The sequence below is a fragment of the Mobula birostris genome, chromosome 6 (genome assembly GCF_030028105.1).
Source record: "Mobula birostris isolate sMobBir1 chromosome 6, sMobBir1.hap1, whole genome shotgun sequence".
NCBI classification, from domain to species: Eukaryota; Metazoa; Chordata; class Chondrichthyes; order Myliobatiformes; family Myliobatidae; genus Mobula; species Mobula birostris.
Window position 1 is genome coordinate 91,021,916 of NC_092375.1, and position 144,179 is coordinate 91,166,094.

General features: G+C 41.8%; 1 protein-coding gene across 7 annotated transcripts; it reads right to left on the minus strand.

The window, feature by feature from the left end:
• Nucleotides 1-9,915: 9,915 nt before the first annotated feature.
• Nucleotides 9,916-113,589, minus strand: akap11 (A kinase (PRKA) anchor protein 11). 7 transcript variants are annotated; one of them, XM_072260826.1, is made up of 13 exons: nucleotides 113,532-113,549; nucleotides 104,591-104,629; nucleotides 96,613-96,733; nucleotides 85,562-85,672; nucleotides 76,429-76,485; nucleotides 75,500-75,634; nucleotides 66,336-66,579; nucleotides 59,508-64,338; nucleotides 29,955-30,110; nucleotides 23,771-23,854; nucleotides 18,487-18,533; nucleotides 16,708-16,868; nucleotides 9,916-13,479 (listed from the first exon to the last, which is right to left on the minus strand). In XM_072260826.1, the coding sequence occupies exons 3-13, from the start codon at nucleotides 96,703-96,705 to the stop codon at nucleotides 13,324-13,326; spliced, it is 6,075 nt and encodes a 2,024-aa protein (XP_072116927.1). In that variant the 5' UTR covers nucleotides 96,706-96,733; nucleotides 104,591-104,629; nucleotides 113,532-113,549; the 3' UTR covers nucleotides 9,916-13,323. The 7 variants fall into 7 exon arrangements, with proteins under 7 accessions (XP_072116927.1, XP_072116926.1, XP_072116928.1 ...); XM_072260825.1 differs by lacking the exon at nucleotides 104,591-104,629 and having other exon boundaries at nucleotides 113,532-113,589; XM_072260827.1 differs by lacking the exon at nucleotides 104,591-104,629 and having other exon boundaries at nucleotides 96,613-96,730; nucleotides 113,532-113,580.
• Nucleotides 113,590-144,179: the final 30,590 nt, after the last annotated feature.

Sequence of the window (144,179 nt, forward strand, 5' to 3'; positions counted from 1 at the left end):
CGAAAGTGCTGTACAAACAAATATGCAGAATTGAGTCATACTATTGGAAGCAGTGACCACTTGGCATGGAGCAATTCCAACCATGTGCTAATCCGCAGGTCACTATTTTTGTGCAAACTCTTCAGGTCCTCCTGAAGAGCGTCAGAGGATGACTTCTGCATTATTAGAGTGTAGATGGATGGTCTCAACTCCATGAGGAAAGTGTTTCTGTAGATTACCACGGTACAGTTGGACAGGCAGCAGAAAACAGACTAGGTGGCTGTATCACTTTAGCTAGTTAAAATGTAAACACTTAGATCTAACATTCTGCAAACTCTTTGCCGTAGGCCACATCTGCGGAAGAGGGCCCAATACCAAAAGGAAGGGTTCATATTTAATGTGCATATATGATAAGTAATTAACTGATAATATTTGGAATTTAAATACAAGGGAAATAGAAATTGCTGGTAATACTCATCATCAGACAACATCTGTGGAGAGAGTAAAGTCGTAAAAATTTCCAAGTAGTGACCTTTCATCAGAGTTGGTCAAGGTTTTTCAAGGGAAAACCAATCAGGACAATGGGATTCTCCTCTTGCGGGATGTGGGAAGACAGGGAGACCTCCAGTGTCCTTGACAACTACAACTGCAGTAATTGCATCTAGCTGCAGCACCATACACAGCGTGTTAGGGGAATGGAGCTGGAGCTGGATGAACTATGGATCATTCGGGAGGCTGAGGGGTTGACTGACAAGAAATACAGAGAGGTAGTTATACCTAAGTGCAGGACACAGGTAACTGGGTGACTGTTAGGTGAGAGAAAGGGCATAAGCACCACTTCAGGATTTCCCTGTGGCATTCCCCTCAGTAGCAAGTACAGTATATCGCTTTGGATATTATTGTGGAGGATGAGCAATGCAGCAATCAGGTCTCAGCCACTGAGTCTGGCTCTGTGGTTCAGAGAGGAAGGGGGGCAAAGAGGAGAGTGGTGCTTGAAGGAATTCAATAATTAGGAAAACAGAGATATTGTGGACATGACATATACTCCTTGATGGTATGTTGCTTCCCAAATGCCAGGGTCGGGGATGTCTCAGCTCAGGTCCACAGCATTCTTGAAGGGGAGGATGAGCAGCCACAAGTCGTGCTACATACAGGTACCAGTGACTTAGCTCGGAAAGGGGATTAACTCCTGAAGAGAGAATATAGGGAGCTAGGTAGGAAGCTGAAAAGCAGGACCGTAAGGATGGTAATCTCTGAATTGCTGCCTGCGCCACGCTCCAGTGAGGGTAAGAAGAGGATGATTAAGTAGATGAATGTGTGGCTGAAGAATTGGAATAGGGGACTGACGTTTGGATTTCTGGTTCATTTGGATCTCCTCTGGGGAATGTACGACTTGTACCAGGACGGGTTACACTTGAAAACCAATATCCTTTGGGCAGGTTTGCTGGAGCTGTTGGGGAGAGCTTAAACTAATTTGGCACAGTGATAATGCTGAGGATGGTGCACTTGTTATACAAGTAGATGTAGTGTACAGTGGGACTGTGAGGATGGACAGGCAGATGACAGGGCAAAATTGCAGTCAGTGGAATGAGTTAAAGTGTAACATGGGAGTATCATCAAAACATGGTGATGAATACAGGACTCAAGGTGTTATGTTTGAATGCATACAGTATACAGAATAAGGTGGACGATCTTGTAGTGAATTAGACATTGTCAGGTATAGTGTTGTGGGCATCACTGAGTCATGGCTGAAAGATAATAGTTGGGAGTTTAACGTCTAAGAGATACATATCATATCAAAAGGATAGGCAGGTAGGCAAAGGGGATGGAATGGCTCTGTTGTGAAAAAATCAAATCCTTAAAAACAGGTGACATAGGATTGGAAGATGTACAGTAGAACCCTTGTGGGTAGAGTTAATAAACTGCAAGGATAAACAGAGCCTGATGTGAGTTATATACAGGCCTCTGAACATTAGCCAGGGTGTGGAGTAGAAATCACAAAGGGAGATGGAAAATGCATGTCAAAAGAGCAACGTTACAATAATCATCGGGGATTTTAAAATGCAGGTAGATTGGGAAAATCAGGTTGATGCTGGATCCCATAGGAAGGAATTTGTAGAATGCCTATGAAATGCCTTTTTAGAGCAGCTTGTAGTTGAGCCCACTAGGGAAAAGGCAATTCTGGATTGGGTGTCGTGTATGAATCAGATTTTATTAGGGAGCTTAAGTTACCTTAGCAGGCAGTGATTACGATATGATAGAATTCACCCTGCAGTTTGATGTGAGTAACTGAAATCAGATGTATCAGTATTACAGTGGAGTAAAGGGAATTACAGAGACATGAGAGAGGAGCTGACGAAGTTGGTCGGAAGGGGACACAACAGAGGTGATGGCAGAACAACAATGGCTGAAGTTTCTTGGTGCAGGATAGATACATCCTTAAGAACATGTATTCTAAAGGCAGGATCATGCAACTGTGGTAGACAAGGGAAGTCAAAGACAAAATAAAGAGAAGGGATGTTCAGAAGGCCCTTGAAAAGGTGCTATATGCATGGCTGCTAAGGCAAGATAAGAGCCCACGGTATTACAGGAAAGATATTAGCATGGATAGAAGATTACTTGATTGGCAGGAGGCAAAGAGTGGGAATGAAGGGGGCCATTTCTGGTTGGCAACCAGTGACTAGCGGTGTTCAGTATTAGTACAGCAGCATAAAAGCCAGAACTAACAGGCTCCAGGACAGCTTCTTCCACCAGGCCATCAGACTGATTAACTCATGCTGATTTGAGTGATGTTACATTGCCTGTTCTATTTATTATAAATTACTATGATTGCACATTGCACATTTAGACAGAGACGTAATGTAAAGATTTTTACTCCTCATGTATGTGAAGGATGTAAGAAATAAAGTCAATTCAATTCAATTCTTTTCACGTTCTATGTCAATGATTTGGACGATGCAATTAAAAGAATAAATCAAGGAAGGTAGTGCACCCGTGGCTGACAAGGGAAATTAGGGATAGTATCAATTCCAAAGAAGAAGCATACAAATTAGCCAGAGAAAGTGGCTCACCTGAGGACTGGGAGAAATTCAGAGTTCAGCAGAGGAGGACAAAGGGCTTAATTAGGAAGGGGAAAAAAGATTATGAGAGAAAACTGGCAGGGAACATAAAAACTGACTGTAAAAGCTTTTATAGATATGTGAAAAGAAAAAGATTGGTTAAGACAAATGTAGGTCCCCTACAGACAGAAACAGGTGAATTGATTATGGGGAGCAAGGACATGGCAGACCATTTGAATAATTACTTTGGTTCTTTCTTCACTAAGGAGGACATAAATAATCTTCCGGAAATAGTAGGGGACAGAGGGTCCAGTGAGATGGAGGAACTGAGCGAAATACATGTTAGTAGGGAAGTGGTGTCAGGTAAATTGAAGAGATTAAAGGCAGATAAATCCCCAGGGCCAGATGGTCTGCATCCCAGAGTGCTTAAGGAAGTAGCCCAAGAAATAGTGGATGCATTAGTGATAATTTTTCAAAACTCTTTAGATTCTGGACTAGTTCCTGAGGATTGGAGGGTGGCTAATGTAACCCCACTTTTTAAAAAGGAGGGAGAGAGAAACCAGGGAATTATAGACCGGTTAGCCTAACATCGGTGGTGGGGAAACTGCTAGAGTCAGTTATCAAAGATGTGATAACAGCACATTTGGAAAGCGGTGAAATCATCGGACAAAGTCAGCATGGATTTGTGAAAGGAAAATCATGTCTGACGAATCTCATAGAATTTTTTGAGGATGTAACTAATAGAGTGGATCAGGGAGAATCAGTGGATGTGGTATATTTGGATTTTCAAAAGGCTTTTGACAAGGTCCCACACAGGAGATTAGTGTGCAAACTTAAAGCACACGGTATTGGGGGTAAGGTATTGATGTGGATACAGAATTGGTTGGCAGACAGGAAGCAAAGAGTGGGAATAAACAGGACTTTTTCAGAATGGCAGGCAGTGACTAGTGGGGTACCGCAAGGCTCAGTGCTGGGACCCCAGATGTTTACAATATATATTAATGACTTGGATGAGGGAATTAAATGCAGCATCTCCAAGTTTGCGGATGACACGAAGCTGGGTGGCAGTGTTAGCTGTGAGGAGGATGCTAAGAGGATGCAGGGTGACTTGGATAGGTTGGGTGAGTGGGCAAATTCATGGCAGATGCAATTTAATGTGGATAAATGAGAAGTTATCCACTTTGGTGGCAAAAACAGGAAAACAGATTATTATCTGAATGGTGGCCGATTAGGAAAAGGGGAGGTGCAACGAGACCTAGGTGTCATTATGCACCAGTCATTGAAAGTGGGCATGCAGGTACAGCAGGCAGTGAAAAAGGTGAATGGTATGCTGGCACTTATAGCGAGAGGATTCGAGTACAGGAGCAGGGAGGTACTACCGCAGTTGTACAAGGCCTTGGTGAGACCACACCTGGAGTATTGTGTGCAGTTTTGGTCCCCTAATCTGAGGAAAGACATCCTTGCCATAGAGGGAGTACAAAGAAGGTTCACCAGATTGATTCCTGGGATGGCAGGACATGCATATGATGAAAGACTGGATGAACTAAGCTTATACTCGTTGGAATTTAGAAGATTGAGGGGGGATCTGATTGAAACGTATAAAATCCTAAAGGGATTGGACAGGCTAGATGCAGGAAGATTGTTCCCGATGTTGGGGAAGTCCAGAACGAGGGGTCACAGTTTGAGGATAAAGGGGAAGCCTTTTAGGACCGAGATTAGGAAAAACTTCTTCACACAGAGAGTGGTGAATCTGTGGAATTCTCTGCCACAGGAAACAGTTGAGGCCAGTTCATTGGCTATATTTAAGAGGGAGTTAGATATGGCCCTTGTGGCTAAAGGGATCAAGGGGTATGGGGGGAAGGCTGGTACAGAGTTCTGAGTTGGATGATCAGCCATGATCATACTGAATGGCGGTGCAGGCTCGAAGGGCCGAATGGCCTACTCCTGCACCTATTTTCTATGTTTCTATGTAGCCAAGTTTGTGGAGGGGCAGGTAGTGTTGAGGAAGCAGGGAGTCTGCAGGACTTAGACAGATTAGGAGAATGGGCAAAGAGGTGGCAGATTCAATATAGTGTCTGGAAATGTACACTCATGCACTTTGGTAGTAGGAACATTTTGCTAAAATGGGAGAAAATCCAGAAATCAAAGGTGCAGAGGGATTTGGGAGTCTTTGTTCAGGATTCCCTTAAGGTTAACTTGCAGGTTGAATCAGTCATTCCATCGTGGCTGATTTACTATCCCTCTCGACCCTATTCTCCTGCCTTCTCCCTATAACCTTTGCTATCTTTACTAATCAAGAAACTATCAACCTCCACTTTAAATATACCAATGACTTGGCTTCCACAGATTAACCACCCTCTAGCAGGAGATATTCCTCTTCATCTCTGTTCTAAAGACACATCCTACTATTCGGAGGCTGTGCCCTCTAGTCACTGTGTCTTTCCCCTAGTAGGCTGGCCCTCCCAACAGAATCCAAATTAATTAAGCAGAACAGTCTCTGAAGTACTCGGCACTGGCTGCATATTCCCTCTCTCTTGACAGTTACCTAGCTATCTGCCTCCTGGAACTTAGGGGTGACAACCTCCCTGTAGCTCCCATCACTTCCTCATTTTCCCTTATGAGCTGAAGGTCATCCAGCTGCAGCTCTAGCTCCCTGACATGGTTCGTAAGGAACTGCAGCTGGAAGTCCTGATTGAGAACTTCGCTTCAGTATTCACTAGTGAGAGGGACCTTGACAATTATGAGGACAACACTGAACAGATTAATATACTGGAAAACGTCAAGGTTAAGAAAGAGTATGTGTTGTAACATTTGAAAAATATTAGGATAGATAGGACTCTGGGGCTGGATGGGATATACCCAGATTACTACATAAAATGAGAAAAGAGATTGCTGTACCTTTGGCAATGATCTTTGCATCCTCACTGACCACAGGAGTGGTATCAAAGGATTGGAGGGTGGCAAACGCTATTCCTTTGTTGAAGAAATAGGGATAACCCTGGGAATTATAGACCAGGGAGTCTTACGCCAGTTATTCAGTATTTACCAGCATTTGAAGAAGCATATTCTTGATTTGGGATAGTCAACGTGGCTTTGTGAGGGATAGGTCATGCCTAATGAGCCTGATTGAATTATTTGAGAAAGTGACGATACATATCAATGAAGGTGGAGCAGTGGATGTTGTGTATACAGATTTTAGTAAGGTATTTGGCAAGGTTCCTCATTGTCGGCTCATTCAAAAAGTCAGGAGGCATGAGATGCAGTGAAATTTGTCTGCATGGATTCAGAATTGGCTTACCCACAGAAGGCTAAGAGGGTGATAGTAGATGGTGCATATTCTGCCTGGAGGCTGGTGACCAGTGGTATTCAGCAGAGATCAATTCTGGGACCCATGCTTTTGTGATTTTCATAAATGAGTGTGATGAAGAAGCAGAAGGGTGGGTTAGTAGTTTACAGATGTGATGAAGGTTGAGAAGATTCTCCTACTTTAGGTTTCACTTTGGAAGGCTGAACTCGAAGGCAGAATATAGGGTTCTAGATGGCATTTGGTTCCTTATGGCAGGATTCTTAACAGTGTGGAGCAACAGAGGGATCTTGGGTTCCACATCCATAGACCTCTTAAAGATGGGATTGTATTACAGATCCACCCTCCAATAGCCACCAGGACGTTGAAAAACGGATATGTAATCAGATTGAGGAAATGTGTGAAAATAATAGGATTGTTGTCATGGGGGATTTCAATTTCCCTAATACAAACTGGGACCTTCCTAGTGCAAGGGGCTTCAATGGGCATGAATTTAATTGTATCCAGGAAGGTTTCTTAAATCAATGTGTGGACAGTCTGAGAGGAGGGGCCGTATTGGATCTGGTGTTGGGTAATGAGCCTGGCCAGGTTGACTCATCTTTCAGTGGGTGAGCAGTCTGGGAACAGAGACCACAATTCCTTAACTTTCAGGACAGCTATAGATATGGACCTTGCAGGAGAGTTCTAAATAAGAGTAGGGCAAATTTCAAGGGCATTAGGCAGGATTTAAGAAGAATTGATTGGGAACACCTTTTCTCTGGCAAATCCAGATATGTGGAGAGTTTTAAAGATCACCTGCACAGTGTACAGGAAAGATATCTTCATGTTAGAAGGAACAGCCGGGATGGAAAGATAAGAGAACCTTGGATGTCCAGAGAGGTGATGAACTTAGTCGAGAAGAAAAAGGAAAAGTATTTAAAACTTCAGAAGTTAGGATCAAATGAAACACATGAGTAGAAAGAAGCCAGAAAAGAACCAAAGAAGGAATTAGTAAAGCCAGGAGGGTCCATGAAAATTCTTTGGCAAGAAGGATTAAGGTGAATCCCAAGGCATTCTATACATACATCAAGAGCAAGACAACTAGGGAGAAGGTGGGACCACTCAAGGATAAAGAGGGGAATATCTGCTTGGAGGTAGAGATTGTGAATGAGGTTCTTAATGAGTACTTTGCTTCAGTACTTACCAAGGAAAGGATACGAAGAACTTGGAGATCAGTGCTGAGCGTATAAATCCATTAGAGCATATAGAGATCAAGGAGAAAGTGCTGGCCCACCTAATGGGTATTAAAGTGGATAAGTCCCCAAAGTCAGATGGGAATTACCCCAGGTTATTGAAAGAGGCAAGAGACGAGATTACTGGACCCTTGACCAGTACCTTCATATCCTCTCTCCACTGGCAAGTGGCTCATGTTGTACCTCTATTTAAGAAGGGAACAAGGGAGAATCCTGGGAACTATAGATCTGTGAGTCTGACATTAGTTGTAGGGAAATTGATGAGGAAAATTCTTTGGGATGGGATATACCAGCATTTGGAAACCCATGGCCTATTTAGGGAAAGCCAGCATGGCTTTGTGCATGGCAGGTCGTGCCTTACCAACTTGACTTAAGTTTTTTGAAAAGGCAACGAGAGAGATTGATAAGGGCAGGGCAGTGGATGTTGTCTGCATGGATTTTAGTAAAGCACTTAAAAATGTCCCTCGTGGGAAGCTAACCCAGAAGATTAAGTTGCATGGGATCCATGGCGTATTGAAGGAACTTGTTTGGGTTGCAAGTCTGTAATTAGTGGAGTACTGCAGGGATCTGTGCTGGGACCTCTGCTGTCTGTCATGTCTATAAATAACCTGGATGAAAATGTAGGTGGGTGGGTTAATAAATTTGCAGGAGATACCAAGATTGGTGGAGTTGTGGATAGTGTAGAAGACTAGCCAAGAATACAGTGCAACATAGATCAGTTGCAGGTATGGGCAGAGAAACAGCAGACAGAATTTAACCCAGATAAATATGAGATGTTTGACCTAGGTAGGCAAATGCAAGGAGACAGTCACTGTTAAGGGCAAGATCTCAACAGTGTTTCTGAGCAGAGATCTTGGAATCCAAATTCATAGCTCCTTGAAAGTGGCTACATGGATCGATAGGGTGGTTCAGAAGGCTTAGCTTTTATTGTAGAGGCATTGAGTTCAAAAGTCAAGAGGTTATGTTGCAACTTTATCATACTTTGGTTAGGCCACATCTGGAGTATCTAGAGCATTGCATACAGTTCTGGTCGCCACACTTAGAAAGGATGTTGAGGCTTTGCAGTGAGTGCAGAAGTTAACCAGGATTCTGCTTGGTTTAGAGGACATGTGCTATCATGAGAAGCTGGATAAACTTGGGCCGTTTTCTCTGGCGAATGGGAGATTGAGGGGAAATCTGATAGAGTTTTACAAGTTTATGAGAGGCATAGATAGTGTGGAGAGAGTACATTTCCCAGGGTAGAAATGTATAATACCAGAGGTTATCCATTGAAGGTGAGAAGGGGTAGGTTTAAACAGGATGTGAGGGATAAGTTTTTACTCAGAGTGGTGGATCCCTGGAATGCACTGCCTGGTATGGGTGATAAAGGCAAATATATTGGAGGTGTTTAAGAGATGTTTGGACAGGCACATAGATATAGGAAAATGCAGGGATATGGACATGGTATAGGTTGGAGGGATTAGCGTTTGGGTGTTTTTTACTTGCTTTTTAGCTGGTTCGGCACAACATTGTGGGCCAAATGGCCTGCTCTGTTCTAACAGCCATGGAAGGTAATAGGGTGGTTAATTCAGAAGGTGTGTGGTGTATTCTTTATTAGTTGTGATTTGAGTTCAAGAGCCATGAGGTAATGCTGCAGCTCTGTAAACCTCTGAAAGGATGTGGAAGCTTTAGAGAGAGTGCTTAGATTTACCAGGATGCTACTTGGATTAGAAAGCATGTCTTATGAGGAAAATTTGAGCGAACTAAGGCTTTTCTCTGTGGTGAGGAGGATGAGAGGTGACTTTATAAAGGTATAGAAGATGATTAACAGCCATAGATCGAGTGGACGGTCAGAAACTTTTTAATAAGGCAGAAATGTCGAAGGCACAGGATTTTTACACTAAGTGGTAAGTGCATGGAACGCACTGCCATGAGCAGTGGTAGGGACATGAAAGAGGTTCTTGGATTAGTACATGGATAAACTAAAACTGAAGGACTATTTGGGAGGGAAGGGTTAGATTGATCTTGGAATAGGATAAAAAGGCAACACAACATCATAGGCCAAAGAGCTTGTGTTTCATGTTCCAAGTGTTAAAGGGAAAAATGAGTCAAAATAAGACAGCACGTGTCCATAGGAGGTGCGATGGGAATAGTAAAATCCTTTTGTGAAACTAGAACTTGATGTTGAGTCTGTTTCATGCATGTAAAGATGAAGTGTTCTTGAAACTTATTCAACTTTACTGGAACTGCAGAAGGCAGAGTACAGGATGAGGAGTTTGGACAATCTTCAGCATGGAAATCCCCAAAAGCCTTGAGCAAATAAAAACATGGACACACAGTAGATGATCTACCGTTTATTTTTTTTAGCCAATGCTTAAGAAATAAACAGACATCAATAATAGTGCAAGTTGCAGCTTATAATCTGATAACAAATTTTACACTTGAAAGAACAGCGGACACCAAATTGTTGTAAATTAATGAACTTCAATGCTCTATTTTTTGGCAAAATTCATATAAAGGATTAGAGATTACAAATATCAGACATCACACACTTAATATTTACCTTAGCATGTGAATTATGATGGAATTAACACTGCACAGTAATAAAATAAGTACTAATAAAGTTAAATTTTAATATTTTCATTCGGTCATCAAAATGGCAACACCAATTACCACTGGGATAAAAACAGAGTCTGGGGATGGAGGAACATACACACACGCATGCACACACATAAAGTGACTGTGTAACCAAGAGCAAACCTTTCATTCAATTAGTCATTTGAATATACTAAAAGCATTGTGTTAAAGGATCTGGTGTTAAATAAAGTAGCGGGGTGGGGGTACCTATTGGCTGTGTTAGTTTCAGAACTGCATATTCGGCTACTCCATCAGCCTCCCTATCCATGGCTTGTTGAACAGCAGAGGGAAAAGCTGGAATACCCCAGCAAATAACAGGTCACATTAGTGGGAAATCTTGGGCAGTGCCTTGTGAATTGTATACAAGTATTTAAATCTACAATGACTATTCCTACTGCAGGTTATTAATGCAATATGCTGGGAATGCTACCAGCTTACAAAGCTGCATGCATACAACTGATGGTGTACTCTGGGAGGATAAAAAGCTGGAAAAAATGACAGTGACATTGAAATGCACTGGTGTAAGGTGAAATCAAAGCAGATGTGACAAATACTGGCAATACCATGTAAGGAGCAGATAAAATTGGAAAATAAATCCAAAAATATGAAAATCCAAAAGTTGGAATGATTATTAATCCTACAGGGAGCAAAGTACTGCTGGGTAGTCTTCAGGAGTTTTGCCAGAAAAATACAGATTACTATCACAGTATGATTAAGGTGATTATGTGCATTATGTTAATAATTCTTCCAAAAGCCGTATTTCTGCAACTAAAGGCAGAAATTGGGTCAAGTTTCAAGATGTGTCTCACCGTGCAGCTGGTAAATAATCCTGCAACCCTCGCACTGAGTCCTGTTCCTGTATAATAGTCAGGTCCTTCCCATCCTAATCAGAAGCAACCTTGGATTTTCAATTCACAGCCCAATATTCAGGCCAACATGATTTCCCTGCTGTCTTGTACAGTTCCCTGCAGAAGATCAGCCTGTGAGAATTTAGTTCTTATAAGCTTATATCATATAAAACGGCAATATCCAGTGGCAAATTTTGTTTCTCTCACAGACTAATTTGATTTACTTGCAGGATGTTAGTTAAAATGGATGTGTGGGTCCATGTTAAATGGAGTTTGCTGCTTCTGAACAAGTCTTAATGCATTGTCACATCTGTTCATCACCAACAGTGGAACTGTATGGGTATTCCTTGTGAAACTGGAGTATTGTGACTGTAGAGGGTGTGATTTCTGGAAAGAACTTGCTCGACTTTCCAATATCATAGTGCCCAGGTCATCCTGTGCTGAGCTCAGAGAGTAGTCTTAAAATTTTTAATTGCAATAAAGTACAACTTCTGCAGTATCTGAATGTGTTGTAGTGAAGTTTTTAACTGGGGAGGATTATGGAGTTATCAATGAGACTCTATATCAGCAAACAGACAAAAAAATCTGTTCTGTGTTCTAATAGATGCAATGATCGAAAAACCGAGAGCTATGTAGGTGGGAAGGGTTAGATTGATCTTAGAGTAGGTTAGAATGTTGGCACAACATCATGGGACAAAGAGCCTGTATTGTGCTTAATGCTCTGTGTTCTATATTTTATGTTCAAACAAACTGAGAGAAATCAAAGGGACAATCTTTGCAAGATTCCACATTGTAAACAGGGAGTACTGTGAACTGGACTTCCAGTCCTGGGATCTTTCAAAACTGGTGTGCAGAGGGCAATCCTGAAACCTTGGTTCTAGAAAGGTTGCCCATGATTCATCAGATTAGTCAGTGAACTTATATTAGCAGCTGGAACACTACATCAATAAATAGGCCGGAATCGTCACACTTGGATAGATATTGGCAATGTTTACCTTGTTAGTGCAAATTACACTGCACAATGTTAACAAAACTAGCTCCCTCATGAGCACAAACTTCATGTTTGTAATTGACTTTTGCCTTCACCGTTAAAGCACTAGGTAAGTGAAGGCCAGGGACAAATTTCAAGATGAATCTTTCCTCACCACACAATCTTTTGGAAATACGTTCTCCTTCAATTCTTCAACTGCCAGCTTATTCTGTGGCTAGGTCCTGACAACTCTTAAAACATGTCATCAAGCCATCAGTCTTTAAGAGTGTTGCAAGTGATACAACCTGGTGGGAGTTTTAAGGTCATTCTAAACAAAGAGCTTAATTTAAGACATTTTGAAGCATAATTTCTAAAGCTTCTTTGACACTACAGATCTTCACATCATCTTGCAGTAAGCTAGTCAAAATCCAAAACCAACCAGAGAAGTGCTAGCATTTGTAATTTAAATTTTGACTGCAACCTCAGCCAATGTTATCATTTCAATGTCCAGAACTAAGACTGCAAGTGTAAAAATCCTGCAAGATTGGTCTTTAGAAAGAACAACTTAAAAAATAAGATTTAGTTGGAAGAACTCAATACTTTTGGGGAAATTACATTATTCATCCTTTAACTATTACTGTTCACACAGTAGAGCCAGGAATTTGTTTATTTAGAGATACAATGCAGGACAGGCCTTCCAGCCCACTGAGCCACACCATCCAGCAACCCACCGATTTAACCCTAGCCTAATTACAGGATAATTTACCATGACCAATTAACCTATCAACTGGTACGTATTTAGACTGTGGGAGGAAACCCACGCTCACATGGAAGAACGTACAAACTTTCTTACAGAAGACACTGAATTGAACTCTGAACTCCAATGCCCCAAGCTATAGTAGCATCGCGCTAACCACTGCACTACCATGGCACTCTATCCTTTGTAATTGCTCTGATCCTGCTGCTGTGAGGTTGCAGAATTCCTGCTTCAATTTGCCTTGACAGAGTAGGTGCAGCTTTGAGGAAAGCCAACACATTTTGCTTATAATTATGTTTAATTTGGTGATATATAGATATTATATCTATATATTATATACAATTTTTATATATATATAGTTTTGCCCTCATGTCAAAATTCTTTCTGTGTTTACAAGAAACTTTACTACCTGCCAAGCCAATCACCATAAAGAACATCATCCACGTCCACCCGGTTATCTCTGTTAAGCAACCTGTACAGTTGGTGATACTTGGCTGGTGCAAAGCTGACAACCCTTCACACACTGACATTCATTGCTCTTTGCATGTGGACAAGGTTTTATGTACTTTCCAGCAGCCAGTCAAAGAGAGGCTTGTGGTTGCAGTGAGCTCCAGCTGGGTCTTGCTCTCTCATGCTACAATATTTCAGCACGGCCTGAAGTAGGTCACAGATCTTCCAGTCCCTCATTTCCACTCTTTTCACCACTGCAAGAAACTAGAAAAACAGCCACACACCATGCAGATGAGTAAAGGGGTACAGTCAAAGCAACGCAAAAATGCAGAAAGCTATTAGGGTATGGGCTCCCTAGGTACTCCACCACGACTTTCAGATCCTTGCCCAAGATGCACAACATCTTGACGTAGAAATATATTGCAGCTGATTCACTATCACTTTTAAATCCTGGAACCAACAGCCCAAGTTTGCTGTGGATGCACTGAAGTGGTTCAGGGTGGCAGCTTGCCAGCAACTTCCGAAGGACAATTAGACTGTAAATACTGGCACTGCCAGCAAATCTTGTACCCCGATAAATTAATATTAATAAAACATGCTGCTTAACCAGTTTTGTAATGTAACGTTTGAATTAATTTGACAAGAGGTTAGACACCTGGATATAGTAGGAGAGAGGAAAGACAAGATACATAATAAACCAGGAGAAAGGACAACCATCAAGTTGAATCAACTTGTACAATCCTAATCCTACCTCAGTAATGGAACATCATTGATCCCCTCTTGCATTAGCATGGACTTGTCACTGCTTCTTTTTTCTTTAATGTCTTGGGTTTTGCAGTTTTCTTTTATTCATTGTCTGGTATAATTTTTGTAAATGTTTTGTGTATTATCTAAACCCATATGCTTGTGATGCTGCTGCAAGTTAACTTTTCTTCATAACTGCACCTCACTGTGGTTCTACATTTAACAATAAACTTGACTTGGGTAGCATCGTAAGGAATTGTACAGAAAAACAGTAATGATCAGAAGGAACCAGTATGCATGGTGTGGTAGTGCAAGTTTGAGAAGTTACAGTCACCACACGGGTTGAATATGGTGGCATTATAATGGAGACCTTGTTTAAACATGGGCTAAAGATTCTGCATTCAGGAGTGATATGGAACAAAAGAGCAATGGTTCTCAAGGAGATCACAGCTCCACAAAGGAACAAATCAGTACAGTTAAGCTTTGCAATTTTTTTTTGATGTTTACTGTAAATTGTTAAATAGCAAAAAAAAACAGAGCACCTAATCTGTGGTAAACATAATAAAAAATGCATAGTGATTAAGGAAGAATTCAATTACCCAATATAGATATGTTAATAATATTATGATTACATTTAAGTAACTATTTAAACAGGAAGGAGGATGAAGAAGAATAATTATGTCCCTCTAATCTGGTTGCCACATCAGAGAAAATAATCTTGTGTTTACTTTAATAAATTCCTTAATCATTTTAACTACTTCAATTTGATTACCTGAACACCTCAAATAAAAGAAAATACAAATCTGTTTCATGTGATCCTTCCTGCTTAATCTACTGTTAAACTCTGGTGATCTCTACCTATTTAAGGTCAACCTATCCTTAAGGTACAACATTCACAAAATTACAATGGTGCAGAAAGGGTCAGCCCAAGATTTTAAGACATTAGCTCCTCACTTTGGATTTCCATTGGGATAAGGCACGATTCATTTACTTTCTGATTACTTCTCTAACTGCGCACTGGCTTTGTACGATTTCTGCAGTGGATGCCCTTTGCATGATATTTGTACTAGTCCTAATAGTGATGCCCTCATTCAGCAGCTGAAAAGAAACTCTTTACTCACCCAGTCACTCAATAAAAAAAAACGTATGGCTAATCTCACAATGTTTAGAATATTTATCAATGAATAGAGATCAGTAATTCCAAGTCTGCTGTGACATTAGCCATACTTTGTTTTTTAACTAAGTGACTGATAGAGTAAAGAGTTTCTTTTGAGTCACTTGTACGGATCCGTGGAAGAAATCACTTGTCTCCTTCTTCTGATTAATAAAGGAATCCTCATCTCTGCTCTCAGTTTCTTACCACCTAGCTATTAGCTAATTCACAGTACAATGTTGCCCCAATTCCATTTCTCATATCTTGCTAACCTAATGACCCTGATAAGTGTCCTCTGGAATTTTTTCGTTGTAACTTCCATAAACACTTCCTTTTGCTATGATGGTGGTTTTCTCAGAACATTCAAGTACACTGGGATGATACAACCTACTTTTCACAACATTACGTTGACGTTCTTTCATTAACTAATACTAGTCCAGTGCCTCTCATAACAGATTCAAATAACATTCCAATAACAGGCAATATACTAAGTTGACAGTAATCTGGTTTCTCCCTCCTTCTATGATTAAATAATGGTTTATTGTACATGCCAATTAGATTTTTGTGCCCTATAACTACACCTACTGTAATTCACTTAAGCTGTTAACACAATACTGATTTTTGATTTTAAGTGCTGATTTTCAACTTTTTCCACAACAAATTTCATGACATATACAAGTAATAATAAACCTGATTCTGATTATTTCACAGATTTCTCCATTTATTTTGCTTTCATTTTACTGATGATATTTGACCTTCTTCCTTCAGTGTGAAAACGGATAAGCATACTCATCTATTTTCTTTTTATCTATCTTGCTTTTGCCCACATCCATTTTTAAATAGTACCATATTCTGCTTTAAGACTACCTATTAACATACATAGAACAATACAGCATATGAACAGGCCCTTCAGACTACGTTTGTATCAACTAGGGTTCCAATCCAAAGTGATCCCATTTGCCTGTACATTATCCACATTTCCCAACTCTCTGTACGCTCATGTGTCTGTCCAAACATTGCTATTGTGCTTTCATAACTCTCGGGCAGCATGCTCCAGACAACTACCACTCTCCATCTTGCCTTGTAACCATCGCTGTCCTCACATTATGACCTCTAATATTTAATATTTCTACCATGAGGAAAAAGACTATTGACACCCCTCAATTTTATATACTTCCATCAGGTTGGCCCCCAGTCTCCAACACTCCAAAAAGAACAATCCAAGTCTTTCCCTAAAGTCAATGCATTCTAATCCCCTGGTGAAGCTTTTCCGCACTCCCTCCAAAGCTTCCACATCTTTCGTGTGATCCAGTGACTAGAAATGCACACAGTAATCCAAACGTGGCCTAAACTGCAAAATGTTACCTTCTATTTTAAAGAACACATGTTATGACAGAGATGTAACGGCTATTAATTCTGGAATAACTGGATAGGAACTGATGACTTTAGACAGAGCAGGATGAATGGCTATTAGATGCTTTGCTGGTGTCAAATTGAGTGGAGATCTGTTTCACTAACAACAAAAAATTAAAATTAAAAAATAACAGTGCAGAGCAACTAAATGCCTTCTCAGTAATTTTTCTGCACATACTTACATTTAATAGTTCATCTTCAAAAGATTCTTTGAAATAAACCAAATGTATTTGAAACTGTGAAGCCGCTATCCACTGCAACAACATTCGCAGCTGAGGATCAAGGTTACTGGGTTCCAGGTCCACGTTCAGAATCAGTAACGCTTCCTTTGCCAATATCAGACCTTCCAATGGGAAAAGAGTGCTTATAGTGCAGATTTGTGTTATACATTTGAGAGACTAACATTGTTACTATATAGAGAAACTGTTCTTTCAAGATCGAAAAAAAAATGAAAATACTACAAAACCCAAAAGAGAGGATAGGGTAGGATCAGTTCAGTAGGCTCAATAGAACTGCTGTATATTTCCAACTGTTTCAGATTATACTTTAGATTTCTGATTTTCAAAGGCATTTTTATTTTCTATTATAATGTTGAGCAGTGACAAGGCAGCTAACAACCTAGTAATTATCTCACTCGAAATCAAATGTCTACACTGGAAAAATTCAGGCAAAATGCCTTCTAGAGTGTTGTGGATCTACAGAAGAGAAACATGTTGACATTTAAGTGCCAGGATGTGACAGCTAGTAACCTGCAGTGTTGACCCTGATGGATTTTGCAGAGCCTATCAATACCCCCTCCCAAATTCTATCACTCATGGACACATGGATCAAGTTACAGTCACAAATTAACATACCAACCCGAGTGTCTTTGGACATGGGAGGGAATGGGAACCCAGTCACAGGGAGAAGGTACAAACTCCACACAGACAGGATTGGGGGAAGGGTGTGAGGCAGCAGGTCTATTAGATGCACAACTGTTCCAAACCCCCTGCCCCACCCTCCAGTTTTGGCACAGTATATGTTTCTTTGCACCTTTAAAGACTGCAGTATTTCCTTCCTTAATGTTGGAGCAGAATGATCCCTCTATTTCGCCGGTGGCAGCACAGCTGCAACTCCAATGAAAGAACTCAAGCCACCATCCCTTGACACTCAACGGCATTACGTTTCCAAGTTCTCCAACATCATGAGGAGGGAGAGTTTACATGTAACCAGAAACTGAACTGAGTATTCACATAAAATTCCTAAGATTACCTTACAGTCCTATCTCTCTGGAAATACTACAGGAATTGCAGACAAGTTTGACTTTTATTGATGCCATGCTTCACAGAGTGGCAGGAAAAATAATTCTTGTAGGTACTGGTGGACCATATGTTCCAGCAGCAATTCTGATCTAAATCTTTGCTGGAACAAGGTGGGTGTCTTAATATCTGATGCTGAACAGTATATGAACACTCAAGGATGCATTGGCAAAACAAAGGTGGCATACAGGGCAACCATACACTGAAGGCTACAACTAGAGGGTCTCATACAAAACAAATACAATGATCCACAGATAGTAACAAACCCTCTGCAGAAAGTGAACTAGTACATAGCTAAGTGGCAATCAAAAGATAAAAAAGTTAACTGAGTATATGGACAAAGGGTCACCACAAAGGATAAATGCCAAGAGTGACTGGTGCTGTATTAGCTGCACTAAAAATGATTTATGAATATTTAGATTTGGCTAGTGCTATGTGCTTTATTTACGTGAAATAAAATAATTGGCTATTTCCAAAAGCTCAGGTGGAATTAACAACCTTGGAATTAGTAATTTACATGGAAGATCAGCCTATACTCATTATTTAAATCTGGGCTTCAGAACTTGAAGAGGGCCTGTCAGATCTGCAGCTTATTGTTACCATCATCCCCAATACTCAGTGGGTATTAATGTTTAATGATTTAAGTGTAAATTCATACTCTACCTTCAGAAACTTCTTGCACCTCCTCCTCTTTATCTTCACTATTATCACTACAGTCATCAAAAAGAAATCATCTATTAGGGCTTACTTTAAAACTGATTTAACACAAACTAATTATTGCTCAAACTTAAAACACAAAACATAAAATAAAACTAATTACAAAGTTAAGTGTAAAGATGTATGCACTACAATTAAATTCTGAATACTTCTCATGCCATTTCACTGTTACCTGTTTTCTATCATCTTCAGAATGATAACCTTAAGACCATAAGATATAGAAACAGAAGTAGGCCATTTGGCCCATCGAGTCTGCTCCACCATTCAATCATGGGCTGATCCAATTTTTCCAGTCATCCCCGCTACCCTGCCTTCTCCCCATACTCTTTGATGCCCTGCTAATGAAGAACCTATCTACCTCTGCCTTAAATACACCAACTGACTTGGCCTCCACAGCCGCTCGTAGCAATAAATTCCACAGATATACCCACCCTCTGACTGAAGTAATTTCTCCGCACCTCTGTTCTAAATGGACATCTTTCAATCCTGAAGTTGTGCCCTACTGTCCTAGACTCCCCTACCATGGGAAATAACTTTGCCACATCTCATCTGTTCAGGCCTTTTAACATTCAGAATGTTTCTATGAGATTCCCCCCTCATTATCCTGAACTCCAGGGAATACAGCCCAAGAGCTGCCAGACATTCCTCATATGGTAACCCTTTCATTCCTGGCATCATTCTCGTGAATCTTCTCTGAACCCTCTCCAACGTCAGTATATCCTTTCTAAAATAAGGAGCCCAAAACTGCACACAATACTCCAAGTGTCGTCTCACGAGTGTCTTATAGAGCCTCAACATCACATCCCTGCTCTTATATTCTATATTTCTACAAATGAATGCCAACATTGTATTCGCCTTCTTCACCATCGACCCAACCTGGAGGTTAACCTTTAGGGTATCCTTGCACAAGGACTCCCAAGTCCCTTTGCATCTCTGCATTTTGAGTTCTCACTCCATCTAAATAATAGTCTGCCCATTTATTTCTTCCACCAAAGTGCATGACCATACACTTTCCACCATTGTATTTCATTTGCCACTTCTTTGCCCATTCCCCTAAACTATCTAAGGCTCTCTGTTCCCTCAACATTACCCGCTGCTCCACCTATCTTTGTATCATCAGCAAATTTAGTCACAAATCCATTAATCCCATAGTCCAAATCATTGACATACATCATAAAAAGCAGTGGTCCCAACACAGACCCCTGTGGAACTCCACTGGTAACAGGCAGCCAGCCAAAATAGGATCCCTTTATTCCCACTCTCTGTTTTCGGCCCATCAGCCAATGCTCCACCCATGCTAGTAACTTCCCTGTAATTCCATGGGCTCTTATCTTGCTAAACAGCCTCATGTGGCACCTTGTCAAAGGCCTTCTGAAAATCCAAGTACACCACATCTACTGCATCTCCTTTGCCTACCCTGCTTGTAATTTCCTCAAAAAATTGCAGTAGGTTAGGCCTCTCAGGAAACTATGCTGGCTTTGGCCTACCTTGTCATGTGCCTCCAGGTACTCCGTAATCTCATCCCCAACAACTTCCCAACCACTGATGTCAGGTTAACAGGTCTATAGTTTCCTTTCTGCTGCCTCCCACCCTTCTTAAATAGTGGAGTAACATTTGCAATTTTCCAGTCATCCGGTACAATGCCAGGATCTACCAATTCTTGAAAAATCATTGTTAATGTCTCTGCAGTCTCTCCAGCTACTTCCTTCAGAACCCGAAGGTGCATTCTATCAGGTCCAGGAGATTTATCCACCCTCAGACCATTAAGCTTCCTAAGCATCTTCTCAGTCGTAATTTTCGCTGCACATACTTCATTTCCCTGACACTGTTGAATGTCTGGTATACTGCAGATGTCTTCCACTGTGAAGACCAATGCAAAATATGCATTCAGTTCCTCTGCCGTCTCTGTGTCTCTCATTACAATATCTCTAGCGCCATTTTCTATTGGTCCTATATCTACCCTCAACTCTCTTTTACCCTTTATATTCTTAAAACAACTTTTAGTATCTTCTTTGATATTAGTCACCAGCTTCATTTCATAATTCATCTTTTCCTTCCTAGTTTCCTTCTGCAAGCTTTTAAAGGCTTCCCAATTCTCTACCTTCCCACTAGCTTTGCCTTCCTTGTATGCCCTCTCTTTTGCTTTTACTTTGGCTCTGACTTCACTTATCAGCCACAACAGTGTCCTCCTTCCATTCAAAAATTTCTTCCTATTTGGAATATGTCTGTCTTGCACTTCCCTCATCTTTCGCAGAAACTCCAGCCATTGCTGCTCTACTGTCCTTCCTGCTAGTGTCCCTTTCCAGTCAAGCTTGGCCAGTTCTCCTCTCATGCCATTGTAATTTCCTTTATTACACTGAAATACCAACAGATTGGAATTTAGTTTCTCCTTCTCAAATTTCGAAGTTAATTCGATCACTGTTCCCTAAGGGTTCCTTAACCTTAAGCTCTTTTATCAACTCTGGATTATTGCACAACACACAACTCAGCACAGCCGATCCTCTATTAGGCTCAACAACAAGCTGTTCTAAAAAGCCACCCCTTAGACATTCTACAAACTGTCTCTCTTGAGGTCCTGTACTGGCCTGGTTTTCCCAATCCACTTTCATGTTAAAATCCCGAACGATTATCATGACCTTGCCCTTCTGACACACTTTTTCTATCTCCTGTTGTAATTTGTAATCTACATCCTGACTGCTGTTTGGAGACCTGTATACAACTGCCATTAGGGTCCTTTTACCCTTGCCATTTCCTACCTCAACCCATAGAGACTCTACACCTTCCAATCCTATGTCATCCCTTTCAAATAATTTAATATTATTTCTTATACACAGGGCCAAACCACCCCCTCTGCCTACTAACCTAACTTTCCGATAAACCATATATCCTTGGACGTTCAGCTCCCAATGGCAGCCATCCTTTAGCCAAGTTTCAGAGATGGCCACAACGTCATACTTGCCGATCTGTAGCTGAATTTCAAGATCATTCATTTTATTTCTTATGCTGCATGGATTCAAATACAGGTCAATCTTCACTAATCCCGCACCACCTGGACCTGAGGAGTGCCAGATTAGTGAAAATGCTGAATTACAGAAGGATCACATTAAGCATTATCAGTGCAGGATTATCGAAGAATCCGGATTACAGGTAGTCGGAATAGTGAAGGTCGACTGTACAACACCTTCAGTCCAGTATTTGTTGCTTTTTGTTTTAACTGCACCACACCTCTATTGTCCTGTAACTCATCCCACTGGCTGTGATTATGCCTCATCTCCGGCCTGTCCTTTCTATCATCTCTGTTGCACGCTATCTCTGATTTATTTCTGTTTTCTCCTTTCTCAGCCCTATCACTCTGGTTCCCATCCCCCTGCCAAATCAGTTTAAACCCTCTCTAACAGCTCTACTAAACCTGCCTGCTAGGATATTGGACCGCTTTGGGTTCAGGTGTAACCTGTCCTTTTTGTACAGGTCGTACCTCCCCCAGAAGATGCCCCAATGATCTAGGAACCCAAAGCCCTGCCCTCTACACCAGTCTCTCAGCTACGCAATAATATGCCTGATCATGCTACTCTTACGTCCGTTAGCACGTGGCACAGGCAGCAATCCTGAGATTACTATCCTGGAGGTCCTGATTTTCAGCTTCCTACCCAACTCCCTGAATTCTCTCTTCAGGACCTCCTCCCTTTTTCTACCTATGTCATTGGTACCAACACGTACCAAGACTTCTGGCTTTTCACCCTCTCCCTTCAGAATACTCTGCACCCGATCCAAAGCATCCCATACCCTGTAACCTTCTACACCACAACACTACCATTCACCAATTTCCCTTGCCAGGGATATAGTCTCATAAAGACCATAAAGTAGCACAGCCTAATTCATTTAAGAGAAAGTTATTTGATTCTATAACCCAGGTGTATTTGCTTTATTTCTCCTCTAGCTGCCACAAGATCATTTGTCAAGACTCATTAAAGCTCCTGTACATCTCTAAATAGATAAACATTTTGTAAAAACATTAAAATGATCACCACTTTACACAACTTATTTGACTTATGCTTGGCAAGGCAACATCTTGGAGATTTTTCTATTTTGCTGTCCCTATCAATGCAGGCACAGACTACCACAGATCACATTGCCAAATATTCTCTCCAAAGAAGTATCCAATAAATGTACTCATCCATTTTCGGCAGGCTAAGCCCCAAAAGGTGAGTGACATTGGGCCAAATTTCATAATAACACTAGAGAGGTCTTTAGCATTGACTGCAATTATGAAGTAAATCAGATAACAAATGATGTCACCCTCACAAAAGCAGAAGAGCTGAGGTTTCCTGTTCCTCCACAGAGTGCAGCTGTATTCCCCTGGAATCACTTCAATACCGAAACAACAAATGGATGAGGTCAGGCAGACAGTTGGTTGGGATGGACAAGTTGGGGCAAAGGGCCTACTTCCGTGCTGAGCAACTCTATAAATAACTGCAATGTCATAAATTTGTTGTAAACGTTTACTGGAAAATTCACAGTGAGGACTGGAACCAATGGAAAACAAGTAAGGTTTAATGCACTGATTAAACTAAAAGCGACAGTGATAATCCAAGGCAGTATTACAACTCAGGAACCTTTAAGAGAATTGAAACATCAGCGATGGCACCTGAGGGAGGGAATACATTCTCCAGTAAGCCACATAGGGTACCCATTATATACAACTGCTATTTTGTGTTCAAATTCATCTGGCCTGGATTGCCTATGGTGTTGGAATAGGATTACGAACATGGTTCAATTCTCTCACTTGATTCCCCTTGGATACACAATCTAGCTGTAAAAACCCCAACTTAGTATAATAATTAAAACGATATTCCTATTTCGCTCTCTCACATTTCACATCATGCTAATTAAACCCTGAGCCAGAAGATATGAAATACCATGAGAAGTAAACTACAGGAGGAATCAAATGGAGTACACAGTACGTCTCTTTAAACAATCAAGCAGAAATGCATTGAGAAATAAAGCAACCAGCTTAAGACGATTTCTTTCGAGGAGATTAAGATCAAAAAATAATCTTTAGAAGTTGTACCACATTTTGAATTTACATGCATTTAAGTCAAAGACATATCTGCAGATCTTTCATTGTTTGCACATGCAATAAAAGTGTGTTACTTCCAAAGCCATGCTCACATGCAGCCAATGAAGCTTCCTAACTCAAACTAGGTTTCTTGATTTTAAGGTCGTGACCAACCTTTCGGATGGTGGAAAGGATATATTCTCCTCATATATATCTCCTTCTAACCCCAGACTGCTCCAGCTACTGCTGTTGCCATTACTGCCGGAAAGGAAAAGAAAGGCTGTGTATATTAAGTGACTTAATATAGATTCACATTCGCACCCTTATCATCATCATATAGTCAAAATGTATATTATCTAGAACACAAAGAGATGATGCAATTTCCATAGTTTTGTACCCATATTCAATACAGCAGGTTTCAAATGCTTCAAGAATTTAAGTTGCAAGTTCCTACAGCATCTTCATTTTTACAGAAAGCAGCTTTGGCTATCTTTGACACAAAGGGGCAAACTCAAGAGGCCTAGCTGCCGGCATGAACTTTCATTTGTAGGGAGAGTGGAGTGGTCCGAAATCATACTGGCTCATCTGCCCCTTTCACTTGGTCCCCTCTCCACCTCCCTGATTTGGTTCTATGCATCTCTCTCTCTCCTATCAGATACCATCATCTGCAGCCCTTTGTCATCTCCAGCTGCCACGTCCCAGCCTCTATCAACATATTCCCCCGCCCATGTGTTGATCACCTCTCCTCCACCTATTAGCTACTAGCTCTTGCTCTACACCTTCCTTCCACCTCTTATACTGACCATCTCCCTTCTATCTTTCACTCTATATGAAGCTCTCAACTTGAAACACCAACTGTCATTTTCCTCCGTAGATGCAGCCTGACCTACTGAGTTCTTCCAGCTTTTATTGTGTGGTTCACTTGCTCCTGAATCTTGATGTTCCAATTTCTGGCCAGTAAAGTTAGTACATTTGGTATCATTGTCCAGGCTTTCTTTCACAGAGAATGGTCAACCTTTGATTAACTTTGTGCACCAGTCCTGGAATTCCAAAAGCATGTGTGTCAATAGGCAAGACTACAAATAATAGATGCTTATGGAGTTACAGCATTCAAAAGAAAAGCTGGGTAGTTTTAACTCTCTATAAGTATTAAAGATCTAGACTAAATGTGCTAACCTTTAAATTCTAATTATTAACTTCATAGTTCCTAGAGAGAGGATAAAAGAGAATAAACAACTTTTGCTTACATTATCTAATAAAAGGCAATGTTGCAGATGATGGAAATGAGAAATGAAAACAGAAAATGCTGGAATTACACAACAGATTTGGCAGCATCTGTGGAGTAAAGAAACTGTGCTGGTTGTGCTGAAATCTCAAACTTGTAAGTGTCTTTCACAATCCCTACGTACAATGGTGCTAGAAAGTTTGTGAACCCTTTAGAATTTTCTTTATTTCTGCATAAATATGACCTAAAACATGATCAGATCCTCATGCAAGTCCTAAAACTAGATAAAGAAAACCCAACCAAAAAAAAAACAAAAACAATTACACTTATTCATTTACTTATTGAGAAAATGATCCATTATTACACGTATGTGAAAAAGTATGTGAACCTCTAGGATTATCAGTTCATTTAAAAGGGAAATTACAGTCATGTGTTCAATCAATCAATGGGATGACATTCAAGTGTGAGTGTGGGAGGCCCTGCCCTGTTTAAAAAACATAAACCTGGCTCTTCACCATACAGGTTTTTGGAAGAGTGCCATGCCTCGATCAAAGGAGATTTCTAAAGAGCTCAGGATAAAAAAAGTTATTGATGCTCACCAGGCTAGAAAAGAAAACAAAACCATTTCTAAAGAGTTTGGGCTCCACCAATCCACTGTCAGGCAGATGGTGTACAAATGGAGAAAATTCAACGTCATTGTTACTCTCCTCAGGAGTGGTCGGCCAACAAAAAATCACTCCAAGAATAAGGCGTTTAATATTCCAGGTCACAATGAACCCCAGGGTAACATCTAAGGAGCTACAGGCCTCTGTTGCATCAGCTAACATCAGTGAACAACAATGGTGTACATGGCAAGATTGCAAGAAGAAAGACACTACTCTCCAAGAAGAACATTGCTGCCTGTCTAATACTTGCTAAAGACTACATGGATAAGCTAGAAGGCTATTGGAAGAATGTTCTGTGGACAGGCGAGTCCAAAGTAGGGCTTTTTAAGCTTAAATTAGAAATATTGTTTGGCAAAAAGCAAACTCTGCATTCCAGCATAAGAACCTCATCCCTTCTGTGAAACATGGTGGTGGCAGTATCATAGTTTGGGCCTGCTTTGCTGCCTTGACAAGGACAACTCGCCATCTTTGATAGGACTATGAATTCTGAATTATACCAGCAAATTCTACAGGAAAATGTCAGGCTATCTAGCTGTGAACTGAAGCTCAAGAGAAATTGGGTCATGCAGCAAGCCAATGACCCTAAACACATAAGTCAGTCTACCAAAGAATGGTTAAAGCAGAAGAAATTTCATGTTTAGGAATGGTCGAGTCAAAGTCCTCACCTTAAACCTATAGAAATGTTGTTGTATACCCTAAAGCAAGCAGTTCATGCTTGAAAGCCCACCAACATCCCAGAGTTAAAGCAGTTTTATAAGGAGGAATGGCCTAAAGTTCCTCCAAGCCAACATGTAGGACTGACCAGAAATGCTTGGTCGAAGTTATTGTTGTAAAAGGGCGTCACACTAGTTACAGAAAGCAAAGGTTCACACACTTTTCCAACAAATACATGTAATATTGGATCATTTTTATAAATAAATAAATGTAAAAGTACAACTTTTTGTGTTATTTGTTTAATTGGGTTCTCTTTATCTAGTTTTAGGAATTACGTGAAGATCTGATCACATTTAGGTCATAGTTATGTAGAAATAGAGAAAAGTCTAAAGGTTCACAAACTTTCTAGCACTATTGTATCTGCATCTATCTGAACTAGATGCAGAGCACTTAACTCCACCGACCCTATGTACCCTGAGATCCACTGGCATAGTCTGGACAGTGTCTGGTCCACTGAGGAGAGTTGTATTATGGAAGGCCTACCAAGAAATGCTCCCAACACCTTTGACAGCCGGAAGAACTGGGGTCTTCTTTCATTGGTGTTAATGGGTTATATATGTCTCTGAAGTTTGGTGGTATTTCAAAACTACTAAAAGTTTAGTAAATAATTTTTAGAAAAATTAAACTCACTAATAAATACAAAACATAAATTATAAAATACAAAACCACTTAGAAATAGCCAATAGAAAACAAAATACATAGCTTAAGTTACTTGCCTCTTACAATTCTCACAGAAAACTATGCGGTTTTGATCATGGCCTGGGATCTAGGTGGCCATTTCTCTGTTTGATGCAGGGGAATTCCAGCTGGAATGGACGGGACTCCATACAGTGTCCAGGAGCAGAGACACCTGACACATCAGGACATTGAATCTGTTAATATTTCCTGGAATCTTGTTTTTCCAGGACTTAGAATGCAAAAATTAGTGGCATCTATCCTCTGATATCCTGAACTAGTAACAATTTTATTTTTTACCCCAAAGTTATAAGACTATTGAATGTACCTCTTGTATGGTAAGATGGATTTTGACCTCACAAAACATGACCTTACACCTTAATGACTGCCTGCATTGCACTTCCTCTGAAATGATAACATTATATTGTACATTCCATTATTGTTTTCTCTTCTACTAACTTGTTGTACTGATGTGGTGAAATCCTCTGTATGGATGGCATGCAAAACAATGTTTTCATTGTATCGCAGAACATGTTACCTTTCACTTTTTAAGTCCCCAGTAAACAAGGTTCCACTCAAACACTGCCCTGCATTATTAAACACACTAAAAGAAAGGTGACTGATTAGATTGTTCACGTATATAATGGCAGGGATGGAACTGATCTTTTGCTTTTATGGACAAATTGACCATCTTACTGCTCAGAACCAAATCAAAAATATGTTATGTCTGTGTTCTGAGGCTAAACAGTTACCTGTACTTCAGTGAATTTGGGCCAGTGACAAACAGTAGTTTGTACATAAGTACCAGTACAGACTTTGATAGGACTTGCATATACTAAAGGGCTTGAAAAGATGACACATTCACTTTCAATGGTTGAAAGCCAGTCGCTCTCTGGACACAGCCAGCAAGATTTGGCCCATTGTTTCTGTTTCTCTTCCATAAATGCTTGGTGGCTGCTAGGTATTTCCAGTATTTTATACTTATAATCACAAATAATTTTTGTTTTATTCCTTCTGGAAGGCAAGCTTTATAACTCTAACCTTCCTAAATTCTACCATACCACAAAATTAGACTGGATAGTTAACAATTAGTTACCTTGCGCAGAAGGCTACTGCTATGTTAATTGGGTATAGATTTCTACATGATTGGTGATGCAGATTTTTCTCTGTACTACAGCTAGTCTTGCTAACAAAAGTCAGCATTTACTATCTACTTGGCAAACAAAAACCCACAGTGTGAACTGGACCTAAATCAACTGCTCTCTGGTTAGTGCAGGATCCAAAACGTTGGAATACAGCTAGAAATCACTATTACTAACAGGCATACAAAACCTCTCTTTTGTTTTATGTAACATCCAATTCACATTTCAAAATTTCTGAAATAACTATGAGTGAGTCTTAAGGAATAACAAACAGGATGATTGGGGTATGTAACAAGATGGATTTAAAGAAACTACCTTCCCTGCAGGGGAGTCCAAACTTGGGAGGGTGCCCATAAAATTAGACTGAATCTGTTTTGTGAGTGCTATCAGGAAAAGTGCTTGGAAATCTGGCACTGCCACTTCCAAAAAGCTGTTAGCGAATTGAAAATGTAAAGATCAAGGCTGCTAGAGTTCCAGAAGATAAGGGTGTTTGATGTTAGACACCAATCATGGTAGTTGGAGTTCAGATACAGATCAGTTGTAATTTAACTAAATAGTTACCTGCTGTTCCTATGTTGCCCTAGAAGACTAAAAATACAATGGCATGTAACCTCAGATGGTACAGTGGTGTAGAAGGATCAATCCAGTCCTTGGTAGCTCCTTGCATGCAATTTGTAACCTTGTAATCTAAATTTTCTGTTTCCCTTCACATCCCAATGATATGTTGGCAGATTAACTGGTAACTTCAAATCGCCCCTAATATTGATGGACATCAAGAGAAGTGGGTTGCAGTTGATGAGTATAACAAAGAGAACAGATTACCAAGATATAAGTGGGGAGATGTGTTTGCTTCAGTTTGGTGGGTCAAGTAGTCTGATCCATGTCTCAAGAAAATATGGGAATAAATAACTCATTACTTGCTCTCCGTCCCTCCCAGAAAGCACCCAAATTCCAAAATAATAAAACGGAAGTGAACAGCCTGTCAAGACAGATTTGTTATTTTTTTTAATACAATGCCATCTTTTCAAAGGTACTGTATATTAATTACAGAAAGCAGTGACAAGAGTCCTCAGGGTGCTTCTAAAGCAGCTCAGAAGTACAGTTAAAAATGATTTCATCTACCCATGTTTATGACAGGAACAAGCTCTAGCATGTCTAAGAATGTGAACCAAGTGGCTTCTATCTAATTTTCTATCTCCATTCATTGCAAATGGAACAAAACAAAAGATGTTGACCGTATGCATGGTAGAAACCAAAATGCGCTTGAAAGTAAAAGGGAAGTCCATTAATATCACAAAGTGCTAAGTATTTCATTTTCATTGCTCAGCTCCTTTCAACTCCTCATTGAGTAAGTCTGTATTCTGACACTGAACAGTATCAGTTAACATGCTAAAGGAGACAGATTAGATTGTTCATTTATATGCAACAGTGGGGCAAGAACAGACAGCAATTTAAGGGTGCACCAACCTTGCAGAGAGACAAATGCAAATAAACAAACGAAAAATGCAGGTGCTGGAAATCTGAAATAAAAACAGAAAATGCTGGAAACACTCAACAAGTCAGGCAGCATCTGTGGAAAGAGAATCAAAGCTAATGTCTCAGGTTCAAGAAGCTTCATAACTCAATGGGCTACATACAATTGTGTGTTGTTTCTGTGTGCATTCAGTCACTTATGACATTTGTTTCTGGCAAATTGAGCTAATGGAAAATAATACCAGCTTGAATAGTACTTCAATCAAACGGTCTTTATCAATCAATTCTACTTGAAAAGCCAGCACATACTATATAGTAATTCGTTAAATTCATGTTTTCTGTTCTTTAGAACAACTTGTTAATTACAGTGAAAGCAAAGGATCCTATTTCAAAATGATATAATGACAGTTAAACCATGAGCTCCTACGTGCATAACTGGTATTTATTCATGTGGTATTAGTTACCTGTCACTGAGATGCAGAAAGCTACTTGTTTCATCTAGGTGCTCATCTTCAAAGCTCAGATTTGACCAGCTGCCAGTACTATCATCACCAGCACTGACGCTAAGTTGCTGGCTGGTTGCAGAATCAGTTGACCTCAATCCATCCTTGAGACTGCCGCTGCACACAAAAATTACGAAGTCCTTATTATCTTGTTTGCACAAAAACAATTTCATTCACTTTTAAAGTAATCAACAAATCAAATATTGTGTCTTTCAGCAAATGCTGCACTCGATAATATAGAGTGCAAATGCATACACTGAAAGCAAATGTATACACCATTTTCTGTGCATGCACAATTTGTTATATTTTTAATCAAAGGACTGTCAGAGGACAATTCCATTAAGATGGTACAGACACCAAGTTTTAATGTATCAGAGACAATCAAGATTTTAACAGGTAGATGTTAAAAATTCAGTGGATATAATTTCAAATTGGATTTACTGACATAAAAATTCACCTGCCCTATCATTTGGACATTATAGCATCCTTGTATGGCTCCCAATATTGTAAAAATATTGAAAAGATCATGAAAATTATCAGCACTAGTTAACAAATAACATCATAGGCTTCCCCACATACCACCACTTTTTTGGCATTGTCTCACTGACCTCATCAGGCAGCCCTTAAATGCACAAGCAAACAAAAATTATAACTGAAGACTACTGTTAAAGTTCAGGTTGCCCTGGTTATTCTGAAAGCAGGTAACATGCTCCTAGGTTTCTTGGTGGGGTCTTCAAGAAACTGGTAGGTTTCCTCTCTTCAAGAGCACCATTATGTTCCCAATATGTTATCAAAGTCAGGATATTGAGTTAGCAGTGGGAGAAAGCTGCTACCAATTGAAAATATTGTGTCTCTTATAATACAGGCCTGTTATCTATCCTGTAAGAAGTGGTTCTGGCGGGTTTGCAAGAGAGGTCTTCACAAGGACATGAGTGTGTTCAAGAGTTCAGGACTTACACATCCCTGTTAAGGTGAAGGGCAAGGCTGGCAGATTTTTGTAACCCTGCTTTGACAGAGATATCTTGTTTGAGAAAAAAGAGGGAGGCCTACTCTGAACATAAGCAATTGGGAACTAGTGAATCTCTTGATAAGTACAAGGAGAGAAAAAGGGTGGCTAGGGAGCGATTAGGTCTCTTAAAGATAAGCAAGGCCATTTGAGTGATGAACCAAATAAAATGGGTGAGATTTTTAATGAATTTTTCTCTTCAGTTTTTATTGTGGAGACAACAGCAGACACGGAGGAAACCGGAGAAATGAGCTGTGGCCCTTGCAGAGATCTGGCCATAGATGAGGTTCTGGAGAGTGGCTAATGTGGTATCATTCTTTAAAAAGAACAACCTAGGAAACTACAGACCAGTGAGTCTGACAGTGGTGGTGAGTAAACTGCTGGAGGATATACTGAGAGACTGTATTTACCAACATTTGGAAAGACGGTGTCTGATTCAGGACAACTGACACAGCTCTATGCATGGGAAGTAGTGTTTGACAAATTTTTGGAGTTGAATTACAAAGTATAGCTAGTAAGTTTGAGGATACTAAAATAAGCATTGTACAGATACTGCAGAAATAATTAAAAATTACAAGGGGACCTCGATCAGCTACATATATGGTCTGAAAGTTAGTAAGCAGTGTTCAATCCAGAATAATGTGAGGTACTACATTTTGGGAGTTCAAACCAGCGTAGGAGTTATACAGTGAACGGTAGGGTTCTGGGGAGTGTTATGGAACAAAGGGATTTGGGATGCAAATACATAGCTCACTGAAAGTGGTGTCACAGGCAGATAAGGTGGTGAAGGTGTTTGGCATGTTGGATTTCATCAGTTAGGACATTTGACTACAGGAGTTGGAAAGTTAGGTTGCAGTTACTTGAGATGTTAATGAGGCCCCACTAAGAGTATTGTGTACAGTTTTGGCTGCTCTTTCGTAGGAAATATGTTATTAAACTAGAAGGAGTATAGAAAAAAACTTACCAGGATGTTCCCTGGTCTTGGAGGCCTAAGTCATAAGTGCAATTAAGATAGTACTGGTGAAGCACACCGATGACTTGCTGGCAGCAAACTCAACTATTAACTACTTTATACTATTGGGTTTCTTTGCTTTGAGGCTGCCTGTAAGTAGACGAAGCTCAAGGTTGTATATAATGTACATACTTTGATAAAAAATGCATTTTGAACTTTTGAGATTTCATAGATTGACTTTACTCTCTGGAATGTAAGAAATTGGCAGTGACCTGAGAGATAAACAAGATTGTGAGGAGCATTGAGAAGGTGAAAACCCATAGCCTTTTTTCCCAGGTAGGGGTTTAAAAAGAGGGCATAGGTTTAAGATTAAAGACATGAGATGTAATAGGAACTTTAGGGGCAGCTTCTTTACGCACAGGATGGTGTGCATTTGGAATGAGCAGTCAGAAATAATGGCAGGCACATTAGCAACAATTGAAGATAACCCACTGTATATGCCATAATAATGCCATATTTAAGTTTGCTGATGACACTACTGTTATTGGCCAAATCAAAGGTGGTGATGAATTGGCATACAGAAGGGAGACTGAAAATCTGGTTGAGTGGTGCCACAACAACAACCTCTCACTCAACATCAGCAAAACCAAGGAGCTGATTACTGACTACAAGAGGAAGAAACCATGAGTACATGATCAGAGGTGGAGAGGGTCAGTAACTTTAAATTCCTTGGGGCATTATTATACCAGAGGATCTGTCCTGAGACCACCATGTAAGTGCCATTTCAAAGAAAGCATGGCAGCTCGTCTACTTTCTTAGGAGTTTGTACAGATTCGGCATGCCATCTAAAATTTTCAAAGTTCAAGGTAAGTTTACTATCAATGTACATATATGTCACCATATATAACTGTGAGATTTATTATCTTGTGGGCATACTCAAGAACCATAACAGGATCAATAAAAGAACACACCCAACAGGGCAAACAAACAACCAAGGTGCAAAATACAAACCGTGCAAATACAAAAGCAAAAAGAAATAATAAATAAATCAATCAATAAATAAATAAGTAATCAAGCAATAAATATCAAGAACTATGAGATGAAGAGTCCTTGAAAGTGAGTCCATAGGTTGTGGCAACAGTTCAGTGATGGGGCAAGTGAAGTTGAGTGAAGTTATCCCCACTGGTTCAACAGCCTGATGGTTGAGGGGTAATAACTGTTCCTGAAACTGGTGGTGTGGGTCCTGAGGCTCCTGTACCTTCTTCCCATTGGCAGCAGTGAGTAGAGAGCATGGCCTGGATGGTGGGGGCCCTTGATGATGAATGCTTTCCTGCAACAGCGCTCCATGTAGATGTGCTCAATGGTGGGGAGGGCTTCACCCATGATGGACTGGTCGTATCCACTATTTTTTGTAGGATTTTCCATTTAAGGGCATTGGTGTTTCCATACCAGGCTATGATGCAACCAATAAATATACTCTCAACCACACATCTATATAAGTTTATCAAAATTTTAGATGTCACACCAAATCTCTGCAAATCCTAAGGAAGTAAGGCGCTACCATGCGTTCTTCATAATTGCATTAACGTGCTGGGCTCAGAGCAGGTTCTTTGAAACGATAACACCAGGAATTTAAAGTTGCTGACCCCCTTCACCTCTGATCTCCTGATGAGGACTGGCTCTTTGTCCTCTGGTTTCCTCTTCCTGAAGTCAATAATCAGATCCTTGGTCTTGCTGACATTGAGCGAAAGGTAGTTGTTGTGACACCACTCAACCAGATTTTCAATTTCCCTCCTATATGCTGATTCTTTAATCTCGCACCTTTAATTTGGCCAAAAACGGTGGTGTCATCAGCAAACTTAAAATGGTATTGGAGCTGTCCTTAGCCACACAGTCATAAGTGTAAAGTGAGCAGAACAGGGACTAAGCACAAGGTCTTGTGGTAGACCTATGCTGATGGAAACTGTGGAGATGGTGTTGCCAATCCGAACTGACTGGAGTCTGTAAGTGAGGAAATCAAGGATCCAATTGTACAAGGAGTTGAAGCTTATTGATTTTGACAAACCTCTATACATGCACAGTGGGGAATATCCTGACTGGTTGCACCATGGCCCAGTATCGAAACAGCAATGCCCAAGAACGGAAAGGCCTACAAAAAGTGGTGCATAGAGCCCAGCCCATTGCAGGCAAAGCCTCCACCATCCAGACCATGCTCTCTTCTTGCTGCTACCATTGAGAAAGTGGTACAGAGACTAACAGCATCAGGTTCAGGAAAAGTTATTACCCTTCAACCATCAGGCTCCTGAACCACCCTGGATAACTTTATTCACTTCAACACTGAACTGATTCCACAATCTACGGACTTACTTTCAAAGACTCCACAACTCATGTCCTCAATATTATTAATTTCTTCTTGTATTTGCACAGTTTGTATTATTTTTGACATTGGTTGTTTATCAGTCATTATTTCTATGTAGTTTTTCACTCATTTTTTTGTACAGTTGCAAGAAAAAGTTAGTGAATCCTTTGCAATTAGCTGGTTTTTTGAATTAATTACAAATAAGATGTGATATGTTCTTCGACCAAGTCACAGTAATAGACAAACACCATCTGCCTAACCTAATAACACACAATTGTACTTTTCATGGCTTTATTGAACACATTGTTTCATCCTTCACAGTGCAGGCTGGAAAAAGTACGTGAACTTTTGTATTTAATAACTGGTAGAACCTCCTTTAGCAACAATAACCTCCACCAAACATTTCCTGTAGCTGCTGATCAGACTTGCACAATGGTGAGTAGGGATTTTAGACCATTCCTCCACATAAAGCAATTTCAGTTCATCAATATTTCTGGGATACCTGGCATGAACAGCCCTCTTCAGTTCATGCCACAAAATCTCAATTGGGTTAAGTTCTGCACTCTGACTTGGCCATTCCAAAACACACATTTTCTTCTTTTTGAATCATTCTGTTGTTGATCTACTCTTGTGTTTCGGATCATTGTATAGTTGCATCATCCAACTTCTGCTAAGCTTCGGGTGACGGACCACTACCCTGATATTCCCCTATAAGATGTCTTGATCAATTTTTAATTCATTGTTCCCTCAACAATTACAAACTGTCCAGGCCCTGAGGCAGAAAAGCAGCCCTGTGATGCTGCTTCCAACATGCTTCATAGTAGAGATGAGGTTTCAGTGTTGGTGTGCAGCGCTCTTTTTCCTACAAAAATAGCCAAAAAGTTCAACTTTTGTCTCATCTGTTCACAGAACGTTGTCCCAGGAGCATTGTGGAACATCCAGGTGGTCTTTTGTAAACTTGAGACAAGTAGCGATTTTTTTTGGGAGAACAGTGGTTTCCTCTGTGGTGTCCTTTCATGAATCCAATCTTGTTCAGTGTTTTTCTTATAGTGGACACACAAACAGAGACTTTGGCAAGTTCTAGAGATTTCTGCAGGTCTTTTGATGTTACCCTTGGGTTCTTTTTCACCTTCAACACTGCATGTTTTGCTCTTGGTGTGATCTTTGCAGCATGCCAACTCCTAGGAAGAGTAGCAATGGTACTGAATTTACTTCATTTGTGGACAATTTCTCTTACAGTGGACTGATAGAAGTGTTGGCACATGGCCAAGTGGTTAAGGCATTGGTCTAGTGCTCTGAAGGTCGCTAGTTTAAACCTCAGCTGAGGCAGCATGTTGTGTCCTTGAACAAGGCACTTAACCACACATTGCTCTGCGACAACACCGGTGCCAAGCTGTATTGGCCCTAGTGTCCTTCCCTTGGACAACATTGGTGGCGTGGAGGAGGGAGACTTGCAGCATGGGCAACTGCCAGTCTTCCATACCACCTTGCCTAGGCCTGCGCCCTGGAAACCTTCCAAGGCGTAAATCCATGGTCTCACGAGACTAATGGATGCCTATGTATAATAAGGGACTGATAAACACTCAGGTCTTTAGAAATGCTTTTGAGGCCTTTTCTAGCTTCATGCCTCTCTACAATTCTTCTTGTAATGTCCTCTGAAAGTTGTTTTGATCAAGGTATGGTGCACATAAACCAATCTCTCTTGCGAAAAGCAGACTCTGTCAGTAACCTGATATTGTGTGAGTTTTTATAGTTCAGGGCACCTCTACAACCCACACCTCCAATCTCATCTCATTAATTGGAACATCTGACTCCAAACAGCTTTTGTAGAAGGCATTACCCCAGAGGTTCACATACTTGTTTGAACCTAGACCTGTAATTGTTTAAACGGTGTACTCAGTATTGACGAGAAGTAGTACAATTGTTTATGTGGTATTAGCTTAGGCAGATTGCACTTGTTTACGATTGTGACTTAGATGAAAATCAGACCACATTTTAATGCAGAAAACCAGGCAATCACAAAGAGTTCACAAACTTTTTCTTGCATCTTTAAGTTTGCTCTACTGTGAATGCTTGCAACAAATTAATCTCAGGGTAGTATATGGTAACATATATGTATTTTGAAAATAAATTTACAAGTTCATAGTTAGGTGAGGTTTAGAGGGTCGTGGGCCAAACACAAGTAGATCGGGCATTCTGCAATGTAGGTAATGCACATTCCTTGCCCACCTGCTTCTCTGCGTTCATGGAGACGTGCAATAACCACCGTGTAATGTAAACAATGATCAGTAGAACATCACAGAGAACAAGGTGGATGATCTTAAAGGGAGACTCATCTACTGCAGGGAGATGCAGAACTGCTGTGTATTCTGACCTGGCTCTCCCCTGCCACCCCTGACTGCGCCATCCCACCGGAGGGATTTTCGATCCATCGGATAGACCGCACAGCGTCTTCGAGCAAGACGAGGGGAGGTGGTGTCTGCCTACTGATCAACACTAGGTGGTGCTCGGGCACAGTGGCACTAACAAACTCCTGCAGCCCGGACCTGGAACACCTGTTGGTGAAGTATCATCCCTACTATCTGCCACGGGAATTCAGCTCGGTCATACTGACAGCAGTCCACATTCCCCCCCAGGCGGACGTGGAGTGTGCTCTGAACATACTGTATGCCAATATCAGTGAACTTGAGACCAGGTATCCGGAGGCTTTGCTCATTACAGCCGGGGACTTTAACCAGGCCAACCTCAGAAAGGCACTGCCAAAGTTATACCAACATGTCTCCTGCCCCACTAGAGGCCCGAATATACTTGACCGCTGCTACACAGCAGTCAAGGATGCCTACCGTTCCGTCCCACGACCTCACTTCGGAAAATCGGACCATCAGGCCGTACTCCTCCTCCTGGCTTACAAACAGAAACTGAAGCGGGAGGTCACGGTGTCAAAAGTAGTGTCGCATTGGACGGAGGAAACGGATGAGGTCCTCTGTGACTGCTTTGAATCGGTGGACTGGTTAGTGTTCAAGGACTTGGCAGCCAACCTTGATGAGTATGCCTCAGCTGTCACTGACTTTATTTGGAAATGCACGGAGAACTGTGTGTCTCCCAAGACGATCCGGGTATTCCCTAACCGGAAACCTTGGATGAATTATGAGGTCAAGTCCCTTTTAAAGGCTAGAGCTGTGGCTTTTAGGTCCGGGGATACCAGTCGCTACACGGAATCCAGGCGTGAACTCCAGAAAGCCATTAAGGGCGCCAAGAGGCAATATTGAGCCAAGTTGGAAGCCCAGGCTAACCAAAGGGATGCCAGTAGACTAAGGTAGGGTCTAAATGAGATCACTGGGCGCTTCTATTCCTGACAAACTTTAACGTATTCTACGCAAGATTCGAACAGAAGAGGAGCATCCCGCTCCCTCTGGATGAACCGGACCTGGTGGCATCGAGATTCATCGTCACGGAGGAGGACGCTAGAAGGGCCTTCCTGAAGATAAATCCAAAGAAGGTGACGGGCCCAGATGGCGTCCCGGGATGGGTTCTCTGGGCCTGTGCAAGCGAGTTAGCTGGAGTGTTTGCTGACATCTTCAACTGCTCCTTGCTTCAGTCTAAGATCCCCTCGTGTTTTAAGAAGGCAATGATTATCCCAGTGCCAAAGAAGAGCGAGGTGGCATGCCTGAATGACTATTGACCTGTGGCTCTGACATCAATTGCTATGAAGTGCTTCGAGAGATTGGTTATAGCACACATCAACTACAGCCTACCGGTCAACCTCGACACTTTGCAATTCGCCTACTGGAGCAACAAGTCAACGGCAGATACCATCTCTCTGGCCCTACATTCCTCCTTAGAACACCTGGAGAATAAAGACGCATACGTAAGGCTCCTTTTCATTGACTACAGCTCTGCCTTTAATACCATCATTCCAAATAAACTGATTCCTAAGCTCCGGAACTTGGGCCTTAGCACTCAGATCTGCAGCTGGATCTTCAACTTCCTCACAGACAGGACCCAGGCTGTAAAAATCCAGGCGTGAACTCCAGAAAGTCATTAAGGGCGCCAAGAGGCAATATCGAGCCAAGTTGGAAGCCCAGGCTAATCAAGGGGATGCTAGTAGACTACGGTAGGGTCTCTCTACGATAGAGCTCTCCTCCACAATCACTCTGAGCACCGATGCCCCACAAGGCTGTGTACTCAGCCCCCTGCTGTACTCACTGTACACCCATGATTGTGTAGCCAAGTTTCCATCAAACTCAATATATAAGTTTGTTGATGACACAACAATTGTAGGTCGTATCTCGGGTAACGATGAGTTTGAGTACAGAGAGGAAATTAAGAACCTGGTGGCATGGTGCGAAGACAATAACCTATCCCTCAACGTCAGCAAGACGGAGGAATTGGTTGTTGACTCTAGAAGGAGTAGCGGACCGCACGACCCAATTTACATCGGTGGTGCGCAAGTGGAACAGGTCAAAAGCTTTAAGTTCCTCGGTGTCAATATCACAAATGACCTGACTTGGTCCAACCAAGCAGAGTTCACTGCCAAGAAGGCCCATCAGCGCCTTTACTTCCTGAGGAAATTAAAGAAATTTGGCCTGTCCCCTAAAACCCTCACTAATTTTTATAGATGCACCGTAGAAAGCATTCTTCTAGGGTGCATCACAACCTGGTATGGAAGTTGTCCGGTCCCAGACCGAAAGAAGCTGCAGAAGATCGTGAGCACGGCGCAGCACATCACACAAACCAATCTTCCGTCCATGGACTCACTTTACACCGCACGCTGTCGAAGCAGTGCTGCCAGGATAATCAAGGACACAACCCACCCAGCCAATACACTTTTCGTCCCTCTTCCCTCCGGAAGAAGGTTCAGGAGCTTGAAGACTCGTACGGCCAGATTTGGGAACAGTTTCTTTCCAACTGTGATAAGACTGCTGAACAGACCCTGACCCGGATCTGGGCCGTACCCTCCAAACATCCGGACCTGCCTCTCGGTTTTTTTGCACTACCTTACTTCACATTTTTCAATTTTCTATTTATGACTTATAATTTAAACTATTTTTAATATTTAGAATATTTAATATTTGTAATTCAGGGAGTGTGAAGCGCAGAATCAAATATCGTTGTGATGATTGTATGTTCTAGTACCAATTGTTTGGCGACTATAAAGTATAAAGTAAACAGTGATGCATGACATGCTCCAGATGTGTGGCAGTATGTGTGCATAGTGATACATGACTATCTGATCATGAACATTTGAAGTGACCAGCCCTTTAATCAATATTTACTGCGTTATTATTCAAAGCTAGCTCTTCTAGGTGTTATTATTAAGACCAATGATGCGGAAAATCTTTCATGTGGCTAATTTTGAGAGTCTGCTCATCCAAATATAACTCCAAATGATGAATGTCAATGGATGAATTTGAAGTTTGAAGAAGAGATAGAAATTAGTAAATTTCCCACGGAAATTAACACATACTATCAATGAGTGGCATGAAGGCGCTCAGAAATTGTTTTATTGTGTCGATAATTTAAAGTTCAATTTGAAACACTGTTGTACAGTGTCTTCATGTCCCACCCCAGCCTAATCAAAATGCATTACAAGAGCAATAAATATTACTGCTAAACATTACTCAGAACCTGACTAGTCTTCAACTGCAAAATGCTTCTGCTCAAATCTAAATGAGAATTTTGAGAACCCCAAAATGATCTGTATCTCTGTGTTAAAGTATACAGAAACTACCAACATAACAATATTGATAATTTCCAGTATCCAGTTAAGAACAATAAATCAAGGTAACAAGGAGACACAATAGACTGTAGACGCTGGAAGCTGGAGAACAAATTTAAACTACTGGAAGTACACAGTGAGCCATGCAGCACTTGTGGAGGCATCCGAACAAAGTAGGGGCCTGATATGCAACCACCCCTTTGCCTTCACAGATGTTACTTGGCCTTTTTTCCAGCAGTTTATCGTAAATTTCAATTATCAGGAATAAGCTTAAAATAATTTTTATTGGTAAGTTCATAGAGAAGATCCTGAGAGGCAGGATTTATGAACATTTGGAGAGGCATAATATGATTAGGAACAGTCAGCACAGTTTTGTGAAAGGCAGGTCGTGCCTTACGAGCCTGATTGAATTTTTTGAGGATGTGACTAAACACGTTGATAAAGGTAGAGCAGTAGATGTAGTGTATATGGATTTCAGCAAAGCATTTGACAAGGTTCCCCATGCAAAGCTTATTGAGAAAGTAAGGAGGCTTGGGATCCAAGGGGACACTGCTTTGTGGATCCAGAACTGGCTTGCCCACACAAGGCAAAAAGTGGTTATAGACAGGTCATATTCTGCATGGAGGTTGGTGACCAGTGGTATGCCTCAGGGATCTGTTCTGGGACCCCTACTCTTCGTGATTTTTATAAATGACCTGAATGAAGAAGTGGAGGGATGGGTTAGTAAATTTGCTGAGACACAAAGGCTGGGTGTGTTGTGGATACTGTGGACGGCTGTCAGAGGTTACAGAAGGATATTGATAGGATGCAAAACTGGGTTGAGAAGCGGCAGATGGAGTTCAACCCACATAATCGTGAGGTGGTTCATTTTGGAAGGTCAAATATGATGGCAGAATATAGTATTAATGGTTTGACTCTTGGCAGTGTGGAGGATCAGAAGGATCTTGGGGTCTGAGTCCACAGGACACTCAAAGCTGCTATGCAGGTTGACTCTGTGGTTAAGAAGGTACACGGTTCATTGGCCTTCATCAATAATGGGATTGAGTTTAAGAGCCGAGACGTAATGTTGCAGCTATACTGGACCCTGGTCAGACCCCACTTGGAGTACTGTGCTCAGTTCTAGTCGCCCCACTACAGGAAGGGCGTGGAAACCATAGAAAGGATGCAGAGGAGTTTTACAAGGATGTTGCCTGGATTAGGGAGCATGCCTTATGAGAATAGGTTGAGTGAACTTGGCTTTTTTCCTTGGAGCGATGGAGGATGAGAGGTGACCTGATAGAGGTGTTAAAGATGATGAGACGCATTGATCGTGTGGATAGTCAGAGGTTTTTTCCCAGGGCTGAAATGGCTAGCACGAGATGGCACAGTTTTAAGGTGCTTGGAAGTACGCACAGAGGAGATGTCAGGGTAAGTTTTTTTACGCAGAGAGTGGTGTGTGCGTGGAATGGGCTTGCGGTGACGGTGGTGGAGGCAGATACGATAGGGTCTTTTAAGAGACTCCTGGATAGGTACATGGAGCTCAGAAAAATAGAGGGCTATGGGTAATGCTAGGTAATTTCTAAGGTAAGGACATGTTTGGCACAGCTTTGTGGGCCGAAGGTTCTGTTTCTAAATATATCATAACCATAAAAACAAAACATAAAAACAGAAACCTTTCAGTGACCCGGAGCAGCAGAATGGCCATCAAGACCCAGGGCCAGTGGAAGTGGGTAAAGATCAAATACAATGGTACACATACCCCTGTAAATGGTGCTAAGGTGGAGAAGATGGAGAACTTCAAGTCCCGAACCAGGGTCAAAGTCAGATTCTATCTTGCTGTTATAAGACCCTTGAACAGACCTCTTGTAGGTTAAAGATGAATTCTTGCCCTCACTATCTACCTCATCATGACCCTTGCATCATATTGTCTACCCGCACTGCACTATCTCTGTAACTATTAATCTGTATTCTGCCTTCTGTTACTATTTTTCCTTTGTACTATCTCAATATACTTACAATGTGAAATTAATTGTGAGAATGACATCCAAAGTCTTTCACTGTACCTTGGCACATGTGACAATAATACACCAGCTCCAATTATGGCAGGGGAGGGGAGGTGAGAGGATATACTAGGACCAATAATAGGAAAGACAGTGGACTTTTCCAGACAACATGCAAAGACTTTTAAGATGGCACCAAGTGGCTGCCTCTTCGAGCTCATCTGCAAAAACAGCTTAAATTCCTCTTTTTCTCTCTCTTTTTCTTTCCTTTTCAAGGTGGTGGGGTTCTATCAAGGTCCTGATCTGCAATGGCACTCAAACTGCGCTTTTTTTTAAACGGCAGTTGAGTTCCTGCTTCTGGAGCTCACCGGCCAACTGCTTTCCAACATTCCTCAAGGCACAACTTGGAAGATGGCACCTCCTGGGAGCGGCCCTGCAGGCGACCAATTCTAGGCTGGTGTTGGTAACTGAGGCATCATGGGATGTACGGACAGAGGTCTCTGTAGCCAAGCAATTGTACCTCCCTCTCAAGGGTGAGGAGGCGGACTCTGCCTGCAGCCTGATGGAGTGACACACATTTTGTGTGGCTGCGTTAAATTCTTCCTTTTCCCCAGTTTAAACTCTGAATTTTTAACTTTTATTTGTCGGATCTTGGAGGGGAATAGTTGTTATTATGTCACAATCTTTACGAAGTGGAAAGCAGCCCTCTGAATCCAGCAATGGAAAGGGAAAAACTTCAAAAGAAAAATCAGAGGATATGCCTGTTTGGGCTGAGTATCGAGAACATGCGTTGATGTTTCTCGACAAGAAAATAGATAACACCACTTCTGAGATGAAGTCATTTCGACAGAGTTTTCAATTTGTAGAGGAAAATATTATTTCCTTGAATTCTGAACGTAAAGAGTTGAAGCGCCAGATAGCAGATATTTCAGCCTGCTTGGAACAATCTCAAAGTAAGATTATCGATCTGGAAGCAAGATCTCATTGGAATAATATTCGAATTGTTGGACTGAAGGAAGGATCTGAGAGTGGGGATTTATTGGACTATTTTGCAACTTTGTTTCAATCTGTTTCCGGATATTTTATCTCAGCCTCCCGATATTGAAGAAAGCGCATAGAATTTTCACTTTGAAATCTCAAGATCCCAATAAACCAAAGTCAGTTTTGGTCTGCTTTCTTTGTTTCAAAGTTAAAGACCAAATCATGAAATATGCAAGGAAACACAGAGTTTTTAAATTCAAGGGTTCCAAGATTCGTTTTTATGAAGATTATCCACAGGAAGTTATGGAACAGCGGTTCAAATTCGTTCCAGCTATGAAGATAGCCTATGATAAGGGATTATTCGTATCACTTCGCTATCCAGCCCGATTAAAATTATTTCCTGAACATTCGACTCCACGTGTTTTTCAGGATCCCAAAGCAGCATTGGACTATGTTAATTCTATTTTGGAGGTGGCCGAGGTTTGAATGGCTTTAGGTCTGCTGAATAACTGCTATTTTCTGAAAGCAAATAAGCTTTGAAGATTTCTGATATGTTGAAGATGTCCTTTCCAAAATCTGTTTGGTATACTAAGTGAATTAATACAGCAGACAGATGGTGTAACCGGTTTGATTATTTGTTTCTATCCTTTTTTTCATCAATTAAGTGATAGTTTTCATAGTTTATAAGGACTTTTCATATTATATAGAGCGAGGAGTGCTTAGTAGATAGATAATTAGTTTCAATTTTTCTTCTAAAAAGTTTTTTTTATTGGGCATGTAAGTCAAATGGATAATAGTGCCGATTTTTCTTCATTAGAGATTACATAGACATTTTTCTCTTTGTTTAATTTTATTGTTTTGACATCTTTGAAGATTGTCTTTGCATTCCCCAGTTTATTTTTAATGATTAAGTATAAACATCTTCTTTCTCCTCTGCAGAGCTTTCTTATTTTAGGGCTGTGTATTTTTTTTTTTGTAAATGGGGGGGGAGCGAATTAAGGAAAACTTTTAAAATTACTATTATAAAATGGGCAGCTCGCGGAGTTGTTTCTTTTTTCTATTTCTATGGGGACACATTCCAGCTTTTTCTTTGCTGGATTTCTGGCTTTTGGGGTGGTGGGAGGATTGGGGTTAGTTTTGAGCTGTAGGATTTATTGTAGGATCAATTTTGGTTTTTTTTATTGTATTTTTTCCCATTATGGAGTTCCTGAGCATACACGTTTTGTATATGGTTATACTTATCAACACCATTTTTGATTAGCCTGTGATGGTATGCATGTATTTATGTGTTAGAAAAATGCTTTTTTTTATGGTAGTTGAACAGATAAACGTTATTAGTTGGAATGTACGTGGCTGGAATCATCCTATTAAGTGACAGGAGACTTTTAAAATTATTAATCGACTCCAACCCGATATAATTTTCGCTCAAGAAACGCATATCAGAACAGGCAATCAAAACGGATTTTTTAAAATGTGGAAGGGCCTTCAATTTCATGCCACTTGTCAAAATAAAACAAAGGGAGTATCTATTTTTATTAAATCTAATATTCTATTTATCCAAGATGACATTGTGTCAGATACTAATAGTAGATTTTTAATTGTCAAAGGAACAATTTGTAATGAAAAATTTTCCTGGTTAATCTATATGGACCTAATGTAGATGATCCTTTTTTTAAAAATGTATTTGCTTTATTGTTGGACTTAAATGAATATATGTTGTTAATGGGTGGTGATTTTAACTGTTGTTTAAATCCTTTGATTGACAAGAGTTCAACCAATCAGCGGCTTCCGAGTTGTTCAGCATCACTTATTAATTTTTTTAATCGATTATGGGCTGGTGGAAATTTGGAGACATCTACATCCTAATGACAGAGATTATTCTTTTTTTTCCGCAAGTTCACAAAAAATATTCAAGAATCGATTATTTTATAGCTGATTTCTGATTTTTGTCCAAAGTCCAGAAATGTGAATATGATGCTATTGTTGTTTTGGATCATGCACTTTTAAGCTTAGCTTTTGAATTGAATGATGTCGGTATTGCAAATTTGCCTTGGTGTTTTCCAGAAAATTTATTACAAAGTTCGAACTTTGTCAAATTTTTTCTTTTTAACAATACGGGAGATGTGTCAAAATTGATTATATGGGATAAATAAAGCATATTTGCGTGGTCAGATAATCTCCTATCTGGCTAAGCTTAGGCACCAGACAAAAATAAAGTTAGATAAGATTTCAAAACAAATTAAGGACTTGGATAATATTTATGCAATCTCTCCTAACATTGATTTATTTAGACAAAGGGTTGAACTCCAATCACAATATAATTTACTATTAACTTATCCTATTGAAAGAAATTTGCTTAAATTGAGAAGTCAATTTTATGTGTTTGGAGATAAAAATAATAAGCTATTAGCATCTCAATTAAAAGCAGCTAGAGCCAAAAGACAAATTTAAAAATTTCGTAAGGGAAACGGTAGTCTAGCTTGTAATTATGAAGACATTAATAAAATTTTTCAAGACTTTTACATTGAACTTCATAGATCTGTTTCCAGCTGATCCTTCTAAAATGAATGCCTTCTTACAAAAGATTGATTTTCTGTTGAAGATCAACAAACTCTTGATACTCCTATTACTGAAAACGAAATTCAGAAAGCTATTCTTTCAATGCAATCTGGTAAAGCTCCTGGATTGGATGGTTATTCTGTAGGATTTTATTAAAAATTTGAAAAATTGCTTTCTCCATATATGTTGGAAAGGCTTAAAGATTCTTTTTTGAGAGTTACATCCCACATTTTATGAAGCTTCTATTTCTTTAATTCCTAAGAAGGATAAAGACCCTACTGACTGCGCTTCATACAGACCTATTTCATTATTAAATGTGGATGCTAAAATTCTTTCAAAAATAATGGCTAATCGACTGGAGAATATTCTAGCTAAAATTATCTCTCAGGACCAAACAGGTTTTGCAAAGGGCCGTTATTCCTCCTCTAATACTTGGAGACTGTTAAATGTTATATACTCATCCTTTTCTAAGGTTCCCCAATGTGTTGTTTCTCTTGAAGCTGAAAAGGCATTTGACAGAGTTGAATGGCAATATATACTTAACATTTTAGAGAAATTCAACTTTGGTATTAATTTTAATAAGTGGATTAGAATGATATATAAAAGCCCTATTGCTACTGTTATTAATAATAATTGCAGATATCCTTTTTCTCCCCCCCGACTCTCACTGGGTACAAGACAAAGATGTCCGTTAATTCCCTTGTTATTTAACTTGATGTTGGAACCCTTGGCCATTGCACTTCGTGAAGCTAAAGACATCCATGGAATTTCCATAAATGGGACTATTCATAAGACCTCCCTTTATGCTGATGATCTCTTAGTTTATGCTTCAAATCCTGAAGAATTCATTCCTAGTTTATTGAAATTATTAAATGAATTTGGAAAGTTTTCAGGATATAAACTAAACCTTCATAAAAGTGAATTATTTCCTCTAAATGATTCTGCTTCTATATACGATGACATTCCTTTTAAAGTTACCTAAATATTTAGGTATTATTATCACTAAAAATCACAGAGACCTTTATAGAGCTAATTTGGTTCCTTTAGTGAATTTTATGAAGCAATTATTTTGTAGATGGAATCCACTTACATTTTTGTTAGCTGGCCAAATTCATGCAGTTAAAATGATGATTTTACCAAAATTTTTATATGTATTTCAAAACATTCCTTTTTTTTAAACTAAGAAGGTTTTTGATCGGGTTGATTCTATTATTTCATCATTTCATCTTTGGTTTGGAATAATAAAAGACCAAGAATTGGAAAATATCATTTACAAAAATTAAAAAAGGATGGAGATCTTGCCCTACCTAATTTAATGTACTATTGGGCTGTTTATATACTCTATATGTGTTCTTGGTTATATTGGGCTGATAAAAATGAACGACCACCTTGGGCTGATTTGGAATTGAAAGCTGTGAAACAATTTTACCTAACCTCATTATTAGGAACTTTTTTACCTGTACAACTAGCCAAAATTGCTAATTTAAATTTATATCCTATGATTAAGCAGTCATTACAAATTTGGTACCAGTTTCATAATTTTTTTAATCTCAGAAAATTTAACCTTCTTAGTTTAATTTATCGAAATTATTTATTTAAACCTTCATTAAGTGATCCCATCTTTCTTCTTTGGAGGAATAAAGGAGAATATTCCTTCATGGATCTGTTCCAAGAAGGTTGATTGATGTCTTTTGATAAATTAGTAACTAAATACTCTCTCTTGTACTCACATTTCTTGCAATATTTTCAGGTCAGACATTTCTTACAAGAATATTTAAGTAATTTTCCATATATACAGGATTCTGACCTGTTACATATTATTTTTAAAATGACCCTTAGTGAATGGTTTTATTGGGAAAATTTATAATTTACTGTTACAACAGTACAATTACCCTTCACTTAAGATTAAGCAAGATTGGGAAAGAGTGTTTAACTTGACCTAGATAACAGAGGATTGGTTGCGAATTTTGAAGTTGGTTAACTCTTCTTCGATCTGTGCCAGTCACTCTTTAATTCAATTTAAAATTGTACATCGTTACTATTTGACAAAGGAGACTGTCTAAAATGTTTCCTAATGTTGATAGTCAGTGTGATAGATGTAAAACCGAGACAGCTACATTGACACATATGTTTTGGTCGTGTTCTGTATTGAAACTTTTTTGGAAATCTATTTTCTCTACAATTTCTAAAGATTTAAAAATTAATTTACAACCTAATAAATTGACAGTTTTGTTCAGTATAAATAAAGGCATCCATTAGTCTTGCGAGACCATGGAACTGCGCCTGGAAAGGCTTCACTCTCCAGGGCGCAGGCCTGGGCAAGGTTGTATGGAAGACCAGCAGCTGCCCAAGCTACAAGTTTCCCCTCTCCGTGACACCAATGTTGTCCAAGGGAAGAGCATTAGGACCCATACAGCTTGGCATGGTATAATCTCTCAATATATTCATGGTATTTCTATATCAGACAACATGTAATTGCATTTGTTACATTATTGGCCAGAAGGGCTGTTTTACTGAAATGAAAAGATGCCTCGGCTCGCACTTTGATACAATGGTTCTCTCAGGTGATGTTATGTCTCAGTTTGGAGAAAATCAGAAGTCGAACTTTTGATCCTCGATTTGACTTTGAGAAAAGGTGGGGTTCATTTGCCCGCTATTATCATCTGATTTGAGTTAATTAAGATGATTTCCTTCTGATTCTTGTTTAAATGGATCCGAGTTGGCAGATTGATGCTTTTCTTTTATGAAAGCTTGTATGGCGTATAGCTCCGGGGTTGTGCTCCCAACGGGTTTTTTGTGTTTTGTTTTTGTTAGCAGGGGGTTTTTTTGTTTTAGTTAGTAGGGGTTCTTTTTTTTTCTCTAAAAACATATTCTTAACACTTTATTTTGTCTTATTATTGATATATTGTTTAGCTTTGTTAATCAGTTATTTGGTAATTTAATTCTTCATTGTACATATTGACATGTTGACTTGATTACCCTAATGTATTTTTTTGTTGATCGTTAATAATAATTAATAAAAAAAGATTTTAGAATGAAAATGAAGGGTGAGGAGAGCTTGCTGCCCATTCTCAAGTTGGAGAATCTCATAATAAGAAGTGACAGGGCAAACTGTAATATTATAACAATGACTGTTTGTTAGTCTCCCCCTTCACTGGGAAATGAGTGACATCTCGCCGTCCCTAGCTAGTGAGAGAGAGAGCCTGTGGTATGCCGTACTGTCGAGTAAACAATAGTCTTTGTTGACTGCAGATCATGGTCTTTCTTTGGGTGCTTGGTGGGTAGTGGGCCCTGACATTTTTTTGCTGTAACAGTGGGGTGGGGGAGGGAAGTTGATGCGTTGATGTTTGTGCAGAGGAGGGGGAGAGGGGCTTTGAGCTTCTAACGTTTTTCTGCTATTCATTCTTTTGGGGTTCTTCTGTTTATCGTAGACAAGTATTTCAGGTTGTATACTGTACACATTCTCTGATAATAAATGGAACCATTTGAATGATCGCTACACTTCACTTGAAAAAAATCAATTCCATAATAGAAACATAGAAAACCTACAGCACAATACAGGCCCTGCGGCCCACAAAGCTGTGCCGAACATGTCCTCACCTTTGAACTACCTAGGCTTACCCATAGCCCTCTATTTATCTAAGCTCCATGTATCCATCCTGGAGTCTCTTAAAAGACCCTATCGTTTCTGCCTCCAACACCACCACCAACCCATTCCACACACTCACTACTCTCTGTGTAAAAAAACGTACCCCTGACATCTCCTTTGTACCTACTTCCAAGCACCTTAAAACTATGCCCCTTTGTGCTAGCCATTTCAGCCCTGGGAAAAAGCCTCTGACTGTCCACACGATCAATGCCTCTCATTATCTTGTACACCTCTATCAGGTTACCTCCCATCCTCCATTGCTCCAAGAAGAAAAAGCCAAGTTCACTCAACCTATTCTCATTAGGCATGCTCCCCAATCCAGGCAATATCCTTGTAAATCTCTTCTGCACCCTTTCTATGGTTTCCACGTCCTTCCTGTAGTGAGGCGACCAGAATTGAGCACAGTACTCCAAGTGGGGTCTGACTAGGATCCTATATAGCTGCAACATTACCTCTTGGCTCTTAAACTCAATCCCACAGTTGATGATGGCCAATGCACCTTATATAGACACATCTCAAATCATTGGTCCGAGCACTTCCCTTCTCTATCACCTGCCTATCCTCCCTCTCGCACTGTCTCCAAGCTTTCTCTATTTGTGAGCCAACCTCCCTTTCCTCCGTCATTTCAGTTCATTCTCACCCCCCAGCAATCCTAGTTTAAACTCTCCCCAACAGCCTTAGCAAACCTCCCTGCCAGGATATTGCTCCCCCTGGGATTCAAGTGCAACTCGTCCTTTTTGTACAGATTCCACCTACCCCGAAAGAGGTCCCAATGATCCAGAAATCTGAATCTCTGACCCCGCTCCAATCCCTCAGCCACGCATATATCCTCCACCTCATTCTATTCCTATACTCACTGTCATGTGGTATAGGCAGTAATCTCGAGACTACTACCTTTGAGGTCCTGCTTCTCAACTTCCTTCCTAACTCTTTGTAATCTGTTTTCAGGACCTCCTCCCTTTTCCTACCTATGTCGTTGGTACCAATATGTACCACGACCTCTGGCTGTTCTCCTTCCCACCTCAAGATATCGTGGACACGATCAGAAACATCCCAGACCCTGGCACCTGGGAGGCAAACTACCATTCGCATTTCTTTCCTGATTCCACAGAGTCGCCTATCTGACCCCCTAACTACAGAGTCCCCTATCACTGCTGCCATCCTCTTCCTTTCCTTACCCTTCTGAGCTACAGGGTCAGACTCTGTGCTGGAGGCGCGACCACTGTTGCTTCCCCCAGGTAGGTCATCTCCCCCAACAGTACTCAAACAGGAATACTTATTGTTAAGGGGGACAGCCACTGAGGTACTCTCTAGCATCTACTTCTTGCCCTTCCCTCTCCTGTCTGTTACCCACTTATCTGTCTCCCCAGGGCCCGGAGTGACTACCTGCCTATAGCTCCTCCCTATCACCTCCTCACTCTCCCTGACCAGATGAAGGTCATCAAGCTGCATCTCCAGTTCCCCAACGCAGTTCCTAAGGAGTTGCAGCTTGACGCATCTAGTGCAGATGTGGCTGTCCAGGAGGCTGGGAGTCTCCAGGACCTCCCACATCTGATACCGAGCACAGAAAACTAGCCTCACACACATACTCCCTGTCTGTATTCTACAAAGATAAACTACCTTGCCTCGACCCGTTATCGCCAAAGCCCCATTGAGCCAAAGCCTTCCTTCTCTGTCTCCCTCTACTCTGATGCCTGCTACTCCAACGCCCGCCGTATAAATTTTTTGTCTTCTTTTTAAATTCTTCTCGCTGTTCTCACTGGCTGACATCCACACACTTGCGCAGTCATGCCCCATTCAAACTACTAAAGAAATAACCGTCACCTTTTGAACTCTTCTCGCTCTTCTCACTGGCTGACCTCCACGCGATTGCGCAGTCGTGGCCTGTTCAAACTGCTGAAGAAATAACCGTCAACTTTCAAACTCTTCAATAATGTAACAATATGCAGAAAGTCTAATGAATTGAATTTTGAGGCACTGTAAAAGTGTAACTGTTCCTGATGAGAGATGTCTGAAGCAGACAGCAGGCATCCAACCTATCAGAGCCTCACACTATAATTGACATTCCTTTTCTCAGATGAACCATCATTCTCATCAATTAACATTCAATTTCTTCCGATGGGTTTACTGATCCAAGTGCTTTTACCAGATGAGCAAATCTGGTTGTAAGAGATTGATAAGTAAGACTGTAAGACATAGGAGCAGAATTAGGCCATTCAGCCTATCAAGTTTGCTCCACCAGTCCATCACAGCTGATCCCGGATCCAACTCAAAGGTTACGGCCTCCTCGCCATAATCTTTGATGGCCTGACCAAACAGGAAAATAACAATTTTCGCTTTAAATATATCGACGGTCTTAGCCTCTACAGCTGTGTGTGGCAGAGCAATCCACAAATTCACTACTCTCTGGCTAAATAATTTCCCCCTTACCCCTGTTCTGGATCGGTTGCCCCTCAGTTTTGATGCTGTGCCCTCTAGCTCTGGATACCCCCACCACAGGCAACATCCTCTTTCCATTCACCTTATCTAGTCCTTTCAACGTTCAGTAGTTTTCTGTAAGATCCCCACTCCCCCCCGCATTCTTCTAAATTGCAGTGAGTACAGGCCCAAAGCTGCCAAATGCTCCTGTTAACCCCTTCATTCCCCAAGTACCTTTTGATGTGACATTGTAAGGGAGATATCATTTATGCAAGGATGTGGTGGTAATGTACAAGATCAGCCAAGTTTTTATTAAACTGTAGAGGGGATTTAAAACTGCTTTTAATTTCAAGGCATAACCACACCATAAACCTTAAAAACAGCTTCTACCCCACTGTTATCAGACTCTTGAAAAGACCCCTAAGCAATAAAATGGACTTTTGTCCAGGCCCCACGGTGTATCGAAGTGACTGAACCCAATGTTTGGACGATTTGGATACTGGGCCAGACTGGCGAAAGATGGGCCGGTTCAGCTCACTGCTCCGCTCTGCACTGAGGCTCTATGGACAGACTCCCTTTATGGACTCCAGTTCAGAACACTATTTGCTTGCGTTTATTGTTTGCATGGTTTGTTTGTTTTCTCTGCACATTGGGTTTTTGACAGTCTTTTTTTTAAGGGGTTCTTTTGGGTTTCTTTGTTTTGTGGCTGCCTATTAGGAGACAAATCTCAAGGTTGTATAATGTATATATACTTTGATAATAAATGCATTTTGAACTTTAGACAATCTACCACATTATAATCTTGCACTTTATTGGTTACCTTCGCTGCACTTCACTCTATAACCTGTCATTGTTTAACCTTGTTCTACACTGTGCAATGATTTAATTTAGATGAAAGGAATGCAAGTTAAGTTTTTCACAGTATCTTGGCACGTGACAATAATAAACCAATACAAAAATCCCTGTAAGTTCTTTGAACAGTTTGCATTCTTAATTATTTACCGATCTTGTGACAACAAGCAACTCTCAAAGGTAACCTGCTGCACAAGAATTATGCTTACAGTGAAATTTTAACTGTACATCATTCTTATAACTATCAAAACTCATAAAACAAATATAGTCAGCAAAACCACCTACATCAACTAGCATTTGAAGATCATGGCATACTAACGGGAAGCTTTCAGTTAAAGGAAAAATGCATTGGATATAGCAGCACATAAAAAGCATTCACCCCCCTTTGGAAGTTTTCATGTTTTATTGTCTTACAACATTGATTCACAGTAGGTTTAATTTGGCTTTTTTTGACACTGATCAAAGACTCTTTCATGTCAAAGTGAAAACAGATCTCTACAAAGTGAACAAATTAACTACAAATATAAAACACAAAATAATTGATTGCATTAAGTATTCACACCCTTTAATATGACACACCAAATCATCACTGGTGCAGCCATTCCGTTTTAGAAGACATAGAATTAGTTAAATGAGGATCACCTGTGTACAGTCAAGGTGTTTCAATTGATTGTAGTAAAAATACACCTGAATCTGGAAGGTCCAACTGCTGGTGAGTCAGTATCCTAGCAAAAACTACACCATGAAGACAAAAGAACACTCCAAGCAACTCTGCCAAAAGGTTATTGAAAAGCACAAATCAGGAGATGGGTACAAAAAGACTTCCAAGTCACTGAATATCCCTTAGAGTACAGTTAAGTCAATCATAAGAAAATGGAAAGAATACGGCACAGCTGTAAATCTGCCCTGAGCAAGCCATCCTCAAAAACTGAGCGACCATGCAAGAAAGGGACTAATGAGGGAGGCCACCAAGAGACCTGTGACACTCTGAAGGAGTCAAGAGACTTCAAGGGCTGAGATGGGAGAGGCTGCGCATACAACTGTTGCCCAGGTGCTTCACCAGTCACAGCTTTATAGGAGAGTGACAAAGAGAAAGCCAGTGTTGGGAAAAAAAAATCACATGAAATCTTGGCTACAGTTTGCCAGAAGGCATGTGGGAGACTCTGAAGTCAGCCGGAAGAAGGTTCTATGGTCTGATGAAACCAAAATTGAGTGTTTTGAACATCAAGACTAAACGCTATGTTTGGCAGAAGCCAAACACTGCACATTATCAAAAACACACCATCCCTCCTGTGAAGCATGGTGGTGGCTGCATCATGCTGTGGGGATGCTTCACTGCAGCAGACCCTGGAAGGTGTGTGGAGGTAGAGGGTAAAATTAATGCAGCAAATTACAGGGAAATCCTGGAGGAAAATCTGCTGCAGTCAGCAAGAGAACTGTGACTTGGGAGATCTGCTTTCCAGCATGACAGTGACCTCAAGCATAAAGCCAAAGCTATAAAGGAATGGTTTAAAAACAATAAAGTTCATGTCAGAGTCCAGACCTCAATCTAATTGAAAATTTGTGGCTGAACTTGAAACGGGCTCTTCACTCACAATCCCCATGGAATCTGACAGAGTTTGAGCAGATTTGTAAAGAAGAATGGGGGAAAATTGCTGTGTCCAGATATGCAAAGCTGATAGAGACCTATCCACACAGTCTCAAGCTGTAATTGCTGCCAAAGGTACATCTATAAATACTGACTTGAAGGGGATGAATACTTATGTAATCAATTTTGTTTTACATTTGTAATTAATTTTGATCACTTTGTAGAAATCTGTTTTCACTTTTACATAAGAAAGTCTTTTTCTGTTAATCAGTGCCAAAAAAGCCAAATTAAATCCACTGTGATTCAATGTTGTAAAACAACAAAACATGAAAACTTAAGGGGGGGGGGGTGAGTACTTTTTATAGGCCCTGTATGCCGGTTTTATTTCATCATTACAGTCTTCAGTATTAACCTTCCCCTCCATTATGCTAAGATCAATGGACTGAAAGAATGGCAAAGTGAGATCCAGTTACCATGCCAACTCCCACAACTGAATTAGTTAAATAAACATGAAAATGTTGGAAACACTCAGTACATCAGGCAAAATCTGTGAAAGGTGAAACATCCACATCTACGGTGATGAAATACTTTGAGGGGTTGGTCATGACTAGAATGAACTTCTGCCTCAGCAAGGACCTCGACCCACTACAATTTGCCAATCACTGCAATAAGTCTATGGCAGATACAATCTCAATGGATCTTCACATGGCCTTAGATCACCTGGACAATACAAACACAAGGAAATCTGCAGATGCTGGAATTTCAAGCAACACACATAAAAGTTGCTGGTGAACGCAGCGGGCCAGGCAGCATCTCTAGCAAGAGGTACAGTCGACGTTTCGGGCCGAGACCCTTCGTCAGGACTAACTGAAAGAAGAGCTAGTAAGAGATTTGAAAGTGGGAGGGGTAAGGGGAGATGCACCGTAGAAAGCATTCTTCTAGGGTGCATCACAACCTGGTATGGAAGTTGTCCTGTCCAAGACCGAAAGAAGCTGCAGAAGATCGTGAACACAGCCCAGCACATCACACAAACCAATCTTCCATCCTTGGACTCACTTTATGCACACTGTCGGAGCAGTGCCAGGATAATCAAGGACACGACTCACCCAGCCAACACACTTTTCGTCCCTCTTCCCTCCGGGAGAAGGCTCAGGAGCTTGAAGACTCGTACGGCCAGATTTGGGAACAGCTTCTTTCCAACTGTGATAAGACTGCTGAACAGATCCTGACCCGGATCTGGGCCATGTCCTCCAAATATCCGGACCTGCCTCTCAGTTTTTTCGCACTACCTTACTTTCCCTTTTCTATTTTCTATTTATGATTTATAATTTAAATTTTAGTATTTACTATCGATTTGTACTCCAGGGAGCACGAAGAGCAGAATCAAATATCGCTGTGATGATTGTACGCTCCAGTATCAATTGTTTGGTGACAATAAAGTATAAAATGATAGGAGAAGACAGGAAGGGGAGGGATGGAGCCAAAAGCTGGACAGTTGATTGGCAAAAGAGATATGAGAGGATCATGGGATGGGAGGCCTAGGTAGAAAAAAAGAAATATATGTAAATTATTTATTATTATTATATATGTATATTCTTTTTCTCTCTCTCTCTCTAGAGATGCTGCCTGGCCTGCTGTGTTCACCAGCAACTTTTATGTGTGTTACCTATTTCACAATGCTGTTCGTTGACTATAGCTCAGTGCTTAATACCACCATTCCACAGTCCTGATCGATAAGCTACAGAACCTGGCCCTCTATACCTCCCTCTGCAACTGGATCGAGTTCCTAACCGGAAGACCACAATCTGTGCGGATTAGTGATAATATCTCCTCCTCGACGACTATTAACCACAGGAATGTGTGCTTCGTCCACTGCTCTACTCCCTCTATACCCATGACTGTGTGGTTAGGTATCGCTCAAATACCATCTATAAATTTACTGATAATACAATCACTGTTGATAGAATCTCAAATGGAGACGAGATACACCAGCTAGTTGAGTGAAGTTGCAGGAAAAACCTTGCACTCAACGTAAGACGAAAGAGCTGATTGTGGACTTGAGGAAGGGCAAGGCAAGGGAACACAACCAATCCCCATAGAGGGATCAGAAGCAGAAAGAGTGAGCAATTTCAAGTTCCTGGGTGTCAAGATCTCTGAGGATCTAACCTGATCCAAACATATCGATGCAACTACAAAGGTGGCAAGACAGTGGCTTTATTTCATTAGGAGTTTGAAGAGATTTGGTTTTTCAACTAAAACACTCAAAAATGTCTATAAATGTATCGTGGAGCGCATTCTGTATCAGTCTGATATGGCGGGGTGCAGGCTACTGCACAAGACTGAAAGGCTACAGAAAGTTGTAAAATTAGTCTGTTCCATATTGAGTACTAGACTCCACAGTATCCATGACATCTTCAAGGAGCGATGCCTCAGAAAGGCAACATCCATTATTAAGGACCCCCTTCAGCCAGGACATGCCCTCTTCTCATTGTTGCCATCAGGAAGGAGGCACAGAAGCCCGAAGGCACACACTCAGTGATTCAGCCTTGTTCCCCTCTGCCATACGATTCCTAAATGGATATTCAACCCATGAACACTGTCACTTTTTTTTTTATTATTTCTGTTGTTGCTCTATTTTTAATCCATGTAATATACATATATATTTACTGTAACTGATTTACTTACGTTTTTTTTTCTTTCTATATTATCATGTATTGCATTGTACTGCTGCTGCTAAGTTCACAAATTTCACGACACATCATAAAACCGATTCTGATTGATGTTCAGGTTTGGGATCCTTCATCAGCCTAACCTGCTTAGTGTTTCCAGCAATTTCTCTTTTCATTTCAGGTGGTATTTAATGCAGAGAAGTATGAGAAAGTTGCACATCAGTGGGCAACCCAGACTGGGACACCGAGGAGTGCGGCAGATCAAAGGGATCTAGAAATATAAAATTCCTTGAAACTAGCGTCATGAGTAGATAGGGCCACAAAAAGAGATTTTGGCACAATGGCCTTCAAAGATCAGAGTACTGAGAATAGGAATTGGGATTTGTTGATGAGGCTTAATTTGCAGTATCGTGTGCAGTTCTGGTCACCTACCTATAGGAAAAATATCAATAAAGTTGAAAGAATACAGAGAAAATTTACAAGGATGTTTATTATTGGGATTTGAGGGCCTGAATTATATGGAAAGGTTGAACAGATTAGGACTTCTTTTCCTTGGAGTGTAGGAGAATACTTGGGATTTGATAAAGGCACAGAAATTTATGAGGAGTATAGATAGGGTAAATGCAAGCATGCTTTTGCCACTGAGGTTGGGTGAGACTAGAACTAAATTCTAGGTGAGAGGTTTTTGATCCATTTTGATAGTGCAGAGTATAAAGACAATTGCATTTCTATGCTATGTAATTTTTAAATCAATGAATCAAGTACCCACCAATTCCTACTCTTCAGTAATAAAACATCAACAACTTGGATTTTTAGAGAGCTAAGAAACTGGAGATGCTGAAATCTGCAGTAACACACAAAACACTGGAGAAACTGTGGGTCAGACAATAACTATAGATGGCAATGGACAGTCATTGTATAGAGTCAAGACCCTTCATCTGGACTGGTCACATCTTCATCCATCTCTTCCCCTCGTTTCTTTATACTACCTATCTCCCCTCTTTTAGTCCAGATGGCCATGATCTGAAATGTCAACTGGCCATTCCCCCTACATGTTGTCTGACTTGTTAGTTTCCTTCAATTTGTTTTTGCTCTAGATTCCAGTATCTGCAGTCTCTTGTGTCTCCATGATGATATTAAATGGGTGACTAAAAGGAGGGAGGAGAAGATGGCAGCGCGACGCAGCTCGCAGCGGCCACTCCGGTGGTGATGTCTGTTATTCGTCAAGTAGGGTGCCGTGCACAATCCTGATTTGATGGAGACGGATGTGAGAGCACGGAGGAACATCTGGTGAAACTTCTGAAATGCCTGCTTCACTGCTGCTGCTACTGTGTGGTCCAGAATCTCCGGAGGGGAAGGCCCCGAGTCCTCGGCTTTGCTTTTTGCTCGGTGGTCGGGGCGGGGTCGAAGCGCTCGGCAGAGGATGGTGCTCGGAGGGGCTGGTAGGAGGCTCGAAGTTTTCGGACTGACTCAGAGTCTGCTGTGGTCGGGTGCTTCCAATGGTGCTGCATCGGCAAGTTTACGGCGCTAAAGCCTGCGTGAGATGATGAGGCTATCGGGACTTTGTGACCTTTTTTAACCACGTCCATGGTCTGCTCTTTATTAAGTTATGGTATTGCTTTGCACTGTTGTAACTATATGTTATAATTATGTGGTTTTGTAAGTTTTAGTCTTGGTTTGTCCTGCGTTTTCTTGTGATATCATTCTGGAGAAACGTTGTATCATTTTTTAATGCATGCATTTCTAAATGACAATAAATGAGGACTGAGTGTCCTCATAATCTAATCTAAAAAAAAATCTCGATTAAACAGTCAATTTAATATGAATTTTAAAGGAGAGGTAGAGTGCTGTAGGGAAATTTGCGTAGGCAATTCCAGGTTTTGGAGCCCATGAAGCTGCAGGCACTGTCATTGTTGAAGTGAAGGAAATTGGGGAGGCACTTGAGGTCACAACTCAAGGACCAGAGAGATCTAAGAAGCCAAGAGAGGTCAGAGACAGACAGGATAATAGAAGCATAAAAAGTTATGAAAACAAAGGTATGAATTTTAAATTGAAGATTTTTGAAACCAAGGAATCAGTGTAAATCAACAGCGTAGAGATGAGAGGTTAAGTGATATGTGGTGCACTTTAGGTCAAGAATAATAGATTTTGGTGACATCAGGTTTTTGCATAGTATGATGCTATAGTAGAAGAGGTAATAGTTCAGGAGGTAAAAAGATGAGGATTTTAGAAGTAAATGAATTCAGAGTGCACAAACAGCAATGAACAGACAGAATCTGAAGTAACTATTGACTGATGGAAAAGACACTTGGCTACATCTGGACTTGTGTGTTGAAGTCAAACCCAGGTTGAGAAGCAATCTGTTTATGGCTTCCCATCCAAAGTGCTGTTTCTTGGGTAATGATGTTCAATGATAAAACAGGGTTGGTGCAAGCAAGATTTCTCTGTTTGATGCCCTTCAATTGTTATTAAGTGTACAGACCTAAAAGGGTAACAACGTAAGTGACGACAAGATAGATGGATTTCCGGAATTCCCGTGAAAAATGAATTGTTTCTAACAGCCAATGGATGTTGACCATAAACTATCATTGAGGAGATGGATGGGAAATCTGCTGACTGCTTGCAAATCTCTTTTAGGGTCTATGTTTTTGAGTGAATTCCACCCCAAATATACCGCACAAGGTGATGATAACACCCTACTTGCAACTGGCCTTTGGGAGGACAAGAAATAACTATCAAAATTCTACTTAATATAAAATAACAGGAGGACAATCTTTATTTACCTTGTGATTGACTGGCTGGCATTGATCATGGCTGAAGTCATTATCTCTGCAGCAAGACTTTCAGTGAAACTTGCACCATCCTGTCCAATACCACTGTCTGCTGCCAGGCTTGTATTGCTCTTGGCTTTCTCAATGGCTACGGACATCAAATCCTCTGGAAAAATTCCCCTTTGATCCACGTCAATATGGATTCTCGGTACACCGAGTTGACAGGCTCCATTGACATAGTACTCTGGCCTTGTAAGTGGTTTACTGGCATGCCCCGTGGCATTTTTGGGGCAGAACCCAGCAGTCTGTGAATTTAACCTGTTAGTGTAATTTCTTGATTCCTTTTCTGCAGAGGAGCACTGTAAAACAACCCCTCTCAACTTTTCAGCATACATTAAACATTCTTTTTGTTTGCTGACATCCAAAACATCCCCATCATCCCCGGCGGCTTTGAGATGGAGAGTTTCACCAGCATTTTTTCCAACATAATGTTCAAAGGTTCGATTGGTGCTGGCAATGCAGTATCCATAATCACTTAAACTTCCCATGCTGTGATAGTGTTTATTCCTCTGGATAATGGGTTGTATCGAGCAGGTCCAGGTCTTCTTAATAAGGTCTTCAGCCATCTGTTCCAGCTGTGACCTTTCATAGAGGCAAGAGTCTGTCAGAGACTTGGATAGGCCTTGCATACCAGAGGCTGTGTTCATTTTCTGTGTGACTTCATATGTGATATTTTGGGCAACTGATTCTGCAAACCTTTCCAGATCCCTGGAATCTCTTCTGCTCATTCTTTGATCATGGCCTCTCCTGTAGGGACCGGTGTCTTGTGTCTCCTCCCTTGCCAGAAACTTGAAAAGTTCTCTGCACCCACTGTCGCTCCTTAATTGTTGTGAGGACAGAAGTCTTCTCTTATACTTCTGCTTTATTCTCCTGGCTGCTTGTTCCAGGCCTACTTTCACAGTCCTAAAGGCGAGCTTACTGGCATAATGATCCACTATTACTTCACCACTTCCTGCTTCTCTACTGATCATTCTCATGATGTATTCTGCATACTCATCAGTCACACTCTCAAAGCTCGAATGTTTGGACACGAGCCCACCTTGGGGAGAATGAAGCACAGAATCCACAAGCTCTCGGGACCACTGATCTGCCATGGTGTTTAGCCCTTCAATCCCTACACTATCCTGCTCTCCACAGCTGGATTCATTGCTTTCTGCCAGGAAGTCGTCCCTCTTCAATTTTCTAACTCTATGTTTCTTGGAACTCAGGACTTTCTTGGCGTCCCGAATAACCTCTCCCGCCACCCTCCCTGCATAGCTCAACAAAGAACCTGCAGTCTCTTCTGGTGCATTCCTTTCAGCAACTGCACGTCTGTTGTGCAGGTCACTCCGAACAGCTACCTTCCGTAGGTGGCTGGGTGACACCCCAAAGCACACAAGCTCCTTGCCATCGCATTTCCTAGCATCCTCCACACAAATTGCTGCGATTTCAGTTGCCATGGAAACGATACCAGAGGCCAGCTGATTGGAATACTGCAGAGCCTGCCTCTTGATGTCCAACTTCAGCTCTTCCTTTTCCAAAACCTTTGTGCCCTGCCTGGGGCTTGGGCTTGGGCTTGGACTTGGGCTCACCTGCTCCCTCGCCTCTGCATGCCCCCCTATGAAGTCGAAGTTTTCATCCTCCTCATTATCCAGCACCTCTTCAGACAGTGACCTCATGAGCTTCAGCACAAACTCAGCCTTTTCCTCAGTGTCTTGACTCAGCCCTGCCATGTTTGGAATGGAATGGTTATGCGGGGTGGATGGAGGGGTTACTGGCATGAATTCTTTAGCCAGCTCCCCCTTAAGCTTCCGAGTGAAACTCTTCAGACCTTTTTCACGGGTCGACTGCTGTGGGGTTGGTGGTGGTGTTCCAGGAGGCCCACTTGAGCTGCCTTCTATACTGGCAAGACCTTCCTCTGGAAACAGTCCATCCTTATTAAGCCCAATCTGCTGCTTTCCCAGCATACCTGTGCTCATCTCTTTGCTTGGTTCACTGATCTCAGCCAAAGAAGTCTGGAAAGTTGGTGCTGAGATGTGACCTTGAAGCTGTGCAGTCAATGACTTTAGAGTAAGAGCAAGTTCTGGGCCACCCACACCATCTACACTTTCTACCTCTAAGTCCTTGAATACCACAGTGGGACTAGGTGGTGGAGTGCATGGAGGAAACTCTTCTGCTAAGTGACCCTTAAGCTCCTGTGCAAAATGCTGTGGGATGGTCAAGCCTTTACTGGGAATAAATTCAGTGGGCGACACAGGAGGTGTTCGCAACATGTCGGGAGACTGAGAATATGCATACTGAGTTGGACCACATAAAACTATTTTCTCAACCGATAGCTGATCGTGTAGCTGGCCCTCTGGTATCTCTCCAAGTCTCATAAATGCTTCCTTACTGCCAGTTGCAAACAGACCTGAACAAAGTACCCCTTGAGAGCTTGAGACTTTCGTTTTTACTTCATCTACTAAATTCATTACATTCCCTTCGGTCAACTCTGTTGTAAATTGCAAATCAGTAATATGCTCAACTAGTGTTTTTTCACCCAAATTAGAAGTAACATCCTTTGCCACACATTCAACTTCAGGTGGGGTCACCAAGTCAAAAGGATTATTTACCACTATATCAATCATTGCTCCTGTTTGCCAATTTTTCTGCAAAGCATCAGTAGTGACCAAGCCGCCATTGTGCTGCACTGTTCCTTGGCCAGTGTTAGCTGCCTCAGAGCACTGAAAGGCGTTGTCACCAGAAGCATGCTCACTACAAGTAACATGGCTTGTAGAATCCTTTTGCTGAGCAACGTAGTGCACAGATTGCACCTCATCTATTTTACTGTTCCCTGAACAGGATCTCTCAGGAGCTGCGTTTGTAGTTTGTGCTGAACTCAGCTTCGATGACACAAGATGAATGCATGACGTCAGAGGGGAGTCCAAAGAATTGCAAGAAAATGCCTTGGCAGCACGAGGAACAGATACACCACCCGCAATGCCGGAAACACAAAGCAAAGCTTTCTGTATGGTATACTCTTTCCCAGTCAAATTCGAATCATCAACAGAATTGCTTGCCATAGCATTAGAATAACACCCTGCAAGATCTCTGAGTAACATTCTCTCTTGGATATCACTTGGGCCATAAGCAGTCTTCATTGCCTGGGCAACGTCTTTTCCAACATTTTTAATATTGTCCACAGAAATGCTAATTGCAGCTTGTGCTGTGAAGCTCACATCCACTTGAGACAATTCAATAAAGGCCTCTTGTAGGACTGACTCCGACAAATCTCTGGCATAGGAGCTCACAATCTTTTCCTCGTCATCGAGTGACCAGCTTGTTATTGATGTAGGCGTTGTTGGGTGGGAGAACTGACAAACCTCCATGATTCCCTCAAAAATAAGTTCCTCGGCAAGATCAGTTGCAAATCGGGCAACAGCATTGTTAAAGATTTGTTTCTTGACGAACTCCAGTTCCCGCAGTGCTCCAGCTATTGCATTGCCCACCAAATAATCTGCTAACTCATTAATAGCACTCTTCTTCTGTAAGAATGCTCGCCTTGCACTAATCTCTTGCAAGGCCTTATGAATGACAGAGGACGTCAACCTTGCTGCCAGGTGGCACAGGGCACTAGTGCAAGAAGAAACACCATTCTGCAGGTCCTTAAAGGCACTGCTAAAACTTTTCTCCACTAGTTCTGTAGCAATTAGCTGGATGCCATCCTTGAATTTGTTTGAATAAGTCTGCTGGGCAGGAGAATGAGCTGTGGGTAGCTTCATGTCAGAATTTTCATTGGAAACTGTTATGTTTTGTTCTTCAACTCTGTGTGACCAACATCTATCCTGAGGGCAAGCTGCCATCCTCTTATGCTCAAAGCCAACAGCGTGAGGATACCTGAAAACAGAGTTGATGATGTTGTGCGAAATATCACCTGCATATTGAGAGTAACTGTCAGAAAGTGCTCCATTGTTTTGTGCTTTAACAATTTCAGTACCAATGGCCTGCATCTTCCCTGAACACTCAGACCCACTCAGAGCTGCAAGGGGACTGAATGCTGATGAATGGATGGGGCTGAAGAGGGGGCTATTCTCTTCTCCTGAACTATGTTGTGGGCGAGGTGAATCTGGAACATCAGACAGGTTATTGTAGGGAGACTCTGCCTTTCGAGCAGTGGGTTTTTTCACATCAGCAGGAAGGACTGGGTGGTCAAACTTCTGCGGGTTCATAGCAGCAACTGCATTAGTGCATTGTTTCAGTAAGGAGTCAGAACACAGCTTTACAGCAGGCTTGTTTTTCTGAGATGGATTTTGAGGGCTAGACCCTACCTTCAGGGTGGTATATGTACTGACCACTTGGTCTAGTTCATCAAACTGATCAAAGCTGTCGAAAAATTCACTTACTTCGGAGTCGGAATCCTCAATGTCATCCTTGAGTATTGGGATCTGGGGCAATTTTAGTTTAGCCTTCAGACTCCTCTGGTAGCCTTCTTCATCCAGAAAGATGACTGGACTTGGACTTGAGCCTTCAGAATCTTCAGACTCTGATAGGGATACAGAGGACCCAGACTTAAGTCCATTGTTAGATCTTGTTTCAGGAGCATTACATGATTTGTAAAAACTCCTTTGCCTCCCAGGACCCGAGCTTAATGTTACGACAGAACTTTTAGCAGATGGTGGTGGTCCCAAAAATGCTGAATTATCAAGCAATGGAGGAAAGATGGGGCTTGGGGAAGAGCCGGCATGAACTGGCAACTCTGCAAAATCCGGTGCAAAGGTCTGAAGACCAACTTCTCGCTGGAGTTTTGGTGTACTTGGATCAAAGCCTACAGTTCACAAATAAAAAAAATACATTTTATATCATTACCAAAATTATCCTTTTAAAATTAACTGGAGCTACTAATATCACCTTAGTGTATTTTCTATCAAAAGATGTGTGTGTGTTATGTGAGAATAGTTTGTCCATCAAGGAATCAACAATGCATATTGTATTGGAACGAAATTTACTTGTGCTCCTCAGCTGATATAACATAAGGACCTTGATAGGGCAGAAACGTTCCCATGAAAGACAGCTGTTGGAACAGCAGAACATGGCAAAGAGAGAGCTTTCATGCCACTCTCTGTTATCAATGTTAATATAAAATTTAAGAATATCCCATACAGGACTGGTTAAACCTAGTCCACTTTGATGATCTAAACTGGGAAATTCATCTGCTTCTGCTTTGTGACCTTGCATCAGATAGCACCAAGCTCATTTACCAGAGAGGAAGAAAGCTGATTGAATTATAATTTAAACACTTAATGTGTTGGTTTTAGTACAGTCCTTGCAACTTGACATGTTTGAAAAAGGCAAAGGCAAAATGGCCCCAGATGTTGGAAAATGAAAAGAAAAAAATTGCTCCAGCAATTTCAGCAAATAGGTGCTGCTGCATCTGTGGAAAAAGACAGAGTGAACATTTCAGGTCAAGATCTTTCATCAAATGTAGTGGCCAAAATTTAATCATGCCCTTTTCAAATTGCAGTTATTTCATTTTTAGTTTGTTTAAGTCAGAAACAGCTCTGTCTTGTTAGTTCCCACTCTGGTACAATGCACTGAAAATACTTAAGGCCCTTTTGATTGCTATGGGCTACAATGTATAAATTGATTGTGATTTAAATAAACCTGCTGGTCAGAGTGGAACATGTCTGCAATTTAACTGAAAAGGACAATATTTGACAAGTAATAAAATAGCACAACCCATTATACCAACCATCTTATACAGCAGGCATATTACATTCCCAGAAGCAACACCACAACATACAATGGAGTCTGTAGTATTATTGGACCAGTTCGATCTGGTCTGCTACAGAAATATGCAAGCTTTAGACATAACTCCCACTTGAAAGATTATAACTGTAGTTCTAAAATTTAATACATCCTTTATCAAAATTAGTCAATATTAATTAGTATTTATAAAACACAGCATCTCTAAACCAAAAAGGAAATTTCCAATAACCTTCATAGAAAGCATTGCTCATAAGAAAAACTGATATTGATAGGAAAACTGGTATGGAAAACTATCCTTATCACAAATTATCTTCAGCTGAATACTAAACTGAAGTTGAATTATTGAAGTAATTGTAAGCCTGCACTGAATTGGCATAACACACCCCCAACCTCCCAAAATAGCTTGGAACAAATTACAGCAATATCTTCATAATGAGGTTACTTTTTGTTCTCAGGATGTGGGGGAGACTGGTACTTCCACTTACCTGCCTGTGCCCTAGTTTCTCTAACTATCTATTTCACTGCTAGACCACTTCAAAGAACATTAAGAGGAAAGCATACAGTTATAGGCAATTCACATACAGACCAGAGCGAGTAAGGGGTGAATTTCCCTTCGTGTGGTCTCAGGGCAACAGGGTATCAAATGGTGTAGAGAGGTGACTCTATCCCAGACATAACCCTGACAGCCTTTACAAATAGCAGAATTGGGATGCGGTTTCACCTGCTGATTTTAATAACATCTAAATACTAAAATTGAAATTAAAAAGAATAAAAATGCACTAAAGCAAATATTAGGAACACTGAAGCAAAGCAAAATAAAGTTTAGAAACTTACTTTCCCCTTGGCTTCCTAAGCCTCATTTAAGTTAGCAGGGTCTTAGAACCTTTCCCAACTCAGGATGCACAGGATCTGACCATGCAATGCTTGGGAATCAGTGCAAGACTGAACTCTGCTGTGGGACTGCTGCCCAAATTACGTACTTAACAATAAAAGTACAATTTCAACAATTTTGGAGGATTAATCTTCGTGACAAAATTGACAGTGGATTACATTTACCTGCTGATCCAAATGCAGTTACTGCTTCTTCATCCAAGTGTTCAAAAGCAGTCACAAAGTCATCCTCAATGGATGATACTGACTGATTGGTGTCATCCTCCTCCACAAGGTATGCATCAGTTTGACGTTTTGATGTTGACTGGGACTCCAAAGAAAACTGAATTCCTGTTGTATATTTGCTAAGCAGGGAGAATACAGAATCATTGCAGTACAGGGATGGAGGATGATTCATTACGCAAACCACCTAGCAAACAAAAAAAATTCAAACAGCATTTCTTCATGATGTAAAAAGCCAAGTATCAATAGGGAGATTATAAATACAACTTATTTTTCACTGTTACATTTTCAAATGGTGATTTTAAATAAGAATATATCATTCAGTGCATGGCATCACAGTTAATGTGACCCAGACTCAATCCTGAATTTGGGTGCGGTCTATGTGGAGTTTTTACATTCTCTCTGTAACCATGTTTCTCCGGGTGCTCCAGCTTCTTCCCGCATCCAAAAGAGGTGTGGGTTAGTAGGTCAATTGGCTGCTGTAAATTGTCCCTAGTGTGCAGGTGAGTAGTAGAATTTGGATGAGTTGCTGGAATAAGAGGCAAGAATAAAAGTAGAATTATTGTACAATGAGTGTAAATGGGTGGTCGATGTTGGTACAGGTTTGCCTGGCTAGGAGACATACTTCTGTGCTGTATAACTCTATGACTTTAAAGGAGCAAATTTTTCAATTCCAATTATCCTTTACACTTTCTGTCTGCATGAAGAACTACCATAAAGAATCAAAGAAATTTCTGATGCAATCTATGTTTCAACTTCTAGCTTAAGAGGGACAAGAGCTTAGTGGTGGTTTTCAAAGCAGGAAATTCAACTAAACACTCTATTAGTAACGTTTCTGATATGGAAAATTGTGGCAAATGATCACCACAAACAATGAAGGCAAGCGAAGGCAAGGCTGATCTGAGAGTCGAGTTGGATCAAGGTTGAGGCATGTTTCAGGAGAAGCTGGAACTTCGTAGGCAAAGATGGAGCAAGTGAAGTGGAGAAAAGTTGAATCAGAGTTGTTTCAGAGCCTGTCCACCTAAGCCAGAAACGAGGCACGACCCATCGCTAATATGGAGAGATAGACTACGGACCATAAGTGGCCCAATGTGTCACTGTGGTGGGGCCTGGGTCCAAGTATGGGGGAGCCACCCAGTGCTTGGACAATTTAAACATTGGGCCAAATGAACTGAAAAGGCAAAGTGTCAGGAACGTAGGCAGGGGTTGAGCTGGCTCTGCTCCGCTCTCTTCGGTGCTAAGGCTGAGATGGTGAGACTGCTCTGGTTGCTACCTGCTTTGTGTCTAAAAGCTTCATGGTAATTTTCCCTGCTATATGATGAACTGAGGCTAAGGCCTGCTCCAGCTGCACCGGGGCTCGGGTCTACTGACACAATTTGGTTCAGAATGCTGTTTTTCCTTTTATTGTTTACGTGATCTGTTTTTCTTCTTTCTCTGCGCATTTGGTGTTGGTCATTTTTTTTAAATTGGGTTCTTGCTTTCTGGTTGCCTGCAAGCAGACAAATCTTTGAACTTTGACCTTTGAAAACATTAAAACAGCAGCATTCACAAGACTGTAAATGACTCACCAAAATGTCCTGGGTCAAGAAAAAAACCCGGGTAATCATATAAACAAGTACTAGGTCTGACCAAACAAGGCCTCTTCTAGTGAATGTATCACTGAATAAAACTGAAGACCATGTTCTATACTTCTTACAATAGATGAAGAACTGTCCTGAGAATATGAGCAACTATGGCTAGGCTGCTCGGAAAGGTGATCAAGGATCATCTTTTCAAGCCAGGGTAGTGCTTGTGGTGATAATTAAACAATTACTGTTCAAGTCACTAATTCACAAAGTTCCTGGAAAGTTCCAGGAAGATAGCCCTTTCTGACACTAGTGATAAGATGGCATAGAACTAGTCCTCAAATAATAACAAAATCTAGCTTCCCTTTTCTTGACTTATTCCTGTGTTTTCAACAGTTTCATAGCAAGCTGCGGAGGGCAACCTGGGGTAAACATGCAATTTCCAGATATTTAGATTGTTCCTGCAGCACAATTCAATCTCACACAACAAACAATCTGCTGGAGGAACTAAGCAGGTCAAGCAGCACTTGTAGGAGGAAAAGAACTATTCAATGATTTTTCAACCTCTAGCATAAGACCATAAGACCATAATACTCTGCTCCGCCATTTTATCATGAGCTGATCCATTTTATCCTATTTAGTCCCACTGCCCCGCCTTCTCACCATAACCTTTGATGCCCTGGCTACTCAGATACCTATCAATCTCTGCCTTAAATACACCCAATGACTTGGCCTCCACTGCTGCCCGTGGCAACAAGTTCCATAGATTCACCACCCTCTGACTATAAAAACTTTTTCGCATTTCTGTTCTGAAAGGGCGCCCTTCAATCCTAAAGTCATGCCCTCTCGTACTAGACTCCCCCATCATGGGAAACAACTTTGCCACATCCACTCTGTCCATGCCTTTTAACATTCCAAATGTTTCTATGAGGTCTCCCCTCATTCTTCTAAACTCCAAGGAATACAGTCCAAGAGTGGACAAACGTTCCTCATATGTTAACCCTCTCATTCCCGGAATCATTCTAGTGAATCTTCTCTGTACCCTCTCCAACGTCAGTACATCCTTTCTTAAATAAGGAGACCAAAACTGCCCACAGTACTCCAAGTGAGGTCTCACCAGCGCCTTATAGAGCCTCAACATCACATCCCTGCTCCTAGACTCTATTCCTCTAGAAATGAATGCCAACATTGCATTCGCCTTCTTCACTACCGACTCAACCTGGAGGTTAACTTTAAGGGAATCCTGTACGAGGACTCCCAAGTCCCGTTGCATCTCAGAACTTTGAATTCTTTGCCCATTTAAATAATAGTCTGCCCATTTATTTTTTCTGCCAAAGTGCATAACCATACACTTTCCAACATTGTACTTCATTTGCCACTTCTCTGCCCATTCTTCCAATCTATCCAAGTCTCTCTGCAGATCCGTTTCCTCAGCACTACCGGCCCCTCCACCTATCTTCGTATCGTCAGCAAACTTAGCCACAAAGCCATCTATTCCATAATCCAAATCACTGATGTACAATGTAAAAAGAAGCGGCCCCAACACTGATCCCTGTGGAACACCACTGGTAACCGGTAGCCAACCAGAATAGGATCCCTTTATTCCCACTTTCTCTAGCAGATTGATTGTTGCTCCAAATTCTAGGATCTACAGTCGCTTATGCCTCAGTCTTACAGAAGCGACTTGAATTGAGATGATCAGTTGATGGGTTGGGAGGGGTGGGTCAGACATATGATCATGCTTGTGCCCAAGACTGTGTGGTCAGACATGCAAACAAGATTCCAAAAGATGTCGGCAACAAATTGTGGCAGGAGGACTGGAAATGGTGGATACAGCAAATATCATTGTAATTATTTGGAAGAATTGTGATGTTTCACATTGCTTTACAGAAACAAGTCAGCTTCATTCCCTTTAAATAACACTGAAGCGAGTCTCAACTTCCAGTTAAGGACTGCTTCAGTGTGAGTAGCTTTCACTGCTAATCGACTTCCAGTATTTAAAGGAATTCTGAGCAAATGCTGTTTTCTCTCACTGTGTATGGATCAAATCTCTAAAAATGTGCGAGGCACACGTAAAGAACAAAATTAATTCCCATAGAGCACAAATTTATTGTAATCTTAGGATTGAAAACAAATAGTAAAATTAATCTTCTTCATGGCTCTTCAAAACTTTTTCTTATTGTCATTCCTCTGAATGAGAATGATGTTTGTTTAAAAAAAAAGAGTAACATTTCCAGATTTTAAGTCAGAAAAAATCAGGTCTTCCAAGATAGCGAAGTAAAATGTCAAACAGCTATTTGTTGGATACACAGAAGTAACAGTCCATTAGATAGACTGTAGTAACTGTACACTATGGAGGGAGTTAGGGTAAATACAAGATTAAGGTAGGAAAATATGTTGTTTGTAGAAAAAATATGACAAGCACAGCTGAGGGAGTGAGATAGAGCAGACAAGCATCCGGAGAGAAGTAAAAGTGCCCAATATTGCAATCCACTCAAATAAGAGATTATGTTTACATCAGAAATAAATAACAAAAGAATCAAGTGCCAACCCTACTGAGGAACAGAGGGGCCATGCTACTACACTATGGGTACATGATGCAGAATCTGTGGTTGGGAGTCTCAAGGGTGATAGAATTTATCACATCTGGAGGCAAGTTTGAAACTGCACACATTTTTCCAAATTGATGACAGCTTCTGTGATCTTAAGTACTGGAAACAAACTGATCCAGTAGTCAGAACATTTTCCAGTGCAGTAAAGAGCCCCAATATTAATATTTCTAAAGCAGCACCAAATTAGGAAAGCAAAGCATCAGTTATCACATCATCATAACATCTTAAGGTATCTACACCAACTTTCTTCTCTGGCAACATTACTACTGTATGTATGAGACAGGATTTTCTGATGTGAGAATAATGAATATGGGTTCAGCTCAATACATTGAAAATGCTAGGCAATGGGAGATTATAGTTGAAATAGTTTGCCTTCCATCACACAGTAGTTGGTTTATTCATAATTTAGATTAAACCTCTGCACTATTTATTCTCAAGAGTCTCCATTGCTTTTCTACATTATTGGATGATTTATTTAAGTGGCACCTTTAACTCAAACACCCTTCTCAGCAATGCAATTGAAGAAAACCCCATGGCAAGTGACAACAGCAGACACTAGAGCACATGATCAAAAGTTTGAGGAGGCAGATTTTTAAGGAACCTCTTCTGCAAGCTTTTGATCAACGGTGTGTGGTCAGCATGCGAACAAGCTTCCAAAAGATGCTGGCAGCAAGTTGTTGCAGGAGGATTGGGGGTGGCTCGTGGTTTATTATTATTGTTACGTATACCAAGTCCAGTGGAAAAACTTGCCTTGCATACCATTCATTCTGATCAATTCAATACAAATGTGCATTGAGCTAGTACAAGGTAAAACAATAACAAAGTGCAAAATAAAGTGTTAGTTACAGAAAAAGTGCACTGCAGGTAGTTAATAAGTTGCAAAGTTATAACAAGATATAGACTGTGAGGTCAAAAATTCATCTCATCCCACTGGGGAACAGTTCAATAGTCTATAATCAGTGGTCTCCAACTACCAGGCCGCAAAGCATGTGCTATCGGGCCATGAGGAAATGATATAAAATTTGGCGATATGAAACGATACGAGTCAGCTGCACCTTTCCTCATTCACTGTCATGCCCACTGTTGAACTTGAACGCGCGTGAGGTCATTAGTCGGTCACTAACCTACAACTACTCGATGAATAAAAAACGTCACTTGAGAGTTTCTTTGGAAGAAGTGGTAGGGGACATAAAAGGCCTAACAATGATGATAACGCAGACAGCTGAGGCCGAGACTGCAAAAAAAAGAAAGCTTCCTTCAACAGAAAATACGACAAGTCGTACATAAAATATGGCTTTATTGCGATCGGCAACTCGCACGCTCTAAGCCCCCTGTGTGTGATATGTGGAGACAAGCTGCCTAATGAGGCAATGAAGCCCTCAAAACTGCTTCGGCATCTTGAGTCCAAGTCATAGTTATACTTTATTGATCCCGGGGGAAATTGGTTTTCATTACAGTTGCACCATAAATAATTAATTAGTAATAAGACCATAAATAGTTAAATAGTAATATGTAAATTATGCCAAGAAATAAGTCCAGAACCAGCCTATTGGCTCAGGGTGTCTGACCCTCCAAAGGAGGAGTTGTAAAGTTTGATGGCCACAGGTGGGAATGACTTCCTATGACGCTCTGTGTTGCATCTCGGTGGAATGAGTCTCTGGCTGAATGTACTCCTGTGCCCACCCAGTACATTATGTAGTGGATGGGAGACATTGTCCAAGAAGGCATGCAACTTGGACAGCATCCTCTTTTCAGACACCACCGTAAGAGAGTCCAGTTCCATCCCCACAACATCACTGGCCTTATGAATGAGTTTGTTGATTCTGTTGGTGTCTGCTACCCTCAGCCTGCTGCCCCAGCACACAACAGCAAACATGATCGCACTGGCCACCACAGACTCGTAGAACATCCTTAGCATCATCCGGCAGATGTTAAAGGACTTACACTGAAAGACAAACCCATTGAGTTTTTTGAGCGGAAAAAACGTGAGCAAGCGGGACAGAAGCAAGTGCTGAGAGGCACCACCTCCACAGATGCTACTGCTCTGAGAGCGTCGTACTTTGTGGCTAGCCGTATTGCCAAAGCTAAGAAGCCTTTCACTGTCGGTGAAGAATTGATTCTGCCTGCTGCCAAGGACATGTGCCGTGAACTGTTGGGAGAAGCTGAAGCTAACAAGATGGCACAGGTTTCTCTTTCAGCTACCACAGTTTCAAGAAGAATCGATGACATCGAAGCACAGCTGTTGGAACGGCTTAATGAGTCACCATGGTATGCTATCCAGGTTGACGAGTCTATGAATGTCAACAACAAGGCAATAATGCTGGTTTATGTACAATATATATTTCAAGATGATGTGCACAAGGATATGTTGTGTGCACTGCCGCTGCCAACTAACACAACTGGGGCAGAACTATTCAAGTCTTTGAATGACTATATGTCAGGCAAACTGGACTGGTCATTCTGTGTTGGAATACGCAGAGACAGGGCTGCAGCTATGACTGGATGGCTGTCTGGTTTCACTACCAGGGTCAAAGAGGTTGCTCCTGAATGCCAGTCTACACACTGTGTCATACATCGGGAAATGCTGGCTAGCCGAAAAATGTCACCTGATTTTAACAACTTATTGAGTGACATTGTTGAAGTTATCAATCACATCAAAGCAAAAGCCCTTAACTCACGTCTGTTTGAGCAGCTTTGTGAGCAAATGGATACAGAGCACAAACGCCTTCTCTTACACACTGAAGTCAGGTGGCTATCAAGGGGGAGAGCCCTGGCCAGGGTTTTTGAGTTAAGAGAGCAGCTACAGAGATTTTGTTCAGGAAAAAAGTCACCACTGGCAGCACACTTCAGTGATGAGGAGTGGATAGCAAAACTCGCTTATCTGTGTGACATCTTCAACCTGCTCAATGAACTCAATTTGTCACTTCAGGGGGGGAATGACAACTGTCTTCAAGTTGGCAGATAAAGTGTCTGCTTTGAAAGTCAAACTGGAACTGTGGGGATGGCGAGTGGATAGAGGCATATTTAACATGTTCCCAACATTAGTTGGGATTTTGGGAGAGACTGAGGCTGCACCGTCTTCTCACAGCTGGTGCACGATCACCTACCTTCGCTGTCGACAGAATTCGAGCGTTACTTCCCAACCGCAAATGACCCAAGACGTGCAAAGGAATGGATCCGGGACCCATTTGTGAATGTCCCCAGTGAATCATCCATGTCAGCACGGGAAGAAGATCAACTCCTCAAGCTTGCAAATGATGGTAGGCTGAAAAGTATGTTTGACATAACATCTCTGCCGACATTCTGGATCAAAGTCAAGGCTGAATATCCTGAGATAGCCACGAAAGCACTGAAAACGTTGCTTCCATTTCCAACATCTTATCTCTGCGAAGCAGGGTTTTCTGCAATGAACATTGGTGTGTTGCAATGATTTTATATGTTCATACGAGGAAAATATGTGCTGTGTGTTTAATATCCAAACGTTACTTAAAATGTTCTGATGCTATTGACTTATAAGTGACTTATAATTGACTTATCACTACATTCATACGAAGAAAATATGCACCGTGTGTTTACTATCAAATTCGTTAGATAAACCCTTTTAGAAACGAAATTGAGTGTATTAGCCACTTATAAGTGACTTATAGTTGACTTATCACCTATATTCCAGTCGTGATTATCATCCTCCCCACCCCCGTCAGCTGGTCTGCAAAACTATTGTCAATATTAAACTGGTCTGCGGTGCAAAAAAGGTTGGGGAGCCCTGGTCTATATGAACAGTAGGACAGAAGCTGCCCCAGAGCCTGGTGTCACATGCTTTCAGGCATTTCTATCTTCTACCCAATAGGAGAAGGGAGGAGAGAGAATGTCCAGGGTGGGTGGAGTCTCTGATTATACTCGCTGCTTTAGTGAGGCAGCAAGAAATATACACAGAGTCTATGGGAGGGAGGCTGGTTTCCGTAATGTGCTGAGCTGTGCCCAAAATATCTGCAGTTTCTTGCAGTCATGTGCAGAGCAATTGCCATGCCAAGCTGAGATGCCTCTGCATGGGATGCTTTAAGTGGCCCATTGATAAAAATTGGCGAGGGTCAAAGAGGACACACCAAACATCTTCAGACTTCTGTGGAAATAGAGATGCTGGTGAGTTTTCTTTTTCATAGTGTCCATGTGATTGTATCAGGATAGGTTACTGGCGATGTCTATCTCTAGCCACTCGAAGGTCTCAACCAGTGTGTCATCAGCACTGTTGATGTAGACAGGAGCATATGCACCAATCACCTTGCTGAAGTCTATGACCTGCTCTTTTGTTTTGCTGACACTGAGGGAAAGGTCATTGTCATGACAACATGTCACCAGCTCTTTATTTCCCTCCTGTACCCTGACTCATTGTTATTTGAGATAAAGCCCACTACAGTGGTGTCATCTGTAAACTTCTGGATGACCACAAAGTTGTGAGCGTATAGTTAAAGAGACAGCAAGAAATTAGATCTTAAAGTTTGGAAAGCTGAAGAGGCATGCTTACCAATTGCAGTGATTAAATCTGAGCATTATCATGACAGCAAAAACTTGATCGTCAGGTATAGAGGACTCTTACAGAAACTGAAGAGACAATAGACAAATGTAAGGGTGCGAGACAGGATGAACCTATTTGCAGTCATCCACATATAGATATTAGGGTGCATGCTAAATGTGTAATGACCATTTCTTTGCATTATTAAAGGGAAAATAAATGAATTCCTAATTAAGATAGCATTAATTTTGCTCTTTCTGTTGCTCTCAGCATGGTTTCCTGCTGCTTGCTTTCCCTAGTGTAGCTGTGCACCAGCTAAATGCAGCAATCATAAGGATCTTGTCTGCATGTAAAATAGACACTTGAGCTTTTGCATTGGTCTCACATGTAACCTAAGCCTCTGACCTCTTGTTTTATTACCTGGCTGACAGTTTTCTCTTTTGTCCTGGAGTGTTTCTTCAAATCATTCAAAAGAGCAATTTCAGTATTCTTTAAATTGAAAAGCTGTAGTGAACTCAGCCAATCAGAAAGCTCCAGGTCATCAGCAGCAAGTGCCTGCACAAGAGAAATACAGATTAGCTGAGTGAGTCACACTATTGAATATGGATTTCAAATGGGTCAAGACAGTCAAAAACAAACTGACTACATAGTCTTAAAAATCTTAAATACCAAACTGCCTATTCCTATACAGTTACTTTTTATTCTTTAACCTTTGCTGCCAAGTGCTGAATAGAGAGCAGAGCACAAACACAGATGAATCAGAAGCAGGTGTAGACCACTGCATGGATATTATACCTCACTACCATTTCCTTAATCATATGTATATCCCTGGCTTCCCTTAACATCTAACTGTCTTGAATAGACTCAGTGACTGAGCCTCCGTAGCTCTGTAGGGTAGAGAGTTCCAAAGATTCACAATCCCCAGGGTTGAGAAAAAAATTCTAATCTGCCCTCAAAGGATGACTTGTTATTTTGAATGTGGACCCTGGTCTTAGATCATGCAGCTAGGAAAAGCAGCAACCCTGCCTCTATTCCGTCAAGCCCTATGGGAATTTAGTATGTTTCAATGAGATCACCTCTCATTGATCAAAGATTTATAATGTATTCTTTTTTGTTGACTTTCCCCTACAGATCTTGTCCCAAAGTTGACCTTCAAAGATAATAAACATAGATTGAGATATTAACTCATGACAGTAGAATTACAAAGATTGGCACTCCCTAAATTGGTATGTTTTTCACCAATAACGAAGCTAGCAAAGCAGGTCCAGCTCACTAATAGCACCTACAGCACACAGAGGAGCTGGTGTCAGTATGTACTAGATTATGTTCTTTAAGGTTAGTGACATTACCTGCATTCCAGCAGAAGTGGCATCTTCAGTTGAACTAGAAAATCCCACAAAAGTGACCTGCAAACCACACAGAAAGTTATGCAGCATTAAGTAATGAGCGTGGAGCATCTAAAGAGTTGCAAGTCAGTTTTCAGTTGATAAAACAAATTATTTAGCACGATGAAACCATAAGCCACAAACTCCCCTTCATAATCATCCATACCTTCCATACACTAAAAGATAAACTCTTTATCTCCTAATCGTTCTTGTCATGGGCCTTACATTTCATTTGTTACCTGCACTGGACTTTCTCTGTAACTATAACAATATACTGTGCTGTTTTCTTTTTATTACCGTGGTGCAATTAAGTATGGAATAATCTGTCTGGATGGCACACAAATCAAAGGTCCTCACTATACCTCAGTACATTTGACAGTATTAAACCAATACAGGTTCCCTCGCCATCCGAAGGTAGAGCGTTCCTATGAAACGGTTCGTAAGCCGGGATGTCGTAAAGCGAAGAAGCAATTACCATTTATTTATATGGGAAAGTTTTGTGAGCGTTCACAGACCCAAAAATAACCTACCAAATCATGCAAAATAACACATAAACCCTAAAATAACAGTAAGATGTAGTAAAAGCAGGAATGCTATGATAAATACACAGCCTATATAAAGTAGAAATACTTTTCCACATTTATTGCCGGCACTGTTCTCCGCAGCAAAAATCTCACACAAGCACTCTCGGCAGAAAATCTCACACAAGCGCTGTTGGCAAAAACACTCTCTCCAGTAACCTTTCAGCTATGAAGCTGCCAAATCGTACCAAATAACACGTAAAAATACACAGCCTATATACAGTAGAAATAATGTATGTACAGTGTAGTATCACTTACTGGAATCGGGAAGACAGCGCTGAGCACACTGATGATGGTGTGCTAGACCAGGGGTCCCCAACCTTTTTTGTGCTGCGGACCGGTTTAATATTGACAATATTCTTGCGGGCCAGCCGACCCTGGGGGGGGGGGGGGGGGGGGCGGTAGGGTTGCCAACGGACAAGAGTAGCAAAGTAAGGCTACAACGACCATGAAGCCTTGCTCGGGGCACCAGTGCACATGCGTGACCTGCGCATGTGTGTACCTGCCGATATTATTCTCTGCAAAGCGTTTTTGGCGATACTGTTCGCGGTGGGGGAGGGGGTGTTCATCACGACCGGAATATTGGTAATAAGGGGCTAATACACTCAATTTCGTTTCTAAAAGGGTTTATCTAACGAATTTAATATTAAACACACAGCGCATATTTTCCTCGCATGAAATATAGTGATAAGTCAATCATCAGAGGAGGACAGGGAGCTTGAAGTGTTGAAAGAACTTCCAGTAGAAGTGGTAGAGGCAGGTTCGATATTATTTAAAGAAAAATTCGATAGGTATATGGACAGGAAAGGAATAGAGGGTTATGGGCTGAGTGCAGGTCGGTGGGACTAGGTGAGAGTAGCGTTCGGCATAGACAAGAAGGGCCGAGGTCGCCTATTTCCGTGCTGTAATTGTTATATGGTTATATAAGTCACATTAGTCAATAGCATCCTAACATTTAAAGTAACGTTTGGATATTAAACACACAGCACATAATTTCCCCGTATGAACATATAAAATCATTGCAACGCACCAATATCGCTGAATCAGTGGGAGCCCTGGGCTCGTTTCCCCGCGACAAGACGGTCCTATCGAGGGGTGATGGGAGACAGCGATACTCGAATGGGTTCCTTATGTCCAGTCTATTCCGCAATTTAGTTTTCGTCGCATTCATTGCAGAGATATGTTGGAAATGGAAGCAACGTTTTCAGTTCTTTCGTGGCTATCTCAGGATATTCAGCCTTGACTTTGATCCAGAATGCCAGCAAAGATGTTATGTCAAACATACTTTTCAGCCCGCCGTCATTTGCAAGCTCGAGGAGTTGATCTTCTTCCCACGCTGACATGGATGACGCGCTGTTAATGACCTCGCGTGTGTTCAAGCTCAACAGTGGGCGTGACAGGGAATGAGTAAAGATGCAGCTGACTCATATCGCCAAATCATATCGTTTCCTCGCGGCCCGGTAGCAAATGCACTGCGGCCCGGTGGTTGGGGACCGCTGTGTTAGACTGAGTCGCAGGTTGGGGTGGTGCAGCGGCCCCCACCCTCTGGGCCGCCGACCAATACCGATCCGCGAAGCATGCAGGGGTACAGCGGTAGCCGGGAGGCACCCAGCACATCTTTAAGAAAAAAGCCGAAATAAACGTGCTAATTAATTAGGTGCCGCCCGGCACATAAATGTCGGCCCAGATCAGAGGCGACGCAATCGGCAATCGCCTCTGATCTGGGCCGACATTTACGTGCTGGGCGGCACCTAATTAATTAGCACGTTTATTTCGGCTTTTTTCTTAAAAATGTGCTGTGTGCCTCCTGGCTACCTCTGCATTCTCCGCGAATCGGTACCTGTCCGCGGCCTGGGGGTTGGGGTGGTGGGACACTGGGGTGTTGTCTCATCGTCGTCTGGTTCTATGAGGGTAGGCAGGTCATCTTCTCCTATGGCTGCTCGCCTCAATGTCAAAGGTCGAGGTTCATTGTCTGCTGTGGCTGATGTGGAAGGCTTGCTTGACCGCTTAGCCTCGCATATTTTTCTATCATACAGTTCTTTGAAAGGACTCAAACCACCTTGCAAGTATGCCCTAAAGCTACGTACCCTTTCAAAATTAAAGTCGTACTTTATCATTGCAGTGAAAATCTCATGTAGTTGCCTCACATTCAGTTCCTGGACGACTTCACTTTCGCTACTGAATTCGGTTTTGATTGTTATCCTTTCCTCTTCCAATTGCATCAACTCTTCATCTATCAGTTCTTGGTCACGGGACGCCAAAACCTCTTCAACATCATCTTCGTCAACTTCCACAAGCCAAACTCATTTTGTCCTTACTTCGTTCACCGTGATCGAAACCCTTAATTATGTCTGGTTTTATGCTAAGTGTAACACCCTTACGAGCTCTTTTAGGCTTTTCCGATACTTTAGAACTCACCTTGCTAACGGCTGCTCACAGGCACGTGTTTAAGCAATGCCGGCAAGAATGCCGTTCCGAATCCGGGGGTGTGCACTGCCTTTTATCGCGTGCTGCTTTTCCCCGCGCACTGCCTTTCTTCATAACAGTAAAAACACCTTCAGTTGGCAAAAACAGGGAACTAATGTAGGTCTTTCGTAAAAAGTGAGATTTCGTAAAGCGAACATTCGAAAAGCAGGGGACACCTGTATCCCCAAAAGAAGCAATGTAAATTGTGCCTCAGTAGCATCATTGCTGCTCAAGTTAGAGGATCATAAGTTTAAATCCTACACTAGAAACTTGAATTCTAAGGTCTAGAGCAAAGACCAATGACACACTGTGGAAGTCTTAATCATGGCTCCATCATCCTGTATATAAACAAATACAAGATATATCAGGGCACTACCTTAATTTCCCCCAACAATCAAGTGGTTATATTGTCTTCACATTTCCTTACAACATTGTTTGCCAACTGAGACTTTGCCAATGCTCAGAGTATTCCTGCCCTCCTCTATTTCCCTGCAACCTGTTCTGTCTCACTCCACCCTGATTTTTCCACCACCTACATTCAGCAGGGGTAACTTACAGAAACCAATCAACTTCCCAACCAGCACATCTTAAGTAGTATGACAGGAAACCAGTTCAGCTGGGGAAAATGCACATGGTAACAGGGAGAACATGCAAACTCCAGTACTGGAAGTCAGCACGCAACAGTCACAGCAGTGCCAGCTGCTGCACCATGATGCCACCCTATAAATAAAGGAATGGACAACTTGTGATCTGGCTATACTTATCTCTCAAACCACACAACTAAAAACTAAACATTTTGTCAGTTATCTTGATACTTCATTGTTCATAAATTAGTTACCACATATACTCATATCACATTAGTGATTATACTACAGCATCCCAAAGCTATCAAAGATAATACATAAACCACAGTTTATTTTGTTCATGTGCCTGGCAATGGCTTATATATAACCACAGATTTTAGTAGTCTCTGCCAGTGAAACTACAATTGTGATCTTCTCAATTACATCATCAGTAGCCAAAGAAGGTACACTTTCTGCTTGCTGCTTTTATTACTACTAACATTTTAAAAAGATAAAATATTAACAGTAAAATTTCCATTATATGATGTACTATTTTAAGAAAGCAAATTCTTCCATTAAGTTACATGGTCCTTAATTGCTCAATTGTCACAGAACTACCATTTTCTTCATTGCCAAATTAAACAAAGGCTGTGCTAAATCTGGTCAAAAGTCTTTACTTTTCACAATTAAACTGTAAACAAAGGGAATAAAGGATCATTGGTCAGATACTTTAGCTCTTTGAATTAAGATGCAGTGCAAGCAGAACTTTCAAACTCATGAATTTAATCTTTAAACTTTGGCATCATTTTGTGCATTTTAACATACTGCTTCCAAAGTCAATGCATCCTTCATAGGGTTGCAGTGTCCCATACTGAATGCCACACTCCATTTGCGGTGAAAATGATGAAAGCTTTCTGCAAACAGAACCTTCTCACACCAACTCCACAAAACTGCTGAATACTTTGCTTCCCTAGTCCTCCCTCCCTCCACCCACATTTTGGTTTGCCCTTTTTTCATTCGTTGATATCTGCCATTACGTCAATCCTCAAAAAATCTGGAAATGATCATATCCAAAGCTTGATCCCCAGTTTTTCCCCTGGCAAAGTTGCAGAAATTTAATCTCCATGCACTGTGGTTGAACCCTGATGCCTGTTAACAGCTGAGGTTTGCTAGTTGCCTAAGAATCGATTCAGTAAACATGTTTCCTTTATGCACTCAATATTCATATTTGGTTGTTAAAGGATGACTGAATTAGCCAAAAAAGATCCAAAAGTCTCAGGGCATGATAACGAAACTGCAATAAAGTGACATTCCCACTCCAAATTGACTGAACTTCTGGAAAGGAAAAAAAGCAGAGAAATCTCTCATAGCTGGGTAGAAGACATTTGGAATTAGGTACATTTTAAGCAGCTAATGGTTGCCTACAATTTTGTATAGGTATTGTGATCCACAATAGGATTTTTTAAGGAAACTCCGAACTCTTTGAGTAAGTTCCAAGCTCTGGTTAAAACCTGCTCCCAACCCTAGTCAACCAATTGGTTAACATCGGACAAAGAGAGGGTTGAAAGGACAGTAAGACCTCATGACTGGACCAAACGAACTTAAGCCAGGAAAACACAACTGAGCTGAAGGCATAAACTTTCAAAAGATTCACTGTTTAAATGACCAGAATCCACTTTGCAATTAACAGGGCAGCATGGGGGAATAAAGAGTAAGGATATAATACAATGTCAGTTTCCAGTAGGAATTCCATCATGAGGGCTATGGAGTTCAGCTACTGAGGCTCAAGATTTTAAATATCTACAGAGCTCTGCTGTAAGGAAACATGCTGAACTAGGAATTATACCATAACATACTTCTGAAGTGATTACAATTCCATTATGCCAATAATGTTCACTTTGGAACATGTAGACTCCCTTCTATGAATCTGCAGATCGCCTCTTGGTTTACTGAAGACACTCAATTCATAGCCCAACACCATTTTTTTTGATTCTTTTGTTACTTGATTTTTCACGCTGCTTTTCTAAATATTCCTTGAATTAAATACTGGGAAAATTGAGGACCCTGCCACTGGCTGCCACGACAAACCTCATTCCTGAGTCATTGGGTCGCTCTCTCTCCTTGTGATTAACTAAAATTGAGGCATAGTGCTCATAGTCTTGGGGCCATATTTGACCAAGGTCATTTTTGCCCCTTCACCCATCTGTTCAGCTACCTCTGATGGCATACTGAAAAAATCACTCAACAATGCCTTAAATTACCTGTAGACTTGACTGGTCCAATGAGTCATCCAAAACTCAGCTGGTTCTATCTCAATCTGGACCCACTATCCACTGTAGGCTCATTAACCTACAGAAGCCATATTCCTCATTTTAGAAATATGTATTATCATATTCCAATCCTCTCCTTATTGCTATAATCTTATCCAAATTCCGCAACCTCTTGAGATAAATGCACTCTTACAAAACTGACTTTATTTCTAAACCTACTCAACATGTCTATATCATAATGAGCACTACTTAGCTGTGAGAAATTTGCATCAGGAAGGCAGCTAGGTTACTAGATTTGAGCAACACTGGTGGTCTTATTGGAATTACGCTCATTCTGTGAACACAATTCTGTTGCCTCAACAGAGGTTACTGCACCACTTTAGGAATTAGAGATAACCATATGAAAAGTGAGCCGTGGAGAAAGAACATGACATGTGATTAGCTTTGAAATGCTCCAGCATATAGCTATCACAACCTGGACAAACTCAGTGAGAAGCCTAATGTTTCAAACAGAGATTTAGTTTTTAGTTCAAAATTTGTCAGCAGTATATGCAATTTTTTACTTCTAATTCAACACAGAAATTCTTAATTAGTTTTTCATATTCCTGAGGTATTGCAAATTGCTCAACATCATGCAGCAAAAGCATATGCCTAAAATATTAGAGGGTTAATATTAGCTTAAAACTAGCATAGTTGAATTAATTACAGCAACAGTTGGTAATAATTACAGTGTGAGTGATTTTCCCAAGCACAGGATGGCAAAAGCAGGAAACTTATTGCTTGTAAATCTGGCCTCAAGTGAGCCAGAGACACAGCTGATGTCCTTAAAAAGATACCGTCCACAGCCATGTGTTACTCACCAAAATTCACTGCTTATAAAGCAACAACTTGAATTTATTTCAATAAAAGCAAACAGAATGAACAGTCATTTATGAAGAGCCATTTAGGGCTTAGGGACAGTGCTTTGTTGCAACCACTGAAGTGTTGTCACTGTTGGAATACAAAGAACCATGAAGCCAGCTGGTGCAGTCAGCTCTCTTAGCTCTCTCTGGGGTAAATTTCCATCATCGGTTTCGGTGGTGCTTGTGAAAGACTCTACGTTGACCTTGGCAAGGGAGAGATTATAAAGCACTATTTACGGTATATTATAAGCAAATAGTCACACAAGTTCTTTTACATCCAGCTCTGTGGACACACAACGAAGGGCTCAATTCAACATCTAATTAAGGGGACTGAAGAGAATGGTGAGATGCATTACCTGAGAGTGTGGTTGAAGTTGGGCTGCTGACGGTGGTTAAAAAGAGTCTAGATGTGAATTTGGATCCCTGAAGCACAAAAGCCATGGCCAAGTGCTGAATGTGAGATTAATACAGAAGGATACCCACTGATTGATCTGAATGTGGAGGGTCAAATGCTGCATGATTCTAGGGCTCTAAGTTTAAGGCTATGGAGGGTATGAGGCAAAAGGATTGACATTGACTCGAGGTATTAATAAGCAAGCAGAGATATGATGCATGCTGGATCTTTTCAATCAAATTAAGCTAGGAGACAATTTGAAATTATGATGGTGAGAGACAGATTTAGGTCGGCTACAGAACTGCTATCTCACAACTTCAGCAACCTGCCTTATCCTCTGGTCCTACTTGTACGGATTTTGTATATGCTCCCTGTGACAATATGGATTTCCTCCAGGTACACCTGCATCTTCAAACATCCCAAAGTCACATGCGATGGTAAGCTAACTACACACTGTAAATTGTCCTGAGCACATAAGTGCACATGGCATCCGGGGGAAGTAGATGGGAAAGTGGAGAAAAATAAAATGGAATTAGTGTAGGATTAGAGAAAATAGATACTCAATTTTGTCAGCATAGACTACCTGAGCCAAAGGGCCTAGTTCCATGTTCTCCTGCTCTATGACTCTGTTAGCTAGAGGAAAACTGCTTCTATGGTTGAGGCACCCTCAGAAGAGAATAAAAATATATTGCTGGATGCTTGCAGCATTCATTCCATATTCCTCTATGCCTTGCCCTGCTCATTCAAGTACTAGTCCAGCTACCTCTTAAATGTCAATATTCTGATTTATCACATGTACATCGAACCATACAGTGAAATGCAACTGTGAATGTCACTGCTTTTGTGCCACCATCTTCTCTGGCAGCTCATTCCAGATAAAACAAACCTTTGTGAAAGGTTTACCCCTCAGATCCCATTTAAACCTCCTCTCTCTCACTTTAAACGTATGCCCTTTAGTTTCAGACACCCTTATCGTGAGAAAGAGTCTGGCTATCTATGTTATTATTTTACATACCTCTAATGTGTTACCTTTCATCCTGCTTTGCTCGAGCAAAAACAGACCCAGCCTTTCTAATCTCTCCTTAAATCTCAAGCTCATCAATCCAGGCAACATCATTGTAAATCTTTTCTGCACACTTTTTCTGGCCTTAATTACACTTTATGTCCTGCTTTATAGGGAGCAGAAAGAAAAATCTCTAATGAAGTGTTCAAATTGGTACAGAGCTGCTTAGTTGTGAATTCAAGTTGATAACTTTTCATCATAACCGAGAAAAGCTGAGATAAAAACAAGTTCTAATTTGGGGTGGCTGGAGAGAAAGTGGGGAAGGTGAAGAATAGTGCAGAATGAAGTAGTGATGGAGACAGCTGAAAGGTGGTGGTGGAGAATGAGAGACAGCTGAAAGAATGAGAGGTATAGCAAGGTGATAAGTAAGAGGAGACAAACTAAATCTAAATTTACTATTTGAGACAAAAAAGCACTATGAATGTCGGAAACATGCTATACTATGGATGAATTAGCAGACCAGCTTCTAATGGGAAGAAAAAACACGAACAACACCATCTTGTAGGATTGGTCTATCACTGATATTACCCCTATACTACACAATCATGTACAATGGAGAACTTCATTCATACACTTTCTCTTGCTCATACACTATGTTATCATATGCTCCCTATTAGATTTTGGAAATTTTTCCTGTTCTTAAATTTTCTAATTCAGTGCACCTTCACACGGTATATTCAGTTCATTCTACTGGTATGGATGTTACTTCTGATTATTTCAAAAACTAGCACAGGAAGTGATCATTTCTCTGCATTTGCAGAAGAATACAACATGCCACATATTGGAGAGAGATATTCTGCAATAAAAAGCTCAATGTACAATGAAAAAGGGAAAAGAGAAGAGATTTCAGTTGCACACCTCAGTTAAATTGTTGCCTCCTTTCCAATGTTGGTCAAGTGTTACACTGCACAGTGGCCTTGTGCTCTGCAGTAAGGTCTTCACTGAAAGTTGCTGCTGGCCACTGAGCACCTAGACAAACAAAAAAATTACATTCTTTAGCTTATCTGATAAATACAGGACAGGTCACTTTCAGAAAAAGTATTGTAAGAGCACACATATGGAGGCAAGGAGCGACGAACAGGGAACAATTAAATTTAAAGTCCTGTGCTGGTTCCAGTTTTTCACTATCAATGGGAAAGTAAGCTCCGGCTAACAAAACCATTGGGTGGACATCACAATAAGCTGGAGGTAGATGGGCATCTGGAATCACAGTTGAGGTAAGGAGGGTGCTTGGGATCATGATTTGAAAGACAGGTAAAAATTTAAAAGGGACTTGGTGTATGAAGTGCCATGTGACAGGTTAGTAACGAGTACCTTGGCCTCAGACCTGGTTAGATAGGTGTGCTTTGTGAAGCCCTACTTCTGCACAGCTGATCTGTGCTGTTCATAGCCCAGGGATGAATTTAACAGAAAATTGCACACAATTTAAAGCCTGACAGAATTTGACAGCAAAATGCCCTTTGCACACTATTTAAATCATTGCACACACTCGGATGTCCGTGTCTGCCACAGCATCGAGTGCACGCAGGTCCCAAAACAAGTCTGAGATTGTATGCAAACCACAAATTGCACAATTCTAGATACTGTTAAGGTTTTTGATGAAGTTCCTTTTGTTGGCCTATACAAAAAGATTTCTAGGCAATTTCATCTAGTATTACTGCAACAGGGACCTTTATTTACTTAATTTATGAGAGAGAATGTCAGTAATAAAGCAACTATGAGTAAGGAAGTGTGCCTGTAAAAAGTTACCATCGACACTCCTGATATTTGCCAAGTGATCCTTACCATAAATAAGAAAAGTTTTCATTAGGATTTTATTATCAAAAGATAAAGCAAAATGGAGAAATGGAAAATGGGTCCAACTGTATAAATGATCATAATCAGATTAGTTGGCAGCATAAATCTGCTGGAGGAACTCATCGGATCAGCAGTATCTGAGAAAGAAAAGGAATTCTCGATGTTTCTCATTGTGACCCTGCACCAGAATTAAGTGTGGAGAGGCAAGATAGATGCATTGCTTACCAAATTCTAACAAACCTTTAAATTCTGCCAACTCCAGATGAAGTGGACTATATCCACTGTGTATTACTTATTTTTTAAATTGCTAGATAATTGCCAGCTCATTAAGTACTATAGAGCACTGCATTTCACTTCTTTGATTCTATTGTGAGATTTGTAGACCATGACAATGATATCGCATGCAAAGCTGAAGTCTTAGGACGAGTAGGCAAAGCCACTGAGAGAAACAAAAGTTGGTACAACTTGAATTGCCTGGAACCAGCCACGGTTGCTGGCACTGCAACTGATTATATGAAACAATTCTTTACCAGAATGGCTTGTTAGACTAACCAGCAACCCCATTCACCAAGAAATGCCGGATAGTAGCTTTTTTAAAATTTTTATAAGTTTCTACAATGCAACAAAAAAAAAGTAAAAAAAAGTTTATACAGTGCAAAACAAACATATCAAATGTACAGTTCATAACAGTTAAGGAAAAGCACCCATAGTAGAATTGTATATAGTTACCACCCCACCCTCCCACTACCCAACTCCAAGCCAACCTTATGATATATAGAAAAGTTAATCAGAACTTTTATCACCAGAGCTGTATTTATAAAAAGGTATATTGCCTACTACCTGAGCTATAATATGTTTACACATGAAAAAAAATCCGTAAATCTTAACTGAAAGAAGCTGATAGTAAGGGATTTAAATGTAAAATAAAAAAAGGAGGGATGAACCCTTAATCTAAACGGGAATTATGAAAATATTCAAGAAAAGGTCCCCGTCACCTTTTGGAACTTTATGTCCAAATTAAGAAATGAATAATGAATCTTTTCAAGGTCTAAGCAGGACATAATGTCTCTGAGCCATTGAGCATGAGTGGGTGGGGCAACATCTCTCCACCTAAGAAGGACTGCACGTCTGGTCAAAAGAGAGGCATAAAACAATGTACGACATTTAGTCAAACTCAGCTGCATGTCAACTTCTCCCAAGGTGCCGAAAACAGCAATCAGAGGGTTAGGTTCCAAGTAGCAATTAAGTATATGGGATAAAGTTAAAAAGACATCTCTCCAGAATTTCTCCAAGCTAGGACAAGCCCAGTACATATGAATAAGGGAAGCCTCGCCCCCTTTACAGTTGTGGCAACAGGGACTAATGTCAGGATAGAACCACGATAATTTAGTTTTAGACATATGAACCCTGTGTACAACTCTGAACTGTAAAAGGCAGTGGCGAGCACATCATCATCAGGTGCCATGCCTAGTTTGAGCTTTGACTGCCATGGGCCCACACACTCCTGTTTCGGGTCAAGTGGATCAATTCATTGGTATTCATTTCCAATTCTCTGGTTACAGTCTCCATCATCATTTGTCTTTGTCTTCCTCATACTTTCTTCCCTTCAATCTTTCCCATAATTACCGTGCATTCTAACTCCTCTTTCCTAATCACATGCCCAATGAAGTTACGTTGACTTTTCATGACCTCATACATTATTTCTCTTTTTGTGTTTGCTCTCTTCATGACATCCTCGTCAGATATTCGTTTCGTTCATGGTATTCTTTGCATCCTCCTCAAAACCCACATCTCTGCTGCTACAATTCGTTTCCTCATGTTACTAGATATTGTCCAACATTCTGAGCCATATAACATAACTGGATAAACATAACATTTCAGTACTCTGCGGCGGGTTGTCATGCCTAGTTTAATATTGGTCAGTATACTCTTCATTCTCGTAAAGGTGTCTTTTGCCATCTCTATTCTTCTTTTGATGTCCAAGTTGCAAGTGCCATCTGATGTCACCCAGCTTCCCAAGTAGCAAAAGTTCTGTACTTGTTTTATGTCTTCCCCATTTATTCTCAGCCTGCAGATACGATTCTTCTTCTTTTTGGGTATCACCATACATTGTCTTTTTGCAATTGATAGATAGACCCATTTTTGCACTTTCTTCAACAATTACATCAATTAAGTTTTGTAGTTCTTCCTCCGTACTTGCAATTAACACAGTGTCATCTGCATATCTGAAATGATTGACGTTTTCACCGCCAACTTTGATTCCCAAGGTGTCTCTTATTTTTTGTAATATTGTTTCACCGTACACATTAAATAAATCAGGGGAGAAAACACACCCTTGTCTAACGCCGCTCTTGATTTTCATAAACTGACTCACTTCTCCATCTATTCTTACAGCGGCAGTTTGTTCCCAGTACAGATTTCTGATTAGGCAGAGGACTTTTAAATCTAGATCTAGAATTTTCTGTAATATTTAAAATAACTTATTGTGCTTCACTTTATTAAATGCTTTTGTGCAGTCGATAAAACAAACAAATCATTTTGCACTTGAATAGCTCATTCTGATAGTATCCTTAACATCAATACTGCATTTCTTGTACCTTTGTCTTTCACAAAACCACACTGTTCTTTGCCTATTTCAGCTTGTATCTTACTTTTATCTCGTCATCAAAATTCTTAGAAGCATCTTGGTGATATGACTCATTAAACTTACTGTCCTATGTAATTCACGTTCTATTGCTCCAGCTTTCTTAGGAAAGAGTCATAAATACTGATTTTTTTCATCTCTTCTGGTGTTATTCCAGTCTCATAAATGGCGAGCACATAAAGAAGTTGAATTAACTGACTTGAGAATTGAATCACAAACCTCGTCGGACAGAGGAAAAATTAAATCATGCTCCCAGGCAGTTTTAATTTTGTCAAAGGAGGCTCGCCTCAAAATCGCTAACGTATCTCGAATAGTGGATATTAAACCTTTAACCAATGGGTTCATACGAAGAAGCAAGTCCACAACATTTTTATCGGGTACCTCAGGAAAGTTTGGTATTAAAGGGTTGATAAAATGTCTAATTTGGAGATATCTGAAGAAATGAGTGTTGGGTAGGTTGAACTTTACAGATAGTTGTTCAAAAGTTGCAAAGAGATTGTCTACGAAAAGATCTTCAAAGCACCTGATGCCCTTTCTGTGCCAGTCTTGAAATGTGAAATCCTGCATAGAAGGCTGAAAAAGATGATAATGTAGAATAGGACTAGTCAGAGAGAAACCGTGCAGACCATTATATTTTCTGAACTGAGCCCATATTCTCAGAGTGTGTCTGATGACAGGATTAACAATTGGTTTAGACAGATGGCAAGGAAGTGTGGATCCAAGAAGTGCGGAAATGAAGAAGTTCTTGTAAGAGTTCAACTCCACTGCCACCCATATTGGGCAGTTAGACTGATTATAAAAGTAAGACCAAAAGATAAGACAATATATATTGGCTGCCCAGTAATATAAACGAAAATTGGGCAAGACCGTACCACCTACCCTTTTGGGTTTTTGAAAGTGAGCTTTATTTAGTCTGGGACGTTTGCCCTTCCATAGATAGGACAAAATAATAGAATCTAACAAGTCAAAAAAAGCTTTAGAAATAAAAATTAGTAAAGATTGAAATAAGTATAAAAATGTAGGAAGGATATACATTTTAACAATATTAATTCTACCTATCAGAGACATAGACAGGGGTGACCACTGTACTAGACTCTGTTTTGTATGGTTTAAAAGATTAGTGACATTTTCTCCAAAAAGACGCTTATAATTCCTTGTTACTGTAATGCCAAGGTAAGTAAATTGATTATTTACTACTTTAAAAGGGAGGTTATGAAATTCTAATATTTGTGCTTCTCTGTTTATTGGAAAGAGTTCGCTCTTATGTAAATTAAGTTTGTATCTGGAAAGCTGGCTAAATTTGTTAAGGAGTGAAAACATTGGGGATAAGGATGTAGTCTGATTTGATATAAAAAGTAAAAATTATCAGCATAAGGAGAGAATTTACGCTCAACACCCCCCCCCCTCCAAATCCCCATCAATTCAGCACAGCTACGAAACACAATCACCAATGGCTCTATGACCAGATCAAAAAGTAAGGGACTTAAAGGGCACCCTTGCTGGGTGCCACGTTTAAAGTTGAAAAGTTGGGATTGCTGAGAGTTGGTCAAGACAGAAGCAGCAGGGTGTAAATACAACAATTTAATCCACGTAATAAAACTTTGTCCAAAATCAAATTTTCCTAAAATTGCAAAAAGATAATACCACTCCACACGATCAAACGCTTTCTCCACATCTAGAGAAATAACACATTCAGGAATCCCAGCTGAAGGTGAGTGCACAATATTAAATAGACGCCACGTATTAAAAAAAGGAGATGATTTTTAATAAAAACCAGTTTGGTCTTCAGAAATAATTAAGGGTAGAATGTTCTCCAATCTGCGGGTCAAAACTTCAGCAAAAATTTTAACATCGACATTTAGCAAAGAAATCAGCCTGTACAAAGAACACTCTGATGGATCTTTGCCTTTTCTCGCTAAAAGAATGATACATGCCTCATTAAATGATGCTGGAAACTTACCTTGTTTAAAAGAGTTGAATAAAACTGAACTCAGGTGAGGCAAAAGCAGTGAGGAAAATGATTTATAGAATTCTGCAGAGAACCCATCAGGTCCAGGAAATTTACCAGACTGCAGTACAGAAATAGCTGAGGACATTTCCTCTAATGATAATGGCTCATTCAGGAGAAATCGTAGGAATATTTAAACTATTTAAGAAATGCTCGACAGAAATATTATCATTTAAAGATTCAGAAGTATAGAGTCAAGAATAGTAATTCTTAAATGTGTCATTAATTTCAGGATAATTCAAGGTAATGTTCCCATTTCCCATTCAAATTTTTGCAATATGTTGTTTAGCTTTAGAGCATCTTAGTTGGTTAACTAAAAATGTACCAGATTTATCACCATGGATATAAAACCGTCTCTTACTTTCCAAAAGTTGGCATTCAATTGGGTGAGTGGAAATAAGGTTAAACTTAGTTTGAAGTTCCACTCGTTTCTTATACAACTCCAGATTTTTGGTCTGGGCATATAGTTGGTCTGTTGCTTTAATTTGATTGACCAGATCTAATCACTCTTTATGGGTCTTTCTTTTCAAATTCACAGTATATGAAATTATTTGACCCCTTAGATATGCTTTCACAGCATCCCAAACAACCTGACTTGAGGTTTCAGATGACGTGTTAGTATTTTTTTTTAAAAAGTTATCTGGTCCTCCATAAATTTTACAAAATCATTATCCGACAACAAGGTTGGATTAAAATGCCAATGCTTATTCACTGGGGGGAAACCAGGAAGAATTATAGACAGGGTGACTGGGGCGTAATCTGAACTCAATATACTCTGATAGTGTGAAGAGCGAACAGATGGAATCAGCTGATTATCAACTAAAAGTAATCAATTCTAGTAAAAGTGTGATGGACATGTGAAAAAAAAGAGTAATCTCTCTCATTTGGATGGACAAAATGCCATACATTGGAGATACCATAATTGGAAAGGAAAGACTGAATTGATAAAGCAGATTTACTTGGTAGTCTAGGAATAGAGGACAATTGATCCAAAACTGGATCTAACCAACAATTAAAAAACCGCCCCATATGAGAGAATATGAACTCAGCTCAAGCAATAAGGAGAAGAAACTATCAAAAAACTCCACATCATCCAAATTCGGAGCGTATAAGTTAGCCAAGACTATCAGTGTGTTATATAATTTCCCTGATACAATAATAAAACGACTTGTAGCAGATACTTTGTTATGAAGCTCAAAGGGAACATTTTGATTTGTAAGAATTGAGACCTCCCTGGCTTTAGCCTGAAAAGAAGAATGGAAGTGCTGCCCCACCCATTTTGACATGAGATGAGAGTTATCAGAACTGCAAATGCGTGTTTCTTGTAAAAAAGCAATTGCTGCATTAAGCTGTTTAAGATGTGAAAACACATTCCTTCTTTTAACAGGATGGTTCAATCCCTTAACGTTCCAGCTTACAAAATTTAACGGACTAACCATCATCCTTTAAAAAAAAGATAGAGGATGGTAGGCATAAGCATTGTCAGAAATTCAAGTAACAGCTCTGGGGCAAAAGTATAAAACAAGAAAAACAGGACAGAAATACTTCCTGAATAATACAAGTATCTAAAGGTTCTATGAATAATATTGGTGTTAGAGTTCCCTCCCCTACCCTCACACCCTACTAAAAAGCAGCAAGCTCTTCAAAAAAAAAAGTCACCCCATAACCCAACTTCCTGTCTCTTAACATCATCAGCTCCATCTTTTACCAATTAAAAACCAGAAAACTTTTAGCACTACAAATTAAAGTTATACATAGTAAAAAGAAAAACAATTCCACTAAAATTTGTTAAGCTTAACTCAAGGTAATAATCCAAAAAACAAGATATGAACTAGTATTTAAGAAAAAATATAAGAACAAGTAAACAGACTTTTCCCAATGACCTACCCGCGAGAAACTATGAAAAAAAATTTACTGACTTAAGAAAGAAAAATCAGGGAAAAAAAAGTACTTCTCCACCAGTATAAGTAATCAGACCAAATCTGAGGGACTCGAAGTAACAGGGAGGCTAACGATAAATTTCTGAGCTTCTGTAACCGAGTTAAACCACTTTTTGCCTCCACTAGTAAAAATTATTCAGAGGCAAGCTGGAAATCGAAGGGAAGGCCTGAATCCACGATTATATAGTTCTTTCATGACTCCTTTATACTCAGCTCACAGACTCAGAACTTGGGAAGCATAGTCCTCGAATTGGCTGACCCTTGTATTCCAACTTCCCTCTCCAACGGGCTTCTTTAACCAAAAGATCTTTAATCTGGTTGCGATGAAAACGAATAATTACTGGGTGTGGCCTGTGCTCTGGCTCCGGTTTAAGTACAATTTATACTTCTGCGTCAAATGTACGCCGTAGGTACCGTGTACCCTACGCCATAGGGTGACGTGTACCTCCCCAAAAATGTAACTCACGCATCGCGGCAACGCAGACTGCAAAAACTGTGGTAGCATGGTAGCATCACATTTCCGGTTGCTTTTCTCCGCCCTGTCTGTACACTGATGCGAAATAAATGGAGATGATGTACCAAATCATCAAATCTACCTGCCGACATCCGAAAATATTTGAAATGCATTTCCTCATCCATGTCTCTCATGAAGAAACTCAACACAGTGGCACAGAAACCCCACCACCAACTAGCGTTTTGGCTGTGAACTGCAGAGCAACGCAGACACAACTACGCATGCTTGCTACGGCGTACAGCTACACAAAACTATAAATCAGCCTACGGCGTAGCCCCTACGCACAAGTATAAATCAGCCTTTAGCGCTAAGGTGCAATGAGCTCTATCTCGGGCGTGGTCGAAAGTATATCGTTACCAAAAATCTCACATAGCAAAGTGGAGAAAAATTCAGTGGGAGATCCATGTTCAATAGACTCTGGCAAGCCAAGAATACGTATATTTTGATGTCTGCTCCAACTTTCTAGGTCAGTAACTTTGGATATTAGCTTGCTGTTATGATCTCTCAAGCTGGAACAAACACTTACCAATGCTTTAAAATGGCAGTCTAAATCATCTGTGGCAAACTCGAGATGCAATAAATGTTGGGCATGATCCTCCACTTTGGATTTAATTTCATCCAATTTCAATTCCAATGAACTGAAAGACCTAAATTCAGTTATAGTTATTATCTCCTGTCGATGCTGTTCTAGTATCAAGGTAACGTTTTTGCCCAAGAGGCTGGCCACTGGAACTTCTTTTTTCCCCATTTGGTGGTCTTTGAAGCCATTGTAAAACAGGCGTATTCGCAGGCAGAAGGGAGATAAAAAGTTTAACAGTTTGGAGTAAAAAAAAGAGAGAAGGAGTGCAGAGATAAGAAATAGAACGGAGCGATAGCTTTCAGCAACTAAACCATCGCCATCTTGACCAGAAGTCCTGGATAGTAAAGCTTTACTGAATGTTAATTTCTATTCTATCATTTCAGTTATTAATAAATGTGGTGAAGAGTTACAGTCAATATAGACACTTGCAGATTATGAACAACCTATCAAAAAGAATATCTGTCCATTATCCTACTGATCCTGGCTGCTCAGAAAAGATTACTAAAAAGGTATCTGCTGTCACTTTAAAGGTAGCACTTTATAGGAGTGCTAGGGCAGAAACCATCTGGTTCCGCGATTTTGTCACTCTTTATGCTACAATTTTCTTCAACACTGTTATTTTACTGGGATGACAAAGTTCTATTCATGGGTTTGCTGAAAGCAGTGTCTCAGATAGATAGGGTGCTGAAGGAGATGTTTAGCATTCTGGCCTTTAATCAGGACATTGAATATAGGAGTTAGGACATTATCTTTTGTTGAACAAGATACTGGTGAGACCACACTTAGAATATAATGCATAGTTTTGGTTGCCCTGTTGTAGGAAAGTCATCATTAAACTGTAAAGAGTGCAAAAAAGATTTACGAGGACGGTGCTGGAACCTTGAGTTACAGGGTTAGATTGGACAAGCTAGGACTTTATTCCTTGGAAAGTAGGAGACCTGAGTGGTAACCAAAAGGAGATGTATATAATCATAAGGGACGTGGACAGAGTGCACGCACATAGTCTTTTTCCTCAAGGAAGGGAAACTAAAAACTAGAGGGATCAGGCTGAAGGTGAGAGGTGAAAGATTTAATAGGAACTGAGGGACAATTTCTAATCAGGGTAGTGCATACCCGCCAGAAAGTGGTTGAGACAGGTACAGCAACAGCATTTAAAAGACATTTAGATAAGTACATGGATAAAAGGGGTTCAGAGGTGTGTAAGTCAAATGTGGGGAAATGGAACTAGCCTGGTGGACACCATGGAGATGCTGGGCTGAAGGGCCTACTTACTTGCTGTATTATTACTTTATGACTTTAGTCATGAAGTAATGATGGTTCAAAGTCATGCAACTCACCAAGTCTATTTTGGTTCTTGGTAGAACAATCCTAGGGGTGTCATTACCCACTCTTGCCACACCCCAAAAATAATATCCTCTCCATAGTTTTCTCAATATCAGACATGCTCTCTTTCTCTGATGTAAATTCTAAACATGAACATTTGATTTCTCACTTTTCCAGGATCCTTGTCCCGGTTTTCCTCTCCACTGATGTTACTTAACCAGAAAAAGCTTCCAACATCCCTGTTTGTGTATCAGATTTTAAGCATCTGCAGTTTGTTTTATCCCAATTATTATTCAACATTATTTACTTATTTTAATTTTCTTACAGTTCAGTTTACTTTGTTTTTCTAAATCACAAGCAAGTGATCTTAACATGAGATATGATGTAGTACATAGTACACATCTACAGCACATTACAATGTTGTGCCAACTATGCAACCTTCTCTAGAAACTGCCTAGAATTCCCCCATTGCATAGCCCTCTATTTTTCTAAGCTCCATGTACCTATCTAAGAGTCTCTTAAAAGACCCTATTATATCCGTCCCTACCACCATCGCTGACAGTGCATTTCACTCTCCATGTAAAAAACTTACCCCCAACATCCCCTCTTCCAAACACCTTGAAACTACACCTGTAATAACTATGGCTCATCAGTCTAAATCAGAGGTTCTCAACCCGGGTTCCATGAACCTCCTTGCTTAATGGTATTGGTCCAAGGCATTAAAACCAGGTTGGGAATGCATGCTCTAGAATCACCCACTAGTGCAAATGTTTCAGCATCTGCCCTGTCATGACCCATAAGGATCTTGTATGTTTCAACAAATTCATCCCTAGTAAACTCCAAAATCTAATCTGCTCCCCATAGGATAACCATCCCTTTGCAGGAATCTCTTTCAGATTGATTTCAATGCTAGCATACATTTTCTTAAATAGGAGCTAAAATTATGTTTACCAACTGTGTTTCCAGTAAACAAATATGACAGCCAGTCTTAAGAGGTTTGAAAAACTCATCAATATCCTGAAGTGAAAATTTTTACAGGTTACAGCGAAGTGAAAACCAATGATTATTTGAAACATACAACTAAAAGAGACACATTCCATTACCTCTTTCTTGAGAGATATTCTGGACTTCCAGCCACTTCTTAGCCTGTTTTTTTCCATTTTTTCCATTGTAGCTTGATTTTTGTATTGCAGCATCTGATGCTGGTAATTCAACTAGAGGCTACTACGAATAAACAAAAACATAATGAAAGAGTTATGGAAGGATGGATGGTGACATGGAATAGGTGACAGGAAAAAAACAGAATTGCTTTGAAGCTGTAAAATTCAAATCTTTAGTCTTATTGCTCTGAATTATGTATTTTATCTCCAAACATCCCAGTGTGTGAGATGAAACTGCAGTTTGCTTGGTCGGCACCACAGTTCACATGGATGAGTTGGGCCAAGGGGCCTGTCTCCATGCTGTATTTACTTCATAACTCCTCTAACAAGGGCGCAAATGAGTGTGTATAGAAAATTAAACACTTACCCAAATGTGTTTCCCTTCTATTTTTGACGAGTTTTAGAACATAGAATAGTACAGCACAGTACAGGCCCTTCGGCCCACAACGTTGTGCTGACCCTCAAAACCTGCCTCCCATATAAGCCCCCACCTTAAATTCCTCTATATACCTGTCTAGTAGTCTTTTAAACTTCACGAGTGTATCTGCCTCCACCACTGACTCAGGCAGTGCATTCCACACAACAGCTACTCTCTGAGTAAAAAATCTTCCTCTAATATCGCCCTTGAACTTCCCACCCCTTACCTTAAAGCTATGTCCTCTGGTATTGAGCAGTGGTGCCCTGGGGAAGAGGTGCTGGCTATCCACCCTATCTATTCCTCTTATTATCTTGTACACCTCTATCATGTCTCCTCTCATCCTTCTTCTCTCCAAAGAGTAAAGCCCTAGCTCCCTAAGTTTTGAAAGATAAATGTTTCAAGAAACTACCATGTAAACAGGAACAATATGAAATATGCAAGAGCAGGAAATGAGATCCTTCCTCTTCTATAAGCATGGCATGAGTCAACCAAGAACATTGAGAACTGAGAAACCTAATACATACTGTAATGTCAATTCCATTTTCACAGCTGAAAAAGTGACGCATCTGATGGCATAAAATTCTGCGGACATGTGTAAACTCATCAACAGTCAACCACTGCAAAAACAACCCTCCCCCCACACATACATGAGTAGATTAACAGTGTTTTTATATGTGCTTTACTGCAACATTAGTACCAACCTCTCCCTCTTACAAAGTTGCTGAAATACACTGAATTAGACTAACCAAATTCAAGCACAGGTCCATCTCTTTCTTCAGTTATGTTCATTCTTAATATGGTATTTGATAACATTTATAAACCATGGTGCAACTAGTAGGCAAGAACTTTCCTCAAACACATGAATATCCCAAAAGAAAACTACTAGCATCTAAAATATTTGGCATCTACACATCCAAGAACAAGAACTATCTCTGTTTCATTTTCTGTCATCCCAAAATGATGCTGAAGGTGCTGATGACTGCAATTATCAACCTCCATAAAATTGTGCACAACAGACAGGAAAGGAGTTAAGAAAAGCCTTGGTGAAGAGAATTACAAAATAAAGATATGTGCAGTCAGAATTGGTATGACAAGCTAAAGGGCCAGCTTCTATCCTGTGTGACAATGATAAGAGAGGTCAGAATTGTCGGAACACATGGATATTGAAGATGGAGAGCTAGAGAAGAGATTTATGTCAGGATTAGAGATATGTGAAGCCAAAGAAGGTTTTGAAAATGAGAATGGCTGTTAAAATATGAACAGCTGACAAAACAGGAAGCAGTAGGAAAATCAGTGAGCACAACGATGAAGGCGAATGGAAATTAAGTGTTAGGAATTATTTTAATGGGCAATCCATACTGGCTATGTTTTAGATGATAGGAACTATTTAATAAGTTTCATACAACTTGACTCATACATTTCAAAAAATTATTTTTTAGTATTTACAAAACACAGAGAAGTGCTTCATCACTGTGGAATATGACATCAATTCAAATCACAATCCAAACCTTTTCACTTAACTTGCTCTTACTAACTCTTATATACTTACTGTTTAAATGTACACGGGGCAGGAATCAGAGGCAAAAAAGTCTGGATTTTTGACATAATCAGCTCAGTTTTAAATATATATTAGAACTTGAATAGCTCATTACATCACATTACTGATGGATTTTGTCTCCACTGTTCACATAGTGGGAAAATGTTAATCTATGAAACAACACTTTGGTAGATTATTTGTTCATTATCATTTTAATGCTTGTGGGATATTTTGCGCAAAATGCAAACTTCTGTTATGACACTTCTAAAGTAAACTGACCTCAAATAAGTGCTTCTTTTAAAACAACAATGCAAAACCTTTGACTGAAAATAATATCCAAATCTACCTAACTGAAGCATTGCAAAATTAAACAGCATAGTGACATTGTAAAAGTGTTCCAACATTGCTTTAACCACAATAGCAAATCATTAATATTTACTTAGGAAAAAGATTATTGAGAAATGACACTTTAAAATTGTAAGCACAGCTGTAAAAGTTTAGATATTTATCTACATTGCTAAAAATGATTAAGAGCTATCAGAAGTTATAGTGTCCATGACATGACTTAATTCCGATAAAGAAACATTCAGTTCCTGATTGCCCTTGGAAATATCAGCAATCCCTACTCAACCAGATCTGGATGCAATTCCATATCTCTGGCAGTACTCTGTGCAAGGACAGTGATGATCAGCAGCGAACAGTGAATAAATAAAAATATTCTTGAGTGTGTGTAGAACAAAATTATCCAAGTAAATACTTAATGTGAATTACACTAGTACTTTATATTCACAAACCAAACACAAGCAGTATCATGTGAAATCTATAGAGCTGTCTAACACAAAGTTACTGATACAATACACAGCAATTAAAACAGTACTAACATACTTCAGATATCCATCAGTTTGGTTTAAGAGGTTGTCCATTTGCCAACGAATACCATGATACCACCGTATTTTATGTACAAAGTAACAACTATTTGGAGAACTACCAACCAGTCTCCTGGCTTGAGATCAACAAATACCAGAATCCATTCACTTAGAAAATCCTAATTTGATTAGTCAAAGATAGTATTGCAAGTATAGAGGAAAGATATGTCACATCCAGAGTTTTTCCAGTTAACGGACGATTTCCCTCCACGTCTGTCTAACGTAGTGGGGAACCGTGTACGAGGCAAGTTACAGCAGTGGTTTGCCATTGCCTTCTGCCGGGTGAGTTTCTAAAGTGATCACCAGCTCGTAACCCAGCATGGATGGAAAGCGTGCAGGGGAGCCGGCTGGATTAGAACTCAGGACCTTTCATCCCGAAGTCCGACACTGATGCCATTACGCCACCAGCTGGGTCCATTGCAAATATAGTGAGCTAATATGATGAGCATGGTAGATAACAATTTTTAACCCTGAAGTAGGCCACCCTATATTTTGAAACAATGTCTCATTTCTAGACTCCCTGATGAGAGAACAAATAAATTCTTAGTACATCCACCCTATCAAGCCTTCCTCTTCTAAACTCTATCAAGCACAGGAGAGGAAATTGTGTTTGAAAAAGCTCATAATTATGTTTTTCCTGAGGATGTAACCACTAGAGTAGAACATGTTGACAGGAAAACTAGTAAAAGTAGCTGGTATACAAGGAATTTTAAAACGCTTGATAAGATGCAACAAAAGAGAAAGGAATAGATTTGCAGGGATAGACACTTATAGTCAGTCATAGAGTACTGCAGCACAGATCACGCTCTTTGGACCAACTTGTCTATGCCAACCAAGGTGCTCACCTAAGCTTGTAATGTGAGCCAACAGAGGTGAGGTGTAGAGGTTTTGTTGGCTACTCACTGTGCAGAACCTACTCTCTCCTTGGCATTACAGGGAGCTGCAAAGAAAAGAGCCATCAGGACCGTCACAGAGGCTGCCAAGTGAGCCTTCAGATGGTTATGAATCAAGAGGTGTGACATGAGGACCAGTGCTGCTGAGACATAAGCCAGGGCTTGATTAAGCCTGGCTGGGTCACCTGGGTGACAGTGTCTGACACTGAAAGACCTAAAACACCTGATGACCTGAGGTTACATCATGATGATGTGTCCCAGCTCATCCTAGGATATATCTCAGTATCATCTATTCCATTTGTAAGTGTTTGGAACCTATGTGTAAATCCTGCTCATTTCAAAATAAATCAGATAGAACTATATGAATAATTTCTGTATCATTATTAGTAGCGTGGCACAAAAGGAGCCTCAGCCTGCTTATATTCACGGTTGGATGAAGGCACCAAGTCTACCTAAGATTCTAAGAAGAAATGACTGGCACAGCTTCCCTTGATTTGAGCTTTCAAATGGTGAGAAACCTTTTAAGTATTCTCCGTGGGGAGCTGAGGATACTCAGTCATAAAGAGTATTCAAGATAGAAATTGACATATTTCTGGGATCTTAGGGAAAATGGAGTTGAGATCAAGAATCAATCATGATCTTACTGAATGATGAAACTGAGTTCAAACCAGTGCCTATTCTTGCCTTATGTTCATATTCGGTCCAGATCTCAACTGGCAGTCATTGCAGTGCTACCACTTCTATTCATAGTCAACAATTCAGTATTGCAGAGCTGGAAAATATTCACACCCCAAATAAACAATATAAATAGGACAAGGATTATATGAAGCAGAAACAGTGCTGGGAACTTCTGTGTCTGCTGGGCTTGTTAGATACTATAAATTTACATAATACAGAAAACTCCAAGAGTTTGTTTTAAGTAGCTTTATAGGTATTAACAGCTTTAATTTCCAATCTTATCAAAATTAGGTTTAATTTACATGGGTCCAGTTACCATTCTGGAGTTGTTTTACTCTTTAGGAGGTGTTTTGAAAATTTACCTTCATGTAGCTATCAGAGCTTAAGAACATCTGTAATCATTGTTAAACATGAAAGGATCGTTTAGAATAAGTATACTTTCTTTCACCTTGCCTAAAGTAACAGCATCTTAGCATGCTTTGACATTTGCCAGTCACCACCCAAACCAATCTTTTCCAAATAACCATCACTCTACTCTGAATTCCTAACGTCTACAGTAGGTTATTCAATTTTCATTATTTGCACACTGTTTTACTCCACTAGCTTGTCTTCTTTATATATTCCTCCTCAGACTAAAGCCACCGTTTTAAATCAGACAAGGTAACAAAAAAGTTCCTTCAAACCCAGCATCCTTGGTAACATATGGATTACCACCAACTTATTCACTCCCTAGTTCCTGGACATTTTCAAGCCCACTTCCTTTCACATTATTGCACTGCAGGGTGAACTTGGAAAGCTTAGCATCTGCTAGCTCATGGGGATACTTGCTAAGTTAAGGTGAAAGGTCAACAACTCAAAGTGTGACCTCAGTTGTTCTGTCAACAGATGCAGCATGACCTTCTGAATATTTCTACCATTCTCCAACTTTTGTTTCAGATTTCCACCAACAGTATTTCACCGTAGCAGGATAATTTCACATTCGTTCCTACTACTGATGTGTATATGTACATCAGTAGGCATATACTGACAAACAACTTGCAATAATTTCCTTTGCCAAAGATTGATCCACAGAGAAGTATTTCTCATTCTATTCTCACGATTCTTTCAAAAAGTAATTTATTGAGTTTGTAACAGCCTTTACCTCCCGCATTTCACCTGCTTAAATGCATTAAATGCGAGGTGCAGGCCCATAATTTATACTGGGAAATAAAATGGAAGCATAGAGGAGAGAGAGTCTGTCAGCAGACAAGCCCATTTTAGCATGAGAATAGTTGGTTCAATGCAAAAAAAAACTGACCAATGTATTTTTCAGAAGTGATACAGTTGTACAAGGCTTTGCTGGAGACCAAATTTGAAGCATTGTATGCAGTTCTGGTCACCTATCTACAGGAAAGCGATCAACAAAATTGACAGAGAACAGAGAAAAATTACAAGGATTCTTGCAGAAATTAAGGACTGAAGTTACAGAGGATGGGTGAATTAGTTAGGACTTTGTTCCCTTGAGTTCAGGAGAATGAGAGGAGATTTGATAGAGGTATACAATATTATGGGTCTTCCGAGTATGACTGTAAACTGCAACCGGTGATGAGGCTCTGATTGGGAACTTTCAGAGCTTTAGGGAAAGTGCAGTTACCCTTAGTCATTCATTGCTCCCAGGGCTGCTCTGACCCAGAATGGTAGCACCTGCCAGGGTTCCTGCTCAGGATACAAGCGAAGGCCAACGGCAGATCCGGCAGGTTCAGTAACTGAACTTATGACGGAGAAGGCGGATGAGCTACAACCTCAAATGACAACAGCTACAGTACAGGCAGATGAACATTTGGGAAGAGAAATAGCGATTTTCTCTTTTCGCCCAACGCAAGGCAATAGAAAACCACCGTTGCTAGATATTAGGTTTCCTAGAATCTGGTGAACGCAGCAGGCCAGGCAGCATCTCTAGGAAGAGGTGCAGTCGACATTTCAGGCCGAGACCCTTCTAGTCCTGACGAAGGGTCTCGGCCTGAAATGTCGACTGCACCTCTTCCTAGAGATGCTGCCTGGCCTGCTGCGTTCACCAGCAACTTTTAGGTACAACAGAAAGCTTGTAACCTAAAGAATGTGGAAGGAAGTCAGGGGTTCCAGCAACTCATTACTGCCATGATGTATTCAATACAGTGGCACAATAGCTTACCCTGCTGAGAGGCAAAAACAGGTAATCTTATTGAGAACAAAGAGGTAATCAGGATCCACTGGAACACCTGCAATGAAGAACTTTATCTTTGACATGGCTCTACCCTTGACACAAGCACCCTTGGTTCCATTTCATAAAATGCTGCCTGGCCTGCTGCGTTCACCAGCAACTTTTATGTGTGTTGCTTGAATTTCCAGCATCTGCAGAATTCCTGTTGTTTCCTAGAATCTACTTGCTAAGAAAATCATGGCCAAACTCACAAAATGTATAGCACAACAACAGCGTCAAGAGGATCTTCAAGACAATTCTGAAGACGGTTCGCTTGGTAGGATTGATTCTGGGCAGCAGGAGATCCCCGACCGTCATCAAGCTACTGCTCATAAAATTCAAGTAACACAAAAGAAAATTATTGCCACTTGGAATGTAAGAACCCTATACCAAGCAGGAAGATTGGACAGTGTGATAAATGAAATGGAAAAACTAAAAATTAACATCATGGAATTAGTGAAGTTTGTTGGACAGGTGCTGGAACATGTCAGAATAGAAATAAAACACTAATTATTCTTGTGGAACATCCCATAAAAATGGAGTAGGAATTCTTATAGATGAAAACATGGCAAAAAGTGTTTTAGGACATTGGGCAATATCAGAAAGAGTGCTCTTTGTTAGATTCAGAGGACAACCATTTGATTTAGCAATTATACAGGTATATGCACCAACAACAGATGGAACAAATGAGGATTTAGATAAATTCTATGAAGAGCTTGAACAAGCAAAGAATGGATGCAAATCTCAAGATATTGTCATTGTCATGGGAGATCTAAATGCTGAAGTACAACAAGGTGCTGATGGAAATACCATAGGAAAATTTGGACTAGGGGAAAGAAATGAAAGAGGCGAGAAATGGGTAAAAATAGTGCAAGATGAATAATCAGGTCATCATGAATACCTACTTTAAAAACCATCCAAGATGCTTGTGGACCTGGAAAAGCCCAGGTGATAGCACCAGAAATCAAATTGACTTTATTACTATAAACCAAAGATTTGGAGACTCAGTGCAAAACATATCCAGGTGCAGACTGTAATAGTGACCATAACCCAGTAGTATGTCATGTAAAAGTAAAACTTAAAAAACTAAGGTAGTAAAAACCTGAACAATCCCTTGACTACTCGCAATTAATTAAAGAAAAAAACTTTGAAGACAAAAATTTACAATTGAAGTAAGGAATAGATTTCAAAGTCTAGAAATAGAATCTGTTGAAGATGATAGCAATCATGTAGAAATGAAGTTTAACTCACTGAAGGATGCCTTGGTAGAATCAGCAAAGTCAGTGATTCCTAAAAAAGAAAAAAGCACAAAGAATAAATGGATGACAGATGATATCAAAAATCTAATGGAAGAAAGGAGACAGAAGAAAACAAATCTTATGGAATACAAGTTCTCAGATAAAAAAGTTAAAAGCTTATGTCAAAAAGCCAAAGAAGAATGGTTAAACCAGGAATGTGAACAACTAGAAAGAATCCCTATTATTGATCCAAAAAGAGTACATCAACAAATCAAGAATATCACTGGTAAAAAGCCCCTCTGTTCTTCAGATGGATGCTTGAAAGCGAAGGACTGTACATGGAAATCATGGAAAAAGATGAGATTATGAACAGATGGACTGAGTATATTCAGGAATTGTTTGAAGACGATCGAGGTGAAAAACCAGAAATTAAGAAGAAAATTGAAGGTCCAAGTATTTTAAAATCTGAAGTTCGTAATGCAATAAATAAGATGAAGAAAGGAAAGGCAGCAGGTCCTGAGGAATTAGTAATAGAACAAATTAACGCCCTTGAAGATCATGGAATTGAAAAACTTACTGATTTAATCAATGACATTTATGAGACTGGAATAATACCAGAACAGATGAAAAATATCAGTATTTATCATTCTTCCTAAGAAACCTGGAGTAACAGAATGTGAATTACATAGGACCATAAGTTTAATGAGATATCATCAAGATACTTCTAAGAACTTTGATGACAAGAGCTGAAAGTAAGATACAAGCTGAAATAAGTAAACAACAATGTGGTTTTGTAAAAGACAAAGGTACAAGAAACGCGATATTGATGTTAAGGATACTATCAGAACGAGCTATTCAAGTGCAAAAAGATTTGTTTGTTTGTTTCATCGACTACACAAAAGCATTTGATAAAGTGAAGCACAATAAGTTATTTGAAATATTACAGAAACTCTAGATCTAGATTCGAAGGACCTCCGCCTAATCAGAAATCTGTACTGGGAACAAACTGCCGCTGTAAGAATAGATGGCGAAGTAAGTCAGTTTACAAAAATCAAGAGAGGCATTAGATAAAGGTGTGTTTTCTCCCCTGATTTGTTTAAAGTGTACAGTGAAACAATATTACAAAAAATAAGAGACATCTTGGGAATCAAAGTTGGCAGTGAAAACATCAATAATTTCAGATATGTGGATGACACTGTGTTAATTACAAGTACAGAGGAAGAACTATAAAACTTAATCGATATAATTGTTGAAGAAAGTGCAAAAATGGGTCGATCTATCAATTGCAAAAAGACAGAATGTATGGTGATATCCAAAAAGAAGGAAAATCCTATCTGCAGGCTAAAAATAAACGAGCAAGACATAAAACAAGTACAGGACTTTTGCTACTTAGGAAGCTGGGTGACATCAGATGGCAGGTGCGACATGGACATCAAAAGAAGAATAAGGATGGCAAAAGACACCTTTACGAGAATGAAGAGTATACTGACCAACACTAAACTAGGCATGACAACCCGCCTCAGAGTACTGAAATGTTACGTATATTCAGTTATATTATATGGCTCAGAATGTTGGACAATATCTAGTAACACGAGGAAACGAATTGAAGCAGCAGAGATGTGGTTTTTGAGGAGGATGCAAAGAATATCATGGACAAAACAAGTATCTAACAAGAATGTCATAAGCAGAGCCAGCACACAAAGAGAAATAATGTATGAGATCATGAAAAGGCAACGTAACTTCATTGACATGTGATTAAGAAAGAGGAGTTAGAATGCACGGTAATTATGGAAAAGATTGAAGGGAAGAGAGCAAAAGGAAGACAAATGATGATGGAGACAGCAGCCAGACAACTGGAAATGAATACCAATGAATTGATCCACTTGACCCGAAACAGGAGTGCGTGGGCCATGGCAGTCAAAGCTCAAACTGCCATGGCACCTGATGATGATGATGATGATGATGATACAATATTATTAGAGGTATAGATAGGATAAATGCAGACAAGCTTGGGTAAGACTAAAACTGGAGGTTATAGGTTAAGTCGGAAATGTGAAATAGTTCAGAGAAATCTGAGGGGGAACTTCTTCACTTAAAGGGTGCTGCGAGTGTGGAACAAGCTGCTAGTGGAAGTGGTTGATGCGGGTTAAAATGCAACATTTAAAAGGAGTTTGGTAAGTACATGGATAGGAAGGGTATAGAGGGTGATGGCCCAGCTGTAGGTTGAATGGACTAGGCAGAATAACAGCTCAACACCGATGAGATGGGCAGAATGAACCGTTTCTGATCTGTCACGCTCTTTAACTATGCTGTGGCCATGAATGCTTCCTCTGTAAACCACAGAAATCTGCAAGGTCAAGATTGCAGTGCATCGCAAAATATATTAATCAATGTGTCTGCGTGATTCTTGATATTTCCCAAACTGATCCAACACTGAGTAAAAATATCTAAATCCTCTTAACTTGATCATTTTTTTATTTTAAGTAACATGGAGCATTTATACAGGACCCAGGTCCAGGGTCTTCTGTATGGGAAGCACCAAAATAAAAATCACATTAACCTCATCTTTAGGAGCATATTTGTATTTCTCAGGGTTGAGAATTATTTTTGTGAATCAGGTTGTCACCTGAGATCGAAATGATGGAAAAATGGCCTTCTGGATCAGTTATTTTCTGTGTATCAGTTTTTGGACAGATGAAAACTTGTTTCCAACTTTCAGCACTAAAAATGCAGCACTGAAGGTCAAGCCTCTTCAAGATCATACTAAAGTACTGCTGAATGTCAGTGCATCCTTTCTTAGATAAGGGGCCCAAAACTGCTCACTGTACTCCAAATGGGGTCTTGCCAATGCCTTACACAGCCTCAGCATTACATCCTTGCTTTTATATTCTAGTCCTCTTTAAATGAGACATTCCCCTTCCTCACCACCGATTTAACCTACAAATTAACCTTTAGGAAATCCTGCATGAGGACTCCCAAATCCCACTGCCCAACTTCACGCAGTATGTGAGCTGTACAACCAGAGGGGAGAGGACTCTGGATTTGATGTACGCTAACATTAAGGATGCATACAGCTCCTCTCCCGTCCCCACACTGGGAAGGTCAGATCACAACCTGGTGCATCAAGAACCCTGCTACATGCCTCTGGTGAAGAGAAAACCTGCAACCTCGAGGACAGTGACGAAATGGTCGGAGGAGGCTTATGAGGCGCTCCAGGGTTGTTTTGAGGTGATAGGCTGGCAGGCACTCTGTGAGCCACATGGAGGATATTGATGGGCTCACAGAGTGCATCACTGATTACACCAACCTCTGTGTAGACTGCAATGCTCCGACAAGAACTGTCCTTTGGTATTCAAATAACAAGCCATGGGTGACAAAGGACATTAAGGACATCCTGAACGCTAAAAAGTGGGCGTTTAGAGATGGAAATAGGGAGGAGCTGAGGGCAATACAGAGGCACCTGAAAGCCAAGATCAGGGAGGCTTAACACAGGTACAGGAGGAAGCTTGAGTGGAAACTCCAGCAGAACAACATGACAGAGGTCTGGAGGGGGATGAGGACCATCACTGGGTTCTGGCAAACTTGCAACAGAGGAGCTGAAGGCAGTGTGGACAGGGCCAATGAACTTAACCTGTGCTTTAACAGATTTGACATTGTGTCCCCTGCCCATCCCACACGAGCCATCTGTTGTCGGCCCCCAACCAACACATATTCCACTCTCCCCTCCTACCCCTCCTCACAGTCCCCCACCCTGCTCTCATGACTATATCCCTTCCCCACACGAAACCACCACGGTGGGCTTCACAGCTGAACAGGTGAGAAGACAGCTAAAACATCTCAACCCAAGCAAGGCTGCAGGACCGGATGGTGTCAGTACCAGGGTGCTCAAAGCCTGTGCCCCTCAGCTGTGTGGAGTATTTCGCCATGTATTCAACATGATCCTGAGGCTCCGGAAGGTTCCTGTACTGTGGAAGACATCCTGCCTCATCCCTGTGCCAAAGATGCCGCGCCCCGACTAGGAGTTGAGGATGCCATCATCTACCTGCTGAACGGTGTCTACGCCCACCTGGACAAGCCAGCGAGCACTGTGAGGGTCATGTTTTTTGACTTCTCCAGTGCGTTCAACACCATCCGCCCTGCTCTGCTGGGGGAGAAGCTGACAGCGATGCAGGTGGATGCTTTCCTGGTGTCATGGATTCTTGATTACCTGACTGGCAGACCACAGTACGTGTGCTTGCAACACTGTGTGTCCGACAGAGAGATCAGCAGCACTGGGGCTCCACAGGGGACTGTCTTGTCTCCCTTTCTCTTCACCATTTACACCTCAGACTTCAACTACTGCACAGAGTCCCGTCATCTTCAGAAGTTTTCAGATGACTCTGCCATAGTTGGATGCATCAGCAAGGGAGATGAGGCTGAGTACAGGGCTACAGTAGGAAACTTTGTCACATGGTGTGAGCAGAATTATCTGCAGCTTAATGTGAAAAAGACTAAGGAGCTGGAGGTAGACCTGAGGAGAGCTAAGGTACCGGTGACCCCTGTTTCCATCCACGGGGTCAGTGTGGACATGGTGGAGGATTACAAATACCTGGGGATACGAATTGACAATAAACTGGACTGGTCAAAGAACACTGAGGCCATCTACAAGAAGGGTCAGAGCCCTCTCTATTTCCTGAGGAGACTGAGGCCCTTTAACATCTGCCAGACAATGCTGAGGATGTTCTACGAGTCTGTGGTGGCTAGTGCTATCATGTTTGCTGTTGTGTGCTGGGGCAGCAGGCTGAGGGTAGCGGACACCAACAGAATCAACAAACTCATTCGTAGGGCCAGTGATGTTGTGGGGATGGAACTGGACTCTCTGATGGTGGTGTCTGAAAAGAGGATGCTGTCTAACTTGCATGCCATCTTGGACAATGTCTCCCATCCACTACATAATGTACTGGTTGGGCACAGGAGTACATTCAGCCAGAGACTCATTCCACCGAGACGCAGCACAGAGCGTCATAGGAAGTCATTCCTGCCTGTGGCCATCAAACTTTACAACTCCTCCCTTGGAGGGTCAGACACCCTGAGCCAATAGGCTGGTCCTGGACTTATTTCATAATTTACTGGCGTAATTTACATATTACTACTTAACTATTTATGTTTCTATTACTATTTATTATTTATGGTGTAACTGTAACGAAAACCAATTTCCCCCGGGATCAATAAAGTATGACTATGACTTTGCACCTTGTTTTTTTTTATAATTTTCCCCTCTTTAGAAAATAGTCTGTGCTTTTATTCCTTCTATCAACGCATATGCCTATGCACTTCCCAACACTGTATTCTATCGGCCATCTCTTTCCCCTTTCTCCTAATTCGTCCTTCTGCAGCCTCCTTGCTTCAGCAACAATACCTATCTTTGCATCATCAGCAAACTTGGTCACAAAGACACCAATTTCATCATCCAAATCGTTTACATGCACAAAGCAGTCCCAACACAGACCCCTGTGGAACACCACTAGTCACTGGCAGCCACTCCTAAAAGGATCCCTTTATTCCCAATCTTTGCCTCTTGCCAATCAGCCAATACTCTATCCATGCTAGCATCTTTCCTGTAATACCCTGAGTTCTTACTTTACTTAGCAGCCTCATATACAGCACCCTGTCAAAGGTTTTCTGAAAATCAAACTACACAACATCCACCAATTCTCCTCTGCCTATCCTGCTTGCTATTTCTTCAAAGAATTCCAACAGATTTCTTAGTCAAGACTTTCCCTAAGGAAACCACGCTGACTTCAGCCTCTTTTGTCATGCGCCTCGAAGTACCCAGAAACCACATCCTTAGCAACTGACTCTAACATCTCCCAATCACTGAGATCAGGCTAACTGGCCTATAATTTCCTTTTATTCTGCATCCCACTCTTCTTGAAGAGTGGAGTGTCATTTGTAATTTCTAGTCCTCCAGAACAATTCTAGAATCTACTGATCATCATATATCATGAAGTGTTTTTTTGTGGCTATACAATGCAAAACATAAATGACTACAGTACTGTGCAAAAGTCTTAGGCAACCTAGCTACATACGTGTGCCTAAGACTGTACGTGTTACTCTAGATTTCCAACATCTGCAGAATCTCTTGTGTTTTTTTCTAGTCACTGAGTCTTAGTCTCGCCTCAACCTTTTCTGTTCCACAATAAATAATCTAAGCTTTTCCAATCTTTCTTCCTAGACAGAAATTTACAGTCCTGATAACACCTTTATAAAATTCTCCTGCACATTCACCAAAGCAAACACAATTTTCCTGTAATCTTGTGACGAGAATTGTAAACTGTATTCAAACTGTGGCCGAACCAGTGCTGTATAGTTTAGCATCACCTCTCTGGACCTGTATGTAATGCCCAAGTTAATAAAATGCAGTATCTGTTAAGACATTTAACCATTTTATTGACTTGACGTGGTATTTCAAAGATCTATAGACACACATTCTGTTCCACACCACTCAATATCCTTCCATTTATTCTTTAACTTGCTGCATTTTTCCAAACTTCTCTCACACTTCCCTGGACTACGTACATCCAATTTACTACTTTCCTGGCCCACTAACCAGAATACATGCACCTGCCATGTTGCAGCTTTTCCCCTGACTGCAAATCAGTTTTTCTAATAATTTTTATGCAAAATAACCCTAACTCTAATACATCACTAGGAAAAAAAGTGAGCAATTTAAAAGATTGCGTTGATATAATATTGTATTGATATGCAGTAGTAGCCAGTGAACAAATATATCAGCTGTATATCATCAAAGAAATGGAAGGAACAGGAGGCTTCTCAGGTAGATGTACAGACAGACTTACTCAAACAGATTGCTGTATTAAAGAGCTATCTTAAGTCAGGGAAAATAGTGTAACTGTTCCTAACAAAATTTTAAGAAGTGCTTTTCCATATTGGAGGTGCAACAATATACTCAGTCAGAACTTCCACATGGAAGAGACTTGATTCTTGAGTTATCGACACTTACTCTGGATTGAAACTGTTTCCTACTCCTCTGCTTCCATATCTGCACACACTCTCTATCATAGGTTCAATTTCTCCATTTCTTCCTCCCACCTGTGCCTTTCATTTCTTTTTTTCCCACTTCCAATCTCTCATCCATCCTCAAGTCCATCCATTGCACTCATTCACTTGTTTTCCCCCTTCACTGTATCACTGTTGATTTGTTTGCCTGAATCTGCCTCACTGATTTTTTTTTCACGCTTCTGAACCGCTTTTTTTTTAAAACTACTCTCCTTCTCCTTACCTTTGGTACATGGTCCAACCCTTCCAGCTTCTTGTTTTTGGGTGTTATACCCAACATCTCAGTTTCTTGAACTCTGTATTCCTCTAGCTCACTGTTTCTGTGCATCCTTGTCTCTCTTATATCCTTTCTCTCTCACACACATCTCCCCTATACTTTTTCTTTGGTCTTTCCCATGTCTTCTGCCTGTCATCTTACTTCTGTCTCACTCTCACTTTGACATGACTCTACCATTCTCCTTAATTAACCCAATCTATTTTCTCTATCTGTCTACCCTCTGTCCTCACTCTATTCCACAGTTCTCTGACTCCCTCCAGCCACTCCCCATCCCAACAACTTTCAATGTGTTCATTCCATTGATCCTTTCTACTTCACCATCGTTCTCACATTCTCTGTCTCGCTTTCTGATTTTCTCTCCAATGCCTCTCCCTTTCCCTCTTTCTTTGTTGTGTTTCACTATATGCCTGTCTGGTGACAGCCAAGACACCTCCTCCATGTCCTAGCATCAGGATCCCACAACCCCATTCAGAACTGATCCAGAATTCCCTAAATTCTAGATCAATGGAATTAGATCTATATTCTCTAGAGTTTAGAAGAATGGCTGGTCTTATTGAAACATACAAGATCCTAAGGTGACATGTCAAGGAAGAGCTTAAAAGTTTCCACAAGTGCAAAACTTTCAAGTCAAGCAACATAGTTACAAGATTTAAGACTGAGAACAAGGAATGTCTTCTCACAGAGTGGTCAAACTCTTGAATTCTCTAAACTAAATAATTGTGAAGGCCAGATCACTAAGAGGTGGAAACATGTTTGGGAGAATTTAGAGATATGAGGGAAATGACATATAGGAAAGGAGTTGAGACCTAGGACAGATATGCCATGATCACATTGAATGGCAGATCCGAAGGACCAGGCAACCTACACCTGCTTCTAATGTCTTCTGTTCTTGAAAGGAAAGTTGTTGATAGGGAAGTAGTTTGAAAGGATTAAAGGACCAAGGTTAGTTTATCTTTGAGGAGAACAATGCTGACAACAGATTACAGTATAAGGGGCAACATCTGAACAAAACAAAGTTAATACCAACGTCCAGGTGGTCAGCTTTCCATGAGAATAGAACTGCAAGTGAAGGAAGTGGGTTTCCAGCAAAAGTTCAGCTGAGAATGGGCACCAGGAAATAGAAGGAAAATCAAGATCCGATTCTGAATCACCCAATTTTCGAATCTGAGGACCTCCCTCCACAACCAGCTATCATTCTTCCTATCACACTACCCCCAATCTCACCGCAACCAACCCAACCCGACCTCCTCTCAAATGCCACATCAAAAATCTGAATGCCGCAAGCCCCGACCTACCTCCCGCACCCAATTTTCTCAACCCCTCGTTCTCCTCCATATTCCACTACCCTCTTCCCCAAGCCCCAGGCTCTTTCCCTCGGAACCCTGACTCCCGCCTCCGAGGCCCCGGAGCCCTTCCCATCGCCTTCCCTCAGGGCTCCGGGACCTCCCTCATCGCCTTCCCTCAGGGCCCCGGGACCTCCCTCATCGCCCCGGCTCCCTCCACCATCCCACAGGCCTCCGGCCCTCCCCATCCCATTCTCCCACGTCAAGTCCCCGCTACCCTGGTCCCCACCATTCCGGGCCTCCGCTCCCCTTCCAACATGTCCCCGAGCCCTCACCGTTACGCTTCGGAGCCGCTTCATGCCGGGTTGTGGGGGTGAGAGGGGGGAGAGCGGGGGAGGGGGTAACAATAGGCCCCGCAATCCAGCGCCGACTCACCATCAGCTGGGATTGGGAGAGCAGCCCGCATCAATCGAGCGAAGAGCGGCTCCAAACGTCGCAGTGACGCGACGCAGCCAGAGGGGGCGCGGGCGGGGAGAGAGTGAAGGTGGTGGCTCGGAATGGCTGGTGTGAGAGGGAAGGGGTTGGAGGAGCTGAGGCGATTTCTGGGTGGCAGAAGGAGCCGGTGCTCTGAGTCCCGTCAGTGAGGGACTCTGGGTTGAGGCAGTGAGGTGTTGTTCAGAGGGTGACTCCGTCTTGAAGGAATGGCAGCATCAGTTCCCTGGAAGGGTCATCCACAGAGAGCAGTCCCATCCCATCACTGGGTCTGAGGAGTTTAAATTCAGTCAATCACATAATCTGAATTTAAAATCCCATATTAGTTCAGGTGATGATGGATTGACATGAGGATTGTCCTGGTTTCTGTGTGAGGTTATTTGTTCTTTTCAATGACTTGCTTCCTGAAGTGGCTTGGCAAGTTGTAAATACGAAAGGAATGGGGATATGATGTGGAGCCTGTTTGGTTATTTCAGCTGATCTACCACGCTTCCACTTTCCAGTAATACCCCTTCTGCCCAAGAGTGCAAGAAGGTGGAGAGCTGTGAATACAGCCCAGTCCATCAGTTTTCTCTTCATCTACTCCGGCTACACTGCTTTGAGAAAGCAGCCAACACTACCAAGGATCCCTCCCACCCCATTCATTCTCTCTCTTCTTCCTCTTCTTTTGGATAAAAGATACAAAAGCCTTAGTGTACGAACCAACAGATTCAAGCTTCCATCAGACCTTTCATAGGCTACAGAATGAACTCTTGGATCTCCAGTCTACCTCGTTGTGGCCTTTTTCATTTGTGAACCTACACTGCACTTTCTCTAACACAACCTGAAGCATTCTGTTCTTTATATAACCTTAATATAATTGTATATGTCACCATTGGTATGGATGGCATGCAAAACAAAAGAGTTTTATCATGTCTTGGTACACATGAGAATAATAAATCAATACCAACACTAATATCTTGATTCTTGTAATATCCAAGAAATGCATCAATCTCTTGGAGTACACAATTCCAAAGTTTCATGACCTTTGCCATTCTCTCTGTCTTAAATGCCTTTCCCCCTTACTTTGAGACTGTCCCCCCAAGTTTTAGACTCTGCAGTCATGGAAAACATCCCCACCGTGAGAATTTCAAAAGTTTCAATGAGATTGCCTTTCATTCTTCTGACCTGAAAAATCCTGGCCAAGAATGCTCAATCACCGCTCAAGCAGCAAACATGTCCCTAAGGAATCAGACTGATGAATCTTTGTTGCACTTCCTTTCTGGAGAGATTTTTTTCGGTAAGGAGACCAAAAACTATACTGTGAGTATAGTGGGTGAGATCTCAACAGGCTATAATTATAAAAGCCATCATTCTCTTGTAATGAAGGCCAACATTCTGCTTGCCTTCATAATTGTATGCTGCACCTGTGTTTTAGCTTTAATCGACTTGTGCACGTAATGGCCCCTTGAACATCGACAGTTAACAATGTTTCACTATTTAAAAAGGACTGCTTTTCTGTTTCACCGAAGTCGAGAACCTCACAATTTTCCACATCACTATTCCCGTGAAGCTTTTTTACGCCTTCTCCCTACTCTCACTCTCACCCTCACCCATTTTTGCATTTGCAGCAAAGAGAAATATGACATTTAGTCTTCAAAGCCAAATTGTTGATATAGATTATTGAAAGATGGGACTCACAGAACAAACCTTACCATACACCATTAGTCACAGACTGACAATCTAAGCAAGACCAGTTTATTTCTACTCTTTGCTTTTTGCCTCATAACCAATTCTCATTTCACCTCAGTACAACACCAAAAATGTAGGTGCAAGAGATTCTGAGGATGCTGGAAATCCCGGGCGATGCACATAAAATGCTGAAGGATCTCGACAGACCAGGCAGCAGCTATGGAGGGAAATGAACAGATGACGTTCGGGCCAAGACCCTTCATCGGCACTGAAAGGAAGAAGGGAGACGCCGGAATAAAATGGTGGGGAGAGGGCCAGGAGAGTGAGCTGGCAGGTGATAAGTGAGACTCACAACACGCTGGAGGAACTCAGCAGGTCGGGCAGCATCCGTGGAAAAGATCGGTCGACGTTTCGGGCCGGATCCCTTTGTCAGGACTGTAGAGGGAAGGGGCAGAAGCCCTATAAAGAAGGTGGGGGGAGGGTGGGAAGGAGAAGGCTGGCAGGTTCCAGGTGAAAAACCAGTAAGGGGAAAGATAAAGGGGTGAGGGAGGGGAGGCAGGGAGGGGATAGGCAGGAAAGGTTTGGGGACCGCTTTGTCAAGCACCTCTGCTCCATCTGCCAAAACAGACAGGATCTCCCAGTAGCCACCCACTTCAATTCTGCTTCCCACTCCCATTCAGATATGTCCATACATGGCCTCCTCTACTGCCATGATGAGGCTAAACTCAGGTTGGAGGAGCAACACCTCATATACTGTCTAGGTAGTCTCCAGCCCCTTGGTATGAACATAGAATTCTCCAACTTCCGGTAATTCCCTCCTCCTCCCTTCCCCTATCCCTATTTCACTCTGCTCCCTCCCCTAGCTGCCTATCACCTCCCTCTTGGTTCCGCCTCCTTCTACTACCCATTGTGTTTTCCCCTATTCCTTCTTCACCTTTCCTGCCTATCCCCTCCCTGCCTCCCCTCCCCCACCCCTTTATCTTTCCCCTTACTGGTTTTTCAGCTGGAATCTGCCAGCCTTCTCCTTCCCACCCTCCCTCCACCCTCTTTATAGGGCTTCTGCCCCTTCCCTCTACAGTCCTGACAAAGGGTTCCAGCCCGAAACGTCGACCGATCTTTTCCACGGATGCTGCCCGACCTGCTGAGTTCCTCCAGCGTGTTGTGAGTGTAGCTTTGACCCCAGCATCTGCAGATTATTTTGTGTTTAGGTGATAAGTGAGTCCATGTGAGGGGCAAGGCAGGTGGATGGGGAGGCAGATGAAAGGGAATGATGTGAGAAGCTAGAAGGTGATAGGTGGAAGAGGTGAAGGGCTGAAGAAGAAGGAACCTGATAGGAGAGGACAGCAGACAATGGAATAAACAGAGGGGAGTGGATGCCGTTTAGAGAAATCTACGATCATGCTGTCAAATTGAAAACTACCGAGATGGAATATGAGATATTGCTCCTCAGTCCTGAGTCTGACCTTTTCGTTGCAACAGAGGAAGCCTTGGATAGATTTGTCAGTGCAGGAATGGAGAGTAGAATTGAAATAGGTGGCCAATAGCTTTAGTCCAGAAACATATTTTAGAATATATAAGTCCATGATTGCTTTGCTCATTCATGTTGTATTTTAGGTGTTCTGTTATTCCATCTTGAATTTTAAATTCTAGCGTTCTCCCTACTCCATACTTTAAACTAACAGGTCGGTCGTTCTCTGCTTTTTTCCTCTCCTCTTTCTCAAATCAAGGAGCCACGTTTGTTACCTTCCAATCTTTCAGGTGCCCAAGAAGAGAAAGGTTAATGGCCTTAATGACTTTCGCCCAGTTGCAGTCACATCTACTATAATGAAGTGCTTTGAGAGGTTGATGATGGCAAGAATTAACTCCTGCTTAAAAAACGACTTGGATCCACTGCAATTTGCCCATTGCCACAATAGGTCTACAGCAGATGTAATCTCACTTGTTCTCCACTTGACTTGGATCAGCTATACAACAGCAACACTTCTGTATTTCTGTTGTATATGTACCTGTTATGTTTTGTAACTCCAAATGTAAAACTAATCGAATGAAAAGCAAGGGAGCCCAAGAACATGTGTAAACCTTGGTTTTACTTTTTATGACGTAGTGGCGTGATGACATATGCCATTCACGTACTTTTACATATAACCCATAGAAAATTATGTAAACAACAAAGAAAATTTCATCAAATAATATATTTACAAAGCCTACAATATTACTGATATATTTCATTTAATTTTTTAAATCTTTTTTATTAATTATTATTAAAGATCAGCAAAAAATACATTAAGGTAATCAAGTCAATATGTCAATATGTACAATGAAGAATTAAATTAGCAAATAACTGATTAACAAAGCTAAGCAATATACCAATAATAGTAAGAAAAAAATAAAGTGTTAAGGATATTTTTTTGAAAGAAAAAAAGAAAGAAAAAAAAGAACCCCTACAAGCTAAGAGAAAAAACCCCCTACTAACTAAAAAAAAAACAGATTGGGCGCACAACCCAGGAGCTATACGTCACGCAAGCTTCCATAAAAGAAAAACATCAATCCACCAACTCAAATCCATTTAAACAAAAATCGGAAGGAAACCATATTAATTAACTCAAATCAGATGATAGTAGCTGAAATATTAAACTCTAATTCAATGTAGAATGCATCTCAACTTACACACACACACACATATATAGTATACTATGTAATACAACTATATACTATTTAATACAACAGTATACATAATAGACATCCACAGCATAGTAAATTTTAAACTGTCCCATTCAGGCCTAAAGATTTAATCGCTGTGGAGGATTTCTTTACTATTGTGGTATAATGTCTTTCCTGACAAGGGGCGGGGGAATCACTCTGCCTGGCAGGTCAGGCTTGTGGCTGTGAATTACAGGTTCTGGGACCTGTAGGAGTTGACTCTGGGACTGCAGGAGGTAGTTCTGACACCTCTGGTCACCTTTCTTCTCTAACAAGTGACTCTGTTCTCCTCAGCTGATCCAATCCGTCGTCTCCAGACACTAGCAGACATAATCTCCACTGTGTAGGAGAGCGGTCCAGTGGATGTACAATAGGTGCTACCGGATGGTAGTCATTGAGGCAGATCACCACATTCTTCTTAAGCTCCGGTATAATTGAAACCTGTTTGAAGCACAGGGGAACTTCAGGCTGCCAAAGCGAAATGTGAAAAATCTCTGGTCAGTTGATCGGCACAGGTCTTTAGTGTGACAAGAGTCCTTGACAAGGATGGTTTGGACCCAAATGCTGGGGTATCTGAAGAAAGGTTTGAGCCATGGTATCAAACTGGATCAGAGCACTAACCAAACACAAGACAATATCACTAGTAGGCTTACAACTGAGCACCAAACCACAGTTTGAGTGTTCCTAAAATACTCGATTCTTGGCACCCAAAACATGATTATCAATTAGCGGGACCATCCTGAACCCTTAAGGGGGTTGCAACAGCAACCTGTACTCTGGGGAGTTTGAGCATCTAAATCCTGGAAGCTGGCACAGTTGGGAGTGTCTTGTAACAGGACTCTCTCCCCTACGGCCGACTCCTGATGGCCATGGCTGCCTGGAGAGGCGGTGTTGGTCCTCGTGGATGAGAGCTGGATCCAAGATGTCTCCTTCAGGCGCCCAGCACCTCACTTTGGATTCGAATCCTTCCCAGTCCATGAGGTTTTGCTGAACACCCCAAACAGGACATGAGTTCAAAACTTCTCTCACCGTGAAGACCTGCTTCCCCATTGATAAGCCTGGGAGACAGCAGGGTGGATGGTGGTGGGGTTAAAGGGGCTGGTGAAGACAGGTTTTAGATGTAGAAGGTGGGATTGATTTTTAAGGTCTTGGGGAACAAGGTTACTAACAAGGGAACTTAAGCAAGGTTAACAACATAGTAATTCAGTAAAAAGGCACTAATTTAGAACTAAATAAATAAAGTTGGGACATGGGATCAGGTGATATGTCGAGTGAGCTCATGGGCCCGATTGGAGTTCCTGGTGACCACATCTGCTGTACACGTTGGTGGCTTGAGGAATTTAGGCTCAAAGCTGATGACCTGGAATCCGAGCTTCAGCCACTGATGCATCAGGAAGGGGAGAATTACCTGGACACTATGGTTCAGGAGGCAGTTACATATATTACATTAACCTCCTCAAGTTTGGTCTTCAGTCAGAGACAAGAGGGTGTGACTATGACTGAGGCAGGTCGGGGGAACAAAAAGGTAGAGATTGAGGAAGCTCGGCCTTGAGCTTGTCCAATAGGTCTGAGGTTCCCGCTTACTCTGCGGGGTAGTGTGGGGGCTGTAGGAAAGACGAGCAGCAGCATGATCCTGGTAGCCATTTAGGATGGGGGAGAGAAGAGGAATAGAGTTATAATTGGGGATGTATCGTCAGTGATATAAACACAATTCGCTGTCTCAAGGATCAAAAGTCCTGAAGGCTGTATTGTCTGTCTGGTGCCTAAATTCAGGACATCTCATTTGACCTGCCTAGGGATTTGGAGTGAGAGGGGAAGGATGCAGTTGTGGTCCACGTGGGTACCAATGATGTAGGTAGAACAAGGAAAGAGAACCTGCTGATGGAATTTGAGAAGGTAGGGACTAAATGAAAAAGCAGAACCAAATAGGAAATAATCTCTAGATTGCTATCTGAGCTACGTGTGAATTAGAGTCAATAAGAATAGAAAATTAAGTGCATAGCTCAAAGACTGGTATGGGAGAAGTGAATTTGAATTTGTGAGTACTGGGGAAGGGGGGAGTTGTTCCGAAGGGATAGGCTCCACCTGAACATGTAGGGACCAGGATCCTGGCAAATCACATAACTACTGTATGTAGGGCATAAAAACAAATAGTAGGGGATGGGTTCAACAGATTAGAAATGTATGGATAAAGCAAGAGAGAGGAGCATCTATGGAATAAAGAGAAAGTTTAGAAAGGGAATTCAGAAAGTTTGAGGAGGTGGGTGGTGAGTACAGGACTGAAGGTGTTACATTTGAATGCATGCAGATTATGAAGCAGGATAGACAAGTTTCTGGCACAGAAATTGGTAGGTTTGATGTTTTGTGTTTGACAGAGTCATGGCTGAAAGAAGGTCACAGCTGGGACCTAAATACCACCCATACACGTCCTGTTAAAAGGAAGTGAGTGGGCATAAGGGGTGGTGTGGCTCTATTGGTTTACAAAAGAAAATCAAATTCTTAGCAAGGTAACATGGGATCAGAAGATGTAGAATCATTGTGGGTAAAGTTAAGAAAATGCAAGAGTAGATAGAAGTTATCTACAGGCCTCTGAATAGCAGTCAGAGTATAAATTCAACTTCAAGCTTAGTTTATTGTCATTCAACCATACACATGTATACCACCAAAAGAAATAACATTCTACCAGACTGAGGTGCACTATACAGTCTGTCTAACTCACACACACAACACATAAAGTAAAATTACCACAAATAATTTAACAAATAATCAGGTGCATTTACAACACAAGTTAAAAAGTAAACGCTATAACATTACTGGAGTATAAATGATAGTGGCGGGAGGTTCAGCTGTCTTACGACTTGGGGTTAGAAGTTGTTTCCTATTGTGACAAAAGACCAAATTATCAGAAGATTGATGCCGATAAGAGGACAATGGAAGAACATTCAGAAATGATAATGAGAGACGAGAGGGATTAACAAAAGGAGACATGGTTCCGAGTATTGTCAGAGACCGGTTGCTTTGAACCTGAACTGTTTGAAGTTTGATGGACAGGCAATCCCAGCAGGGGGATAAAAGGGACAGGTTCGCTAAGGCAACGGACACCACGACACCACGAGGTAACGAGAGCCTGGAAGCGGTGTGCCCCCACAAGTTGGTGCGAGTTTTGGAGGTCTGGCGCGGGACCAGCCATAGACGCACAGGGTGGAAAGATACGGTTGGCGGGAACCTGGTGTGTGTGTCCACCCTTGCCTGGGTGCCGGGTTCACCTCAGAAGAACGATCGTATCTGGAATGGAGGGGTCACAGTCAGTGACCTCAGAAGACATTACAAAGGGCTCCCCCGAAAGCTAACTGCGAGGAATATCGAAGGTCTGTTTGGAATCCGATTTGCATATTCATTCGTTCTCTCTCTCTCTCCCCAACGGCACAACAGCGATTACTGCGAACTGAACTAAATTGAACTGAACTCTGTGTCACTTGAGATTGATCATTTTACCCTTAGACTGCGATAGAGCTTGATTGATCCTATTATCCTAGTTCTGTGTACATGTGTGTTTATTCATTGCTAACCTGTTGCATTTATATCCTTACTATTATAGTACTGTGTTGCTTATTTCTTTAATAAAACTTTCTTAGCTCCAGTAACCCAGACTCCAACTAAGTGGTCCATTTCTGCTGGTTTGGCAACCCAGTTACGGGGTACGTAACACTATCTTAATGCAGTAGTTCTTGTCCGGACACTATGGTACCTCCTGCCTTGAGGGTCAAGGAGACTGTTGAACAGATGGAAGGGGTCATAGACAATGCTAAGGGCCCTGAACACGCAGTGCTCACAATAAATGTCTCTAATAGATGGAAGAGAGACCTCAATGATCCTATCAGAAGTCTTTGCAATCTTTTGGAGGGATTTGTGGTCAGATGCCTTGCAATTCCCATACCAGACTGTGATGCAGCTGGTCAGGACACTCTGGACGGTGCTCCTGTAAGGATTGGTTAGAGTGGGGGGAGGGGGCCTTGCTTGTCTCAATCTCCTCAGGAAGTGGAGACATTTCTCCAAATATAAAGATGTATTACAACAGGAGATTAAAAAAGACATACAAGAAAGACAATGTTACAGTGGCTATGGGAGACTTCAATATGCAGATAGACTGGGAAAATCAGGTTGATACTGGATCCCAAAAGAGAGAATTTGCAAAATGCCGAAGAGGTGGCTTTTTGGAGCACCTTGTGATCAAGCCCAGCAGAAAAAAAGGCAGTTCTGGATTTGGTGTTGTGTAAGGAACTAGATTTGATCAGTGAAGTAAAGGAAGCTTTAGTAGGAAGTGATCATAGTAGGATGGAATTCACCCTGACATTTGAGAAGGAGAAGTTAAAAGTGAATATATCTCTATTACAGTGGAGTAAAGGTAGCTACAGAGGCATTAGGGAGGAGCTGGTCAAAGATGATTGGAAGGGGACCCTAGCAGTGCTGACAGTAGAGCAGCAATGACAGAAGTTTCTGAGGGCAATTCAGAAGATGTAGGATTATTTCATCCCAAAGAAGAAGCCTTCTAAAGAGAGGCATGGCTGACAAAATAAGTCAGTGACAGCATTAAAGCAAAAGAAGGCATACAATATTACAAAATTTAGAAGGAAGCTAGAGGATTGGGAAGCCTTTAAAATCCAACAGAAGGCATCTAAAAAAAGCCATAACGAGAGAAAAATGAAATATGAAGGTAAGCTAGCCGATAAAATAAAAGAGGATAGCAGAAGGTTTTTTCAGATATATAAAGAGCGAAATAGAGGCAAGAATAAATATTGGACCACTGGATAATGACACTGGAGAGGCAGTAATGGAGGACAAAGGAATGGTGGACGAACTAAATAAGTATTTTGTGTCAGACTTCACTGTACAGCAGTATACCAGAAATTTGAGAGTGTCAGGGGCAGAAATGAGTGCTGTTGCTATTACTAAGGAAAAGGTGCCTGGGAAGCAGAAAGGTCTGAAGGTAGGTAAGTCACCAGGACCTGATGGATTACACCCCAGGGTTCTGAAAGAGGGAGCTGAAGAGATTGTGGAGGCATTAGTAATGCTCTTTGTAGAATTACCAGAGTCAGGAATTGTTCTGGAGGACTGGGAAGTCACAAATGTCACTGTACAAATGTCCTTTAAGAAGGCAGGAAGGACAAATTAAGGAAATTATAGGGCGGTTAGAGTGACTTCAGTGGTTGGTAAGATTTTGAAGTCCATTATTAGGATGCAATTTCAGGGTACTTCGAAGCACATGATAAAATAGGCCAAAGTCAGCATAGTTTCCTTAAGGGGAGACTTTAGTTGACAAACCTGTTAGATTTTTTGAGGCAGTAACAAGTAGGATAGACTAAAGGGCATCCATGGACAATGTTTACTTGGATTTTCACAGGTCTTTGACAAATAGCTGCACATGAGGCTGCTAAACAAGGTAGGGTCCCATGGTATTATATAAAGGTACTATCAGAATCAAAAGACTGGCTGACTACCAGAAGGCAAAGAGTGAAAATAAATGTTTTTTTTTCTGGTTGGCTACCAGTGATTAGTGGCGTTCCGTAGGGGTCAGTGTTGGATCCGATACTGTTTACATTCTGTGTTAATTATCCTTATGATAGAGTTGAAGGCTTTATGACTAAGTCTGCATATGATACAAAGTTGGGTGGTGGATCAGGTAGTGCTGAGGAAACAGAGAGTTTCTAGTAGGATTTTGAACGGGTTGGGAGAATGGGCAAAGAATTGGCAGACAGAATACAGCATAGGGAAGTGTTTGGTCATGCATTTTGGAAGAAGAAAGGTGTAGACTATTTTCTAAATGGGGACAAAATTCAGAAATTGGAACTGCAAAGGTATTGGAGAGACCTAGTGCACGATTCCCTAAAGGTTAACTTGCATGTTGAGTTGGTGGTGAGGAAGACAAAACAATGTTAGCATTCACTTTGAGAGGACTAGAAAATAAAAACAAGGATGTAATGCTGAGGCTTTATAAGGGTTTGGCCAGACCACATTTGGAGGGTTGTGAGCAGTTTTAGGCTTCATGTGGAAGGAAGGTTTTGCAAGCATCACAGAGGGTCCAGAGGAGGTTTATGAAAAATAATCCTGGAGGTGAAAGGTTTAATGTATGAGGAGCTTTTTAGATAGCTGTAAGCCTGCACTTGCTGCAGTTCAGAAGGATGATGGGAGATCTCATTGAAATCTACTGAATACTGAAAGGCCTGGATAGAGTGGATGTGGGAGAGTCTATAACAGATAAGGAGGAATTTCTTTAGCCTGGGGGTGATCTATGAAATTTATTGCCACAGATGGCTGTGGAGACTGAAGCACCTTCAATAACTCCAAAAGACTGAAGTTGGGTAAAATACTGAAAGACTTTTATTCGCTGTACAATACGACTTCCATGCTGAGTGTCTGCCCCTGGACTGAGGGGGAGGGGCAAGGCGAAACACCTTTATTCAGGAATCTGTGGGAGGAACCACACGAGCAGTCAGCAGAGGGGCGTGTCCAGACAGTTAACGCAGTTACAACATACATATAGTTTACCACAGAGACAAAGTCATCGGGTATAAAGCAGAGATTGATAGATTTTTTATTGTAAGGGTATCAAAAGTTATGGGGAGAAGGCTGGAGAACCAGGTTGAAAGGTATAATAAATCAGCTATGATCAAATGGTAGAGCAGACTCAATGGGCCATTATCCTAATTCTGTTCCTATGTCTCATGGTTTTGTTTTGTTTCCTTGTTAAAATCATCTCTTTGTTTTCTTTTTCTAATGAATGCTGTTTACATGATGCTATGTGCTGCACGTAAGATTTTCATTTCACCTGTGCATGTGACAATAAACTCACTTTGACTTTAAGGGTTCTGAACGAGTGTCTCCACTGCTCCCCAATATATTTGTGTGCAGTACTAACTAATACACATTGCTCACTCGTGCACAACTAGGTGTTGTGACAGCTGCAGCAAACCAGTAAAGGAAGGGAAGTGTAAGTGCTTCCCTTAATTAGAGTGGTTATGACAGGGACAGAGTGAGGTCTTCGAAAATACCCATTCATAATCCTCCAGCTTTCCCTTGGGTTTCACATCAATGATCCGATCACCTCTTTTACAGTCCCTTCCTTATAGTCCAAGAACCCTAATTTTAACTCTTGGTTACTGGTTATTTAATTTTTGTCACTAAGTATTTCTAGTTGGCCGGTGGTGTAGTGGCATCCACACCGGACTTCGAGGTGAGTGGTCCCGGGTTCAAATCCGGCTGGCCTCTTGCATGTTTTCATCTGTGCTGGCTTGAGCCTCATATAAAACAGACGGAGACGCTAAAGGAACAGCAAGGTTGCCACCCAATGTGCCACAAGGCACGGAAAGTACTCCTACACTACACAAGGCACGGAAAATACTTCCACACTGCACAAGGCGTGGAAAGTACTCCTACACTACACAAGGCACGGAAAATACTTCCACACTGCACAAGGCGTGGAAAGTACTCCTACACTACACAAGGTGTGGAAAGTACTCCTACACTACACAAGGCGTGGAAAGTACTCCTACACTGCACAAGGCACGGAAAGTACTCCTACACTACACAAGGCACGGAAAGTACTCCTACACTGCACAAGGCACGGAAAGTACTCCTACACTACACAAGGCGTGGAAAGTACTCCTACACTACACAAGGCACGGAAAGTACTCCTACACTGCACAAGGTGTGGAAAGTACTCCTACACTGCACAAGGCACGGAAAGTACTCCTACACTACACAAGGCACGGAAAGTACTCCTACACTGCGCAAGGCACGGAAAGTACTCCTACACTACACAAGGCGTGGAAAGTACTCCTACACTACACAAGGCACGGAAAGTACTCCTACACTGCACAAGGTGTGGAAAGTACTCCTACACTGCACAAGGCACGGAAAGTACTCCTACACTGCACAAGGCGTGGAAAGTACTCCTACACTACACAAGGCGTGGAAAGTACTCCTACACTACACAAGGCGTGGAAAGTACTCCTACACTACACAAGGCGTGGAAAGTACTCCTACACTACACAAGGCACGGAAAGTACTCCTACACTGCACAAGGTGTGGAAAGTACTCCTACACTGCACAAGGCACGGAAAGTACTCCTACACTACACAAGGCGTGGAAAGTACTCCTACACTGCACAAGGCGTGGAAAGTACTCCTACACTGCACAAGGCGTGGAAAGTACTCCTACACTACACAAGGCGTGGAAAGTACTCCTACACTACACAAGGCACGGAAAGTACTCCTACACTGCACAAGGTGTGGAAAGTACTCCTACACTGCACAAGGCACGGAAAGTACTCCTACACTGCACAAGGCACGGAAAGTACTCCAACACTGCACAAGGTGTGGAAAGTACTCCTACACTACACAAGGCGTGGAAAGTACTCCTACACTACACAAGGCGTGGAAAGTACTCCTACACTGCACAAGGCGTGGAAAGTACTCCTACACTGCACAAGGCGTGGAAAGTACTCCTACACTGCACAAGGCGTGGAAAGTACTCCTACACTACACAAGGTGTGGAAAGTACTCCTACACTGCACAAGGCACGGAAAGTACTCCTACACTGCACAAGGTGTGGAAAGTACTCCTACACTACACAAGGCACGGAAAGTACTCCTACACTACACAAGGCGTGGAAAGTACTCCTACACTACACAAGGCGTGGAAAGTACTCCTACACTGCACAAGGCGTGGAAAGTACTCCTACACTACACAAGGCGTGGAAAGTACTCCTACACTGCACAAGGCGTGGAAAGTACTCCTACACTGCACAAGGCGTGGAAAGTACTCCTACACTACACAAGGTGTGGAAAGTACTCCTACACTACACAAGGCACGGAAAGTACTCCTACACTGCACAAGGCACGGAAAGTACTCCTACACTGCACAAGGCGTGGAAAGTACTCCTACACTACACAAGGCGTGGAAAGTACTCCTACACTGCACAAGGCGTGGAAAGTACTCCTACACTGCACAAGGCGTGGAAAGTACTCCTACACTGCACAAGGCGTGGAAAGTACTCCTACACTACACAAGGCGTGGAAAGTACTCCTACACTGCACAAGGCACGGAAAGTACTCCTACACTGCACAAGGCGTGGAAAGTACTCCTACACTGCACAAGGCACGGAAAGTACTCCTACACTGCACAAGGCACGGAAAGTACTCCTACACTACACAAGGCGTGGAAAGTACTCCTACACTACACAAGGCACGGAAAGTACTCCTACACTACACAAGGCGTGGAAAGTACTCCTACACTACACAAGGCGTGGAAAGTACTCCTACACTGCACAAGGCGTGGAAAGTACTCCTACACTACACAAGGCACGGAAAGTACTCCTACACTGCACAAGGCACGGAAAGTACTCCTACACTGCACAAGGCGTGGAAAGTACTCCTACACTACACAAGGCGTGGAAAGTACTCCTACACTACACAAGGCGTGGAAAGTACTCCTACACTACACAAGGCGTGGAAAGTACTCCTACACTGCACAAGGCGTGGAAAGTACTCCTACACTACACAAGGCACGGAAAGTACTCCTACACTACACAAGGCGTGGAAAGTACTCCTACACTGCACAAGGCGTGGAAAGTACTCCTACACTACACAAGGCACGGAAAGATCTCCTACACTACACAAGGCACGGAAAGTACTCCTACACTGCACAAGGCACGGAAAGTACTCCTACACTACACAAGGCACGGAAAGTACTCCTACACTACACAAGGCGTGGAAAGTACTCCTACACTACACAAGGCGTGGAAAGTACTCCTACACTGCACAAGGCGTGGAAAGTACTCCTACACTACACAAGGCACGGAAAGTACTCCTACACTACACAAGGCACGGAAAGTACTCCTACACTACACAAGGCGTGGAAAGTACTCCTACACTACACAAGGCGTGGAAAGTACTCCTACACTGCACAAGGCGTGGAAAGTACTCCTACACTACACAAGGCGTGGAAAGTACTCCTACACTACACAAGGCACGGAAAGTACTCCTACACTACACAAGGCACGGAAAGTACTCCTACACTACACAAGGCGTGGAAAGTACTCCTACACTACACAAGGCGTGGAAAGTACTCCTACACTACACAAGGCACGGAAAGTACTCCTACACTGCACAAGGCGTGGAAAGTACTCCTACACTGCACAAGGTGTGGAAAGTACTCCTACACTACACAAGGCACTGAAAGTACTCCTACACTACACAAGGCACGGAAAGTACTCCTACACTACACAAGGCGTGGAAAGTACTCCTACACTGCACAAGGCGTGGAAAGTACTCCTACACTACACAAGGCGTGGAAAGTACTCCTACACTACACAAGGCACGGAAAGTACTCCTACACTGCACAAGGCGTGGAAAGTACTCCTACACTGCACAAGGCGTGGAAAGTACTCCTACACTGCACAAGGCGTGGAAAGTACTCCTACACTACACAAGGCGTGGAAAGTACTCCTACACTACACAAGGCGTGGAAAGTACTCCTACACTACACAAGGCACGGAAAGTACTCCTACACTGCACAAGGCGTGGAAAGTACTCCTACACTACACAAGGCGTGGAAAGTACTCCTACACTACACAAGGCACGGAAAGTACTCCTACACTACACAAGGCGTGGAAAGTACTCCTACACTGCACAAGGCGTGGAAAGTACTCCTACACTACACAAGGCGTGGAAAGTACTCCTACACTACACAAGGCGTGGAAAGTACTCCTACACTACACAAGGCGTGGAAAGTACTCCTACACTGCACAAGGCACGGAAAGTACTCCTACACTACACAAGGCACGGAAAGTACTCCTACACTGCACAAGGCGTGGAAAGTACTCCTACACTGCACAAGGCGTGGAAAGTACTCCTACACTGCACAAGGCGTGGAAAGTACTCCTACACTACACAAGGCACGGAAAGTACTCCTACACTACACAAGGCGCGGAAAGTACTCCTACACTGCACAAGGTGTGGAAAGTACTCCTACACTGCAAAAGGCGTGGAAAGTACTCCTACAATGCACAAGGCGTGGAAAGTACTCCTACACTACACAAGGCACGGAAAGTACTCCTACACTACACAAGGCACGGAAAGTACTCCTATACTGCACAAGGCGTGGAAAGTACTCCTACACTACACAAGGCGTGGAAAGTACTCCTACACTGCACAAGGCGTGGAAAGTACTCCTACACTGCACAAGGCACGGAAAGTACTCCTACACTGCACAAGGCACGGAAAGTACTCCTACACTACACAAGGCGTGGAAAGTACTCCTACACTACACAAGGCACGGAAAGTACTCCTACACTACACAAGGCGTGGAAAGTACTCCTACACTACACAAGGCGTGGAAAGTACTCCTACACTGCACAAGGCGTGGAAAGTACTCCTACACTACACAAGGCACGGAAAGTACTCCTACACTGCACAAGGCACGGAAAGTACTCCTACACTGCACAAGGCGTGGAAAGTACTCCTACACTACACAAGGCGTGGAAAGTACTCCTACACTACACAAGGCGTGGAAAGTACTCCTACACTACACAAGGCGTGGAAAGTACTCCTACACTGCACAAGGCGTGGAAAGTACTCCTACACTACACAAGGCACGGAAAGTACTCCTACACTACACAAGGCGTGGAAAGTACTCCTACACTGCACAAGGCGTGGAAAGTACTCCTACACTACACAAGGCACGGAAAGATCTCCTACACTACACAAGGCACGGAAAGTACTCCTACACTGCACAAGGCACGGAAAGTACTCCTACACTGCACAAGGCACGGAAAGTACTCCTACACTACACAAGGCACGGAAAGTACTCCTACACTACACAAGGCGTGGAAAGTACTCCTACACTACACAAGGCACGGAAAGTACTCCTACACTGCACAAGGCGTGGAAAGTACTCCTACACTACACAAGGCACGGAAAGTACTCCTACACTACACAAGGCACGGAAAGTACTCCTACACTACACAAGGCGTGGAAAGTACTCCTACACTACACAAGGCGTGGAAAGTACTCCTACACTGCACAAGGCGTGGAAAGTACTCCTACACTACACAAGGCGTGGAAAGTACTCCTACACTACACAAGGCACGGAAAGTACTCCTACACTACACAAGGCACGGAAAGTACTCCTACACTACACAAGGCGTGGAAAGTACTCCTACACTACACAAGGCGTGGAAAGTACTCCTACACTACACAAGGCACGGAAAGTACTCCTACACTGCACAAGGCGTGGAAAGTACTCCTACACTGCACAAGGTGTGGAAAGTACTCCTACACTACACAAGGCACTGAAAGTACTCCTACACTACACAAGGCACGGAAAGTACTCCTACACTACACAAGGCGTGGAAAGTACTCCTACACTGCACAAGGCGTGGAAAGTACTCCTACACTACACAAGGCACGGAAAGTACTCCTACACTACACAAGGCACGGAAAGTACTCCTACACTGCACAAGGCGTGGAAAGTACTCCTACACTGCACAAGGCGTGGAAAGTACTCCTACACTGCACAAGGCGTGGAAAGTACTCCTACACTACACAAGGCGTGGAAAGTACTCCTACACTACACAAGGCACGGAAAGTACTCCTACACTGCACAAGGCGTGGAAAGTACTCCTACACTACACAAGGAGTGGAAAGTACTCCTACACTACACAAGGCGTGGAAAGTACTCCTACACTACACAAGGCGTGGAAAGTACTCCTACACTGCACAAGGCGTGGAAAGTACTCCTACACTACACAAGGCACGGAAAGTACTCCTACACTACACAAGGCGTGGAAAGTACTCCTACACTACACAAGGCGTGGAAAGTACTCCTACACTACACAAGGCACGGAAAGTACTCCTACACTACACAAGGCGTGGAAAGTACTCCTACACTGCACAAGGCGTGGAAAGTACTCCTACACTGCACAAGGCGTGGAAAGTACTCCTACACTCCACAAGGCACGGAAAGTACTCCTACACTACACAAGGCACGGAAAGTACTCCTACACTACACAAGGCACGGAAAGTACTCCTACACTACACAAGGCACGGAAAGTACTCCTACACTGCACAAGGCACGGAAAGTACTCCTACACTACACAAGGCACGGAAAGTACTCCTACACTGCACAAGGCGTGGAAAGTACTCCTACACTACACAAGGCGTGGAAAGTACTCCTACACTACACAAGGCGTGGAGAGTACTCCTACACTACACAAGGCGTGGAAAGTACTCCTACACTACACAAGGCGTGGAAAGTACTCCTACACTACACAAGGCGTGGAAAGTACTCCTACACTACACAAGGCGTGGAAAGTACTCCTACACTGCACAAGGCACGGAAAGTACTCCTACACTACACAAGGCACGGAAAGTACTCCTACACTGCACAAGGCACGGAAAGTACTCCTACACTGCACAAGGCACGGAAAGTACTCCTACACTACACAAGGCGTGGAAAGTACTCCTACACTGCACAAGGCGTGGAAAGTACTCCTACACTACACAAGGCGTGGAAAGTACTCCTACACTACACAAGGTGTGGAAAGTACTCCTACACTGCACAAGGCGTGGAAAGTACTCCTACACTACACAAGGCGTGGAAAGTACTTCTACACTACACAAGGCACGGAAAGTACTCCTACACTACACAAGGCATGGAAAGTACTCCTACACTGCACAAGGTGTGGAAAGTACTCCTACACTACACAAGGCACGGAAAGTACTCCTACACTGCACAAGGCACGGAAAGTACTCCTACACTGCACAAGGCGTGGAAAGTACTCCTACACTACACAAGGCACTGAAAGTACTCCTACACTACACAAGGTGTGGAAAGTACTCCTACACTACACAAGGCACGGAAAGTACTCCTACACTACACAAGGCACGGAAAGTACTCCTACACTACACAAGGCGTGGAAAGTACTCCTACACTGCACAAGGCGTGGAAAGTACTCCTACACTGCACAAGGCGTGGAAAGTACTCCTACACTACACAAGGCGTGGAAGGTACTCCTACACTGCACAAGGTGTGGAAAGTACTCCTACACTACACAAGGCGTGGAAAGTACTCCTACACTGCACAAGGCGTGGAAAGTACTCCTACACTACACAAGGCACGGAAAGTACTCCTACACTACACAAGGCACGGAAAGTACTCCTACACTGCACAAGGCACGGAAAGTACTCCTACACTACACAAGGCACGGAAAGTACTCCTACACTACACAAGGCGTGGAAAGTACTCCTACACTGCACAAGGCGTGGAAAGTACTCCTACACTGCACAAGGCGTGGAAAGTACTCCTACACTACACAAGGCGTGGAAAGTACTCCTACACTGCACAAGGCATGGAAAGTACTCCTACACTACACAAGGCGCGGAAAGTACTCCTACACTGCACAAGGCGTGGAAAGTACTCCTACACTACACAAGGTGTGGAAAGTACTCCTACACTGCACAAGGCGTGGAAAGTACTCCTACACTACACAAGGTGTGGAAAGTACTCCTACACTGCACAAGGCGTGGAAAGTACTCCTACACTGCACAAGGCACGGAAAGTACTCCTACACTACACAAGGCGTGGAAAGTACTCCTACACTGCACACGGCGTGGAAGGTACTCCTACACTATACAAGGCACGGAAAGTACTCCTACACTACACAAGGCGTGGAAAGTACTCCTACACTACACAAGGCGTGGAAAGTACTCCTACACTACACAAGGCGTGGAAAGTACTCCTACACTACACAAGGCACGGAAAGTACTCCTACACTACACAAGGCGTGGAAAGTACTCCTACACTGCACAAGGCACGGAAAGTACTCCTACACTACACAAGGCGTGGAAAGTACTCCTACACTACAGAAGGCGTGGAAAGTACTCCTACACTACACAAGGCACGGAAAGTACTCCTACACTGCACAAGGCACGGAAAGTACTCCTACACTACACAAGGCGTGGAAAGTACTCCTACACTGCACAAGGTGTGGAAAGTACTCCTACACTGCACAAGGTGTGGAAAGTACTCCTACACTGCACAAGGCGTGGAAAGTACTCCTACACTGCACAAGGCATGGAAAGTACTCCTACACTGCACAAGGCGTGGAAAGTACTCCTACACTGCACAAGGCACGGAAAGTACTCCTACACTACACAAGGCATGGAAAGTACTCCTACACTGCACAAGGCGTGGAAAGTACTCCTACACTACACAAGGCACGGAAAGTACTCCTACACTACACAAGGCACGGAAAGTACTCCTACACTACACAAGGCGTGGAAAGTACTCCTACACTGCACAAGGCGTGGAAAGTACTCCTACACTGCACAAGGCGTGGAAAGTACTCCTACACTACACAAGGCGTGGAAAGTACTCCTACACTACACAAGGCACGGAAAGTACTCCTACACTACACAAGGCGTGGAAAGTACTCCTACACTACACAAGGTGTGGAAAGTACTCCTACACTGCACAAGGCGTGGAAAGTACTCCTATACTACACAAGGCACGGAAAGTACTCCTACACTACACAAGGCACGGAAAGTACTCCCACACTGCACAAGGCACGGAAAGTACTCCTACACTGCACAAGGCACGGAAAGTACTCCTACACTACACAAGGCGTGGAAAGTACTCCTACACTACACAAGGCACGGAAAGTACTCCTACACTGCACAAGGCGTGGAAAGTACTCCTACACTGCACAAGGCGTGGAAAGTACTCCTACACTGCACAAGGCGTGGAAAGTACTCCTACACTACACAAGGCACGGAAAGTACTCCTACACTACACAAGGCGTGGAAAGTACTCCTACACTACACAAGGCGTGGAAAGTACTCCTACACTGCACAAGGCGTGGAAAATACTTCCACACTGCACAAGGCGTGGAAAGTACTCCTACACTGCACAAGGCATGGAAAGTACTCCTACACTACACAAGGCGTGGAAAGTACTCCTACACTGCACAAGGCGTGGAAAGTACTCCTACACTACACAAGGCGTGGAAAGTACTCCTACACTGCACAAGGCGTGGAAAGTACTCCTACACTGCACAAGGCGTGGAAAGTACTCCTACACTGCACAAGGCGTGGAAAGTACTCCTACACTGCACAAGGCACGGAAAGTACTCCTACACTACACAAGGCGTGGAAAGTACTCCTACACTACACAAGGCGTGGAAAGTACTCCTACACTACACAAGGCGTGGAAAGTACTCCTACACTACACAAGGCACGGAAAGTACTCCTACACTACACAAGGCACGGAAAGTACTCCTACACTGCACAAGGCGTGGAAAATACTTCCACACTGCACAAGGCGTGGAAAGTACTCCTACACTACACAAGGCACGGAAAGTACTCCTACACTGCACAAGGCGTGGAAAGTACTCCTACACTACACAAGGCGTGGAAAGTACTCCTACACTACACAAGGCGTGGAAAGTACTCCTACACTGCAGAAGGCACGGAAAGTACTCCTACACTACACAAGGCACGGAAAGTACTCCTACACTACACAAGGCACGGAAAGTACTCCTACACTGCACAAGGCACGGAAAGTACTCCTACACTGCACAAGGCGTGGAAAGTACTCGTACACTGCACAAGGCACGGAAAGTACTCCTACACTACACAAGGCGTGGAAAGTACTCCTACACTGCACAAGGCGTGGAAAGTACTCCTACACTACACAAGGCGTGGAAAGTACTCCTACACTGCACAAGGCACGGAAAGTACTCCTACACTACACAAGGCGTGGAAAGTACTCCTACACTGCACGAGGCACGGAAAGTACTCCTACACTGCACAAGGCGTGGAAAGTACTCCTACACTGCACAAGGCACGGAAAGTACTCCTACACTACACAAGGCGTGGAAAGTACTCCTACACTGCACAAGGTGTGGAAAGTACTCCTACACTACACAAGGCGTGGAAAGTACTCCTACACTACACAAGGCGTGGAAAGTACTCCTACACTACACAAGGCGTGGAAAGTACTCCTACACTGCACAAGGCGTGGAAAGTACTCCTACACTACACAAGGCACGGAAAGTACTCCTACACTGCACAAGGCGTGGAAAGTACTCCTACACTACACAAGGCGTGGAAAGTACTCCTACACTCCACAAGGCGTGGAAAGTACTCCTACACTACACAAGGCGTGGAAAGTACTCCTACACTGCACAAGGCACGGAAAGTACTCCTACACTGCACAAGGCGTGGAAAGTACTCCTACACTACACAAGGCACGGAAAGTACTCCTACACTACACAAGGCGTGGAAAGTACTCCTACACTGCACAAGGCGTGGAAAGTACTCCTACACTGCACAAGGCACGGAAAGTACTCCTACACTACACAAGGTGTGGAAAGTACTCCTACACTGCACAAGGCGTGGAAAGTACTCCTACACTACACAAGGCACGGAAAGTACTCCTACACTACACAAGGTGTGGAAAGTACTCCTACACTGCACAAGGCGTGGAAAGTACTCCTACACTACACAAGGCGTGGAAAGTACTCCTACACTGCACAAGGCGTGGAAAGTACTCCTACACTGCACAAGGCACGGAAAGTACTCCTACACTACACAAGGCGTGGAAAGTACTCCTACACTGCACAAGGCGTGGAAAGTACTCCTACACTACACAAGGCGTGGAAAGTACTCCTACACTACACAAGGCGTGGAAAGTACTCCTACACTACACAAGGCGTGGAAAGTACTCCTACACTACACAAGGCACGGAAAGTACTCCTACACTGCACAAGGCGTGGAAAGTACTCCTACACTGCACAAGGCACGGAAAGTACTCCTACACTGCACAAGCGTGGAAAGTACTCCTACACTACACAAGGCACGGAAAGTACTCCTACACTACACAAGGCGTGGAAAGTACTCCTACACTACACAAGGCGTGGAAAGTACTCCTACACTGCACAAGCGTGGAAAGTACTCCTACACTACACAAGGCACGGAAAGTACTCCTACACTACACAAGGCGTGGAAAGTACTCCTACACTACACAAGGCGTGAAAAGTACTCCTACACTGCACAAGCGTGGAAAGTACTCCTACACTGCACAAGGCGTGGAAAGTACTCCTACACTACACAAGGCGTGGAAAGTACTCCTACACTGCACAAGGCGTGGAAAGTACTCCTACACTACACAAGGCGTGGAAAGTACTCCTACACTGCACAAGGCACGGAAAGTACTCCTACACTGCACAAGGCACGGAAAGTACTCCTACACTACACAAGGCGTGGAAAGTACTCCTACACTACACAAGGCGTGGAAAGTACTCCTACACTACACAAGGTGTGGAAAGTACTCCTACACTACACAAGGCACGGAAAGTACTCCTACACTGCACAAGGCACGGAAAGTACTCCTACACTGCACAAGGCGTGGAAAGTACTCCTACACTGCACAAGGCGTGGAAAGTACTCCTACACTGCACAAGGCGTGGAAAGTACTCCTACACTACACAAGGCGTGGAAAATACTTCCACACTGCACAAGGTGTGGAAAGTACTCCTACACTGCACAAGGCACGGAAAGTACTCCTACACTACACAAGGCACGGAAAGTACTCCTACACTGCACAAGGCGTGGAAAGTACTCCTACACTACACAAGGCGTGGAAAATACTTCCACACTGCACAAGGTGTGGAAAGTACTCCTACACTGCACAAGGCACGGAAAGTACTCCTACACTACACAAGGCACGGAAAGTACTCCTACACTGCACAAGGCGTGGAAAGTACTCCTACACTGCACAAGGCGTGGAAAGTACTCCTACACTACACAAGGCGTGGAAAGTACTCCTACACTGCACAAGGCACGGAAAGTACTCCTACACTGCACAAGGTGTGGAAAGTACTCCTACACTGCACAAGGCACGGAAAGTACTCCTACACTACACAAGGCACGGAAAGTACTCCTACACTGCACAAGGCGTGGAAAGTACTCCTACACTACACAAGGCGTGGAAAGTACTCCTACACTGCACAAGGCACGGAAAGTACTCCTACACTGCACAAGGCACGGAAAGTACTCCTACACTGCACAAGGCACGGAAAGTACTCCTAGACTGCACAAGGCGTGGAAAGTACTCCTACACTACACAAGGCACGGAAAGTACTCCTACACTACACAAGGCACGGAAAGTACTCCTACACTACACAAGGCACGGAAAGTACTCCTACACTGCACAAGGCGTGGAAAGTACTCCTACACTGCACAAGGCGTGGAAAGTACTCCTACACTACACAAGGCGTGGAAAGTACTCCTACACTGCACAAGGCGTGGTAAGTACTCCTACACTACACAAGGCACGGAAAGTACTCCTACACTACACAAGGCACGGAAAGTACTCCTACACTGCACAAGGCGTGGAAAGTACTCCTACACTACACAAGGCACGGAAAGTACTCCTACACTGCACAAGGCGTGGAAAGTACTCCTACACTGCACAAGGCGTGGAAAGTACTCCTACACTGCACAAGGCGTGGAAAGTACTCCTACACTACACAAGGCACGGAAAGTACTCCTACACTACACAAGGTGTGGAAAGTACTCCTACACTGCACAAGGCACGGAAAGTACTCCTACACTGCACAAGGCACGGAAAGTACTCCTACACTGCACAAGGCGTGGAAAGTACTCCTACACTGCACAAGGCACGGAAAGTACTCCTACACTACACAAGGCGTGGAAAGTACTCCTACACTGCACAAGGCGTGGAAAGTACTCCTACACTACACAAGGTGTGGAAAGTACTCCTACACTGCACAAGGCGTGGAAAGTACTCCTACACTACACAAGGCGTGGAAAGTACTCCTACACTGCACAAGGCACGGAAAGTACTCCTACACTGCACAAGGCGTGGAAAGTACTCCTACACTACACAAGGCGTGGAAAGTACTCCTACACTGCACAAGGCGTGGAAAGTACTCCTACACTACACAAGGCGTGGAAAGTACTCCTACACTACACAAGGCACGGAAAGTACTCCTACACTGCACAAGGCGTGGAAAGTACTCCTACACTACACAAGGCGTGGAAAGTACTCCTACACTACACAAGGCGTGGAAAGTACTCCTACACTACACAAGGCGTGGAAAGTACTCCTACACTGCACAAGGCACGGAAAGTACTCCTACACTACACAAGGCGTGGAAAGTACTCCTACACTACACAAGGTGTGGAAAGTACTCCTACACTGCACAAGGCACGGAAAGTACTCCTACACTACACAAGGCGTGGAAAGTACTCCTACACTACACAAGGCGTGGAAAGTACTCCTACACTACACAAGGCGTGGAAAGTATTCCTACACTACACAAGGGTTGGAAAGTACTCCTACACTACACAAGGCGTGGAAAGTACTCCTACACTGCACAAGGCACGGAAAGTACTCCTACACTACACAAGCGTGGAAAGTACTCCTACACTACACAAGGCGTGGAAAGTACTCCTACACTACACAAGGCACGGAAAGTACTCCTACACTGCACAAGGCATGGAAAATACTTCCACACTACACAAGGCGTGGAAAGTACTCCTACACTGCACAAGGCACGGAAAGTACTCCTACACTACACAAGGCACGGAAAGTACTCCTACACTACACAAGGCACGGAAAGTACTCCTACACTACACAAGGCGTGGAAAGTACTCCTACACTACACAAGGCGTGGAAAGTACTCCTAGACTGCACAAGGCGTGGAAAGTACTCCTACACTGCACAAGGCGTGGAAAGTACTTCTACACTGCACAAGGCGTGGAAAGTACTTCTACACTACTTTAGATTGCACTATAATCTTTGGACCATTCCATAGTTTGAACTTGTTGCTGTATTGTATTTATTATTGCAATGGTATATGACAATAAACTAATTTGCATTCAAATCTAATCTGAACAATGTATAATAGATATATCCATGCAGTTTCCATTGTCTCAGCCCTCCCCTCTTCTACCACCAACCTTCTGCCTTCATTAAACCAGATCATGGCAGAAGATAAGTACACTGACATGATTTAAAAGTCATAGCCACTAATGCAGATTCTAATTTAAGGGTAGGATCTATGGTGAGTCATTGGGCATGAGTGGCAAGTGTTCAGTAGCCAGGGTCCTGCCTCTGAAAGTGCATTTCAACAAACTGTGAGGTCACGCACTTCTGTTCTGGAGGACTTGTATGAAAACTATAATGGGATTGCTTATTGGCGAGGCTAGATGGCTCTGTACTGAACTATTTGTGTCAGGCCTGCATAAATATGTACTTCCCAGTACCCACGCAGTTAACAGGAATCATCTGCTACTCATTTCCAAATCACCACCTGCAGCCTATTTAAACCCAGCTCTTAGCCACTGTCCTTGTTCGTTCCTACAGACCAACCAGTCTCAACCAATTGTTCCTATCTTTCACTTGCCTTGTTGTGTTAAATATCTGTTCGCTCTTATTTTGTGGCCTTTGTGGTTTGTTATTTCGCAGTTTATTCGTAAAATATCATTTACTGTTAAATCTTCTCTGCTGCTCTGCTTTTGGCTCAAGCCTCCTCGATATTCCCTGACAATTTGGTGCTTTGCAAGGCTTGCCAGTCAACCCGAGCACAATGTTGACAAAACTTGCTGTTGCAGGAGTTCAATGTGTGCCAACTGACTTTGCCACAGTGACTACGTTTCTGAGCTACTTCACTAGTTATAAATGTCATGAAAGGGTCCCTATAAAATTGTCTTTATTTTAAAGGCACAGGTAGAAAGCAAATGAGTGGGAGGTTAAGATGAAGGTCTGCAGTGAGATAAGACTAGATGAAGTCAATTGATGAGGCATTGTACACAGACAGTGGAATATTGAGACACATCCATTATTTATTGTTTCTCTCACTGTAAACATGTCATTCTACAGAGGCACATCCTAATGAGCTGGATCACTACTTCGTACAGTAACAACACTGCGGTGAACAGTAATGCCCTACAACAGGTGGTCAAAACCAGCACCAGCCTACCCACCAATGACATATATACAGACATTCTGCAGATGCTGGAAATTCAAGCAACACACATCAAAGTTGCTGGTGAACGCAGTAGGCCAGGCAGCATCTCTAGGAAGAGGTACAGTCGACGTTTCAGGCCGAGACCCTTCGTCAGGACTAAGGGTCTCGGTCTGAAACGTCGACTATACCTCTTCCTAGAGATGCTGTCTGGCCTGCTGCGTTCACCAGCAACTTTGATCTATATAGAAAGGTGTCAGAAAAGGGCCAGTAACATTGTGAAGGATCCCACCCACCCTGCTCATGGACTGTTTGTCCCACTCCCATCAGGGAGAAGACTACATAACATCCATGTCAGGACCACTAGACTCAAAGACAGTTCTTCCTTTTCTCCGTCTTGTTTTATGGCGGTTGGCACCAGCTTAATGGTGCACTACCACCACCTTCTGCTCCAGTGTGTGCAATAAACTTACATTCTAAATCCCTTCACCCAATCACACACACACACACACATACATACCCTAACCTATACTTTATCCTCCCATCTTTGGCCACCCTAGTACCCTATTCCTGCTTATCCGTCATATCCTATAAAAAAAACCCTGTACCCCTTAAGAAAGCTAAAAATACCCTGACCTGTGCTCTCTCACCCATGCTCAGCAACCCTTTTAATGTGAATTCCTGCACCCACAATTCCCTTAGATTAATTCTCATCATCTCTCTCTGTATCCCATACCTCCTGCAACTCAGAACTACATGTTCTACTGACTCCTCTTCCTGACATTCCTCACACAATCCTGTCTGGTGTTTCCCTATCATTTTCAATGTTTTGTTTAATGTACAGTGCCCCAGCCTTAACCTAGTCCACACAGTTTTCTCTCTTCTGTATCCACTACCTACCCTAGTACCTGCAACACTCTTTTGTATTTGATATAAGTGCCTCCCTTTCCCCTCCCTGTCCCATCTTTCTTGCCACATTTGGTTCTGTCATAAGGAGGCGGTGGTGGCGGACCCAAATGCAAGACACAGACACTGAAGCACGAGGATCTGGATTAGAGTAGGGATGGGACTGGATGCAGACTAGGAGCTGGGACAAGAACAGAGACTTGGGCTAGGACTTGTCTAGGAAAGTGTGGCCTGGACAAAGAACTGGGAACTTGGAACTTGGAACTTGGAGTTCGGACAGGAACAATCCAGAAACTGAAGCTGAACCAAGGAGCTATTTATGTAGCCAGCCCAAAATGTGAATCAGCTGCCTCAATTAGAGCACCCAACAGAAAAAGGGAAAACCAGAAAATCTGGAATAAGGAACAATGGACTGGACCGTGAACCGGAATCTGGTCTTCACAGACTGGATCATGACAGGTTCATTTTTTCCCAGATTACACACTTAACCTCTGCTTTACTGATACTAATGCGCATTTCTATATTTTCTTTCTTTAACGCCCTCTTTGCCAACTCATCCACCCTCTCATTCCCCTTCACCCCTACATGTGCTGGAACCCATAGAAATTTTACCTGACCTCCCTGATTTGCAATTCTTGTGACTGACTGAAGGACTTCATAAAGTACATCTGGCCGACTGTTTGAGTGAAAAGACCTTAAACTTGCTAGAACTGAGGATGAATCTGAGCATATCAACACTTCGATTTGTCGAGCTTTCTCCATCCATCACAATGCAAAAACACTACCAGCATCTAGAAATAATGCCTTTGGAACTAAGAAGGATGCAATTCATGGCAAACTACTGGGCTAATTTGCAGGGGCACAATGATTCTCACCCTGCAAAAGGAGTGCTGCAGGAGTGCTGTGAAAATGGGAGGTTTCAGAGGGATAACTTTAGTCGGGTAGGTGATGATATTGCTAGAGAATGTGGAGTGTTTGATTTAAGGATAAGTCCTTCAGTAGTTTATCCGGTTGTATCTCCATGGAAGCTTGTATGGCCTGACATAGACTGGCATTTGTTAGAGGTAAAAAGGAAAGGAAAATATAAAACTGATTTGGTAAGTGCATTTAACTGTCATGTGATGGAAAAGTATAGATTATACTCAGGTAGACTTAAATGAGCAACTGTTTAGTATTCCAACAGTGGATGGTACACATTGCGCCCGTGGCATGCAGTAATGAAGTGAATGAATGTTTTGTGTGTGGGGACAGGATGCTAATCAGGTAGCAGCTTCTCCTGAATGGTGTTGAACTTCAGTTTTAGTGGAGCTACCCTCCTTCTCTATACATGAATGTCAGGAGATGTTGTCTGACATATTCATTGCCTGCACCTTCGTGACACACCCATTATGTGCCACCTATCAGCCCATGTCTGACTGATCTAGACCTTGCTGCATGCAGGCATGGACTGTTTCATGTGCTGAGTTGAAAATGGAATTAAAGTGCATGCAATAATCACCCTGTGATTCAAATCACATATCTAAAATTGCTGCTCCACAACGTGGTTCTTTGCTGAACTATGGGACTCTCTCTTTGTGGACTTCAGTTCAGAATGCTATTTGCTTGCAGTTACTGTTTTCATGATGTGTTTTTTTTCCTCTCTGCACATTGGGTGTTCAACGATCTTTTTAATGAGTTCTTTTGGGTTTCTTTGTTTTTATGGCTGCCTGTTAAAAGACGAATCTCAAGGTTGTATAATGTATACATACTTTGATAATAAATGTACTTTGAACTGTGATATGTCCCTACTTTTGACGTTGTGGTGGATAGAATGTCAATGACAAAACAGCTGAAGATGGTTAGGCCCAGGATACAGCCCTAAGAAACTTCTGAAGAGATGTCCTTGGCCTGACCACTCACCTCTAAAGGAACTGCCACCTTTATCTGTGATGTACGTGCTTCCCTCTGGGAAGGATGCTCAGGAAGACCTGATAAAGCTAAATTGATAGACATAAAGGAGAAAGCACTCCCGTGGCTGAAGCCTCATTCTACAGAAAGGAAGATGGTCTTGGTTGTTGGAGATTAAACATCACAGCCTCAGAATGTCACTGGAGTTTCTCAGGGTAGTGTTCTATGTCCTACCATCTTCAGCTATTTCACCAGTTACCTTCCTTCTGTTACTAGGTCAGAAGAGGGGATGTTCACTGATGTTTCATAATGTTCAATTCCATTTATATTTCCTCGGTGAATAAAGCTGTGCCTGCATGCAGCAAGAACCAGCCGACAATCAAAAATGGGCAATTAAGTGGCAAGTGACATAAAAACAACACAGCTTTCTGGGGGAATTCAGCAAATCAGGCAGAATGTCAGAATGTTTCAGGCCAAGGCCCTTCAAGTGTGAAATATCAGTTGCTCATTCTCCTCCAGAGGTGCGTGCACATGCGTGTGTTTTCTGGGTCTCCCCTTTGACCAGAAAACCCAGCTGAAACAGCCACATAAAACCTTTGCCTTCAGAAAGGGGACAGAGATTGGATATTCTGTGGCAAGTGACTTCCTGACATCCCAAAATCTTTCCACCATCTATAAGTGTGGTAAGTGAAGAGGGTGATAGAGGGTATGAATGAGTGTCGCTCTGACAGCACTCAAAGGAGTCCAACACCATCTAGAATAAAGCAACTCAAATTAACACTCATTCACTATGCAACAGTGCACCATGTTTCTGGTATGTTACTACTCACAAAACGCACTGCTGTTTCTTCACCAGTCCACCTCTGCCTGAGAACATCACTGTCTACAGTTTTCCCTCAATGTTTTGTAAATAGATAATCAATCCTTTATCATGGATGGGTGTAAATGTTGGTGCTGTCTTCCAAATGTCTTAGGCAGAGTCAAATTCCTTCTTCAACTCACTGGCAGAAACTGTGCTGTCAAAATGCATTCTATAAACGTACATTATGGAAAAGCATGTGTATTTGTTTATTTTACAGAGCCTCGAGAAAACATTCAGCCCCCACAACTATTTTCACATTTTGCTGTCTCACTTTCTAAATTTAAAATATATTGAAGTAGGATTTTTTGAGTTAATCTACAAAACACTGTGCATCATGTCAAATCAAAAGAAAAATTCCAAACCTATCAACAATTAACGGAAAATTAAAAACCAAAATTCTGAGGCTGAAGAAATG

What these genes read in the sequence shown, in the direction of transcription:
- akap11 (XM_072260825.1), bottom strand. Translation starts at nt 96,705, where the DNA reads ATGCTGCAATACAAAAATCAAGCTACAATGGAAAAAATGGAAAAAAAC. An exon ending in AACTGCATTTGGATCAGCAG is followed by an intron (nt 64,339 to 66,335) that starts GTAAATGTAATC and finishes TGTGAACTGTAG; the next exon opens with GCTTTGATCCAAGTACACCA. An exon ending in GGTGCAAGAAGTTTCTGAAG is followed by an intron (nt 16,869 to 18,486) that starts GTAGAGTATGAA and finishes TCCCATTGGAAG; the next exon opens with GTCTGATATTGGCAAAGGAA.